Below are 122627 nucleotides of genomic sequence, written 5' to 3' on the forward strand. Positions count from 1 at the left end.
ACGTCGCTCAGCGCTCTCAGGTGGCGTCATCAGCCTGTTTCAAGCTGAAAACCTCCACATTTCAGGCTCTGTTGATCCAGGACGTCGTGAGAGAACAGAGAAGTTTCAGAAGAAGTCGGTTTCAGCATTTTATCCGGATATTCCACTGTTAAAGGAGATTTTTTTAATGAAAGACGTGCGGGCGGATTGCAGCGTCGGCTCGCAGCCGCCGCGACGCTCCGTCACAGGAAAAACACCTCTGCTGGAAGCCTAAGGACAAGTTGGAACATCTCCAGCTGATAAACAATTTCTCATATACTTACTCCACTGAAAGCCATCAAAAGCCAACTGCATTTTAGCAAATGGTTATCAGCACGGAGGTGTTTTTCCTGTGCCGCCGCGCCGCGTCGGCTGCGTCCCGACGCGCGGACCCGTCCGCACGTCTTTCATTAAAAAAATCTCCTTTAACAGTGGAATATCCGGATAAAATGCTGAAACCGACTTCTTCTGAAACTTCTCTGTTCTCTCACGACGTCCTGGATCAACAGAGCCTGAAATGTGGAGGTTTTAAGCTTGAAACAGGCTGATGACGCCGCCTGAGAGCGCTGCGCGACGTCTCGCACCGTGAAAAGTCCTTAAAGCGACAGAATCACCTCAAAATCTCTCATCAGCTGTTAAAATTTTCACTGAAAACCAGCTTAATTTTTCGAACCATGTCCACTTCGATGTGTCTCACAGGTTTAGAAAAAATTTTGATCAAACAAAGCGCCAGTCTCTCAGCAACTTCTCAGACAAAGGAATTCCGACGAGGGGCTGGACAACTCCTCCCACAAGGAGTGCTCACAGGCGAATGACGTCACCGACAGGCGTGGAAAAACTCACGCATGCGCACGAGGGTTCAAGCATGTCTGACGTAAAAACATATGAATGAAATCCATATAGTTTTTGAAAAAAATAAAAAGGACCTATACTTTACGGACAGCCCTCGTACATTTGAGCCGTACACTGCAGAAATCCCCTGTAATCTGGACCATGATTTTAACTTAAGTCCGCCAAGGATGTAATAAAATCATTGGTGTTTATTTATTTGTATGTCTGCCTGTTAGCAAGTTTATGTCAAAACTACTGCACGGAGTTTGACGAAATTTTCACCACAGATACATATTCGGCCATGGAAGAACCCATTAAATTTTGGAGGTGATCCGGATCTGGATCTGGATTATGGGTTAAGTTTCACTTTATATAGGCTCTGAAGATTACTATTAGCAAGATTCCGTCAAAACTACTGCACGGATGTTGATGACATTTTCACCACAGATACATATTAGGCCATGGAAGAACCCATTAAATTTTGGAGGTGATCCGGATCTGGATCTGGATTATGGATCAAGTTTCACTTTATATAGGCTTTGAATGATTACTGTTAGCAAGATTCCATCAAAACTACTGCACGGATTTTGATGAAATTTTCACCACAGATACATATTAGGCCATGGAAGAACCCATTAAATTTTGGAGGTGATCCGGATCTGGATTTGGATTATGGATCAAGTTTCACTTTATATAGGCTTTGAAGGATTACTATTAGCAAGATTAGTTCAAAACTACTGCACAGATTTTGTTGAAATTTTCACCACAGATACATATTCGGCCATGGAAGAACCCATTAAATTTTGGAGGTGATCTGGATTTGGATCAAGTTTCACTTTTTATAGGCTTTGAAGGATTACTGTTAGCAAGATTCCGTCAAAACTACTGCACAGATTTTGATGAAATTTTCACCACAGATGCATATTAGGCCATGGAAGAACCCATTAAATTTTAGAGGTGTTCCGGATCTGGATTATGGATCAGGTTTCACTTTATATAGGCTTTGAAGGATTACTGTTTGCAAGATTCCGTCAAAACCACTGCACAGATTTTGATTAAATTTTCACCACAGATACATATTCGGCCATGGAAGAACCCATTAAATTTTAGAGGTGTTCCGGATCTGGATCTGGATTATGGATCAAGTTTCACTTTATATAGTCTCTGAAGGATTACTGTTAGCAGGATTACTTCAAAACTACTGCACAGATTTTGATGAAATTTTCACCACAGATACATATTAGGCTATGGAAGGCTCCCTTAAATTTTGAAGGTGATCTGGATCTGGATCCGGATTATGGATCAAGTTTCACTTTATATAGGCTTTGAAGGATTACGTCAAAACTACTTCACGGATTCTTACCAAATTTGCACCACAGATAGATATTATGGGATGGAAGACCCCAGTGCATTTTGGAGGTGATCTGGATCCAGACTGCTCTTGTTCTCGAATAAGGTTAGAATTTATATTACGTGAGGCATGATGGACATTATTTTCATTACTTGGAGTGCTGTTGTGAATGAGTGTGAAAATGCACACTCCCCTCCCCTCCAACTCCCCTCCAAAGTCACTTGGAGCGAGTCAGGAGATCAAAGTCATAGTTGTGGATTAATCCACATCACTGGAGCTTTTCCAGTAATCACCGAAAATTCTTTTCCTTCTGGCCGCCTAGTGTGGCATCGAGCCTCTGCAGTTATTGTAACTCCAAATCAGTCCTACAAAATCAAATTTAACCACATCTGCACAACTGACAATAAACACGTAACGTGTTTTATACTCAGTAATAATAATAATGTATTTAATTTACAGACACTTTTCAAGAAACTCAAGGACACCATTACAACACAGCAATAGGCAGATTTAAAAACATAACAATATGCAAATTAAAACTTAAAAGGACATTTAACAGTTAAAAAGAAATCACACAACAATTTAAAAACAAGGCAAAAGTTATGCAGTGAATGAGTGGAACTCATTGCGAATAGACTTTCTGAGACGTGATTTGAAAACTACCAGAGAGTCAGTGTTATGGTTGTCCAGTGGAAGGGAGTTCCAAAGGTGGGGAGCAGAGTGGCTGAAAGCTCTAAATCCCATAGTGGTCATGCAGGCAGGAGGAATGGTGAGGCTGAGAGAAGATGATCTAAGGGTGCGGCTGGGTGTGTGTATGTGGAGAAGTTCAATGAGGTACAGAGGGGCGAGGTTATGGAGGGCCTTAAAGGTTAGAAGGATGAATTTATAGTCAATGTGGTGAGTGATTGGAAGCCAGTGAAGTGATGATCTGCTGCATTCTGAACTAGTTGAAGCTTATGAATAAGCTTCTGGGGGTACCAAAGAGAAGAGAGTTGTAATAATCCAGGAAAGGTAGGTGGAAAGGTAGAGCTGGGTGTCATCCGCATAGCAATGAAATTGAATGTTATCTCTCCAAAATATGTTACAGAGGGGGAGAAGAAAGATAATGAAAAGGATGGGACCAAGGAAAGAGCCTTGGAGAACACCAGAAGAGAGGGGAGATGGCTGTGATGTCAATGTTTTTAACTGAATATACTGAGTAGACCAACATGGACCAGAACACAAAGATTTGGTTGACTTTCCAGCCAAAAAAGATTATAAAAATTACCAAATATAAGAAGTAGATTTTGTTTCACAATATTAAACTGAGGCAACACAGTGGCTTTGTGGTTGCCTCAAAGCAAGAAGGTCCGGGGATCACTTCCCACCGGGTCCTTTCTGTGTGGAGTTTGCATGTTCCGTGTTCGTGTGGGTTCCCTTCAGGTGCTCCAGCTTCCTCCCGCTTCCAAAGACATGCAGGTTAGGTGAATTGTATCTGTCTGTCTATATATGGTCCTGTGATGGACTGGCACCATGGTGTATACCCCACCTCTCGCCCAGCGATCTCTGGGATAGGCTCCAGACCTGTATGACCCTTAACTGGAATAAGCGTGTTGGGAAAACATATAGCAACATATAGAGTGGCCCCATTTGAATGTTAAACATGCTCTTCAGAAAACCTGTGGGAGACATCTCGTAGGGTTTGTCCAGTATTTATACAATGTATACAGTGGGTTTGTAACTCAGCCACATGGGGTGTGCAGCCAGTACATTCTGATTGCAGGTCCCAAGCCTGGATAAATGAGGAGGGTTGCGTCAGGAAGGGCATCCGGCGTAAAACAAGCCAACCCAACTATGCAGACTCAGAATCGAATTCCCATACCGGATCGGTCGCGGCCCGGGTTAACAACATCCGCCACCGGTGCTATTGCCCAACAGGGTGCCGGTGGAAATTGGGCTACTGCTGGGCGAAGATGACGAAGAAAAGGAGGAAAACGTTGCCACGAACAGCGGGAGAAGAAGAAAACTAGAAGGGTGGAAATGAGAGTGGGGACTTTGAATGTTGGTAGTATGATTGGTAAAGGGAGAGAGCTGGCTGATATGATGGAGAGGAGAAAGGTAGACATATTGTGTGTGCAAGAGACCAAGTGGAAGGGAAGTAAGAGCAGGAGCATTGGCGGTGGGTACAAGTTGTTGTACCATGGTGAGGACAGGAAGAGAAATGGTGTTGGGGTCATTTTAAAGGAAGAGTATGTTAAAAGTGTGGTGGAGGTTAAGCGAGTGTCTGACAGGGTGATGAGTGTGAAGTTGGAAATTGAAGGGGTGATGATGAATATCATCAGTGCATATGCCCCACAGGTAGGTTGTGAGATGGAGAAAGAAGATTTCTGGAGTGTGTTAGATGAGGTGGTGGAGAGTGTGCCCAAGCATGAAAGAGTGGTGATAGGAGCAGACTTCAATGGGCATGTTGGTGAAGGAAACAGAGGTGATGAGGAAGTAATGGGTAGATATGGTATCAAGGATAGGAATGGGGAAGGACAGATGGTAGTTGATTTTGCAAAAAGGATGGAAATGGCTGTGGTGAATACCTACTTTAAGAAAAGGGAGGAGCACAGGGTAACATATAAGAGTGGAGGAAGGTGCACACAGGTGGACTACATTCTTTATAGGAGATGCAAGCTAAAAGAAATCACAGACTGTAAGGTGGTAGCAGGAGAGAGTGTCACTAGACAGCACAGGATGGTTGTTTGTAGGATGACTTTAGAGGTAAAGAAGAAGAGAGTGAGAGCTCAACAAAGGATCAGATGGTGGAAGCTGAAGGAGGAAGACTGTTGTGTGAAATTTAGCGAGCAGGTGAGAGACGCACTAGTTGGAGGGGAAGCAATTTTTGACAACTGGAAAAGTACTGCAGATGTGGTGAGGGAGACAGCTAGGGCAGTACTGGGTATGACATCTGGACAGTGGAAGGAAGACAAGGAGACTTGGTGGTGGAATGAAGAGGTCCAGGAAAGCATAAGGAGAAAGAGGTTGGCGAAAAAGTTTTGGGATAGTCAGAGAGATGAAGAAAGTAGACAGGAGTACAAGGAGATGCGGCGTAAGGCGAGAAGAGAAGTGGCAAAAGCAAAGGAAAAGGCATATTGCGAGCTGTACAAGAAGTTGAATAGTAAGGAAGGAGAAAAGGACTTGTACCGATTGGCCAGACAAAGGGACAGAGCTGGAAAGGATGTGCAGCAGGTTAGGGTGGTAAAAGATGCACATGGTAATGTGCTGACAAGTGAGGAGTGTGTGCTGAGAAGGTGGAGGGAATATTTTGAAGAGTTGATGAATAAAGAAAATGAGCGAGAGAAAAGGCTGGATGATGTGGCGAGAGTAAATCAGGAAGTAAAAGAGATTAGCAAGGAAGAAGTGAGGGCTGCTATGAAGAGGATGAAGAGTGGAAAGGCAGTTGGTCCAGATGACATACCAATGGAGGCATGGAAATGTCTAGGAGAGCTGGCAGTAGAGTTTCTAACCAGATTGTTTAATAAAATCTTGGAAAGTGAGAGGATGCCTGAGGAGTGGAGACAAAGTGTGCTGGTTCCTATTTTCAAGAACAAGGGTGATGTGCAGAGCTGCAGTAACTACAGAGGCATAAAGCTGATCAGCCACAGCATGAAGTTATGGGAAAGAGTAGTAGAAGCTAGGCTTAGAAAACAGGTGAAGATCTGTGAGCAGTAATATGGTTTCATGCCGAGAAAGAGCACTACAGATGCAATGTTTGCTCTGAGAATACTGTTGGAAAAGTACAGAGAAGGACAGAAAGAGTTACATTGTGTGTTTGTGGACTTAGAAAAAGCTTATGATAGGGTGCCAAGAGAAGAGTTGTGGCATTGTATGAGGAAGTCTGGAGTGGCAGAGAAGTATGTTAGGGTAGTGCAGGACATGTACAAGAATAGTGTGACAGCGGTGAGATGCGCAGTCGGAATGACAGACTCATTCAAGGTGGAGGTGGGATTACACCAAGGATCTGCTCTGAGTCCTTTCTTGTTTGCAGTGGTGATGGACAGGTTGACAGATGAGATCAGGCAGGAGTCCCCATGGACTATGATGTTTGCAGATGACATTGTGATCTGTAGTGAGAGTAGAGAGCAAGTTGAGTCTAGTCTGGAGAAGTGGAGATATGCTTTGGAGAGAAGGGGAATGAAAGTCAGTAGAAGCAAGACTGAGTACATGTGTGTGAATGAGAGGGAGCCCAGTGGAATAGTGCAGTTACAAGGGGTAGAAGTGGTGAAAGTAGATGAGTTTAAATATTTGGGGTCAACTGTTCAAAGTAATGGAGAGTGTGGTAGAGAGGTGAAGAAGAGAGTGCAGGCAGGGTGGAGTGGGTGGAGAAAGGTGGCAGGAGTGATTTGTGACCGAAGAATATCAGCAAGAGTGAAGGGGAAAGTTTACAAAACAGTAGTGAGACCAGCTATGTTGTATGGTTTAGAGACAGTGGCACTAACAAAAAGACAGGAGGCAGAGCTGGAGGTGGCAGAGCTGAAGATGTTGAGATTCTCTTTGGGAGTGACAAGAATGGACAAGATTAGGAATGAACATATCAGAGGGACAGCTCAGGTGAGACGGTTTGGAGACAAAGTCAGAGAGGCGAGATTGAGATGGTTTGGACATGTGCAGAGGAGGGACCCAGGGTATATGGATGCTGAGGATGGAGCCACCAGGCAGGAGGAGAAGAGAGAGACCAAAGAGGAGGTTCATGGATGTGCTGAGAGAGGACATGCAGGTGGTTGGTGTGCCAGAGGAAGATACAGAGGACAGGGTGAGATGGAAACGATTGATCTGCTGTGGCGCCCCCTAACGGGAACAGCCGGAAGACAAAGAAGAAGAAGATGGAATTCCCCTTTAAGGTAACAAAATTTGTCAATTTGGTACTAAAAAAAAAAAAATGTCAGTGGGTGTATTGAACTTATTTTGAATGGTTCTGATACTTGAGGTATCAAGTGTATGTTGTGTAATGGAAACAATGAATCATAAAAATGATTTTAATAAATTAGCCATAGTGTACTCTAAAATGTATCTGTCTTCTTTGCTTTTGTATTCTGATTTTCTTTATATTCACAAAAAACATACTTATGCAATTTTTATATTTAATTAATGTGCTTGATGTAAAAGAGGCCAATTATGATCAATTTTGATGTCATAACCATTTTGAAGTTGGATACAGTTAATCAATAGACCCATCTTATCTGACATAATTGTATTATCATAGCTAAGACTGGCATAATGGTCTATGTAAGTTGTCTTATTGGTTTTCTTGTGCAAGAAAACATATAATTAGACACCAACATTGTCATAATCGGACCATCATAACAGATTTTATGAATTTGACCCTTCACAAAAAGTGCGTTGACCTTTCCACATTTTCGGTCATTGTGACGTAACGCAAGGTCAAAAATAGGTCAAACTATATATTTTTGAACTCTACTCTGTTATGTGTCGACGCGGGTTGAGGAGCGGACCTGCGTCAGACGGAACCCAGCGCTAAAAATAACCAGAAAGCGGTTCCAATAACAAAAACAATTTCTTTATTTCACCCGCTGGTGCATAATAAAGTGTAAAAACTAAAATAGCGTCCTTCTGGTGGAGTGAAGGCTGGCACGCTCTCCAGCGCCCAAAAGGATCGAAGCCCGGCGCTCCTGGACTCACCACAACCGCCAAACACCCCCCAGGTGGACACGACAAACCGACTCTCTGCGAAGGATAGAAGGGGTGAGGTAAGTCAGCAGTTACAACTAATATCCTTCAAAAGACACACACTATCAGCAACACATTCAGGTCTGTATTTTAAGCTTTATGCAAATGAGCAGCTTCTCACAACAGGTGGAGGATCACTTGTCCGCACGCCACAGCAGTGAGAAGCAAGCTGCACAATTCTCATCACAATTCAAATATACTGCGTAACAAAATACCAAGTTACTATCAACAATTAGTCAAATACTTAATCACCTCTGATGTGTGCTGACAGCATGTGTCCCTCACCCTTCCTCCTTCACGGGCTCGATGTGTCAAACCCAGGCGCGGTCCTCAGCGTCTCACAAACGAACATCACAAGGTCGAGTTCCCGGCAGTTCTGCTTGAATCACACATGACTTAAATGCAGAACGCTATCCAATTATCTGCTTCAGCTGAAAGTCTTTAAGGCTGCACGTGAGCACCATTCACAGGTGCTGCACATGATGTTGATGAGGGTGAAGGACTCTTCAGCCAGCACCTTCTCCACAGACAAATCAGTTTTCATACCACCTGGAGAGCAAAGAAAAGAAAAGAACACCAAAATGTCCAGCCACACCCCCCAACACACAACAGTACCCCCCCTTTAACGGGAAGCCTCCCGGCGACCGAACAGACCAGGCCCGAGAACAGCACCTCCCTCCGGGGTCCTCGTCAGGAAGCAGACAGCACAACGCTCCCAAGGTCCACCACAGATAGCAGGACAGGGCACCGCAGCTGGAAGGCCGGCTGGCATCAACAAAAATCCCAAAACAGTCCCCAGTACAATCCAACACACAAGAAAAAACACAAAACCCACCCAAAACCTCCCCAGGGGACCGTCCCATCCAACCCTGGGAAGAAAAGAAAAACACCCAAACGCAAAAACCCAACACAGCCCCACAAACACAATACAAACATAAATGCATAAAAGAAAAATAACAAACAACCCCCCCAGAACGACCTGCAGAGCCCAACCCCCCCCCCCCCCCAGAAGGCCTTCACCGCCAGTTCCAGGAGGAACAGCCAGAACCAGAATCCCACAAAGGTCCCCAGGTGTACATGGAGCAAACGGCGCCCCCCAGAGGACCGTACCATCAACCCCAGGAGGTACCCTCCCCACAACCCCGGAACCCCAGACCCGGCCACACTTGGCTAGTCGGCCCCAAGCCAATTCCCCCCCAGAGGACCGTCCCATCAACCCTGGAGGTGGAACCCGGAAGGAAACAAAATGAAATCAAAATCCACCCCCCGGAGGACTACCAAAAACAACCCCGGGGGGATATAAAACAACCGTAAACCCTGTTACCTTCCCCGGCACCCCGAAAGACCCCAGGTCCCTCCCAGAGCCCCTCGGTGGCTCAATTTTGGCGAACGGCTCAAAACATTAAGCCGGGGAAGGGAACAGGAAAAACTAACCCAGCCCCAACCCCAAGGCTCAGCGGAAAACCGGAAATACGTCCGGTGCCCCAACTCGACCATACCCCAGCCTCTCGGGAGGGGTGGAACTACCGAAATGGCGAACGGCAACAGATCGGCCCACCCCTCCGACTGAGGTATGTCTCCGCTGCACCACACCCCGGCAACACCAATGACAAACGGTACAAAGGCTCACCGAGGCTGGAGTGGAACCGGGCCCTAACCAAACCAAGAAAAACGCCCCTAACACCCCCCTAGGTGCAGAGGTCTTCTGAGAATGCTCAGCGTGACCAACCTGCACCACCCCACAACCCACAAGACGAACGGTCTTGGGGCAAGTGAGGTTGGGGTTAGGGATGTAGGGAAATAAAAAACAACAAAATAAAACGACCCAACAACCCAAACAGAAAATACCTAAAAACACATAAAAAATAACAATCAAGTGAGCCCAGACGGGCTTCTAACCGCCTAACATTCACTCCACCAGACACGCCTCTGACTCCCCAAACAATTTATAACCCCTATTCAAAGAAAACAAAACATTAACCCATACAAGTTTTTTTGTTTTGTTTTTTTTTATGTGTGTGTTATTTTGCCTGTCCCAGAACACCTGGAGATACGTCACCATTATTTTTCTTGACGCTTATATGTCGGGGCAATACAGTGATCTCCGCTCGTCCGAGCTGCATGGGCTCGTCAGCAAGAGGAGCCAGAGGTCCCGTCGGAGGAGCCTCAGTGGGGCGAAGAAGAGGCGGCCCAGATCTGTGTCGGGGAAAGTCCCGAGACGAAAAAACCCGCTCTGATGGCCGCCCTCTCTCGCGTCCACGCTCCTTCATCCGATCATCTAGACGAATCACCAACGATATTAGCTCATCTAAATCGTTTGGCTCGTCACGGACTGCCAGCTCGTCTTTTAATGACTCATTTAACCCATCTACAAACACTTCTCGTAAAGCTGTGGCGTTTCAACCTGACTGAGCAGAAAAAAATCCAGAAGTCCACGGAATACTCCGTCGCACTCCGCCTCCCCTGCCTGAGATTCAGCAACCGTTGGGCAACGGTATTCGTTTTCACCGGATGGTCAAAAACCAGTCGGAACTCCCGGGAGAAATCCTTAAAGGATTCTAACAATGGCAAGTTGTTACTCCACAACGCTGTGACCCAAGCTAAGGCGTCACCTCGGAGCAAATTTGTCACATATGAAACACGGCTCCCATCAGAAAAGAAGGAAGCCTGTCGCTGAGCAAAAACCAGAGAACATTGCATCAAAAACGAAGCACAGGCTTCGACGTCTCCCACATAAGGCTCCGGATGACAAATAATCGGTTCGGACGCCGAATCTCTGGGTGACGGAGTTATCTGCACCGGTATCGGTGCCGCAGCTGGAGCAGCAGGAAGCGGAATGGCTTGCGCTGCAAGCTCCGTAACACAGGCGTCTGTTTGTTTAATTTGGTTTGCGAGATGCTGTAATTGCTCCCATATTTTCTTCAAGTGTTCTTGAACTTTTTCGGCAAAAGGAACCGCCTCTGCCGCTGGGTCCATTATGGAATGGCCGGGAACTACTGTTATGTGTCGACGCGGGTTGAGGAGCGGACCTGCGTCAGACGGAACCCAGCGCTAAAAATAACCAGAAAGCGGTTCCAATAACAAAAACAATTTCTTTATTTCACCCGCTGGTGCATAATAATGTGTAAAAACTAAAATAGCGTCCTTCTGGTGGGGTGAAGGCTGGCACGCTCTCCAGCGCCCAAAAGGATCGAAGCCCGGCGCTCCTGGACTCACCACTACCGCCAAACACCCCCCAGGTGGACACGACAAACCGACTCTCTGCGAAGGATAGAAGGGGTGAGGTAAGTCAGCAGTTACAACTAATATCTTTCAAAAGACACACACTATCAGCAACACATTCAGGTCTGTATTTTAAGCTTTATGCAAATGAGCAGCTTCTCACAACAGGTGGAGGATCACTTGTCTGCACGCCACAGCAGTGAGAAGCAAGCTGCACAATTCTCATCACAATTCAAATATACTGCATAACAAAATACCAAGTTACTATCAACAATTAGTCAAATACTTAATCACCTCTGATGTGTGCTGACAGCATGTGTCCCTCACCCTTCCTCCTTCACGGGCTCGATGTGTCAAACCCAGGCGCGGTCCTCAGCGTCTCACAAACGAACATCACAAGGTCGAGTTCCCGGCAGTTCTGCTTGAATCACACATGACTTAAATGCAGAACGCCATCCAATTATCTGCTTCAGCTGAAAGTCTTTAAGGCTGCACGTGAGCACCATTCACAGGTCCTGCACATGATGTTGATGAGGGTGAAGGACTCTTCAGCCAGCACCTTCTCCACAGACAAATCAGTTTTCATGCCACCTGGAGAGCAAAGAAAAGAAAAGAACACCAAAATGTCCAGCCACACCCCCCAACACACAACATACTCGTCAAGACGAGTAATTTGATATGCATATTAAAAGGATTGGACCATTCTTGAATTTTGACCCAAAAATGGGGATTTTTGACCCAAAAATGGCCAAAAAAAAAAAGATTTTTATTTTTGGCATTGCCCCTGAAACCTTACTACAACCCCTGGCAAAAATTATGGAATCACCGGCCTCGGAGGATGTTCATTCAGTTGTTTAATTTTGTAGAAAAAAGCAGATCACAGACATGACACAAAACTAAAGTCATTTCAAATGGCAACTTTCTGGCTTCAAGAAACACTATAAGAAATCAGGAAAAAAAATAAATTGTGGCAGTCACTAACGGTTACTTTTTTAGACCAAGCAGAGAGAAAAAAATATGGACTCACTCAATTCTGAGGAATAAATTATGGAATCACCCTGTAAATTTTCATCCCCAAAACTAACACCTGCATCAAATCAGATCTGCTCATTAGTCTGCATCTAAAAAGGAGTGATCACACCTTGGAGAGCTGTTGCACCAAGTGGACTGACAGGAATCATGGCTCCAACATGAGAGATGTCAATTGAAACAAAGGAGAGGATTATCAAACTCTTAAAAGAGGGTAAATCATCACGCAATGTTGCAAAAGATGTTGGTTGTTCACAGTCAGCTGTGTCTAAACTCTGGACCAAATACAAACAACATGGGAAGGTTGTTAAAGGCAAACATACTGGTAGACCAAGAAAGACATCAAAGCGTCAAGACAGAAAACTTAAAGCAATATGTCTCAAAAATCAAAACTGCACAACAAAACAAATGAGGAACGAATGGGAGGAAACTAGAGTCAACATCTGTGACCGAACTGTAAGAAACCGCCTAAAGGAAATGGGATTTACATACAGAAAAGCTAAACGAAAGCCATCATTAACACCTAAACAGGAAAAAACAAGGTTACAATGGGCTAAGGAAAAGCAATCGTGGACTGTGGATGACTGGATGAAAGTCATATTCAGTGATGAATCTCGAATCTGCATTGGGCAAGGTGATGATGCTGGAACTTTTGTTTGGTGCCGTTCCAATGAGATTTATAAAGATGACTGCCTGAAGAGAACATGTAAATTTCCACAGTCATTGATGATATGGGGCTGCATGTCAGGTAAAGGCACTGGGGAGATGGCTGTCATTACATCATCAATAAATGCACAAGTTTACGTTGATATTTTGGACACTTTTCTTATCCCATCAATTGAAAGGATGTTTGGGGATGATGAAATCATTTTTCAAGATGATAATGCATCTTGCCATAGAGCAAAAACTGTGAAAACATTCCTTGCAAAAAGACACATAGGGTCAATGTCATGGCCTGCAAATAGTCTGGATCTTAATCCAATTGGACATCTTTGGTGGAAGTTGAAGAAAATGGTCCATGACAAGGCTCCAACCTGCAAAGCTGATCTGGCAACAGCAATCAGAGAAAGTTGGAGCCAGATTGATGAAGAGTACTGTTTGTCACTCATTAAGTCCATGCCTCAGAGACTGCAAGCTGTTATAAAAGCCAGAGGTGGTGCAACAAAATACTAGTGATGTGTTGGAGTGTTCTTTTGTATTTCATGATTCCATAATTTATTCCTCAGAATTGAGTGAGTCCATAGTTTTTTCCCTCTGGTTGGTCTAAAAAAGTAACCGTTACTGACTGCCACAATTATTTTTCCTGATTTCTTATAGTGTTTCTTAAAGCCAGAAAGTTGCCATTTGAAATGACTTTAGTTTTGTGTCATGTCTGTGACCTGCTTTTTTTCTACAAAATTAAACAACTGAATGAACATCCTCCGAGGCCGGTGATTCCCTAATTTTTGCCAGGGGTTGTAGTAAGGTTTCACATTAGGGGCGATGCCAAAAATAAAAATCTTTTTTTTTTTTGGCCATTTTTGGGTCAAAATTAAAAAATGGTCCAATCCTTTTAATATTGAGATTGTTTGCCATTTGCACCTGATGACAGCTTCAACTCATGGCAGTTCCATTCGATTACGAAAGAAATTGCATCAGTTGGTAACACTAGAAGTAGGCTCGTTGAAGTTAGTTGGCATAAATGTGAATTGGAAAGTTAATTTTTATCGACAGGATTCATTTGAGTTGAAAAAAAGAACCGACTTAAAAAGTTGTTTCAATTGGTAACACCTGGATGAATTAAGTTGTTTGAACTTAACTTAGTAAGTTAGTTCAACTCTAACTGAGAAACTTAAGTTCAAACAACTTAATTTATTTAGATATTACGAAATGAAACAATTGACTTAAGTTGGTTCAGCTATTCTCTTTTTTCAGTGTAATTTAAACACTTATTAAAAGTTGGACCAACAATTCTTTTTTCACTAAAAAGTAAGTCCCTTCGGCTGCTCCTGTTGTGTGGGCCGCCAGAAGAGGAGGTACTGCTGGCCCACTACCAGAGGGCGACCTGCCTGAAGTGCGGGCTTCAGGCACAGAGGGCGCTGCTGCCATGGACACAGCCGGGGTTGACAGCTGTCACTCATCAACTCATGACAGCTGTCACCCATTTCCACTTCATCAATCCACTCCATAAAAGCCGGACGTCATCTCCACCTCGCTGCCGAGATATCATCTACCTGTGAAGGTAATTTTCTCTGCTGAACAAAACCTTGTGTAATAGTCTGAGCTTCTTTTGCAGCCATTTTCCTGTGGTGTGCCTTATCTGCGGGATTTGCGTTTGGTGTGAACAGCAACGGCTACGCTTCACACCCAGTCCAGATAAGTGGTTTAACAGGAGCTGCACGAGTGTGTGATTAGAGGTGGAGGTGACTTTCCACCTTCTGACTGTTTTGTTACTGGGTATGCACACAGCCACATCTCACTGTTTGTGCTCCTCGCCAGCAGTACCAGATCCGACAGTCGGGGACGGTGATCACCTGGGAATTCGGGACTTGGCGGCTCCAGTATTCACCGGGTTCTGTGGTGGTGGAAGTCGTGTGGTTCCGGCTCTTCTCAGGACAGACGTCTTCTATCCTCGAGCCTGCCCACACGTCACCTTTGTGTATTGACTGTTATCAGATTCTGTGATTGTCTGTATAATCGTTGTGCACATTCACAACATTAAATTGTTACCTTTTGGCTCATCTATTGACCGTTCATTTGTGCCCCCTGTTGTGGGTCCGTGTCGCTACACTTTCCCCAACAGCTCCCTTGTATTTCAAGGTGGATCTGTATGTTGAATTGGCACAAGTTTTACGCTGGACGCCCTTCGTGATGCAACTCCATGTTACATGGAGAAATGTGGCAGAGGTGGGATTTGTACCAGGAACCTTCCACACTTAAACCAAGCACACTAACCACTTGGCCACCACCCCCTTTTTTCCACTAGAAACAAAAAAATAAAAAGAGAGAGAGAGAGAGAGAGAGAGAGAGAGAGAGAGAGAGAGAGAGAGAGAGAGAGAGAGAGAGAGAGAGAGAGAGAGAGAGAAACCTAAAGAAATTGATTCAGTTGATGATGTTAAAATTAATCAAGTTTGTTTCAGTTACATTCACACACTGGCATAAATGTTGTTTAAGTTTGTTTCAGTTACATTCACACACTGGCATAAATGTTGTTTGTTAAGTTTGTTTCAGTTACATTCACACACTGGCATAAATGTTGTTTGTTAAGTTTTTCAGTTACATTCACACACTGGCATAAATGTTGTTTAAGTTTTTCAGTTACATTCACACACTGGCATAAATGTTGTTTGTTAAGTTTGTTTCAGTTACATTCACACACTGGCATAAATGTTGTTTGTTAAGTTTGTTTCAGTTACATTCACACACTGGCATAAATGTTGTTTGTTAAGTTTTTCAGTTACATTCACACACTGGCATAAATGTTGTTTAAGTTTTTCAGTTACATTCACACACTGGCATAAATGTTGTTTAAGTTTTTCAGTTACATTCACACACTGGCATAAATGTTGTTTGTTAAGTTTGTTTCAGTTACATTCACACACTGGCATAAATGTTGTTTGTTAAGTTTGTTTCAGTTACATTCACACACTGGCATAAATGTTGTTTGTTAAGTTTGTTTCAGTTACATTCACACACTGGCATAAATGTTGTTTGTTAAGTTTGTTTCAGTTACATTCACACACTGGCATAAATGTTGTTTGTTAAGTTTTTCAGTTACATTCACACACTGGCATAAATGTTGTTTAAGTTTTTCAGTTACATTCACACACTGGCATAAATGTTGTTTGTTAAGTTTGTTTCAGTTACATTCACACACTGGCATAAATGTTGTTTGTTAAGTTTGTTTCAGTTACATTCACACACTGGCATAAATGTTGTTTAAGTTTGTTTCAGTTACATTCACACACTGGCATAAATGTTGTTTGTTAAGTTAGGTCAACCTAATTAATTTGAGTGTTACCTACTGAAGCACTTTTTTAGGTTGGTCCACCAATTATCCTTTTTTTGTGGAGAACATTCCATAGAAGCTACTACTGCAGTATTACGTGCTCTGTTATTCTGCTCTGTACACATGTTGAAATATCACCTGAAGCACAGCCAGAGCAGCACATATCGTTGGAATGTATGGGTTTTATTTTGGAGTGTATTTTGGATCACTCATGCAGAAGTACTTGGAGACATAATTTCCTTGCATGTTTCAACACTCATTTTTCTGCCACGCAAAAGGCCAACATAGTAATAAATGGTGGGTTTTTACCCTCTGTAATGTCAACAAGTTCAGCTACTGTACTCAAAACTTAAAAATATATTCACATTAATCCCCCTTTAAATCCTGCAGACGTGATTGTGACACCATCCCTTTTACAGTAACATTTAATACTTTTAAGATTGATTTTCCTCACAGTATTCCTTTCATAGTCATCTTCGTTCCTCTTGGAAGAATCCTCATCCTTGTCTCCTGTCAAGACAGAGAACTCAATTTAGTTAACCTATGAGTGGGTGAAACCCGAGTTTGTGAATGGCTGCTGGTTGATGGGTGAAATGAGAGGAGGTGTTAAGGATTATGTAACACAGTTATGCACAAACCATGTATGGCCTGCAAGAGAAGTTAAACTGCATCAGAGTGTGCTACATGCTACTATATATACACACACGCGTGTGTGTGTGTGTATATATATATATATATATATATATATATATATATATATATATATATATATATATTTATTTATTTATACACAGACACATAGCTACTTGTGACTACTTTAGCGCACATAAACAATATCAAATGTATATGTGCGGTTGATTTAATTCTGATATGTGCCGTTATTACATTCAACTAGTAATAATTGTGGATTAATTGTTGTATTTTGTCTGAGGTAAATGGGTGTGAAGATACTTTCGTTGCACTTCTAAGTGTAATGACAATAAATGATGATGATCATCATATATATATATATATATATATATATATATATATATATATATATATATATATATATATATATATATATATATATATATATATATATATATATATATATATATATATATATATATATATACAAGGTTGGGTAGGATTACTTTGAAAGAATACGTGTGGATTACATGTATGTATGTACATACATTTGATTACTTGTAATCTGATTACTTTTGGATTACATTTCGAAGTAATTCTACCCAACCTTATATATATATATACACACCTCCTGAGTGTTTTAAACGCAAGAGTCTCTACAGAAAACCTATGGGTGACGTCACGCAGGATGATTACCGCTCACACACACCCCCGACTCCGCCCATGGACACGCCTCTAGTCATATCACAGAGTAATTCCACATTATTTTTTTATTTGTTTTATTTTATTTTATTTATTCAAAACAGTGCAGACGTTTTTTTGCAGTGCTCAGGATGAACAGGGTGGGTCGAGAGAGAGAGAGAGAGAGAGAGAGAGAGAGAATCAGCTGAGTTCAGTGCGCGTGTGTGTTTCTGTGAGAGTGCGCGGAGGGGGATAAGGTGAAGACACCTAGGGGTTTTTTTCCGTTTGATTTTTGGTTTCTTTTTTTTTCGTTTTGTGGGACTGGAAGCAGTTTGAGACCCAAACAGGAGGACAGTTCCGGGCTGCTCCGCCGATTCCTGAACCTTTCATTACCGTAAGCGCTTCATTTAATGACAAACTTTAGCTTTCGTAGGAAGAAAAACATGCTTGTATAAGGATGCAAAGCAACGATTCAGACGCTTTAAAACCGAATTCAGTAGCGTCTTTAAAAAAACAAACAAACAAAAAAACTTCCTTTGCGTTTTAAAAACCGGTGTCATGCAGCGTCACTGTTCGATCTGCTTACTTCATTTTTACTGAATACATTTTTTTTTTTTGGACTGTAAAAATGATATTGTGAAAAGAAAATATTTAAATGCAACGACAAGCTGGAATTCAGGCCGGGAGTTTGTTTTGAGCCACGTGCTGATTTATTTTTGATATTGTGCCTGATGACGTCACAGAGAGCCTGAGCTGCCACAAAGCTCTGCTCTCTTCTCTCTGTTCTGGAGGAGTTGGCACTGACTTTGATCAGTTGTTTCTGTGTCTGTGGTCTGTTGCTCACTGCCTTTCTGCGTGCTGGGCTTTGCTTCTGTGTTTCTCAGTGAAGGACTTGGAGAGACACTGGTTGAGACAAAAGGGGACAGACAGACAAAGAAAGGAGACTAATAGATACAAAGACAGCATAGGATCGATTGCTGTTGTTTAGTTTCTGCTTTTTCCCAGAAGGACTGGTTGGTAGGCAAATCATCTCTGTGCTCGGAAACAGGTGGTCATGTTGTCATTTGTTTGTGTCCTTCAGCAGCACATTTTGCTTTAATGACTTGTATTTTATCTCTCTGGAGAGAGAAGATCATCAAACCTATTGAGCAAAAGTACAAAATGTCATAGCAGTCAATCATGTGAGGCAGAGACAGAAGAAGAGAAACCAGGGGGACTGCTTGTGTTCATTACTGTCCCATGAAGATCTGTGTACTGTAAGGTACTGTGTCCGTGTGCCCCCCCCCCCCCCCCCCAAAAAAAAGAAAAACATTGTGAGGGTGCAGAGAAACACTTCATTAAAAAGAATGTTTCTTGTAGGATTTGTTTATATGTCAACAATAAACAGATGAGTAGCTTATAATATGTATAGTGATAAAAGTACTCACCCTCAGCTGGAACATGGCTGTTCAGTTTGCTGTTGTAGAGAAAGTTTTTTTTTTTTTCCGCTTCTATTGTGACAGATTTTGTGTCAAATCAGCTGAATGTGTAGATAGAGATGGCAAAAACAAGCTTGTCCTTCCGTGAGGGTGATAAATTTTGCTCCGTGTGATTAGTTGCCCGACAAGTTGCTGCAGTAACAACACCACACCTTTCTGAAAAGTTCAGACATTTTCAGCTTAAAGCACCTGGATCAGCTGCACAAGAAGAGGCAAAGCGCTCAGGAAAAATAAAAGCTACATGAACATGGCACCTAACAGTCCCTTCTGTGATGTCATCATCCACAATTGTGGATGCTTTTTTTCCAACACAAAATGCTCAAAATAGTACATTTTTCGTAGAATTTCTGTCTTCTTACTGTTTAAAAACTGTGCTGATGCATTTCAAAAACACATCAATGCTTCTGTTTCAGCCTGTTTTTGAAAGATGCCACTTCACCGCTTATAATGTCCATGCAGAATATTGTTTATTCAGCTCTCATCTTCTGCTGCTGCAGCTGCCTTCTCTTCTTTTGTAGAGCTTCTTGACAGCTGGCAAACTGTTGGCACACTACTGCCACCAATGGGACAGGAGTGTGTATTAGTCACTTCTCTTCTATGTAACTGCAGTCCAGGGGTCAGAAGTGAAGTGAAAACTACTGCAGTGCAAATAAGTGGCATTGATACCAGTCTTTTATTTAGTGTTTGTCCTGACAAAAGTGTCACTTAGTTTTAGTCATAATTTAGTCATCGGAATTGTTTTTAAAATCTAAAAAGTTAGGGGGTGCGTTGGTTGCTATGTGGTCTGTTTCACCTCAGTATTTCTTCTGTTTTTCTTGTTGCTTAATGCTGACAAATTTACCTTATTTGCAGTGTTTTGGTGGCATAGCTCAAGCAGAGGGTCACCCCTTTGAGTCTGGTCTGCTTGAGGTTTCTTCCTCAGAAGGAGTTTTTCCTTACCACTGTTGCCTGTGTGCTTGCTCTGGGGGTTGGTAAGGTTAGAGCTTACGTATGCGTTGCACCTGAGGAAGCTTTGTTGTGATTTGGCACGATGTAAATAAAATTAAATCAAATTACATTATTTCTTACTGCTTTTTACTCTTTATTTTACTTTACCTTTTATCTGTTTTATTGCCTATTGTAATTTTATTGTTATTTTTAATTCATTTAGTTATAATTGGTAACTTGGTGCCCATTTTTTAATTATGTACAGCACTTTGGTTGACTACTGTCATTTTAAACATGCTTTACAAATAAAGGATGAGTTGAGTCTTTTTGAACACTTGCTTCACTGTAGTCATGCTGTCATACAGGTGATGCTGAACTTAAAGACAGACGGACCAAAGTATTTGGCAGCCTGTGTGCCCTGCAATAACTGTGAAAACCAGCTTGGTTTCTTTCAGTAAGTGGAACGTTGGCAGTGTAGCTTCTGCATACCAACCAGTAGAACTCATATGAAGAGCTGCATGAAGGAGCTGAACTGGCTGAGTGCACGCTGCGCTGCATGTCTGTTGATGGTCTGTCATAAAGCCCCCATTAGCTGTGACTTAATGTGGGCTAATCTCTGCACCATGCTTCCTTCTGTGCAGAGGAGACAACAGGTCTGCTTAGGATCGGGTGACATTCAGGACTGTGGAATGCTTCTACTGTATGTAGACTGTAGTTACCATATGAAGAAGGGGAGTCCAGCGTTACGATTACACATGACAGTCACATTACATGCACTTGGAACAAACATGAGCTGGAAGCCAAAGAAAGCCCTAAAAGTAGTCTTGGTTTATCCACTAACACAGTGCAACCCGAGGAATCTTTGTCGGTGTTGGCATCTCGTACACGTCATCTCAAAAGGAGCTCTTCCAAAATCTGGACATTTGTCATGCTGATTTAACTGAGACACCGAAAACTCAGTGACACAATTCCAGTTACCTGTTAACCAACGTAGGGGGCGCACTGTCATTATTGCATTATTTTGCTGAGATTTGCAGTTACCCGTGTGTCTGCCACTTGCACTGCAGGGTTCAGAAAAATACATCTGTGTAAAGCAGATTGTACAAATTAAGTAATAAATCTTACTTGCAACACAACTGCATCCTGTTGATTACCCAATGCTAAAATATGGCCATCGAGTATTGCGAAGGCTTTGCGTCCATCTTTGCTCAGCATAACTCCAGTCCTATTACTGCCAGGGTCTTCAAATTCACAGGGAACATTCTTGGGACACAGATCTTGGACAAGTTCAAAGATGGCTAACCTTGATCTATTTCAAGGGGTCACATTTTGTTTCCTATTGTTATGTTCATACGGTCAAGAGTATTTTAGCATTGTGTTATACAAGGTCTGTGAGAAATGTAACGGACCTTATTATTTTTTTCAAAAACTATATGGATTTGAATCACGTGTGATTACAACAGACATGCTTGAACCCTCGTGGGCATGGGAGAGTTTTTTCACGCCTGTCGGTTACGTCATTCGTCTGTGGGCAGTCTTTGAGTGAGGAGTGGCCCACCCTTTCATCGATTTTTTTCATTGTTTAGGAATGGCTCAGAGACTGCTGCTTTGTTTGATAAAATTTTTTTCAAAACCTGTAAAGCACAACTGAGTGGACACCATTCGATAAATTCAGCTGGTTTTTGGTGAAAATTTTAACGGCTGATGAGAGATTTTGGAGTTTTACTGTTGCTGTAAGGATGGCCCACGGCGCCCGACGGAGATCTGCGCTCCGAGGCGGCGTCGTCTCGCTGTTTCAAGCTGAAAACTTCCTAATTTCAGGTTCTGTGGACCCAAGACTTCGTGAGATAATAGAGAACTTTCAGAAGAATTCGGGATCAGGAGTTTATCCAGACATTCCACTGTTAAAGGAGATTTTGTAATGAAAGAACGTGCGGGCAGATTTGCATGTCGGGCCGGACCCGACTGCGGGGGGTCGCCACAGGAAAAACACCTCCGTTGGAAACCTTAATGGACAAGTTGGAACATGCCCAAGCTGTTAAACAATTTCTCAGATACTCACTTGTTGAAAGCCATCAAAAGCCGCCTGAATTTTCCAAATGGTTTTCAACACGACGGTGTTTTTCCTGTCGCGGCGCAGACGGATTTGCCACGTCATCACGGATCTGACTCGGCAAATTCGTCCTCACATTCTTTCATTACAAAATCTCCTTTAACAGTGGAAGGTCCGGGTAAACTCCTGATGCCGGCTTCTTCTGAAACGTCTCTGTACGATGTCCTGGGTGAACAGAGCTTTAAATTAGGATGTTTTCAGCTCGAAACAGCCAGACGGATGCCACCTCTGACCGCGCCGCGCCGATCCGCTTTGTGGGCTGTGCTTAAAGCGAAAGAAACTCCACAATCTCTCATCGGCCGTTAAACTTTACACCGAAAACCAGCTGAATTTCTCGAATAGTGTCCACACGGATATCCCTCACCGGTCCTGAAAAAATTTGATAAAGCAACGCGCGCCTTCTCCCTGCAGCTTCTCAGACAAAGAGATTCCGACGGGGGGGGGGAGTCCACACCTCACTCAAAGCCTGCCCAGAGGCAAATGACGTCACCGACAGGCATGACAAAACTCACGCATGCGCACGAGGGTTCAAGCTTGTCTGACGTAAAAACATATGAATCAAATCCATTTATTTTTTGAAAAAAATAAAAAGGACCGCTTTTTTTTATCACAGACCTCGTATATTTACACAAGGCCAAAATATGGCCATCGGGTATTGCAAAGACTTTGTATCCGTCTGTCCATCTCTCTGTGTTCAGCATGAGTTCAGGGTCTTAAAATGCACAGGAACCATTCTTGGAACTCAGACCTTGGACAAGTTCAAATTCTCAGGAAAGAGGTTCCTGTGTACATGACCTTATACTTAGGGCTGTTATTGTGAAACATCAGAACAGAAGAACCATATATTCTCTTTGCATTGTATTTGGTTGTGTTGCGTTGTTTTTGTATGTATTGCATTGTAATTGACTGTGTTACATTGTATTGGCTAACCAGTGACCAAAGGTGACGACTGGATGTCTTTGGTACTCGGCCTCAGCTGGAATGACTTTGTATCAAACGAGCGGTGACTTAAGGTGCACTGACACTTGCAGGACCTGTGTCATGCAGGAGAGTAAACTCGTCTTTAACGGGTATAGACTGAACATGAGAGGGGCGCTGGCACGTGCAATTGCACATAGAGAATTTTGAAATGTTCAAAAAAATCTTTCATGCATAAATGTCGTGCAATGTGGCGTGATCTGCTCACCAACACTATGTGCAGCTCATCAAGTGGAGTAAAGAAGAAGTGAACAGAGCGAGTGGTTGTGTCAGTGCACCGCATCAGAGCGCACCTCGTCTGAAGGGTTATAACGACATGTTAAATCTATCATAAACATACTTTTACAGCTGCACACAAGAAGGAAACATCTTGCAACTGTCTTACCAAGCCATGACAATATAAATATGACAAATAATTGCCTTTATCGATGGCTCCAAATGCTTTTTCCAGCTCATTCAGCATGCATGGTGCGAACGGCTGCTGCTGGATGGCACCTCTGTGATTCAGGAAGTGATTACAGTTGTTTTCAGCAGCCAACTTGCAGAGAAAATTATTACTCTGCCACAAAATAATTGTTTTAAATATGCAGCATCCAGCACAGAGAGTGTGGCAGCTGGTGGAACAAAGCACGTCATCCAGCTGAGAACACAGCAGGCGGGATTGTCGCGATGACGTATGTGCAAGTGTGTGAATGAAAGTTGTGCAAGTGTCAGGGCACCTTTAGAGAGACTAAAATGAGGACTATCACTTGCAATGTGAGGGAGCGTTGGCTTCAACATTTTGGCCACGTGGTGCATTTCTCTGTGCATGATCAAGAGGTACCTGAGTGTTGAGGACCCCACTAGCTGGAGAAGACCAAGGGGATGCCCACGTTTCACCTGGCTGTGATTGTAAGGTGGTTACGTATTTTAGAAATGTAGGGATGCCTGGGTGGCTGCGAACCAGAACCCAAGGTGGCTCCGTGGTGTTGTGGATACAGTGAAGCACAGCACCAGCACATGCACCCACACTTGACTTGTATTTGGCTGTGAAAAAAACTCAGTGTAGCAAAGTTAGCTTAGCTTAGCATTGGATAGAACTGTGATGCTAAGACATCAATGTCATCCATCCATTTTCAGTGCCCCTTTAGTCCAGTTAAGTATCACGGGGGCGCTGAAGCCTCTCCCAGTAGTATAATCAATGTCAGTTGTATTGAAATACTTTGCGTGCAGAAAGGCTGATGTTGACCAAAAACCGGTAATTTGTTGTGACTTCTCGCCGAGTCTTTCAACTTTGTTTTTCAGTTTTTAAGTATAATTTTGGCCACAAAATCACACTAATCATTCAAGAATCAGTTATTCTTTTCAAATGGAGTTGATAATGCCATGTGAAGATCCCCGTATTTCTTCACGTTTTTTAAATTAATTTTCTTTATTTTACTATTTCTAACCCTACCCTTTCCCCTAACTAGAACCTCCACAGAACTCCCACCCACGTTACACCACATTTTATGATATCAGCACGAAATGGCATGAGATTAGGTTGATATATCGCAAAAAAAAACAAAAAATACTGCAATGTCACTGGCGCAGTTTGAATTTCTGGTAACTAGTTGCACTGGCGTCTGGGCCTCAGAGCCTACATGTGTAGGACTTACTTACTTCACTTGTAGAACAGGTGGCTCTGTGGCATAGAAGTTACACTACCAACCTACAGGCTGGTGTCACAGACCGAATGGTCCCCCCCTAAAAATTGGTCCACCCTGCCTTCATTGCGCATGTATCATTTGGGACCACATCAGTTCATCTGAGACAGACTCTCTCCACCCAAAGCAATCAGATGGATTTATGTGATTATTAACCATCAGATGACAAGATAAAACTTCATAAATCATTCTAAAGTCAGTTTTAAGCAGAAACGAGGCGGTAATCGGTGAGACACTACTGATGTTTTGAAATGACGGAGGCACGATGAACGCATCAGCTTGCAGCCTGTGTAGTCGCGGCACTCTGATCGCTTCCTCTGTCTTTTATGATGAAATAATGCTGAATTTATGTGGAAATGATTGTTGTACAAAGCTTCAGATATCTGTTGCTGAGATAGATGACTGGCATGCGGCTGTTAAGCAGAAACGAGGTGGCAATTGGTGAACCGCGGCTAATGACGCATGCACTGTGATGGCAGGATGGTCCGATTTTTAGGGAGGACCGTTCGGTCTGCGACACCGGGGTTTGATTCCAAGTGTGATTTCTTCAGGGTACCTGCTTTTGTACTTGGACAAGACATTTCATCTGCATTGGGGAGGTGAAGGTCTAGTCATTAAACATTGGGCTTGAGACAAGAGGATCCTTGGTTCAAATCCCAGCCTGACTGGAAAATCACTAAGGGCCCTTGGGCAAGGTCATTAATCCCCTAGTTGCTCCCGGTGTGTAGTCAGTGCCTTGTATGGCAGCACCCTGATGTTGTGGTGAATGTGAGGCATTATTGTAAAACACTTTGATCGTCTGATGCAGATGGAAAAGCGCTATATAAATGCAGACCATTTATCATCCCACTCCACCCAGCTGTACATTGGTAGTAGTCTTGGCTGGGAAATAACTTGTGTTAAAATGAGATCTACATGCTACGGAATCCGAGGACAAGCACTGGTACCAATGGGCCTCAGGGCCGATATAGAACAGGGGTGCATTTTTTACCAGTGATTCTTGACGTACCACTATTAACACTTTTTCAGGATGTCTCCCCCCCACTGTTATTCACTTTCTGGATGATGCTGTAGTCTTTGTAGAATCCGTGAATGCCCTGATTATGACAATTAAGAAGCTGGGTAAGGAATCAAGAGTGCCTGGATTTGTGATTGTCCTGGATCAAGACTATGATCTTGGACTCAACCATCAGAAATGTTCTGTTTGTGTTGAAAATGTTTAACTTGTAGAGAGATTCACTTATTTTGGCAATGTTCATGTCTCAAGGGCCTTTGAGATGGGGAGATGCCTTCGAAAAGCTTAGGTTCTAAGATCTCTAGACAGATCTTCTGCATTTGGTGATGCAGATATCTTTTCAAGAGAGCAAAGGTCCAACTTCCATGACACTTCGGATGATCCTTGGGCACTGCTGGAATGCCTTCATATCAAATAAATAGTTACTTAAAGAGATTCAGAAGAGACATTCTACTTGCACTGTGAGATAACTTCAGCTCTGACATTTTGCCCATGTGACCCACTTTCTTGAGCATAATTGAGTGCGCAGACGCCTCAATGTTGAGGACCTCAGCAACTGGATAAGAAGATGCTCAAATGTCAGCCCTCTGTGGTAGATTGATATCTACTTGACCCGTCTATGTGCACAGATTAGCGAGCAAACATTAGAAAAATCAATAAACACAGCGTTTTTAATTGGGAAAAATACAAATCAAACAAAGAACGTTTTGGCACAGCAGTTGTTTAAATTACCCAAAGTAAGTCCGCACATCCCCTTGCATGACCAGTGAAGGTAAATTACTGCCATTTTCTGCACAAGGAGCCAGAAATGTCAGCAAATGTCAACCACTTAGTGCGTGTCGTGCGTTACAGGCTTGTTATGTAGCCACACATACCATTGGCTACGCTTGCCCTTTTGGCCGGTTGTTTTATTAGCGTGAACAGACGCATAACTGGAAACATTAAAAAAAAAAAAATAGAATTATCAACACTGGAGAGGCAGTCGATTCAAGTGTGCGTGTCTGTACGTGCGCAGGCACACACACATATGATGCACATCCTCAGTCAGCAGAGCGACCTAAAGATAGCAGAGCCCCAGTGGGAACAGTAATTAGTGGGGTGAAAAGGAGGAGGAGGTGGAGAATAAAGGAGGAGAACAATCTGATATGTGTTATATAATGGCCTGCACAATAAAGAGAGAGAAAGAGAGAGAGAGTGCAGAAAAACTAGCAGAGTCAGAAAACGAGCGGAGCAGACTGGTTAGGAGTTAAAAGGTGCGGATTGTGTGTCTTTAGATTCCTGTGTTGGACGAACTCCAAATCCTGCAGCAGTACAGTGATTTGGGAAAAGGTTTCTGATCCCATTAATGTTTTAAAATTTTGTTACGTTGTTGCATTTTCAGAACTCTTTTAAGTTTCTTTCCCAAGGCCCTCAAATATGGCCATCGGGTATAGTGAAGGCGACCGTCCGTCTGTGCTCAGTATAACTCCAGTCCTATTACTGCCAGGGTCTTCAAATTCACAGGGAACATTCTTGGGACACAAACCTTCGACAAGTTCAAAGATGGCTAACCTTGATGTATTTTAAGAGGTCAAAAAGTCACATTTTGTTTCAATCTGATCCGTTTTGTGTTTGAGTGACGCGGGTGACAGCCAATCAGAGTAGAGCGGCACTGTGATGTCAGCAGCTGGTCTCTCCAAAGTGGCTTTGTTGTTTCATATATTCTGTAAAAACTAGCGAGAAATAAATACGTCTAAAAATGAAAACGCCATTTTTGGAACACCTCTGAACTTATTTACAAGACATTTTGCGGAGGTGGCGTCACTTCCTGGTGTAGCTAATTGCTAACAGCTTTGTTTCTGGTATATTATACGAAAGTAAGCAAAAAATAAACACTTCAAAAACTAAAATCGCTGTTTTTGTAACCTGATAACGACTCTAGAGACATTTACAAGACATTTTGTGGACATTACATGCTAATTTTCACTAAGTCAAAGCTAACTTCCTATGGAGTTAAATTTGTCTCATTATTAACTGCAAATGCACAAATATTCCTTCATTTGCAAACATGAACAAATGATAATTTGATTTGAATATGTAAAAATTGTACTTAAGACAACAGGATCTTAATTAAAGAATTGCAAATCATTAAGAACACAATGCTCATACGGCCAGTAAGGGTATTTTAGTATTGCGTTATATTTATTTCTCTCATCCAGCAACATCCATTATATTATAATGCTCAATCCCCCCCCAAACAACCTTTAGGATTTATTTATTTTACAAACTCATATAAAAATAAACAAACTCAAATATAGCATTGACACGAATATTCATACATATACCTTCTTTCCATTGGTTAACATGTCTCCCCCCTTCTTTTCCCAAGAAAATGTAATAATTTATTTATTCATATATTTTATGATCTTAAAAAGGACAACTTTGAGATAACAGATCACATAGCTTACAGTTTCTGTTATCACTGTCATCAAAATGAATTTTCCCTCCCTCCACTCCCTCTATTATAACAGTCATCACCAGATGAGTTCACAACAATGAAAATAATCACTTGTTACAATAATAGAGGTGATTGATTGAGTAGATTAAATGGAGTCTGGGATTCTGTCAAATCTAAATTTTCAATGATACCAAATTAGGTATGAGAAAAATATCAATATAAACCTGAATCTTAACCAGCATTATGTAGGCTGATAAATCCATTCCACTTCAATTTTTAGTTCTGTGGACTGAAGGTCCTTAAGGACTAATGCCATCAAATTCATCCCCAGTGTTGTGCTGTGGTCTGTTTGGGTATTTTCTCAAAAACTGTTCAATGAAATTTGGTGGGGGACATTCCTTGGTGATCTGTCTGGTCATGGAAGTTTGGAATTATGGATTAACTCTTCCTGGGTCCCCCAGGGCCTCCCACAGGGACAAAAAAAAAAAGGGACAATTTTCATACCTGTAAATTAATTGCCAAAAACTGTTCAATAACGTTTTCTGTAATTTTAGGGCAATAAATAAATACATTTTATTAATTAAAAAGAAATAAAATGCTATTTTTCACACTGTTTGATTTATTGCAGAAAATCTGTTCATAGAATTTTTCTGAAATTTGATGCAGACATTCTTTGGATGACTGGCTGGCTATGGTAAGTTGGGCTGTCTGATTGAATCTCCCTGAAGGGTAAATGGTATCAGTGCATATAAAAGGACTTACTTGATGCCCCTTTCTCCATATTTGGTCAAAGTAGTCTTTCTACTTCCAAAGGACTTCAGGATCTCTTGACCCTTTTTTTTTTTTTTGCATTGCAACATGAGACTCTGTGCTGACCCATACTTTCTTCCTGATGACTTGTAGCAGATAGTTCTGCACAATGCAGTGGATGTGGTCTGTTCACATTTCAGCTTCCTTCAGGAAGTCTCTCTCTCTCTCACACATCCCTGCCAGTGTTCTGGTTATGAATGGTCATGTGTTGCAAGTTTGGAAAGGGTTTCTTAGTTAGTCTTATGCCCCGGGCTTTGTTTTGCTTCTGACTTGTGTGTACGTCATACACACTGGCTGTGTTTACACTGGATCCGGTGTGCACATCCTCATCCAGGCATGCACGTCTACTCGCATATGCAGGCTTTGTTTTCTCTGTCGGGGAGAGGACGGTGAAGGCTTTTAAAGAGTGACACTTGGCCTGTCTTAAGTTGAGTCGCCTTATTGCATTTTCCTTTTTTACACGATTAATGCTTTATTTAGCGTTTATACAGTTTTTCTTTTCTGTGTTGTTGCCTCTGTGCAGGTTGCTGGTGATTCCATTGGGCATCATTCCCTACAGAGGGAATACTGAAGCGCTACCATGGCTTTGGCGGGATGCCCTGACTACTTCCTGCATCACTCAAATTACCAGGTAATGTTTTCTGTCTGCTTTCTGTAGAGGTCGTAGCACATTAGTCATCACTATGTTATTATAACATCACACTGTCTAGTTTTCATATCCCCATGAATAAAAAAATTGATGGGGTATGCCCGGGAATCCTCCTGCATATCCACACACATGTCCATGAATCTCCTACGTGCAACTCCTCTTAAACTGGTCGTTGGATTTCCACTCATAGTGGTGACACACCATGTGAAGATGTGCATGAAAGAAAATAATTCCAGTCCAACATGTTCAAGGGGAGATTGCTTCAGGTGTCAAACAGGGGAAGGATTCTAGGGACACATGATTGACAGGTGCCCAGAGACATGGAAATAGAGACTGGAATGGACGTCATGTGACTAAGGGTGGAGAGAGCACCTTGAGCCAGTTAAACAGAAGCGAAATGAGGGGAAAAAGGCAGCCAGTGCTTCACCATCAACTGCACCAACTACAAAAACAAATTCTCCAATACTAAAATGAACTGTACAAGAGCCTTAATGTAATTATATAAAACAAATGTCTATTTTAAAGTCGTTATGTCATAATTTAATATCGATTTACTGAGACTATAACTCAACGCCATAAGTTCTTTTCATTAAGCTGCGTTCACATGCATACAAATACGGAAACAAAAAAATGTTTAAATATATTTACTTGCAGCTGTTGTTTAATATGATATGTACATGGTGGTCACAGGTGGCATTTAAATTTTAACAGTGTGGTTGGAGGGGATGGAGGAGGTACTTTTTACCCTGACTGAGGGTTAAAAGTTATAAATTCTGAATGGCTTTATATCTACTTTTAATAAAATGTTAGTAAAAATTATATATATGTTGTTATTAAAAGACTAGCAATAATATTACAGTGGAAAAAGCAGCAAGGTAAATGAGCACAATGGCAAGACATACTTCAGATTTATATTTTAATAATAAGGATTTTTTTATCCAGGCATGTATGGGTTCGTTAGAACTTTTAATCAGCTTGAATATAACTTACAAGGCGTCATTTATAAAAATCCATCGAGAATTATGATGTCAGGAAAAAGCCATCACAGTAAATGAACAGAATGGCATATTTTCCCCAAATTTCCACACTTTACATAAAACATTTTTTTCTACCCAGACATGTATGGGTTCATTAGAAAGAGCAATTAAAGGGCTTTAAAACAAGCTTACTTTTATTAAAATTTGTTAACAAATAGCGACAATAGAGAGAGAAAAGCAGCACAGTTTGTCATAATTTCCCCAAATGTCTGCATTTTACATAAAAGTTTTTTTTTCACCCACGCATGCGTAGGTGCATTGGAAAGAGCTTTCAAATGGCTTTAAAACAAGCCTACATTTATTAAAATCTGTTAAGAAATAGCGATGCTAGTGCAAAAAAAGCAGTCAGTTTATTATTGATGAGCTGCACATCTCCACCCTTAGTAATGGCACCTTCCTGTCCTGAGCGACACTAATAGATTGAGGTGCGCACATCTATTCCAGTCTATATTTCCATGCCCAGAGAGGCCCCTAATACAATTATAATACTGACAAAGTAATAATGGCACTCAGTAATAAACTTACACAAACTAAACTAAACAAAATAAACTCTCTCATGTATACGAGGTCTGTGAGAAAAGTATCCGACCTTTTTATTTTATGCAAAAAATATATGGATTTGATTCATATGTTTTTACATCAGTCAAGCTTGAACCTTCGTGCGCATGCGTGAGTTTTTCTACGCCTGTCGGTTGCGTCATTCACCTGTGGGCAGACTTTGAGTGAGCACTGGTCCACCCCTCTCTTCATTGTTTCATTGCGAGGAAATGGCGGAATGATTTGGGCTTTTTTTCCATCAGAATTTTTTCAGAAACTGTTAGAGACAGGCAGCTGGAAACCATTCGAAAAATTTATCTGGCTTTCGGTGAAAATTTTACGGGCTTCACAGAGAATAAGGAGTGTTACTACAGCTTTAAGGACGGCCCACAATGGCGCTCGGCACGCCGCGCTCCAAGCCGCCATCGAGAGGCAGAAACCACCACATTATTTCTAAACGGATGGCTGTGTGGAGCTGGGACCCTCGTGTGCAATTTCTCTGGTTATCACAAGAGCTGGACATCAGCCATTTTCCGGCAGATTTCACTTTTAACAAGAGATTTTGTCATGGAAAGCTGCGCGAAGCCTCCGCTCGGCTTTCCATGACAAAATCTCTGACGGATTCGCTGATGGAGCGAGACAAAGAACACCTCCATTTCGGAGTGTTAGAGGACAAGTTGGGACATGCCTATCTCGGCTTTCAGTGCTTACCAGTCGAGTGAGTATAAGAGAAATTGTGGAGAGCTGGACATGTACCAACAGGTGAATGACGCAACCGACAGGCGTGGAAAAACTCACGCATGCGCACGAAGGTTCAAACTTGGCTGACGTAAAAACATATGAATCAATTCCATATAGTTTTTGAAAAAATAAAAAGGTACGATACTTTTCTAACAGACCTTGTAGTTTAACTTCAATCTGTTGTCTGTCTCACACATCCTTTTCTTTTTCTCTTATTGCACATTTTATTTTTCTTGCACACTTCATTTGCACGTTTTATTACTGTGAATTATTCAGTGTTTAGTGTATGTATTTTCATGCCGTACAGAGACGGTGCAGCTCAAATTGAAGTTGAATTTCTTGTATTCTGTGGGTACTTGGGAAATAAAAGCGATTCTAGTTCTGATCGTGATTTTGAGTAAGTTTCTCTCTGCTTTTTGAGTCTTGACATGTAGAGTGTCTGTACAAGTAACGTGTGTGTGTGTGTGTGTGTGTGTGTGTGTGTGTGTGTGTGTGTGTGTGTGTGTGTTAGAGAGCGCACTCTCAGCCTGTTTAGATGAAATATGGCATCCTCAACAACTCATTTCCTGTGTCCAGCTTCTGCAGAATAGCTCTCATTGTTTGTCAGCTTGGATTTTCCTCCTGCCTGACCCAGCGGCATCCTAAAGAATTTAGCAGAAAAGCATCACGGTGGTCTGTAAATAGACGGCTAACCAGACCGCAATAATAAACTGAACGCCGTCTTGTGCCACACACCTGAAAAACGCCTTTTGATGTTCTGACATCTTCCGGGGGCTGATAGGATGATGATAATGACGTCACTTTATTCCTCTTAGTATACTAAAAAAAAAACTGATGCATTGGATGAACTCAATTCAATTATGAGCAGGATTTCCATCTAATAAATATATGTAGCCCCAACTCAAATAAAGTGCATCCATAACTTAATTTAATTTAGTTGAGATTTCATATATTTATTAGATGGAAATCCTGCACATAATTGAATTGAGTCATTTGTTTGATACACTCCAACAAATAACTCTGTGGATTGGATTCCACCTAATAAATATATGTAGTCCCAAGTAAATTAAATTACATTAACTTGCATGGATGTGTTTTATTTGAGTTGGGGCTACGTATATTTATTAGATGGAAATCCTGTACATAACTGAATTGAGTTCCTCCAATGCATCAGTTTTTTGAGTGTATGCAAATCCCGTTAACAGAAGTCATGGGACTGCTTCACTCCTGCTGAGCTGACATTTTGTTGGATTACTTTATGTTAACTTCCAGAAAAGGAAGGGAATATTCCTGCAGCGTGCATCGAGTGCAGAACGTGTTTGCTAGTTAAACGCAGAGCACCGACTCGTAGCATTGTTGTTTATGTAAAGCTCAGCCATTCCACAGTGTGGCACATACACACACACACTTCAGGGTGCCTGTGCAGGATCTGACTGTAGGTTTGGTGTGTGTAGATAAGGAGCAAATGAGCCCTCTTTTCTGCATGCTTACATAAGAGTGCGCGTAACGCCAGGCATGCTCGGGGAATTTGGGACGCGTTCCAAAGCTGTCTCCAAACAGGATAAGTGTATGTTTGTGAGTGTGTCTGTTTTAGTGAGAGTATTGGATGGCTGCCATAAAAGTTTGAGGAACCAAACCAATGCTTTCATTCTCTCACCACGCACCATGTCCTTATGCGCGTTTTTTAAATGTGCACTTGGACACTCGGCTGAAGTTGAGCTATAGCCTCTGGAGGGGCGGAAAGAATGAAGAATAACATGTTTGACCTCAAGTATCAGTGTTCACTTTTGTCCTTCTTTCTTTATGTTCTGAAAGGTCAGGGGTAAGCAGCTGTAAACGGCCGTTCAGTCTTGTGGTGGTTCTGCTTTTGTAGGGGAGAAGGTATTAAAGATTTGGGCTCTGGGATGTGGAGGGAGAAGGGGGAGATGTTTGCTAATGATGTATGGGGACTTCAGCCATGTTTGTTTAAGCACAGAGGAGAACAACTCAAACATTTCCTCTGCAAAGTCAAATGACTCCAAAAACCGTGCAAGCAGGGTCCAACAAATGGAACGTCAAACCTCCAGAATCCTGCAAGAATAAATAACTGAATCAAATCCAACAAAAACTACAAGAGATGACAAATTTTTTTCTAGATATCGATTGTGGACATCACCTCCACGTGACAGCAGGAAAGCAAGAGGCCATGAAGAAGAAAAAGAAGCACATGCGGGAGAAGACATTGTTAAAGCAATAAAAATGCTTGAGAGGAGCCAAGAATCCTCCTCTGCAACAAGAACTTTGAACTGCTCTTTAATCTGCAGACATTTTTTAAAGAATGGAAAGTGGAAGGAATTCGTCAGAAAACTGTAGTTCATCAACCAGTCTTCCACCACAAACATTTTACATTCAAGAACAAAAAGAATTTGACAAAAGATGACCAGACTTTTAGAATTGTTCAAAATTTGACACAACTGAAGGTGGTTTTTGTAAAATGTACGACTGAGACTGTATAGAACAACCATGTAACTTTTGATGCACCAGTTATTTCATGACTAATGTGTTGCAGTGCTTAAAATGCATGTTTCAGTTTATTTCAGTGTTGTTTATATGTTTGGAGATATTTTATGTTTTTGTTTACTGTTAGGTTGTTAGTGGAATTATTAAAATATCATGAGCATTGTGTTCTTTCTAATTTGCAGTTGTTTAATTAATTATTAAGATCATATTGTCTTACATACAATTTCAACATGTTCAATAAACCTCTATCAATCAATCGATCAAAAACAATATTTACATTTTAAGAGCGGAAGTTGTGCAAATCAAGGAATATTTGCAGATCACCCTCTGTGCATTTGCAAGTATTAATGAGACAATTTAACTCCATAGAAAGTTAGCTTTGAGTTAGCGGAAGTTAGCATGTACGCTAACGCCGCAAACTGGCTTGCAAATGACTCCAGAGGCCTTATCAGGTTACAAAAACTTTGTTTTCAGTTATAGAAGTGTTTATTTCTCACCTTTTTCCCATAATATATGTCAAAGAGGATATATTTACACACAAACAAGAGTTTTGCAGCTAGCTACCAGCCTGTGATATCACCATGCTAACATCTGCGTAAATAAGTTCAGAGGTGTTATCAGGTTACAAAAACAGCGTTTTCAGTTTTAGAAGTATTTATTTCTTGCTATCTTTCACATAATATATGAGAAACAGGATGTATTTACACACAAACAAAACAGAGCTTTGCAGCTAGCCACTAGCCTGTGATGACACCCTACTAATGCCCGCGTAAGTAAGTTCAGAGGTGTTATTAGGTTCCAAAAACTACGTTTTCAGTTTTAGAAGTGTTTATTTCTCACGATCTTTTATATAATATATGACAAAGAGGATATATTTACACACAAAACGAGTTTTGCAGCTAGCTACCAGCCTGTGATGTCAACATGCTAACGTCTGCGACATGGCTTGTAAATAAGTTCAGAGATGTTATACATAATACATGAGAAACATGTATATAAGCACACAAAATGAAGTGATTTTGGAGATACCATCCACTGACGTCACAGTGCAGCTATACAGATTGTAACAGAATGTGAATTTTTAACCTCTTAAAATGAGTCAAGGTTAGCCATCTTTGAACTTGTCTAAGGTCTGTGCCCCAAGAATGTTCCCTATGAATTTGAAGACTCTGATAGTAATAGGACTGAACTTATGCTGAGCACAGACAGACGGACGGATGGACGCAAAGCCTTCTCAATACCCGATAGCTATATTTGAGGGTCTCGGGTAACAAATTAACAGTTTTATTTAAAATAAAAAAAAAGTTTCTATCTGACCTTGAATGTATGCACAGATCAGATGATTCTATTTTAAAATTACTTTTATTTTCCTTCTACACTTGACAACATATGCAAACATTTACTCTTATCAAATCTGGTTTCTGATGAACACCTAACTCCGTCCAACTTAAGCCCCGGTCACACGGCACTAATGAAGGACACCGAAGCCAAAACGAAACAAGAAATCTGGACTTACATTGACTTTCGGAGACATCATTTAAAAGTCGTCCAGCTTTGTTCCTGTAGCTGGCGCTTTATCAGAATTTTAAAACTGTTGAAAAATGTGAACGAATCCCGACGACAACCTCAATTCATCTGTATTCTGTTTTCCTTTCTGTCTTGACGGTTCCTTATCGTTTGCGTAGTTCCCGTACCGTAAAGTGTTCTGTTTGATTGTCGTCCAACCTTGCAAGTCTGACGTCTTGCACGAACATTACCGATATCAGAACAGATCAATAACTAAAGCTCCGATGAGCTGAACGTGACTCGTCCATGTGTGGGACGAAAAGCAACGTTTCATACAGAAACGATAGCGGCCAGAACGTTTTATCAACTACTGTAACTATTTACGCACATTCACATGCTGTCTGTGGCTGGAGAGACTGTGCGCCACAGACTGCTGTGCGCACATTCGCATGCCGTCTGTTCCAGCCCACATTCATGTGTGTGCGTACGCATTGTTTTTGTGAAGACAGACCTGGTGTCAAGACGACTCTCACACTGTTGAGAGCGCGCTTTGGCTGCAGACTTGATCACAGGCTACGCTCAGTCTGATAGCTGCTGTCAAGTCACGTTATCATCATGAATGTTTTGTTTTGATTTTGTTTAAAGCATCAAGGTCACCGTTTGCTTCATTTTTCTTTTGTTAGTTTTGGTTTTGTTTCATTTTTTTTATGTGCTCTGGACTAGCAGGCTTTTTGGTGATGGTAAAAGTGCAGGCTCATTCGTCCACTTTTTCTCGATGATTTGTGACTTTGTGACTTTTTTTTCCTTTGTTCAGCGTTCGCCGTGCGACCGGGCCCTTACAAAACTGCAATAACTTTTTTGGTTTGGCGGGTGTGTTTGGATGTCACTTGGCAATGTGAGACGAGTGCCACAGTTTCAGCCTAAATGGCTGTAATTTAGTCATTTTGAGGTAGCTAGTTGTGTGTACACAAACAATTTTGCCCAAAATGATTCTTTTAAATTGTTTCAATCAGTATTTTATTGACCTCATACTTAAAATGTTCAGTGGCATGGAGTCAAATTAGTTGGTTGTTAAATTAGAAATTTAGAGAAAATGGGCATGAACAGGATTGTGTAAATAATGCTGTTATGAATTTAGAGCAAGACTCCAGATGCTTGTTTCACAAGCCGTGAAAAACAGCAAGTACTTTTCCCAAGGGTGCCTACCACTTAGGCCGCTAAGACTTGTAAAATCAAGAATGCTGACAGTATTGATACATTTCTGCCAACAATGAACATCTGGGATTAGATCTCAGTGAAGTTGAAGTGATTATTAGTTTCTAGGAATGGCGTCTCAGTGGTGACACTCATAAACGTGTACACACAGTCAGCTATAAATTTGCGAAAGGTTCTTTACTTACACAGTACCAGGGGAATGTGTCATCATGAGTAGGTTTCTCTTTTGTTGAATGAATTTTGAATTTTACTTGTATATTAGCTGTGAGTGCAATGTCATGTCATCTTCAACTGCTTATTTGGGATCACGGGGTCAGTGCACTGATGAAATACAAAATATTGGATGACTGATTGCCAAGCTTCCATCAAAATGGTGTTCAAAACCTTGGAATGTCATGCTTTAGAGACCAGGTTCACAACTTTGGGTCCTAGAACCCCCTTAACCCATGTGGTGGCCAAAGATCATGGGGTTGAGAGATTTTGTCTGCTGTAACGTTGGAAAAAGTGGAAGTGCACATGTTACATAAAGTAATAAAAATCCACTTCCTGGAGGATCTGTAATAATTAAAATATTACTGATTTTCTTTGGATGAACCAAACAGAAAAGAAGGGGAAAATGTAATTAGTTATAAATATGTTAAAGTTATTTTTTTTGCCAAAAACATGAAATATTATATGTTTTTTGGTGCATGTGTGTGTTTGAGCGAGAGTGAGAGTAAGTGGATGAATATGAGGCATCATTGTAAAGCGCTTTGCGCTTCTGCATTAGATAGAAACATGCTGTAGAAATGCAGTTGTTTTGTGATTTCACTAATAGATTATTTATTATTTATTGGTGTTAAAAGAGTCCTCCTGGGCTGAAAACCTTCGACAGCTATCTGAATTAATCAATTATTACTGCCATATACAATTACTCATTGTGCCATTTGATTTTATTCAACCTTTTTGTGAGTGCAGCTGCAGAACTGGGATGGTATCTCAAGAACAGCCCTTGACTGCATCAACTGTAGTTGCGTCATGAGTGGCATCCGGCATACAAGTAAATCCTAATGCGGATCTGTGGTAGAGCCGCTGTGGCGACCCTGACCAAAAACTGGCGACAGCCAAGAAAACAAATATCAAATTTGCTCCCAGACCACCAATAACCAGCAAAAATCTATTTAAGCATACAAATTCAAAAAGAAAAAATAATATAGCACCTTCAACTGCACCACAGACTAAAACAGTTAAATGTGGTCTATTAAACATTAGGTCTCTCTCTTCTAAGTCCCTGTTGGTAAATGATATAATAATTGATCAACATATTGATTTATTCTGCCTTACAGAAACCTGGTTACAGCAGGATGAATATGTTAGTTTAAATGAGTCAACACCCCCGAGTCACACTAACTGTCAGAATGCTCGTAGCACAGGCCGAGGCGGAGGATTAGCAGCAATCTTCCATTCCAGCTTATTAATTAATCAAAAACCCAGACAGAGCTTTAATTCATTTGAAAGTTTGACTCTTAGTCTTGTCCATCCAAATTGGAAGTCCCAAAAACCAGTTTTATTTGTTATTATCTATCGTCCACCTGGTCGTTACTGTGAGTTTCTCTGTGAATTTTCAGACCTTTTGTCTGACTTAGTGCTTAGCTCAGATAAGATAATTATAGTGGGCGATTTTAACATCCACACAGATGCTGAGAATGACAGCCTCAACACTGTATTTAATCTATTATTAGACTCTATTGGCTTTGCTCAAAATGTAAATGAGTCCACCCACCACTTTAATCATATCTTAGATCTTGTTCTGACTTATGGTATGGAAATAGAAGACTTAACAGTATTCCCTGAAAACTCCCTTCTGTCTGATCGTTTCTTAATAACATTTACATTTACTCTGATGGACTACCCAGCAGTGGGGAATAAGTTTCATTACACTAGAAGTCTTTCAGAAAGCGCTGTAACTAGGTTTAAGGATATGATTCCTTCTTTATGTTCTCTAATGCCATATACCAACACAGTGCAGAGTAGCTACCTACACTCTGTAAGTGAGATAGAGTATCTCGTCAATAGTTTTACATCATCATTGAAGACAACTTTGGATGCTGTAGCTCTTCTGAAAAAGAGAGCTTTAAATCAGAAGTGCCTGACTCCGTGGTATAACTCACAAACTCGTAGCTTAAAGCAGATAACCCGTAAGTTGGAGAGGAAATGGCATCTCACTAATTTAGAAGATCTTCGCTTAGCCTGGAAAAAGAGTCTGTTGCTCTATAAAAAAGCCCTCCGTAAAGCTAGGACATCTTTCTACTCATCACTAATTGAAGAAAATAAGAACAACCCCAGGTTTCTTTTCAGCACTGTAGCCAGGCTGACAAAGAGTCAGAGCTCTATTGAGCTGAGTATTCCATTAACTTTAACTAGTAATGACTTCATGACTTTCTTTGCTAACAAAATTTTAACTATTAGAGAAAAAATTACTCATAACCATCCCAAAGACGTATCGTTATCTTTGGCTGCTTTCAGTGATGCCGGTATTTGGTTAGACTCTTTCTCTCCGATTGTTCTGTCTGAGTTATTTTCATTAGTTACTTCATCCAAACCATCAACATGTCTATTAGACCCCATTCCTACCAGGCTGCTCAAGGAAGCCCTACCATTATTTAATGCTTCGATCTTAAATATGATCAATCTATCTTTGTTAGTTGGCTATGTACCACAGGCTTTTAAGGTGGCAGTAATTAAACCATTACTTAAAAAGCCATCACTTGACCCAGCTATCTTAGCTAATTATAGGCCAATCTCCAACCTTCCTTTTCGCTCAAAAATTCTTGAAAGGGTAGTTGTAAAACAGCTAACTGATCATCTGCAGAGGAATGGTCTATTTGAAGAGTTTCAGTCAGGTTTTAGAATTCATCATAGTACAGAAACAGCATTAGTGAAGGTTACAAATGATCTTCTTATGGCCTCGGACAGTGGACTCATCTCTGTGCTTGTTCTGTTAGACCTCAGTGCTGCTTTTGATACTGTTGACCATAAAATTGTATTCACTTTATACATGCTTCCCTTAGGCAGTATTATTAGATGGTATTGCTTAAATGTTCATTGTTACGCAGATGATACCCAGCTTTATCTATCCATGAAGCCAGAGGACACACACCAATTAGCTAAACTGCAGGATTGTCTTACAGACATAAAGACATGGATGACCTCTAATTTCCTGCTTTTAAACTCAGATAAAACTGAAGTTATTGTACTTGGCCCCACAAATCTTAGAAACATGGTGTCTAACCAGATCCTTACTCTGGATGGCATTACCCTGACCTCTAGTAATACTGTGAGAAATCTTGGAGTCATTTTTGATCAGGATATGTCATTCAAAGCGCATATTAAACAAATATGTAGGACTGCTTTTTTGCATTTACGCAATATCTCTAAAATCAGAAAGGTCTTGTCTCAGAGTGATGCTGAAAAACTAATTCATGCATTTATTTCCTCTAGGCTGGACTATTGTAATTCATTATTATCAGGTTGTCCTAAAAGGTCCCTGAAAAGCCTTCAGTTAATTCAAAATGCTGCAGCTAGAGTGCTAACGGGGACTAGAAGGAGAGAGCATATCTCACCCATATTGGCCTCTCTTCATTGGCTTCCTGTTAATTCTAGAATAGAATTTAAAATTCTTCTTCTTACTTATAAGGTTTTGAATAATCAGGTCCCATCTTATCTTAGGGACCTCGTAGTACCATATCACCCCAATAGAGCGCTTCGCTCTCAGACTGCAGGCTTACTTGTAGTTCCTAGGGTTTGTAAGAGTAGAATGGGAGGCAGAGCCTTCAGCTTTCAGGCTCCTCTCCTGTGGAACCAGCTCCCAATTCAGATCAGGGAGACAGACACCCTCTCTACTTTTAAGATTAGGCTTAAAGCTTTCCTTTTTGCTAAAGCTTATAGTTAGGGCTGGATCAGGTGACCCTGAACCATCCCTTAGTTATGCTGCTATAGATGTAGACTGCTGGGGGGTTCCCATGATGCACTGTTTCTTTCTCTTTTTGCTCTGTATGCACCACTCTGCATTTAATCATTAGTGATCGATCTCTGCTCCCCTCCACAGCATGTCTTTTTCCTGGTTCTCTCCCTCAGCCCCAACCAGTCCCAGCAGAAGACTGCCCCTCCCTGAGCCTGGTTCTGCTGGAGGTTTCTTCCTGTTAAAAGGGAGTTTTTCCTTCCCACTGTAGCCAAGTGCTTGCTCACAGGGGGTCGTTTTGACCGTTGGGGTTTTACATAATTATTGTATGGCCTTGCCTTACAATATAAAGCGCCTTGGGGCAACTGTTTGTTGTGATTTGGCGCTATATAAAAAAAAAATTGAAATTGAATTGATTGAAATTTGATTTCATACATGTTCCCTTTGGGCAAAATTATTTGCAGCAATATAACTATATATTCGGCTTATGGTGGTCTTACTTTAAATCTATGTAAAATTCACCCTCGGTGACGTGTGTCTCCTTGACTCATGAGTTTATTTACAGTGAACAGATTAAGACTTGAATCCGTGAAACTACTTTCATTATAATGAAGGTAAAAGGCAGAGGCTTCACTCTCAGTCACGGGTGAGAGTGAAGCCATCTAACATTCTAAAAAAGGTCACAATGATGTCAAACCAAGACTTACAGAGGCTACTAAAGAAAACTGTTAAGTTATAAATAGGCGTGTGCATCATGTTTGGAGTTGCGTGTAAGTACTCGCCAACCAGCTCGCCACTATCTGCAACAAGCACGTCACTACTCGCCACAAACACGTCACACAATGCCACATGGTTGCAGGTGTCACAGACCAAACGGTCACCCTAAAAATCGGTCCCCCCGATGACGCGGTTCACGGATTAACATCTTGTTTCTGCTTCAAACTGCCTCCAGTCATCATCTATCTCAGCGACAGATATAAGCTTAAGCTTTTGTACAACAATCATTTCCACATAAATTCAGCATTCTTTCATCATAAAAGGCGGGAGAAGTGATCAGTGTGCAGTGGCTAAATGAGCTGCTAGCTGATGCGTTCACTGCGCGTCGGACATTTCAAAGCGTCACGGAATTTCACCTGGTTTCTGTTTAAAACTGACTTTAGAATGATTTAATTAATTAATTTAATTAGCATATAATGCGCCAAATCACAGCAAAAGCCGTCTCAAAGCGCCTTACATAAAACAAGTCAACATAAAATGTAATAAATAATTAAAAATTAATAAAAAAAATTCAAATACATAAATAAAAACAGAAGTAAAAGAATAAAACAAATAAAAATAAAAACTATTCATAAGAAAGAGAATAAAAATAGGTTTTGAGTCTTGACTTAAAAATGTCCACGGACTCAGACTGCCTCACGGTCGCAGGAAGACTGTTCCACAGGGTGGGTACACGATGAGAGAAGGCTCTTTGACCTGCTGACTTCTTCTTCACCCTGGGAACACAGAGAAGTCCCGCATCCTGCAACCGCAAAGCCCGGGCCGGCACATAGAGTTCCACCAGATCAGTCAGATAAGATGGCGCCAGTCCATGAACAACCTTATAAGTCAATAACAAAACCTTAAAATCTACTCTCACAGAGACAGGGAGCCAGTGCAAAGATGCCAAAATGGGTGTGATATGTTCAGATCTTCTGCTACGTGTCAGAATTCTGGCGGCAGCATTCTGAAGTAGCTGAAGACCCCTAATGCTGGACTGTGGTAACCCTGAAAATAGAACATTACAATAATCTACAACCCCTGGCAAAAATTATGGAATCACCGGCCTCGGAGGATGTTCATTCAGTTGTTTAATTTTGTAGAAAAAAAAGCAGATCACAGACATGACACAAAACTAAAGTAATTTCAAATGGCAACTTTCTGGCTTTAAGAAACACTATAAGAAATCAAGAAAAAAAGATTGTGGCAGTCAGTAACGGTTACTTTTTTAGACCAAGCAAAGGAAAAAAATATGGAATCACTTAATTCTGAGGAAAAAATTATGGAATCACCCTGTAAATTTTCATCCCCCAAACTAACACCTGCATCAAATCAGATCTGCTCGTTGACATTGACCCTATGTGTCTTTTTGCAAGGAATGTTTTCGCAGTTTTTGCTCTATGGCAAGATGCATTATCATCTTGAAAAATGATTTCATCATCCCCAAACATCCTTTCAATTGTCCAAAATATCAACGTAAACTTGTGCATTTATTGATGATGTAATGACAGCCATCTCCCCAGTGCCTTTACCTGACATGCAGCCCCATATCATCAATGACTGTGGAAATTTACATGTTCTCTTCAGGCAGTCATCTTTATAAATCTCATTGGAACGGCACCAAACAAAAGTTCTAGCATCATCACCTTGCCCAATGCAGATTCGAGATTCATCGCTGAATATGACTTTCATCCAGTCATCCACAGTCCACGATTGCTTTTCCTTAGCCCATTGTAACCTTGTTTTTTTCTGTTTAGTTGTTAATGATGGCTTTCGTTTAGCTTTTCTGTATGTAAATCCCATTGCCTTTAGGCGGTTTCTTACAGTTCGGTCACAGACGTTGACTCCAGTTTCCTCCCATTCCTTCCTCATTTGTTTTGTTGTGCATTTTCGATTTTTGAGACATATTGCTTTAAGTTTTCTGTCTTGATGCCTTGATGTCTTCCTTGGTCTACCAGTATGTTTGCCTTTAACAACCTTCCCATGTTGTTTGTATTTGGTCCAGAGTTTAGACACAGCTGACTGTGAACAGCCAACATCTTTTGCAACATTGCGTGATGATTTACCCTCTTTTAAGAGTTTGATAATCCTCTCCTTTGTTTCAACTGACATCTCTCATGTTGGAGCCATGATTCATGTCAGTCCACTTGGTGCAACAGCTCTCCAAGGTGTGATCACTCCTTTTTAGATGCAGACTAACGAGCAGATCTGATTTGATGCAGGTGTTAGTTTTGGGGATGAAAATTTACAGGGTGATTCCATAATTTATTCCTCAGAATTGAGTGAGTCCATATTTTTTTCCCTCTGCTTGGTCTAAAAAAAATAACCATTACTGACTGCCACAATTATTTTTCCTGATTTCTTATAGTGTTTCTTGAAGCCAGAAAGTTGCCATTTGAAATGACTTTAGTTTTGTGTCATGTCTGTCATCTGCTTTTTTTCTACAAAATTAAACAACTGAATGAACATCCTCCGAGGCTGGTGATTCCATAATTTTTGCCAGGGGTTGTAGTCTAGAAGTAACAAAAGCATGAATCAGGGTCTCAGCATCAGCCATGGACAGGATGGGGCGGATCCTCGCTATATTTCTCAGATGGAAAAAAGCAGTCCTAGTAACATCCCTGATGTGGAGGTCATAAGACAACGTGGGATCAAAAATTACCCCAAGTTTCCTCATCTTGTCCGTATGATGTATGACACAGGAACCCAGGCTGAGCGCCAGCTGGTCAAACTGATGCAGATGTCTCGCTGGACCAAGAACCAACCTTATCAAAGTTTAAAAGTAGGAAGTTACTAGACATCAAACTTCTCACTGATAGAAGACAGTCCTCCAGGGATTTTATGGGAGTGAGATTTCCTGCAGTTATCGGCATGTACGACTGAATATCATCAGCATAACAATGAAAGGCAATCCCAAAACTCTGCAGTATATGCCCAAGGGGTGCCACATACAGGGAGAAAAGCAAGGGGCCTAAAACAGATCCCTGTGGAACCCCAAATCTCATGTCAGCAAGGTCAGAGGTAGTGCCATTATACACTTATTTAAGAGGTCTTATCTTTATCATCTGATGGTTAATAATCCCATTAATCCATTTGATTGCTTTGGGTGAAGAGACTCCGTCTCAGACGTGCTGCTGTGGTCAGAAATGCACAGATGCAAAAGACGGTCCGATTTTTAGGGGTGGACCGCTCAGTGTATGACACCGGCACTCACCAGGATGTGCTGATTGTTTTGAATATGACCAAAACATCTTCACTCATCGTACCGTTTCCCCTTACACATCACGCACACGCCATCTGTGTGATAGAGTAGAAAGCACCGGATTGCTCAAAAATGCCAAATCCATGATAAAATAGAAGAAAACTGGTACAAACACCAAAGACATGCTCACCCAGCCATCCTCCATGCAAAAGAAAATCTTCAGATGTGCATCAGGTTTGGACCAATGGCATACCATTTACATTTGTGACCCAAGAGGGGCACAGGCAAATCAAATCAAATCAATTTTATTTATATAGCGCCAAATCACAACAAACAGTTGCCCCAAGGCGCTTTATATTGTAAGGCAAAGCCATACAATAATTACGGAAAAACCACAATGGTCAAAACGACCCCCTGTGAGCAAGCACTTGGCGACAGTGAGAAGGAAAAACTCCCTTTTAACAGGAAGAAATCTCCAGCAGAACCAGGCTCAGGGAGGGGCACCCTGAAATAAGTAAGCAGAAGCCAGACCTGGAGACCAGTCAACATGGGGTGTTCACAATAATAGTAGCATCTGCTGTTGATGCTACAAACTCAAAACTGTTATGTTCAAACTGCTTTTTTAGCAATCCTGTGAATCACTAAACTATTATTTAGTTGTGTAACCACAGTTTTTCATGATATCTTCACAACTGCGAGGCATTAATTTTGTTGGTTTGGAACCAAGATTTTGCTGGTTTACTAGTGTGCTTGGGGTATTTGTCTTGTTGAAATACCCATTTCAAGGGCATGTCCTCTTCAGCATAAGGCAACATGACCTCTTCAAGTATTTTGACATATCCAAACTGATCCATGATACCTGGTATGCGATATATAGGCCCAACACCATAGTAGGAGAAACATGCCCATATCATGATGCTTGCGCCACCATGCTTCACTGTGAACTGCGGCTTGAATTCAGAGTTTGGGGGTCCTCTCACAAACTGTCTGCGGCCCTTGGACCCAAAATGAACAATTTTATACTCATCAGTCCACAAAATATTCCTCCATTTCTCTTTAGGCCAGTTGATGTGTTCTTTGGCAAATTGTAACCTCTTCTGCATGTCTTTTATTTAACAGAGGGACTTTGCGGGGGATTCTTGCAAATAAATTAGCTTCACACAGGTGTCTTCTAACTGTCACAGCACTTACAGGTAACTCCAGACTGTCTTTGATCATCCTGGAGCTGATCAATGGGTGAGCCTTTGCCATTCTGGTTATTCTTCTATCCATTTTGATGGTTGTTTTCCGTTTTCTTCCACGCGTCTCTGTTTTGTTTTTTTTTGTTTTTTGTTTTGTCCATTTTAAAGCATTGGAAATCATTGTAGATGAACAGCCTATAATTTTTTGCACCTCTCCAAGTTTTCCCCTCTCCAATCAACTTTTTAATCAATCTACGCTGTTCTTCTGAACAATGTCTTGAACGTCCCATTTTCGTCAGGCTTTCAAACAGAAAAGCATGTTCAACAGGTGCTGGCTTCATCCTTAAATAGGGGACACCTGATTCACACCTGTTTGTTCCACAAAACTGACAAACTCACTGACTGAATGCCACACTACTATTATTGTGAACACCCCCTTTTCTACTTTTTTTTTTACTAATAGCCCAATTTCATAGTCTTAAGAGTGTGCATATCATGAATGCTTGGTCTTGTTGGATTTGTGAGAATCTACTGAATCTACTGGTACCTTGTTTCCCATGTAACAATAAGAAATATACTCAAAACCTGGATTAATCTTTTTAGTCACATAGCACTACTATTATTCTGAACACTACTGTACGTGTCTAGCATGCCAATAAAATTCAAGGTGGCCAGGTGAAAGCTTGGATGACCTGGCTTTCCAAGGAAGACCTCCAAAACCCATAGAACAACTGTGCTGAAATTATTGTACAGAGGAGGCAGTGGGTAACTGGGGCCCAACCAGGAATGCTGGCGAGTCGTTCGTATGTACGTTGGCTCCTTTTTTGTCAGTCCTACGACACATCTTCACCCATTATTTTATTTTAGCTTGATGAGTTCTGTGTGGAAATGAGTGAAATGTCGTGCTTTGAAGCCATCCATGCTTCAGGAGGCCTTTTTTTTGTTTCCTTGTGTCCAATTTGCGGTCAGATGCCCAACAGTTATACCCAGGTATGTCTACAGTCTAATTCTTTCGAAAGATGAGACGAGATTTATTGTCATTGTCATTACATGAGTGCAACTGAAATGTGAAATTGCGTTTACACTCCAGTTACCTCAGACAAGATACAGCAATTTACCCACAATTATTACTTGTTTACCGTAATAATGGCACACATCAGAATTAAAGACAACAAATATACATTTGACATTGTTTAGGTGCACTAAACTTGAAGCAGTCCATCATCCGAATTGAGGTAAAGTGGGTGAAGGCTGCAGTAGGAGGGGCCCGCGCCGCCCAGCTTGGGGAGTTGAAGGCTGCAGCAGTAAAAAACGCGCTGCCTTCGAGGTGGCATGGAGGAAGCCAGGGTGAGGGGAGTGGAGGAATGCGACCGTCCTTGTCGGAGTCCCAAACTTCATCAAATCTGAGTGTAATCTGTAACTTCAAAGGCAAAAATGCCCCATAGGAATGACGTGGACGTCTGAGCTCTAGATAGCCCAGGTCTCAACTTTTACATCCGGGTATCACAAAAGATGCATGTGCACACTAGTGACGTACCGCAGTGCCACCTAGCATCTTCGAATGCAGCTGGGCATTATGGGTTTCTAGTTATCAGGTCGGGTTTAGGAAGGATCCTCACTGTGTGTAGTATCTGTCTGTGGGTTTAAAGTATAACTTAAGGATTACATATGTTGTATACTTGCTCACGTATATCTCTCACGTGATGAATAAGACAGAAGGTAAGTTTCTGTGTCTCTACATTTTGCTTGTCAGCTCGAGTTGAAGCCTGCAGACTTTCCCTGCCGGCCCACAGATGTTCCAGCCAAGTTGCCTTCCTCGAAAAGCTTTTGGGTGCTGCTTCTAAGAGCAATAAATCTTACAGTGAGCATTTATGGATGTTTTCAAAGCACAGAGGGGAGGTGTGTGTGTGTGTGTGTGTGTGTGTGTGCGCGTGCGCATAAATGCGCTTGTGAGCACACGCACATATATGCACGACAGGATCTGTGGCCATGAGCAGTTCCTGGAAACATCGCTTCCGCGTTCTTCTTTTTCCTGGAAAAGGGAAGGTTGAGAATTCATTTGGCATCTGTCCCTTCTTTTCTCCTCTGCAGTTTTGTGGCCTGGACACTGCTTCAGATTAGACCATGTTTGACAAATTCAGTTGTCTGCTTTTTGTATATTCAGATGTTAGAATGGTGATATGCTGAGTTGGTAAATGTTTGCATGTTTTTGCTGTAAAAACAGTTGGTTTATGTTCGAGATGCTATTTTATTTAAGCAACATCGGCAATGGATGCCCACAGTGGATGCCCACGGTTTGTGTGAGCATGATGATGGAGGTCAGAGGGTTCTACACTTAGCCTGAGAGGTCACTTGCCATGCCAGGCAAGTTGGGGGTCAGATCTATTTGCCACATGGCAAATAAACCAATATAACCAAATAATCCACATGTATCTGCCCAATCTGTTACTTGTATTTGCCTAAATAATCTACTTGCACAGAAACATATTGCAGGCACATTAAAAATCAATACATTCTGCATTTTTGAGAATGTAACAGCTCTGCTATGCATTCAGGGAAGAAAAAAACAAAAACAAAAAGATCATCTTGAATAAAAGCTGCTCCTTTCTATTTAATTTTATTTCCAAAAGCGTTACTGTAGCGCCCTGCAGAGGTCACTGTCATGGTGCCACATAGTCAAATTACTTGACGTTCCTCGAAAACAGAATAAACACACCCATTGTTTGACCATCTGAACTTTGTGGAAATAACGTGTTTAGCTTGATGCCAAAAATAGTGTGTGTGTTGTCCAGATGTTGGATGCAAAATATTCGAAATTTGAAACCACTGCATGGTTTAGCCTTTAGCCTCTCTCCTTTTTCCTTTTTGACAGGAAAGCATGGATCGCACTTCCCCGCGCCAGCCCGAGGAGCTGATTGTTCCAGGTTTTCGAAGCTCAGCCAATTCAAACCTGCCACATCACCATGGTAATGCTTCTCTTGTCTCCTCCTTTAGACAGTCATTAAATTGTAGATGACAGTTTGTGCACATGTACAAATGTACCTGGTAAAGTTTTGACATCGTCCGTATCTTTACGAGCTCTCTCATCTGGCCGCACCACTTGTTTGTTGTTTTTTTCCTCTCATCAGTCTCCTGGATTGTTGTTTCCCTTCATCTCTGCAGACTCTGCTCTCCAGATATTGAATTTATAGACGTGTTTCTATGTGCACCCCGCCCCCCACACTCTACTCACTGTAATTTTTGTAAGCGTTGCTCAGCACTTTTCTCTCCTCACAACATGCACATGATTTATACCCAGAATTCCCCTCAGCCATCACGGGAAAAATTTGGAAATTCCTTTTTTGGAAATAAGCCAAATGAAGAATGGAGCCGATCTTCTCCCTCAGATTGTGGTTTGGTGGATTGCGTGCTGTGCTGATGTGTGGTGGTCATACTCATGTGGGACGTCTGTAAATATGGGGTGAGGACATGCACTTTTTGCTGTATATAGGCCTGTGGGTCAGTGGGTGCCTGGAAGAGGGGAGTTTATAGTAAGTGGGGCATAGGTCTGTGGGACAGGGGTGAAGTATCTGTATACTCACACATGCAGTGACATCACAGACAATCTAGACATGTTGAATGTTATCCACCACCCCACACCATAATTTACACCGATTAAACAATTTATTTCACTTCAGTTCAATTTATTTCAGTCTTTCTCACCATCACCCAAACAATACACAAAATGAAATACTATAGGCAGTTACCATGTCCTGCCTCACTTTTTGAAGAAAGTTTGTTAAACACCGAACCCTAAATTCAAACATTTTTTTAAATTAAAGTTTATTAAACACCTAACCGAAAATAAATTAATTTCGTGACCCCAACGCTTTGTAAAAAGTAAAAAAAAAAAGAGGAGTTTTTGCAGTGTTTTTTCCTCAGTTCTTCCATGTCTTCCCTGTGAGGGCGTCATCGGTGCGCAGTGGTAGCAGTCGCACAACAGCAACGTCAGTCTGAAAGTTTGCAGCACACACTGTGACAGACTGAGTAAAGTGATTCAAACAGATTTGATTCATAATTTGTACGGTAGCAAAAATCATCTCATGTGTCTGTTTTTGATGTATTTGGGGCTCTGATGTAATGAGTGGACAGACATCAACTGGACCCGAACAGAAGATAAACAGAAGTCAAGGATGATCCGTTGTTTGACTGTGACCGCAACAGGACAAACTGGATGTTACATTATTTTCAGTGAGATCCTGACGGGAAAATTCCACCTCTTGTATCTTTAACGATGAGAAAGAAAAAAACAGACAGCAAGAAATAGATTATTTAGTGTATCTATATGGGGTGAAAGTGTTGAACTTGTGGAGATATTTACTTATCTTGGCAGTGTCATTGAAGTCTCTGGGTGCTCAGCCTTTGAGATGGAGCAATGCCTGGGAAGAGCTTATGTGGTCACTGGACAGAGGTGTTTTTTTTTTTAATGCCAATGAAGGTCCAAGTCTTTAGGGTCCTGGTGCTTTTTGACTTGGAAGGCAATCACTGACCTAAGCTGACAGGTAGGTGTGTTTGGTATTAGGCATGTTCATAGGATCCTTGGGTATTGTAGGAATGATTTCTTATCAAAGTAATGGTTACTTAGGGAGATTCAAATGAAGAGTATCACTTTACTAGGGGAGCTACGACCACTACCATAGCACCCCCCCCAGGACTAAACCAAACCAACTGTTTTATCTTCCTTAGATGACCCCAAAACACAATCAGGATGTTCCCAAAAATAAAAACTGGCCTCAAGCCAGTTATCCAAGATGGCCGCCAAAATAGGGTTTTCCACTAAACAGTTACACACCATATAAACAACTTAAATATCACATTGTAGGTCACAGCAGACTCATTTGTGCCTAAACTAAATTCATTCATGGGTTTAAGATTCAAAATGGCGTCCAAAATGGCCACCAGTAGACCTGTATCATTAAAATACATATTAGGAACAAACAATAGGCTTAATAATGGCAGAAATCATTGATGTTTTAGTGGGGGAAAAAAAACAACCCTATTTTGCTGGCCATCTTGGAAGCCATCTTGGATAACTGGCTTGAGGCCAGTTTTATTTTTGGGAACGTCCTGATTGTGTTTTGGGGTCATCTAAAGAACCTAAAAAAGTTGGCTTGGTCTAGTCCTTGGGGGGCGCAAAGGTAGTGGTCATAGCTCCCCTAGTATTTGCATTGTGAGGGAACATTGGCTATAATTTTTTTGGCTATATGTCACATTTTTCTCAGCATGATCACATACCTCAATGTGGAGGACCACAGCAACTGGAAGAGGCCAAAGGGATACCTAGGGGCTGATCCAGGATTTTGAATGTGTCTGGGTTGTCCTTCCCTTGAAGGGTGGATCTGCCCCTGATACCTTTGTTTCATCTGGCTGCAACAGATGGTTACTTTAGAGAGGTGGGAATGAACTAGTTTTCTGTCTGGGTGGTTGCGAACAAGGACCTGGGGCCCTGGTCTGATGGATTAGACAGCATGTAGTACCAAGAAGTCCAGTTGGATGAGTGGTGAAACATTTTTAAGGCTATACAAGAAATCCACTTGTTAAGTAAAGTTATTCATACCCACTCAACCATGACCTCTGTATCACCTTCAGTATAATAGAAATGGTAATCAAATAATAAAACATTACTCAGAGAAAGCAACATTCCATGACTCCATTTTGACCTCTCAAGTTCAACAGTGACAGATTCCCAGGCAAGAATTTCCTTGTATATTCCAGAAGTATATGTCACCACCCTCCTCAAAACTACAGTCTTGAACTGGTTAAACAGTCTTGCTTGTTGTTGTTAATAATTCTCAAAATACAAAACCATTTCCCTTATGCATTACATCACCGTAAAACTGACTGCACCTATCACGATGATACGATACAAAGCATATCCATTTTTAGGAGACGAGATCATGGAAATAAGTTCTCTGCCTTAAAGAAGAAGCAGACACACGTTGGATTGCCCAGTTTATGGCCTCAGTCTTTCAAAGTGGAAGGTAGCAACGGCCTTTTCTCAAATGGAAAAACTTATAGTTATCTTTAGTCGTAAAACTTAATGACTGCAGCAATTTCATACAGCGGTAGCTGTCAAAAGTAGTTGTGGGAAGTGGAAAAGCATTAAGTGAGCTGAAGATTGATGATACAGGCTGAAGGGGGAAAGGAAAAGTAGGTTACATTGCTTAAATAAACGACTCATGCACATTCTTTTCTTCTAAATGGTCAGTGTTTGTTTTACAGCTGTAGATTATCATCATACATCACTGAATCGCAGCAGCTATTCAGGCTAAGACTGTCTACAGGCTGAAGTAACGACAGATCTGGTTATATTTCTGTCATGACACAAGCCAGATTTTTATTTGCTTATTTAACTTGATTTACTTTATAAATACTTCAGTTTATTTGTACAACACCAAATCATGTCACCTCGATCAGCTATAGACCAGTAAGGTCTAGACCTTACCCACACCTTTGAACAAGCACAGTGGTAAAGAAAAAGGAAGAAACCTTAAGCAGCTCAGACTGAGTGGGTGGCCATCTGTTACGATTGTTCTAACAAGATAAAACAATAATTATTAAGATTGGTGAAACTGTGGGCTGGACTCTGGTGGACTGTGAGAGGTTGTTAAAAATAACTAAAAATGTGTGCTTTTTAATTTTGTAATAAAGTTTAAAATTACCCAATAGATTTAGGATTTTTTTATACAATAAATCATAGCCATGAAATAAATAGTAGATCTTATTATTTATTTATCTGACTTAGTTTAACATTTCATGTCTGTGTAGTACTCAACTCATCTTCAACTGCTAATCTGGGATTGGGTCACGGGGACAACACCTCTAGCAGGGGATCCCAGACTTCCCTTTCCCAGGCTACATTGACCACGTCTGACTGGGGGATCCTGAGGCCTTCCCAGGCCAGTGTGGAGATATAATCTCTCCACCTAGTCCTGGGTCTTCCCCGGGGTCTCCTCCCAGATGGACGTGCCTGGAACACCTCCCTAGGAAGGCGCCCAGCGGGCATCCTTACCAGATGCCTGAACCACCTCAGCTGGCTCCTTTCAACATGACCCTCCTAAGGAAGCCCATTTCGGCCACTTGTACACCCGATCTTGTTCTTTCAGTCATGAACCAGCTCAGCTTCCTATTCATCACACTACATTAGAGCGAATGCAATACCGCCCCTGCAGTGCTGATTCTCCAGCCAATCTCACGCTCCATTGTCCCCTCACTCATGAACAAGACCCAGAGGTACTTGAACTCCTTCACTTGGGGCAAGACCTCATTCCCTACCCAGAGTAGGCAAGCCATCGGTTTCCTGCTGAGAACCATGGCCTCAGATTTAGAGGTGCTGATCCTCATCCCAGCTGCTTCACACTCAGCTGCAAACCGATCCAGTGAGTGTTGGAGGTCACAGACCGATGAAGCCAACAGGACCACATCATCTGCAAAAAGCAGTGATGAGACCCTGAGCCCACCAAAGTGGAAACCCCTGGCGGAGGACAAACTCTCTCTCTCTCTCTCTCTCTCTCTCTCTCTCTCTCTCTCTCTCTCTCTCTCTCTCTCTCTCTCTATTGTACAAATAATGAATGTTTATGAGTCAATGGTATGAATATTGAGCGAATATTGACAAATATATATATATATATATATATATATATATATATATATATATATAATTTGGAGGTGGTTCCATCATGCTGTGTGGCTGTGTGGCCAGTGCAGGTACTGGGAATCTTGTTAAAGTTGAGGGTCACATGAATTCCAGTCAATATCAGCAGATTCTTGAGAACAATGTTCATGAATCAGTGACAAAGTTGAAGTTGCACCGTGGATGGATCTTTCAACAAGACAACGAACCTGAACACTGCTCAAAATCTACTAAGGCATTCATGAAGAGGAACAGGTACAACGTTTCTGAATGTCCATCTCAGTCCCCAGACCTAATATTATTGAAAATCTGTGATGTGATTTTAAGCGGGCTGTCCATGCTCAGAAACCAACAAACCTGAGATGTTTTGTAAAGAAGAATGGTCCAGAATACCTTCAGTCAGAATCAAGGCTCTCATTAGAAGCTATAGGAAGCATTTAGAGGCTGTTATTCTGCAAAAGGAGGATCTACTAAATATTGATGTATTTTTTTCTGTTGGGGTGGCCAAATTTATGCACCTGCTTATTTTGTTTAAAGAATTATTGCACACTTTCCGTAAATCCTATAAACTTCATTTCACTTCTCAAATATCACTGTTTGTCTGCTATATGATATACGAGGTCTGTTAGAAAAGTATCGGACCTTTTTATTTTTTTCAAAAACCTGATGGATTTGAATCACGTGTGCTTGCATGAGCCAACCTTGAACCTTTGTGAGCATTCGTGATTTTTTTCACGCCTGTCGGTTGCATCATTTGCTTGTAAGCAGCCTTTGTGTGAGGATGGGTGGAGTCTCTTGTCGTTTTTTTGTTTGCAAGGAAATGGCGGAACAACTGGAGCAGCGCAACTTCATCAAATTTTGCCAGAAACTGGGTCACAGCCAGGTGGAAACCATTCGGATTATTCAGACGGCTTTCGGTGACGATCCTCTGGGCATCACACAGATTAAGGAGCGGTACAACCGGTTTAAAGACGTCCGCACAACGGTGGAGAGCGAGTCATGCTCCGGTCGGCCATCAACATGCTGAAATGACCGGATCATTTCCAAAGTGAACGCTGTGGAGATGTGGGACCATCGTGTGATTATCAGAGAAATTGCGGAAGAGGTGGACATCAGCACTTTTTCAGCACATTCCACTGTGAAAGAAGATTTTGCCATGAAAAGAGTGGCAGCGAAATTCATCAGCACGAAGCTGATGGCGCAGCAACAGCGCCTCCGTGATGAAGCCTCACAGGACATGTTGTGACATGCCCAGCTCGTCCACCATTCGGAAGATTCAGATGGCTTTCGGTGGCTTTTCAGTCGTGTGACTATCTAAGAAATTGTGGGACGTAAGTATATACATTTATCTCGCAATTCCATCTGAGAGAGATAATGGGGGGGGGGGGGGCAGGCAGTACACCTACACATTGCAGTGATAATTTTTGTGTTGTAAAGGACAGAATATCAGCTAATCAGATATTGGTAATTAAATAAGCAAAATACAGTAATTTGACAGAAAACGGTAATATTTAGTGTACTAAGTTAGTAAGTAACTACCAAAATTAGAGATCAAACAAACCTTTGCTGACAAAAGGTAACGTCCCTCTCTGTGACAGACAACCGTGCCACAAACCCATCTACATGGGAACTGGTTGTTTGCCTCTAGGCTCCTGTAAGATTGAATTTGATCCATTGTCTATGGACTCGGAGAGAATATCAAATAACTGATCATGTCCAGGTAAGTGAATGAAAACGACAAACTTTCCTTCTCTGACCGATACATCTACTCTGGTTTGGAGAAAGTGTAAGGGTCCTTTTTCCCAATTGACAATTTTCCTTCATAGCACTGTCTCTCCAGACCTTCAAGCGTATCCATGTAACTTGGAGGTTCATTGAGTGGCTCCCATTGACCATATTTGAAGAAAATACTCATGATGGTTCTTGGTCCAGTGAGACATCAGCATCAATTTGCCCAGCTAATGCTTAGCCTAGGCTCGTGTCTCATATATCGCACTGACAAAGTGAGGAACCTTGGAGTAATTTTTGATCCTACGCTGTCCTTTGACCTCCACATTAGAGATATTATGAGGACTGCTTTCTTCCACCTGCGAAATGCAGCGAAGATTCATCTCATCCTGTCTATGGCTGATGCTGAGACCCTGATTCATTTGTTTGTTTCTTCTAGGTTGGACTACTGCAATGTTCTATTTTCTGGTTTACCACAGTCCAGCATTAGGGGTCGCCAATTGGTTTAAAATGCTGCTGCCAGACTTTAACACGAAGCAGAAAGTTTGACTACAGTACACCCATTTTGGCATCTCTTCACTGGCTTCCTGTCCCAGTGAGATCAGAATTTAAGGTACTGTTATTAACCCTCTGGGGCCGACGCTGTCGTATATGATGGCTAAGACCAAGCTTTACTTAATTATAAATAACTTTTTAATGATATGAGATAGAAACTTACTTTTTTTGCCGAAAAGTTAACTCCGCAGACTTTAGAGCCAGCCATCGGCCATCTTTGTACTCTTCATAGAAGCTGTGTGATGACGTGCGCAATGTGAGTGTCCAATCTGAATTGGTTCAGCGTCACATGGTTTTCCAAAATCCAATTGTAGGGCAGATTTACCTCACGTGAAAAGCCAAAGATCATTTTCAGGAGTGATGTGTTACAAGTTGGCCCATTTGAATAGCCCTCTGGGTGCTCCAGTGACTCCATGCGCCCTGCACCATTACGCACAGCGATCAGTGAAAGCAGACAGAGAGCCTCTGATGACAATCTCACGTACTCAAACAAAGAGTGTGTAACTATCAGGATTGCTCCACTAGTTTGCATGTGAATGTTACTGAATAACTCTGTTGCTTTCTCTGCGTAAAGCACTGTTTACCATATTAATGGAGAACAAAACGCATAGACCATTTTGTATATATTGTTCAAAATGTGCATTTGTGTTTATTGTTTGAACCTTTTTGTTGTACAGTCTTTCACACAAGACCTCAAATTACCTTTATAAAGTGTCAAAACAGTTGTTTATTATAGTTTGTTGTGTGTTTTGAATAAATGTGTGTGGAAAAGTATTTTTCGCTTTATTTTTTCCTTGCCTATTTTTGATTGTAAACCTTTATTACACTTATAAAACACAACAAAAACATATATATTCTGAAAGCACAGGTTGTCCTGAAAAAAAGAGACATAAAACATGATTGTGGGATACAGGGAGAGCTGTTAACAGCAATAATAAAACATTTATGCGAGGCGAGTGAACTGTCCAAGAAGTGCCCTCGGACCCCAGAGGGTTAACCTATAAAATTATTCATGGACTGGCACCTCCCTACTTAGCTGACCTATTTAAACCCTACGTACCGGCCCGGGCTCTGCGTTCACAGGGTGCAGGACTACTTTGTGTCCCTAGGGTGAATAAGAAGTCTGCGGGTCACAGAGCTTTCTCTTATTGTGCCCTTGTTCTGTGGAATGATCTCCCTGCATCAATAAAACAGTGAGATTCTATAGAGACTTTCAAGTCCAGACTTAAGATGCACTTATTTTCCCTTTCGTATGGCTAGCATACTGGCATAGTATGTTACTATGCTTTCTACCCTTTTAAATTCATTTTATTAGTAGAGAGAGCGGGTCGCAGCCTCAACTTTATCTAAATTCTGCGTGTTTTAGTGAAGCTTAGGGCTAGTGGCCGTCGATCACCTTAGTATTTCTTCTGTTTTTTTTGTTGCTTAATGCTGACAAATGATACTGTATTTGTTGTCTTTCTGATGCCTGATTCTGTTTTTTTTTCCTCTCTGTTTGAGGTGTAGCTCCATCCAGAGATGGGAATGGGTGCATGCTTCCCATCTTATGCACCAGCATGGACTCTTAAAATTTCCAGTATAATCATATTGTCAATTGTGTTGGTAGCATGGCCCAAGCAGGGGGTCACCCCTTTGAGTCTGATCTGCTTGAGGTTTCTTCCTCAAATCATCAGAGGGAGTTTTTCCTTACCACTGTCGCCTGTCTGCTTGCTCTGGAAGGTTGGCAAGCAAATCAAGTTCCTAATGGACAAATAAAGATTTGATTTGATACACATTGATTATAAAAAGTTTTTTTTAAGTGACATTAAAGTACAGTAAAATGTTTTAAAAATTATATGTATTTATACAAACAATAAAACAGAATAAAATGCCCAGGAAGGGGGCCCAGAAGGACCCACAACACCTGCACCACACCCATCTTGGAGACTATGGGGCAACAGTGCCACTACTCCTGCTATATGCCCATGCCCAAAACACTGGCTACTGCCCAAGAAAATGTCTGTGTACCCAAGTGCTGCAACTGGGTAACCCCCCCCCCCCCCCCCAAACGTATGGAAAATAGTCCCTGCCTTCAATCCATAGATATAAAATCACGAAGTATCTCGTGTGTGGATCTGTGTGTATGTGAATGTATATATATATGTGTGTGTGTGTGTGTGTGTGTGTATATATATATATATATATATATATATATATATATATATATAATAAAAAATTCCTGCACAGTATTTCAACAAATGTTTTGGGAATATTGCTTGTTTTAGTGTCTTGACATGATTATTGTATTTCAGACTGTGTCGCACATATTTGTATTAGTTGCATTTACCCAAAAATGTGTAATGAAGAGGAAAAAACACAAGTCTCTTTGGTTTGCCCCATTTGTCTTTGAAACATGGTGCTGGTACATGCAACAATTAGTAAAATCAGTTTACAGCACATTAACTATTTTTAAACCAAACACTACATTAGCAAGCAGAAGCTAACGGGCTAATTAATGGTATTTTATGAAGCACAAAGGATCCGAGTTAACTGCTTGTGGTCACCGTTGAACAGACGAAAATGTCAATGCGGAGTAAAATGTGTGCACGTTTACCTCACTAAATGTAAATGAGATGCTTATTTGATATCCTTAATTGCTCCCAAAATATTTGTCCTATCAACTTCCTGTTTTCACAGCAGTTATCCTTGACCCAAAATGCAGAAGCATACCAAACAGCACATGTCAGCTCTCCCCAGTTTCTCTGTGATTAAACTCATACACACATACGCACGCACATACACAGAGGACACTTGGATTTTAATATGTAGATATGGAGTCATATATGTATGTAGTAAAAAAAAAAAAAAAAAAAGAACCTTACTGGACTGTGTGGTGCCTTGAAGCTCACTGCATGTGTTGCTGAAAATAAGTATTCATAATTCATAACAAACGTATATTGCAACACACAGAGTGCGCAGGATTATGTAATATCATACAAAATAAACACATGCATTTTAAAGCCAGTGCATTATTTAATGCTTTATTTATGTAAAGGACTGAGTTGTCCTCTGCGTTATACAGCTCGTGCTCTCTATAAAAACCAAACATCGGTGCAGAGTGACAGCTGGAGGCTGACTGAAGGGTTGATTTGCAGCCACCCTTATTTATGTTTGGATGCTGGCGATGCCAACCTTTCAGGCACTTGAGCTTGTTTTTTTTTTTCCCACAAACAGAATTATAATAGAAAAAAACAACCCAGCATTACAGTATTTGTATAAAAAGTACCACAGTGCTGGTAAAGAAGCCTTTTTGTTGCTTATGAAAACCAATTATGGAGCTCTGCCCTTAGAAACCGTATTGCCCAGCTCTGTTTTTCTGACCTCTGCTCTACTGTCAGAGGTTGGTGATTGCAGGTTGCAGTGTCCAGGGACAGGGAGTGTTGTTCAGTGTATTCTGGGATCTTGCAGAAATGAATTTGCCATAGTTGCGTGGTGCAATTTCATCCTGTCCAGAATACAGCTGCAGGTTATCAACATTCAGCGGCAGTTAGGGTTACGTGAGGTGAGGCAACGGGACGTTTTCATGCCATATGCACTCTGAGTTTCATATTGGACTATCAGTATATCAACCTGGGTTCAATTCCTGGTCACACTACCTGTGTTCTTGGCACTTCATGGGCATCGTCCCACATATTCAGTTTTAATTGTGAAAATGGGTGTAAGGATGGTATGGGGTGGGGGGAGGGGGGGTAAATCACTTTTTGAGGAGCATGGGTCCAATTCCCCACTGATGATTTTGGCTTGACTGTAGTAGTGCAGCAGCTAAGAGAATATTTAGAGCAAAATTGTGCAAATGGTGATACAAGCACCAAAGTTGGCACAAATACTCCTGAGACATTACTCTTTTGAAAAAAACCGACTGGCCACATGAATTTTCAATAGGAGGCCAGGTAGAGGTCAATTGAAGAATTACACAGGGGTCAAAATTAAAAATGCTCAAATCATTTTGAAAACTACACCACATTATTTGTCTGATCGTAAAGATTCCAAAGGTATAGGTTGGACTATCTATGACTAAATGATTAGGAGTTATGGGGTAAAAACAGCAACAAAGGTCAGTTTCAGTTTGTACAGGGGTCAAAAGTTAAAGTTGCTCCAATTTTGATTAAAAAAAAAAAAAAAAAGCAAATTATTAGTTAAGTTAACAGGATTTTAAAAAGGAATAGTTTGGACCATGTATCATTCTTAGTTATCATGTTACGGGGTAACATATGTCACATGTCATAGAATCCAATGGATGTTGACCTTGTTTGACCTTTATTTTGGAGACCAAACGTTCAGCACAGTCAAAACTATTCCATTTATTAATCCTATTAGCCCAGCCAATAATTTGCATCACTTTTTACCAAAATTGAAGGAACTTTAACTTTTGACTCCTGTACAAACTGAAACTGACCTTTGTCACCATTTTTGCTGTTTTTACCCAATAACTCCTGATCATTCAGTCAAAGATAGTCCAAACCATAGCTTTTGGAATCTTTACGATCATACAAAGAATGTGGTGTAGTTTTCAAAATGATTTGTACATTTTTAATTTTGACCCCTCTGTAATTCTTCAATTGACCCCTACCTGGCCGCCTATTGAAAATTCAAGTGGCCAGTCGTTTTTTTCAAAAGAGTAATGTCTAAGGAGTATTTGTGCCAAATTTGGTGCTTGTATCACCATTTGCATGATTGTTTCAGTTATCTGCTGCGCTATAGCAGAAACATATGTTGCCCCCGTACCATGTTCAACTAGAGTGCCTAGCGCCCTTTGGGTTACTGACTCAATTAAAACCCAAGGCAAAATGGCCATTATCGGCATAAAAATGGCCGTCATTTCCAAATGAACGAATCTACGAATATGATTTTTAGACAGGAACAATGTCAATGACCCATATTACTCCCTTGCCAAATTAGAAAAAAGTTATCAGACAGTTTTTGAGATATCGCAATAAACGGACGATGATGCCGCCGACTATGACTATCAGCTGGTAGCCCCAAAAAACTAACCCTAATTATTCAATATTGCTGTGAAACACAAGGCATTAGTCATTTTTACTGTGTCCCACCTCAGACAGTCTGTTCTTGAAAAGACTGTCCTCTGCTCTCCCCTTTCCAACTTTGTGTCACCCGTGTCCCACTCATGAACCCAGACATCACATGACCTCATGTCCTTTCTATGACAGATCAGATGACCAGGCTGGTCCACGTGCTGTATTTAGTCCAGCAGGTTCACATGCTCATCAGTAGTGCATAGCTTCAGTGGTATCCAAGGCTATGTGGTATGTGTCTGGACATGTGTTTTGATGCCCAACTTGGTCTTGGTCATTTGGCCACCGTGTGCCCTGCACAGGCTGGTCAGCGTTCCCAGAGTGCTGTAATTTTCCCCTGCAGGAATGTTTGGAATTCTGTGTGTGGTGTTGAAGCGGGACACGCACAACACCAAAGAGCCTTGGTCATACACATACAGTGGTTTATATATATATATATATATAAATAAAAAAACCATCCAGTACTTATATGGTATTCTTTTGGTGTAATCTTTAATATCTGTTTTTAAGAGCCCCTTCACACATAGTACAAATAATTACAGGATTGTACAACAAATATCAATTAAAAAAAATAGAATTTTGATGCACAAGTTTCAATATAGTTTGGAGTTTCTGGAAAAAAGTTTGGTTGGTAATTCAGTGGTGCATTAAATTATCATTAATACATTCATTTATCAATTTATTGATTCCATTTTACAAGTTTGTACAGGCTTTTCTAAACAGGAATAGACGCAGTTTGGTACTATAAGGAAATCTGTATAGATTACAAGAAGGAGGCTCATGTGGGAAGCCACCAAGAGACCCATGACAGCTCTGAAGGAGTTATAAACGTCTGTGGCTGTGATTGGAGAGACTGGGCAAAGAACAACATTTGTCTGTTGCATCACCAGTCACAATTTCACTGTGGAGGCACACAGAGAAGGATGTTCTGAAAAGGAACACGTGAAATTTTCATTAGTTTTTTAGTTCAAATTTGCCAGAATTCACATAGGAGAGTGAAACTTTTTTCCTAGCAAAGTCTGTAAAATAGGGACAGCTTTGAAAGCAAGATCCTGGGGATCGTTGGTGTTCATTACTGTGCTGCTAATGTGTTACCACCATATGGACCCACATGAAGATGGTCGCATGTCTGCTTGTTTAAATACTTCTGTGTTGCTACTCATTGCAGTGCAACATAGTGTATAACATAAATTCCTGTGTAGAAGTGTAAATGGTTTAAGTGAGCACTGACTATCACTGGAGAAGTAACCTGCGATTGAGTGGCGTACCATCCAGGAGAAGTGTAATGACTGAAGCACGGATGGTGACCCCAAGGCAGAGAACACACAATTGATAAGTAAACACAATACGAAGTGCAGGTACAAGCCGAGGCCAAGCACAGGAAATCAGTCCACAATGTGACGTTATCCGTGATGGACAAAGCACAATTCAGAACAGGAAAAACAGCCAGATAGTTTGGTACACAGTGATGCAGTTGGACCAAGCAGACAAATCCAAAGGGAAAGGCAAAAAGACAACTGTAATCTAAAACATGAGCACAGGTCAAAACCAAGAGGACAATAGGAGATGAGGCAGAGCTAGAAGACTTGGTGAAAGGTGTAAGATATTCTGGCAGGGGGATGATCTCCGGAATAATTACTTGGATGAACAACAGATGGGATGAAACACAGGTGCAAATGAGAAAAGGCGAATGGAGTTATAAGGCGAGGAAATAAAACAGGAGGAAAAAAATGACAAACTTAGTCATGACAGGAGGTCCTAGACTCTTACCTGCTTCATTCTACAGTATCCGAGGATAAACACGGACCGCAGTAGGTCTCAGGGCCTATAAAGGACTGAGTACGACTATGACCCGAGCGTATGGTGTTGTCTGTGATGAGAGGAAATTCTGTTGTAGCAGAAAGCATTTTCCTAGGCTTCTTGTTTTCTGGACTAATCTGTTTCTTGATATTTGATGGAAATGTTTTGAGTCTTTTGTTCTCTTTGTTATCTTGTTGTGGTTCAAGCTCGTCACCTGCCTGCAGTGATAAACTGAACTAATCAGCTTCTTTTGCTGAAATGATGGGAAGCTTGCATTCCAGACTGACAAAAAGCTTCCACGCCGTAGGTTTGCCTGGAATTCTCTGCCCTGCACTGGCCAGCAGTTATGCAGATGTGTAACCTTTTACAGTTATACCTGTACAACTCCTCACTCAAGGGGAGGAGGAGTAACAGGAAGACAGAGGTCGGGAATGAGAGGAACAGTAGTAGCCAGTAAACCAGTATGGCTCTGTTTGTCTGGTATTTATGTCGTGTATTTATTTTGGAAACTGTTTTTCTTTTTTCACATTTGATGCTCTGTGTTCTTCTTATCCTATGTGCTGCTATACAATGCTGCTGGAACCTCAGTTTCCCTAAGGGAGTCTTCCCAAGGGATCAATAAAGTTCTGTCTAATCTAATCTTTCTCCATCCTAATATCCACCGACTTCCACAGATGATGACGTAGATCTGGAGCAGCTGGTGAATGAGATGAACTCCTCCTTGGAGAATGTGTACTCAGCAGCAGACACAGCATTGCTTCTTGACAACGGCCACATGCACGCTTCCCATCACCATGTGCACGCTGCTTATCCAGGTCCTGGCCAGGCTCACAGGCGTCCGACCCCGCTCCTGACTGCATCCTCGCCTTCCAGTGAGAGGTCCCAGTACTCTCAGCCCATGCACATTCAGGCCATCAGGTAAATGTGCGTTTCTTGTTCCCTTCATTGTCTTCACTCACTTATCTGCCTGTGTGCTGTCAGGAAACCAAATATATGTGTGGCCTGTTTTCCTGTGTGCTTTGTCCATATTTATTTGTCCATATTGCTTATTTTGGGAATTTAATAGTCCTTTTGTACTGAGTCCGCGTTGTTGAGAGTCCAAAATGACATCCTATTGTCCCTGGACTCAAAGAGACCTGTACTGCTGGTGCTCGATCTCACTGCAGCATTCGATACAGTGGACCACTCCATCCTCCTGAACTGTCTAGCCCAACAGATGGGCTTTCAGGGACCCGTGCTGCAGTGGTTCAGGTCCTATTTAACAGACAGGCACTTCTCTGTTTTCATCAATGGCCACTCCTCTTCTACAGCTCGACTGTCTTCTGGTGTCCCGCAAGGCTCCATTTTGGGCCCAGTTCTTTTCTCTCTTTACATGCTGCCTGTGGGTTCAATCATCTCCAGCCATAATGTGTTTTTCATATGTACGCCGATGATCTTCAAATCTATCTACCAGTCTCACCAGATTCTCCAGATGCATCTCAGGCTATGAACACCTGTATGGATGACATCAAGCACTGGCTCACGCAGAATTTCCTGAGTCTAAATGAATCCAAAATGGAATTCTGTCTTTTTGGCACCACAAGCCTACTCGCCGTTGTCTCAAACGGTCACTCACTTCCTCACCATAACACTGTAATCAGAAACTTGGGAGTTCACTTGGACGCTGACCTAAATCTCCATAAACAAATTGACTCTGTTATTAAGACAAGCTTCTTTCAGCTCCGCATTCTTACAAAGGTGAAACCCTTCCTCAGTTGTTGTGACCTGGAGAAAGCAATCCACATATTCATCAGCTCACGCTTGGACTACTGCAATGCTCTGTATATTGGACTCAGTCAAACATCCTTACACAGATTACAACTGGTACAGAATGCTGCTGCCTGGCTCCTCACAAATTCTTGTAAACATCACCATATCACACCTGTTCTGCGCTCTCTCCACTGGTTGCCAGTGCAATACAGAATCCAATACAAACTTCTCCTGTTTGTTTTCTGCTCCATCCACAGCCTCGCACCTGCGTATCTATGTGAGATTCTGACCCTTCACCAGCCCAGCAGATTTCTACGATCTGCACAGCTCTACTTGTTGGAGCAGCCCAGGTCTCGAAGCAAACAGTGGGGTGATCCTGCTTTCGCAGTAGTAGGTCCTAAATTTTGGAACTCGCTGCCCCTTGACTTGCGTCCCATCTCGGATCTGCCCCTTTTTAAATCAGAACTCAAAACGTATTTGTTTAGATGTGCTTTTGATACTTAGTCTTGTTTAGACTTGGGAATAAAATGTATCTGTGTTCTTCTTTTTAACCATATTTTAAATATGATTTTTATATGTACAGCGCTTTGGTCAACTTAGGTTGTTGTAAAGCGCTTAACAAATAAAATTTGATTGATTGATTTTGGCACACACCACTTTTGTAAGCGCTCTCTTTAACAATTCACTGTTCACTTTTCTGTCTGTGTCCATCTGAGAATTCCTTTTGTCCAAACTGCATCAAATATGAGTAATATCCAGAATGCTGTCCAGCACATCTTTAGTTGTCTATCTTGCTTATTTTTTGGAATTTAAAGGTGTTTATGTTAAGTAACAGCACACAACTCAGTCTGTGCATGTTCTGACTTCCTGTTGGTTGTTAAACTTGAGGTGTATTTGAAGATTAGATCATGAGATTGATCAGCATTTATGAAACATTGGTGGCTGTCTTTTTCCTCATTATTATTATTATTATTGTATGTAAAAATGTGTTTAAACTGTCTTCAAAAGTGGGCCTTTACCCAAAGGTAGGTGGGTGGAGGTGGTGTTGGGGTGTCTTCTGACCCTTTATCCTTTTGGCTATGGGCACTGTGGAGTGCCTATTAGGAGGAAGAAAACTTCATGAAAAGATGATGAGGAAAAACTCCTGTATTTATGTTGGAAGTGCTTCCTGATTGGCCTGTAAGAAGCGTATCACATGTGCCATCCATCAGACATGGGCTTGGTGCCTAGTTGAAGCGAATTAGAGTGTAAATATGCTTTTAGAAAATGCCTCCTGTCATCACAAAGAGCAGATGGTATGCAGGCTGATCTGTGTAAGTTATGTTGAACAGACGTGATACTGATCAATAAAGACGTGCCTTCATCGAGCCCGATACCGATCACTGCGATCAGATCAGGACATCTTTACTAAATTTTTTGCAGTTGTAGAATTGTGGTTCAAAACCTGTACCAGTATAGCACAATATTACTAAGGATCCTCCAAGCTGATATTTTGGATCCGTATCAGTCTGATATCGAGTAAAATGAGTCATGTTGTGGGTTATATATATTAATATTACTAAGGATCCTCCAAGTCAATACTTTGGATCCGTATCAGTCTGATATTAAGTAAAATGAGTCATGTTGTGTGTTATATATTTTAATATTACTAAGGATCCTCCAAGCCGATATTTTGGATCCGTATCAGTCTGATATCGAGTAAAATGAGTCATGTTGTGGGTTATATACATATTTTAATATTACTAAGGATCCTCCAAGCCAATATTTTGGATCCGTATCAGTCTGATATTAAGTAAAATGAGTCATGTTGTGTGTTATATATATTAATATTACTATGGATCCTCCAAGCCGATATTTTGGATCCGTATCAGTCTGATATTAAGTAAAATGAATCATGTTGTGGGTTATATATATTAATATTACTAAGGATCCTCCAAGTCAATACTTTGGATCCGTATCAGTCTGATATTAAGTAAAATGAGTCATGTTGTGTGTTATATATTTTAATATTACTAAGGATCCTCCAAGCCGATATTTTGGATCCGTATCAGTCTGATATCGAGTAAAATGAGTCATGTTGTGGGTTATATATTTTAATATTACTAAGGATCCTCCAAGCCAATATTTTGGATCCGTATCAGTCTGATATTAAGTAAAATGAGTCATGTTGTTGGTTATATATATTCATATTACTAAGGATCCTCCAAGCCCATATTTTGGATCCGTATCAGTCTGATATTGAGTAAAATGAGTCATGTTGTGTGTTATATATTTTAATATTACTAAGGATCCTCCAAGCTGATATTTTGGATCCATATCAGTATGATATTGAGTAAAATGAGTCATGTTGTGGGTTACATATATTAATATTACTAAGGATCCTCCAAGCCAATATTTTGGATCCGTATCAGTCTGATATTGAGTAAAATGAGCCATGTTGTGTGTTATATATTTTAATCTTACTAAGGGTCCTCCAAGCTGATATTTTGGATCCATATCAGTTTGATATTGAGTAAAATGAGCCATATTGTGGGTTATATATATTAATATTACTAAGGATCCTCCAAGCCAATATTTTGGATCTGTATCAGTCTGATATTAAGTAAAATGAGTCATGTTGTGTGTTATATATTTTAATATTACTAAGGATTCTCCATGCTGATATTTTGGATCCGTATCAGTCTGATATTAATTAAAATGAGTCATGTTGTGGGTTATATATATTTTTCTTGAGGGTAGTAGAGCATTTGTTCCTCAGATTGAGTTGATGTTTTGTTAGCTTGTTACTCGGTAAGCAAAGCACATACAGATAAATGATGTTTAACAGATTAGTTGTTTTAAGAGGGGGATAAAAGTTGTTGGATTGGTATCGTTGTCAACCGATGCTGAATTTTCCAGTATCAATAAGTAGTATCATGCCATCGCTAAGTAACATCTCTTTAAGTAACTGTTTTATTCTCTGGTGTCATCACAGCTGCTAGACAGAGAAACAGCTGTAGCTTTATTGATCTTTGATTAATCAATAGAGAATGTCAGTTAAGGAGCAAAGGTCACATTAGGACTTTTGTTTGTAATGTGCGATGTGTGCCATCTTCTCGATCCAAATCATGCGTGGCCTGTCTGTCTTTCAATGTGTGGTTGAGACAGTGAATTGAGCGTGTGTCTCCCTCTACAGGTGTCTGGAGGCAGAGCATCAGCTGCGCCCAGCTTCCCTGCCGGCCATTCCCAACCCGTTCCCGGAGCTCTGCAGCCCTGCAGGCTCTCCCGTCCTCAGCCCCATCCACACCTCCGACAACCACGTAAGTACAGCAGGAGGGCGGCGTGTAAATCTGTGCAGGCTGGACGTGTTCTGACATCAGTAATGCAGTGAAGTTGTTGCTGGTGTGTATCAGCTCCAGAATGGCTGTGATAGGTTTTGAAATCCTCATTGCATTTCTTCTCCTTAACTTGACCGTTGATTTATGTTTGGTTCAGAGCAGCATGTGTTTATTTTGGCAGTCGACCGCCTTTTCTTCTACACTCAACAAAAATATAAAAGCAACACTTTTGGTTTTGCTCCCATTTTGTATGAGATGAACTCAAAGATCTAAAACTTTTTCCACATACACAATATCACCATTTCCCTCAAATATTGTTCACAAACCAGTCTAAATCTGTGATAGTGAGCATTTCTCCTTTGCTGAGATAATCCATCCCACCTCACAGGTGTGCCATATCAAGATGCTGATTAGACACCATGATTAGTGCACAGGTGTGCCTTAGACTGCCCACAATAAAAGGCCACTCTGAAAGGTGCAGTTTTATCACACAGCACAATGCCACAGATGTCGCAAGATTTGAGGGAGCGTGCAATTGGCATGCTGACAGCAGGAATGTCAACCAGAGCTGTTGCTCGTGTATTGAATGTTCATTTCTCTACCATAAGCCGTCTCCAAAGGCGTTTCAGAGAATTTGGCAGTACATCCAACCAGCCTCACAACCGCAGACCACGTGTAACCACACCAGCCCAGGACCTCCACATCCAGCATGTTCACCTCCAAGATCATCTGAGACCAGCCACTCGTACAGCTGCTGAAACAATTGGTTTGCATAACCAAAGAATTTCTGCACAAACTGTCAGAAACCGTCTCAGGGAAGCTCATCTGCATGCTCGTCATCCTCATCGGGGTCTCGACCTGAATCCAGTTCGTCGTCGTAACCAACTTGAGTGGGCAAATGCTCACATTCGCTGGCGTTTGGCACGTTGGAGAGGTGTTCTCTTCACGGATGAATCCCGGTTCACACTGTCCAGGGCAGATGGCAGACAGCGTGTGTGGCGTCATCTGGATGAGCGGTTTTCTGATGTCAATGTTGTGGATCGAGTGGCCCATGGTGGCAGTGGGGTTATGGTTTGGGCAGGCGTCTGTTATGGACGAAGAACACAGGTGCATTTTATTGATGGCATTTTGAATGCACAGCGATACCGTGACGAGATCCTGAGGCCCATTGTTGTGCCATACATCCAAGAACATCACCTCATGTTTGGGATGCTCTGGACCGGCGTATACGACAGCGTGTACCAGTTCCTGCCAACATCCAGCAACTTCGCACAGCCATTGAAAAGGAGTGGACCAACATTCCACAGGCCACAATTGACAACCTGATCAACTCTATGCGAAGGAGATGTGTTGCACTGCTTGAGACAAATGGTGGTCACACCAGATACTGACTGGTATCCCCCCCAATAAAACAAAACTGCACCTTTCAGAGTGGCCTTTTATTGTGGGCAGTCTAAGGCACACCTGTGCACTAATCATGGTGTCTAATCAGCATCTTGGTATGGCACACCTGTGAGGTGGGATGGATTATCTCAGCAAAGGAGAAGTGCTCACTATCACAGATTTAGACTGGTTTGTGAACAATATTTGAGGGAAATGGTGATATTGTGTATGTGGAAAAAGTTTTAGATCTTTGAGTTCATCTCATACAAAATGGGAGCAAAACCAAAAGTGTTGCATTTATATTTTTGTTGAGTGCATTTCACAACAGCTCACCCGAGGGTCATCTGATTCTGTGTGTTATTGTGGAAGCAATCAATAAATTAGCACACAAACACACGCACGCACACGCGCAGAGCAACAGGCATGTTTTGCTGCGAACGGCAGCAAGTGGCAGTTCCAGGATGCAGCAGATATAGTGCAGACTTCCGTAGCAGAATTGGGAATACGGCTGGGAACGTCTGCAGGTCGGATGTCTCTGAACTCTTTGCCTGTCTGGCAAGATAGTCGCCCGTTTCCGGTTCACAAGCTTCCACAGCGGCTCTTAGCGTCACCGTGTGTGTCACAGCCATCTCTTCCTTTCCCCGGCAGAACATCCTGCCAGGAATGTTCCGTCATTCTCAAAGACGTTTTCAGGATGCCCACTCCGAACAATAAGAGTTATTTTAGCTGCTCTCGGTTCCTCACTTCCTCGTCCTCATGCACACTTGCTGACCAACACACAGGTGCCACTGTTCGGTTCCCGCTCACACATACACATGTGATAAGGCGAACCATTATTTTTGCACTCTGTCGACATCATCTCACAAGGTCTGGAGTCACAGAGCCAGTTTGCTGTTTGCATAAAGGCTCTGTTGTGCATCTGTGAGATGTCACATTATCTTTTTCCCCCCACTTTATTTGTCGGTAGTGTTTTGACCACGTAGTCAAAGTTTTCGCAATAAAATGTGCAAATACTGTGTTTTCTGGACTATAAGCGGCAGGTTTTTTATATTTATTTTTTCTTTCTTTTTTTTACTAGTATGATGCTATGTGGTAAATCTGTCTGGATTAGACAGCTCTCAAATTCGAGTGCCTATAAGGACACAAGTGAGGGAAACCACCAAGAACCCCTGATTTGTCTAAAGGAGTAACAGATTTCTATGGCTCTGACTGGAGAAACATTTCCTGCTGCTTTGATCTCCCTGTGTCAATAAAACAGTCAGATTCTCTAGAAACTTTCAAGTCCAGACTTAAGAAACACTTATTTTACCTTTTGTATGGCTAGCATATGTTACTATGTTTTCTACTCTTGTAAATTCATTCTGTTAGTAAACGGAGCGTGCCGTGGCCTCAACATTATCTAAAGTCTGGGTATTTTAGTGAAGCTTAGGGCTCGTGGCCTGCGATCACCTTAATATTTCTTCTGTTTTTCTTGCTGCTTAATGCTGACAACTTATACTGTATTTGTTGTCTCTCTGCAGCCTGATTCTGTTTATTTCTCTCTGTTTGAGGTGTGGCTCCATCCAGAGATGGGAGTTGGTGTCTTCTTCTGCAAATCCTCCTATCCAGGACACCAGGATGGACTCCCAAAATTTCCTGTGTATTCATTTTGTCAATTGTGCCGGTGGCATGGCCCAAGCAGAGGGTCACCTCTTTGAGTCTGGTCTGCTTGAGGTTTCTTCCTCAAATCATCAGAGGAAGTTTTTCCTTACCACTGTCGCCTGTGTGTTTGCTCTAGGGGTTGGCAAGGTTAGACCGTGTGAAGCGCCTTGAGGCAGCTTTGTTGTGATTTGGTGCTATATAAATGAAATAATTTAATTAAATAATTAATGCACCACTGATTGCACCGCTTCATGTAGGAGATGAAAATAGAAAGATCTTCTCAGAAAGAAGACATGAAATTTCAGCTGCAGTTTGTCTGAAGGCACCTGAGACTCGAGCCTAAATTTGATCTGATATTTTTGTCCTGAAGTCCTTCTCTGTTCTCACAGGGTCAAGCAGCTTTTTAGACATTTTTATATTGCATATTTAATTAGCCAATTTCCATATTACAGTTCATTACAGATTACCTAGATTTATAGACTTTTATAGTATCTCACCAGGCGTGCTGACGAAACTTGGAATGGCTACAAAAAGCACAACCTGTTTATTTGAGCCCATACCAACAAAACTACCTGTGGCCCACTCTTGGCCCGACTGTGCTCGAAATTGTTAATCTATCACTAACTTCTGGATCGGTTCCTAAAAGTTTCAAATCTGCAGTGACTAAATCATTTCTTAAGAAATATAGTTTGTTGAAAAATTATAGGCCGATATCAAATCTGTCATTTTGCTCTAAAATACTGAAAAAAGTGGTGTCACGGCAGCTCGTGGACTATCTTACTGAGAATAATCTCTTTGAGCCACTGCAGTCTGCTTTTAGAAAATATCATTCCACAGAGACGGCTCTCACTAAAGTGGTGAACGATCTTCTGCTTACAATGGATTCAGACATCACCACGGTTTTGGTGCTTAGATATTAGTTAGATATTAGTGCTGTGTTTGATACCGTGGATCATCATATTTTACTCGATAGGCTGGAGAATCACTTTTGGATTACTGGGAGTGCCCTTGCATGGTTGACGTCATACTTGTCCAGTCATTCTCATTGTGTTTTGTACAATAACACTACCTCTAACAGTGATGTGAAATTTGGGGTTCCACAGGGATCTGTCTTAGGTCCCCTGCTTTTCTCCATTTACACTCAACAAAAATATAAACGCAACACTTTTGGTTTTGCTCCCATTTTGTATGAGATGAACTCAAAGATCTAAAACTTTTTCCACATACACAATATCACCATTTCCCTCAAATATTGTTCACAAACCAGTCTAAATCTGTGATAGTGAGCACTTCTCCTTTGCTGAGATAATCCATCCCACCTCACAGGTGTGCCATATCAAGATGCTGATTAGACACCATGATTAGTGCACAGGTGTGCCTTAGACTGCCCACAATAAAAGGCCACTCTGAAAGGTGCAGTTTTATCACACAGCACAATGCCACAGATGTCGCAAGATTTGAGGGAACATGCAGTTGGCATGCTGACAGCAGGAATGTCAACCAGAGCTGTTGCTCGTGTATTGAATGTTCATTTCTCTACCATAAGCCGTCTCCAAAGTCGTTTCAGAGAATTTGGCAGTACATCCAACCAGCCTCACAACCGCAGACCATGTGTAACCACACCAGCCCAGGACCTCCACATCCAGCATGTTTACCTCCAAGATCGTCTGAGACCAGCCACTCGGACAGCTGCTGAAACAATCAGTTTGCATAACCAAAGAATTTCTGCACAAACTGTCAGAAACCGTCTCAGGGAAGCTCATCTGCATGCTCGTCGTCCTCATCGGGGTCTCGACCTGACTCCAGTTCGTCGTCGTAACCGACTTGAGTGGGCAAATGCTCACATTCGCTGGCGTTTGGCACGTGGGAGAGGTGTTCTCTTCACGGATGATGCGAAGGAGATGTGTTGCACTGCATGAGGCAAATGGTGGTCACACCAGATACTGACTGGTATCCCCCCCAATAAAACAAAACTGCACCTTTCAGAGTGGCCTTTTATTGTGGGCAGTCTAAGGCACACCTGTGCACTAATCATGGTGTCTAATCAGCATCCTGATATGGCACACCTGTGAGGTGGGATGGATTATCTCAGCAACGGAGAAGTGCTCACTATCACAGATTTAGACTGGTTTGTGAACAATATTTGAGGGAAATGGTGATATTGTGTATGTGGAAAAAGTTTTAGATCTTTGAGTTCATCTCATACAAAATGGGAGCAAAACCAAAAGTGTTGCGTTTATATTTTTGTTGAGTATATATAGCACCCCTTGGGCATATACTGCGGCATTTTGGGATTACCTTTGCTATGCTGATGATACTCAATTGCACATGCAGACATCTACTGGTTATCTCACTCACATAAAATCCTTGGAAGATTGTCTTGCATCAGTAAGATGTTGGATGTCTAGTAACTTCCTACTTTTAAATTTTGATAAGACTGAAATGATGGTTCTTGGTCCAGTGAGACATCGGTATCAATTTGAACAGCTAGTGCTTGGCCTGGGTTTGTGTGTCACACATCATACGGACAAGGTGAGGAACCTTGGGGTAGTTTTTGATTCTACGTTGTCTTTTGACTTCCCCATTAGAGATATTACGAGGACTGCTTTCTTCCATCTGTGAAATATAGCAAAGAGTCATCCCATCCTGTCTATGGTTGATGCTGATGTTGAGACCCTGATCCATGGATTTGTCTCTTCTAGATTGGATTATTGCAACGTTTTATTTTCTGGGTTGTCGCCGTCCAGAATCAGGGGTCTTCAATTGGTTCAAAATACTGCAGCCAGACTTGGGACACGAAGCAGAAAGTTTGATCACGTTACTCCAATTTTGGCATCTCTTCACTGGCTTCCTGTCTCTGCAAGATCAGATTTTAAGGTCCTGCTACTGGCTTATAAAATTGTTCACGGACTGGCATTGTCCTATTTGGCTGATCTACTTAAACCCTACGTACCCACCTAGGCTTTGTGTTCACAGGACACAGGCTTACTTTGTGTCCCTAGGGTGAATAAAAAGTCTGCGGGGAATAGAGCGCTCTCTTATCGTGCCCCAGTCCTGTGGAATGCTCTGCATTAGTGAGGCAGTCGGACTCTGAGACTTTTAAGTTGCAATTGAAGACGCATTTGTTTTCTATTTTATATGATTAACATATTGTTTTACTCTGCGTTTTATTTTTTTTTTACTTTTTATTATGCTTTTAATCTTTTAATTACGCTCTTTAATCTTTTGGTTTAATTTGTTGTTGCTTATTGTGAAGCGCCTTGAGGCGACGCTGTCGTGATTTGGCGCTCTATAAGTTCAATAAATTGAAATGTAATTAATTAGCATAGAATTGAGATATTTTACCTTTTTGTATTGATGATTTCTTTTCAGGTGGACCCAATTCCACATATTCATTGTAAATTAACTTGTCCAAAACATCATTTAAATGCTTTGTGAGTGATGTAAGATACTCTCATTTGCATATTCAAGATGGCCACCAACAGAGTAATGAGAAAATTCTGAGTGTACTGCAAGTTAGGAAAAGCTTTCAGGCATGAAGTGTGTCTAGAATTACTTTTCTGGGTATTTTGAGGTAAAATCTCATTGAGTGGGCTTCATCTGACCTCCAGAGGTTACTGCTTGTTTTCACCTCAACTCCATTATAGTGGTGTACAGAGACACAATTATTTGCTGTCCTAATACTTATGGATCTAACTATAATTCGGCACTTTCATATTTCTATGCCATCAAAAAATGTGCCATTTTTTGGAACATTTTGTGTCGGCTGATGTTTCTGATCTTGGCTATTTGCTAAGATCAGCCATCCTCTGTAATCTGTATAAAATCTTGAGTGAAGGGTTCATCCAAATCCACCAAGACTTGCATACTTCCACAGGTCTCGTACTCGTCAGGGAATAGATGTCACCACCTCTTAAATACCCTGCAGAACAGATTAGGGAGGATGGTGATCTGTGATCTGGGATGTTTGACTAATTCTGCGGTTTGACTGTACTTACTGCTGAACTGTGGTAAAAGCTTCCCACACCAGTTGTGGTGTCTCGTCTTACACCAGACAGTTGAGTCACCTCAGCTCAGCTTTCACATTGATTTGATCGGGACCCCGGGGATGTGTGTCCTCCCCTGTCGTCTGTCATGACTGATTGAGTGACTTTGCTTTGGCTTCAGCAATTTCTTCTTTTATTTGTCATCAGAGATGTAGCTGAAGAACATCACGCAGGGACGGGGACGTTCTCGATACGTCCTCTGAAAGGACTCAGGTTCGTGCCCCCAGTTTTGGCAGGCTTTCACTGAGCTGAAGTGCTTGGAGCAAGACACTGAATCCTGTCCAGCGTTGGGGTCACTGCTCGGCAGCCGACCTCGACCTCCAACCTCCTTGTGGAGTTTTAAACGGGAAAAAGGAGGATATCAAATGTTATTTTCCCCCCATTGTTTGTGATTTAGTGTGCAGTTGATATGATTCTTTTCAGTTTGATACTTAACAGTTTACATGAGGTTAAGCACACACACACACACACACACACACACACACACACACACACACACACACACACACACACACACACACACACACACACACACACACACACACACACACACACACACACACACTTTGCTGCTCTCTGCAGTCTGAGCTTCCTCTTGCTTGTGGTGAGATTCAGTGACGCCGGGAGAAAATACCTTAATGCATGTTTTGCCAAATAGTGCAGCAGATCACTGAAACAATCCTGCAAATGGTGATAGAAGTAACAAATTCGGGACAAATACCCCTTAGATATTACAACCCCTGGCAAAAATTATGGAATCACCGGCCTCGGAGGATGTTCATTCAGTTGTTTAATTTTGTAGAAAAAAAGCAGATCACAGACATGACACAAAACTAAAGTCATTTCAAATGGCAACTTTCTGGATTTAAGAAACACTATAAGAAATCAAGAAAAAAAAGATTGTGGCAGTCAGTAACGGTTACTTTTTTAGACCAAGCAGAGGAAAAAAATATGGAATCACTCAATTCTGAGGAAAAAAATTATGGAATCACCCTGTAAATTTTCATCCCCAAAACTAACACCTGCATCAAATCAAATCTGCTTGTTAGTCTGCATCTAAAAAGGAGTGATCACACCTTGGAGAGCTGTTGCACCAAGTGGACTGACATGAATCATGGCTCCAACACGAGAGATGTCAATTGAAACAAAGGAGAGGATTATCAAACTCTTAAAAGAGAGTAAATCATCACGCAATGTTGGAAAAGATGTTGGTTGTTCAGTCAGCTGTGTCTAAACTCTGGACCAAATACAAACAACATGGGAAGGTTGTTAAAGGCAAACATACTGGTAGACCAAGGAAGACATCAAAGCGTCAAGACAGAAAACTTAAAGCAATATGTCTCAAAAATCGAAAAATGTACAACAAAACAAATGAGGAATGAATGGGAGGAAACTGGAGTCAACGTCTGTGACCGAACTGTAAGAAACCGCCTAAAGGAAATGGGATTTACATACAGAAAAGCTAAATGAAAGCCATCATTAACACCTAAACAGGAAAAAACAAGGTTACAATGGGCTAAGGAAACGCAATCGTGGGCTGTGGATGACTGGATGAAAGTCATATTCAGTGATGAATCTCGAATCTGCATTGGGCAAGGTGATGATGCTGGAACCTTTGTTTGGTGCCGTTTCAATGAGATTTATAAAGATGACTGCCTGAAGAGAACATGTAAATTTCCACAGTCATTGATGATATGGGGCTGCATGTCAGGTAAAGGCACTGGGGAGATGGCTGTCATTACATCATCAATAAATGCACAAGTTTACATTGATATTTTGGACAATTGAAAGGATGTTTGGGGATGATGAAATCATTTTTCAAGATGATAATGCATCTTGCCATAGAGCAAAAACTGCGAAAACATTCCTTGCAATAAGACACATAGGGTCAATGTCAACGAGCAGATCTGATTTGATGCAGGTGTTAGTTTTGGGGATGAAAATTTACAGGGTGATTCCATAATTTTTTCCTCAGAATTGAATGATTCCATATTTTTTTCCTCTGCTTGGTCTAAAAAAGTAACCGTTACTGACTGCCATAATATTTTTTTCTTGATTTCTTATAGTGTTTCTTAAAGCCAGAAAGTTGCCATTTGAAATGACTTTAGTTTTGTGTCATGTCTGTGATCTGCTTTTTTTTCTACAAAATTAAACAACTGAATGAACATCTTCCGAGGCCGGTGATTCCATAATTTTTGCCAGGGGTTGTACTCTTTTGAAAAAAAAAAAACGATTGGCCATTTGAATTTTCAATAGGCGGCCACGTTGGGGTCAATTGAAGAATGAAAATTAAAAAATGGTCCAATCACATCAATCATAGAAAACTACACCACATTATTTGTCTGATCATAAAGATTCCAAAAAGGTATAGTTTGAACTATCTATGACTGAATGTTATAGAGTTATGGGGTAAAAACAGCAAGAATAGTGACAAAGGTGTTTCAGTTTGTACAGGGGCCAAAAGTTAAAGTTGCTTCAATTTTGATAAAAAGAGGTGCAAATTATTGGTTGAGCTAATAGGATTAATAGATGGAATAGTTTTGACTGTGTTGAATATTTGGTCTGCAAAGTAAAGGTCAAACAAGGTCGATGACCATTAGATTCTCTGACATGTGACATATGTTAACCCGTAACATGATAACTAAACATGACACATGGTGCAAACTATTCCTTTTTAAAAACCCTGTTAACTCAACCAATAATTTGCATTACTTTTTACCAAAATTAGAGCAACTTTAACTTTTGACCCCTGTACAAACTGAAACTGACCTTTGTCACCATTCTTGCTGTTTTTACCCCATAACTCCATAACATTCAGTCCCAGATAGTCCAAACTATCTACTATTTGTCTGTGATCAGACAAATAATGTGGTATAGTTTTAAATATGATTGGAGCATTGTTTAATTTTGACCCCTGTGTAATTCTTCAATTGACCCCTACCTGGCTGCCTATTGAAAATTCAAATGGCCAATCATTTTTCAAAAGATTAATATCTAAGGTGTATTTGTGCTGAATTTGGTGCTTCTATCAGCATTTGCACAATTCCTCTGTAAATAATCTGTTATTTGCTGAACAAAAATCCGTGCCATCTATCTTTTCCACGGATTCACTTCTCTCCTATAAGCGACTGGACGCATGTTGAGATTATTTGTGTCTGTGGTTGTGGAACAAACATGCATCTCTTTTTCTCATATCTGAGTCTCAAAAGTCTCAAAATGTACTCCTAAAAAGTGTAACAGAATGTAGTCCACTTGTAAGGAGTCAGCGCTTAGCAGTTGTGAATGAATGAATGAATGAATGAAAACTGTTTATTTCGAACATTTGATACAACAACAATTACAAGATAGATCAGTAAAGACAACAACAAAAAAGTTCCTACTGTGTACCGAACATGTCCGAAAAGGGGTAGGGTGAAGCATCAGCTTATTTATCTCTACCCCTTCTTCCCCACAACCAGTAATACCCTTTGCCACATATACACATAGATTCCTACACACCTAAACCGATATCAATATATATATATATATATACATATATATATATACACATACATATATACATACACACATCAACATACATACACATATACATACACATATACATATATACACATATACATACACAAACATAAATATACACCTACACATACCTACTTACATACAAAATACTATATATTTACAAGCCAAAGCAAAAAACAAAAACACCCTAACCCTCATTACCCTTCCTCCTCCCTATACCCAGAAAAAAACATATTTTTGTACCGCTGTTTGAACTGGTTCGTGCTTGGACATTGCTTGAGCCCCACTCCCAATCTGTTCCACATCCTCACCCCACAGACAGAAATACAGAAACCTTTTAATGTTGTTCGTGCCCACTGATGCTTTAAATTAAATTTCCCCCTCAGATTGCAATCCCCTGATCTGTTAAAAAACATATTTTTAATATTTGCTGGAAGTAAATTGTTTATTGCTTTATACACAATTTGTACTGTTTGAAAATGAACCAAGTCTGTGAATTTTAAGAATTTGGATTGTAAAAATAGTGGATTTGTATGATCTCTATAGCCAGTATTATGAATAATTCTTATAGCTCTTTTCTGCATTACTGATGGTGATTGTGTTGTACCTTTATAAGTATTACCCCATACCTCTGCACAGTACTGTAAATATGGTAAAACCAGTGAGCAGTAAAGAATGCGGAGTGAGTTGTGGTCCAGAATATGTTTCGCTTTGTTTAGAACTGAAATGCTTCTTGACAGTTTACTTTGTATATGTTTTATATGAGTCTTCCAGTTTATCTTATCATCTATTATCACCCCCAGAAACTTATTTTCATGTACCCTTTCAATATCTACCCCCTCGACTTGTAACTGAACCTGTATGTCTGTATTACAATAGCCAAATAACATGTATTTTGTTTTACTTAAGTTTAATGATAATTTGTTTCTGTCAAACCATATTTTCAATTTTCCCATTTCTATACTGATCCTCCTCAGTAACTCCTGCAAATCCCCCCCTGAACAAAAAATGCTTGTGTCATCTGCAAATAATACTAATTTTAATATTTTGGAAACATTGACAATATCATTTATATAAATTAGAAACAGTTTTGGACCCAATACTGACCCCTGTGGGACGCCACAAGCATTGTCCAAGCATGATGATGTATATTCCCCCAACTTCACAAACTGTTTTCTGTTACTTAAGTAGCTTCTCACCCAGTGCAACACCAACCCCCTAATCCCATACTGTTCAAGTTTATTGATTAATATGTCATGATTAATTGTATCAAAAGCCTTTTTAAGGTCTATAAATATTCCAACTGAATGTAATTTGTGGTCTATGGCGTTTGTAATCTCCTCAACTGATTCTATTAATGCAAGTGATGTTGAACTATGTGCTCTGAATCCATATTGACTATCAGTAAGTAATTTATGTTTATTTATGAATTTGTCTAATCTATTATTGAATAACTTTTCTAATAATTTGGAAAATTGTGGAAGCAAAGAAACAGGTCTATAATTTGTGAAGTGGTGTCTATCCCCAGTCTTATACAGCGGCACAACCTTAGCTATTTTCATTTGATTGGGAAATTTACCGGTTTGAAATGATAAGTTACAGATGTATGTTAATGGTTCTACAATCCATTCAATGACCTGTTTTACCACCACCATATCAATTTCATTTAAATCGGTAGATGTTTTATATTTACAGTTGTGAAATTGATGAACAACTGTTAAGACCGATTTTCAAAACATATCTGTGCAAAAAAACAAAAAAACCAAAAAAAAAACCTGTTGCTGCATGGATGAAGCGACGATAGCTGCTAAAAGTGCAAAAGTCGTTAACATCCAAAGTTAAATCACGTGATAATTTCACTTGACTGGAATGGTGGTGCACAGGTGTCTTTGATGATCCGTTAGGAGATATAACCACACAACAAGCCTTTTTCCTCCATGTATTGGTAATAAAATGTTCAAAATGACACAACAGCCAGAGACACCAGAGCCACACACTGCTGTCACTCAAAGTTATCCATAAATACGTAAATGTGTTTCAATGTAATTCAGTGGCTTTGTCTATATCACAGTAAGAAACAGCTACACTGACTTAATAAAATCTCTGAAACACATTCAATTGACTGAGTTGGATATACCAAATGAAATGCTTAAAAATTTAACAGTTAATTTTATCTTCACTCTACATTTTTTATTTGAGTTTATTTCATTGAAATAAATTAGCATTTGCTTAACAAATTATATTTTATGAAATATACTTAATTTGTTTGGTAAATTTTATTCAAAATATTTGGAAAGGACTAATAGACTTAATATTTACCAGGATTATCAACTATATTTAAATGATTTGAGAGGCAGTAAACATTTCACTCTGTTACAGAAAAAACGGCTCCAGTTCTGTTGTGTGGGCTGCCAGAAGAGGAGGTACTGCTGGCCCACCACCAGAGGGCGCCCTGCCTGAAGTGCGGGCTTCAGGCACGAGAGGGCGCTGCCGCCATGGACACAGCCGGGGGTGACAGCTGTCGCTCATTACCTCTTGACAGCTGTCACCCATCTACTCAACATCATCTCACTCCATAAAGACCAGACGTCATCTCCACCTCGTTGCCGAGATATCATACTTCATTGGAGGTAATATCCTCAGCCGTTTTGTAATTGCAATATTTGTATATTGTGAGTGTTTGCAGGAGTACCAGTTCCTCCGTCGGTGGAAGCTGTGAGAGCGCTGAAGGCACTCTTTTCCCCTGAGGAATCTACAGAACTCTGCAAGTTATTGAGTGAGAGGTGGAGGTGGCATTCCCACCGTTGTTGTTACGGGGTGTACACACACCCACACTTGACTGTCTTTGTTCTTCGCCAGCAGTACCAGATCCGACAGTCGGGGACGGTGATCACCTGGGAATTCGGGACTTGGCGGCTCCAGTATTCACCAGGTTCTGGGGCGGCGGAAATCGTGTGGTTCCGGCTCTTCTTAGGACAGACGTCTTCTATCCTCGAGCCTGCCCACACGTCACCTTTGTGTATTGACTGTTATGATATTCTGAGATTGTCTGTATGTTCGTTGTGCACATTCACAACATTAAATTGTTATATTTTGGCTCATCTATTGACCGTTCATTTGCGCCCCCTGTTGTGGGTCCGTGTCACTACACTTTCCCAACAAGTTTGGCAGTGTAGATTTTCAGGTGGCCAGGTGGGATGCCAGCCCTGTCCAGTGGGAGGGGAACCTGGCATTTTGATGTTTGCAGATATGCATCCGCATGAGTGAAAAATTTGACTTAAGTTTTGTTGTCAGTATACATTATCTTGGCTCTTCGTCAAGACTATTATAGAAATGACTGACGCTGTTGTCAAACTGTTAGATAATACAATAATAATACAACACACCACCTCATTGATATGTGCATGAAATGAGCTGGACTCATCTGAACAGGCGATACTGATTGACACCAATATATATATATATATATAAATGATAAATGTTCTGTGGAATAGTAGTTTTTTCATGATTTGAATTAAAAGTGCCGTCGATGTGAAGGGTTTCCTTATACTAACTGGTTGTAGTCCATGAGTGCCTTGGTGGCGGTTGGGGGGGTGAGCCACTCAGTAAGGTTTTGTGGTGGTGCTCCAATGAGGTGAAATTGAGTTTGACCAGTCTGCGGAGATAATCAGCTCTGTCTGGCTTGCAACCCGACCACTTGCAGACATGAAAGGGAGCTGATGCTGCTGTCATGGCTCTCCATCAGTAAGAGAAGACATCAGCAGCCAGCATGCAAGTGCTAATGTTTCATATTGGTGTTTATCAAAGTGACATTTTTTAAACATTAAATGAATAGTTTGTTGGGGGTTCAAACCCTCGTCTTGCGGGATGCATACCTATGAAAGTGAAAATGGGGCTTTGTTTGTCTTCTGGATTCGCGTCATTGTTTATACCATGTCAGATCTTGAGGCATTGCTAACCTTTGGATTTGTACCCGTGTAATAAACATATCACTGTAACTTTACACAGTTTAATGCAAATGACTTGCACTGCTGTAGCTGTTGCTGCTGGAACAACAGCACTAATTTAATTCAAAAGGAAGAAAAGCATGACCCAGTGTCTTTGCATCAACCATGCCCAGTGCAGGCTGACTCTTTGCGCTGTTATGCAAATGAAAGAAGGTGTTTTTGGTGGTGACTTCTTTAGTATGCAATTCAACAATACTATAATTACTTCTTTGTCTTCCAGGTTTGAGTATTATATGTCACATGCATTTTATAATTCAAGACTTACAAATGATGTGTGTGGAGGGCAAAAAGACGGGGTCGCTGGGCTGCTCACCGCGCGTCCCCTCCCCCTCCACTCTGAATGCATCAAGATTGGTTTTACAATCTGTAGGTCGTATTACCGTGGAAGAGATCTGCTTTGGCTTAAAACGCCGTGATAAGTTGTGTGTGTGTGTGTGTGTGTGTGTGTGTGCACGTGTTGTGTGTTTGTGTGCAGCCTGATAGGTTTAGAGGCCCATAAAGCTCTTGATCAAATGGGCCTGACCCTTCAGATTATTGTTTTTGATCTCTGACCCTTTACATACTGTGCTTTTGTGTGTGTGCATGCGTGCACATTTATATACATGCAGGTGTGTGTCCATAACCCTTCAATCCAGTACGCTGTGGCTCGAAGCCCTCTTCTGTGTGTGTGTGTGTTGCTGTAAGCCGTACAGGAGATCCTGTGCACCTCCACCCCGACACTTTCCTCCAGTGGAGAATGAGAGAAAAAGGAGGGAGGAGGAACAGACTGAGATGAGGAAAATATCATCACGTTTTAAGTACGAGGTCTGTCAATAAAGTTTATTTTTTTCAAAAACTGTATGGATTTCATTCATATGTTTTTACGTCAGACATGCTTGAACCCTCGTGCGCATGCGTGAGTTTTTCCACGCCTGTCGGTGACGTCATTCGCCTGTGAGCACTCCTTGTGGGAGGAGTCGTCCAGCCCCTCGTCGGAATTCCTTTGTCTGAGAAGTTGCTGAGAGACTGGCACTTTGTTTGATCAAAATTTTTCTAAACCTGTGAGACACATCGAAGTGGACACGGTTCGAAAAATTAAGCTGGTTTTCGGTGAAAATTTTGAATGAATGAATGAATGAATGAATGAAAACTGTTTATTTCGAACATTTGATACAACAACAATTACAAGATAGATCAGTGAAGACAACAACAAAAAAGTTCCTACTGTGTACCCAACATGTCCGAAAAGGCGTAGGGTGAAGCATCAGCTTATTTTTCCCTACCCCTTCTTCCCCACAACCAGTAATACCCTTTGCCACATATACACATAGATTCCTACACACCTAAACCGATATCAATATATATATATATATATATATATATATAAACATAAATATACACCTACACATACCTACTTACATACAAAATACTATATATTTACAAGCCGAAGCAAAAACAAAAACACCCTAACCCTCATTACCCTTCCTCCTCCCTATACCTAGAAAAAAAACATATTTTTGTACCGCTGTTTGAACTGGTTCATGCTTGGACATTGCTTGAGCCCCACTCCCAATCTGTTCCACATCCTCACCCCACAGACAGAAATACAGAAACCTTTTAATGTTGTTCGTGCCCACTGATGCTTTAAATTAAATTTCCCCCTCAGATTGCAATCCCCTGATCTGTTAAAAAACATATTTTTAATATTTGCTGGAAGTAAATTGTTTATTGCTTTATACACGATTTGTACGGTTTGAAAATGAACCAAGTCTGTGAATTTTAAGAATTTGGATTGTAAAAATAGTGGATTTGTATGATCTCTATAGCCAGTATTATGAGTAATTCTTATAGCTCTTTTCTGCATTACTGATAGTGATTGTGTTGTACCTTTATAAGTATTACCCCATACCTCTGCACAGTACTGTAAATATGGTAAAACCAGTGAGCAGTAAAGAATGCGGAGTGAGTTGTGGTCCAGAATATGTTTCGCTTTGTTTAGAACTGAAATGCTTCTTGACAGTTTACTTTGTATATGTTTTATATGAGTCTTCCAGTTTATCTTATCATCTATTATCACCCCCAGAAACTTATTTTCATGTACCCTTTCAATATCTACCCCCTTGACTTGTAACTGAACCTGTATGTCTGTATTACAATAGCCAAATAACATGTATTTTGTTTTACTTAAGTTTAATGATAATTTGTTTCTGTCAAATCATATTTTCAATTTTCCCATTTCTATACTGATCCTCCTCAGTAACTCCTGCAAATCCCCCCCTGAACAAAAAATGCTTGTGTCATCTGCAAATAATACTAATTTTAATATTTTGGAAACATTGACAATATCATTTATATAAATTAGAAACAGTTTTGGACCCAATACTGACCCCTGTGGGACACCACAAGCATTGTCCAAGCATGATGATGTATATTCCCCCAACTTCACAAACTGTTTTCTGTTACTTAAGTAGCTTCTCACCCAGTGCAACACCAACCCCCTAATCCCATACTGTTCAAGTTTATTGATTAATATGTCATGATTGATTGTATCAAAAGCCTTTTTAAGGTCTATAAATATTCCAACTGAATGTAATTTGTGGTCTATGGCGTTTGTAATCTCCTCAACTGATTCTATTAATGCAAGTGATGTTGAACTATGTGCTCTGAATCCATATTGACTATCAGTAAGTAATTTATGTTTATTTATGAATTTGTCTAATCTATTATTGAATATCTTTTCTAATAATTTGGAAAATTGTGGAAGCAAAGAAACAGGTCTATAATTTGTGAAGTGGTGTCTATCCCCAGTCTTATACAGCGGCACAACCTTAGCTATTTTCATTTGATTGGGAAATTTACCGGTTTGAAATGATAAGTTACAGATGTATGTTAATGGTTCTACAATCCATTCAATGACCTGTTTTACCACCACCATATCAATTTCATTTAAATCGGTAGATGTTTTATATTTACAATTATTCACAATGTCTATAATTTCTTTTCCATCCACTGCTGTGAGGAACATTGAACAGGGATTTCTTTCTATGAGATTATTATCCCAATCCTCAGGTTGGGAATCGGGAATTTTTTCTGCCAAGCTTGGTCCAATATTTACAAAAAAATTATTAAAACCGTTGACTACCTCATCCTTATTTTCCTTCTTGCCATTATTATCAATGAAATACTGAGGGTAACTGTTTTTTATTACCATTTTTGATAATGCTATTTATCCCATATTCCTTTAATATTGTTTTTGTTATTATATAATATGTTACTATAATATTCCTTCCTACATACCCGTATAATATTAGTTAATCTATTTTTGTATTTCTTATATCTATTTTCTGCCTCTTTAGTCTTTAGTTTTATGAATTCTCTATACAGTGTATTTTTCTTATTACATGCATTTCGTAACCCTTTCGTCATCCATGGTCGAGCTTGGATTTTTTGTTTTCTGTAGTCTTGTTTAATTGGACAATTTTTATCATATAATGATGTAAATATTTGTAAAAAAGTTTCATATGCACTATCAACATCACTTTCACTGTATACCTTTTCCCAGTTTGGCTCCTGTAAATCCTTCTTTAGTGTGTTCATGTTTTCATCTGTCCGCACTCGCCTGTATTTTATTTTCTCCTCTGGCTGATTCCACTGATGGTTTCTATTATAAACTATGAAAACTGGTAGATGATCACTAATGTCATTGATTAATAATCCACTCACAGTGTTGTTCTCAATATCATTGCTGAATATATTATCAATTAAGGTGGCACTATGGGATGTAATTCTGCTTGGCCTGGTGATTTTTGGATATAAACTCATACTGTACATTATACTGATAAATTCATCTGTTATTTTATGCTTATTTGGATTGAGCAGATCAATATTTAAGTCACCACAAATGAACACAGTTTTTTGATTAGTTTTTGAGAACATTTTTCCCATACAGTCAGTGAATGTTTCAATACTAGATCCTGGTGCTCTATATATACAGATGACTAATACATTTTTGCTTTTTTCTTCACATATTTCAATAGTTATACATTCTAATAAGTTATCAATCACAGTTGTCATATTGTCTACTATTTTATAATCCATGTTCTTATCCACATACACAGCCACTCCTCCTCCACTCTTATTCTTTCTGTTTACACATTTAAATTCATATCCATCCAGTTCAAAATCCATTCCTTTATCTTCATTGATCCATGTTTCTGATATAGCAATTATGTTAAATATTTTTTTAAATTGACTTAAATATTCTTTAATGTTGTTAAAGTTTGCATATAGAATTCTGCTGTTGAAATGGATTATTGATAATTTGTTATCTGTTTTAATGATCCGATTAAACTGTTCATCTGTATAATAGCAACAACTGTCACTGATATTTGAGAAGAAATTATTGTCCGGGTCGATATCGTGCTCCAAGTCCAGTACATTGTCGTCTGTGTATTTAAATGTTCTCAGTTCTACTTTTCCATGATCAGCAATCCTTTGAGTTATATCCTTCTTGTCTCCAGATGTAGATGATGTAGTAGATGAATAGGTTCCTCTGGTCTGTGAATTTGAATTTTTCCCTGCTTTTTTAAGAAACGAGCTTTCCTGGCGATGTCTGCGTTTCTTTTGGTCAGATGTTCATTGATGAATATGTTTGTTCCTTTAAGTTTCCGTCCCTGTTTTAACAATGCCATTTTATGTTTTCTGTTGACAAACCTCATTATAACTGCTCACTTGTCTCCATTCTCTCTCCTGGGCAGGGGGTGGCATGCGTCAATGTTATTACAGTCCATTTGAATACCTTTAGATTGCAGGAAGTCAGCCACCTGTTGTTCCACTGAGCTGGCCTCCTGCTCGTTGGCCTCCCCTCCGCTGTCTTCTGACACCGCCCGTGCGTAGGATCGAGGTTTAATATGAATTCCTGTAATAATAACGTTGTTCATCCTTGTGTACTGTTCCAACTCTGCAACACGGTTCTCCAGGTACACCAGACGCCGGTCTTTCTCGGCATTCTGGATCCCGATAGCCTTCACTTCTTCCACCCGCTCCATAATGGATTTCTGCTGCATTTTAACAACAGAGATTTCCTCAGACAAAAAGTCCAGGGACTTCTTGATATCGTCTCCCTCCTCCGCCGTCAGTGCCTTCTTCGGACCCATGGTCAGATAACTCCGCGCTGGCACCTCGGGCCTCGGTAAAGCTGCGCCGGTGGAACTAATAATGTGATTATTAACTGTCAGATGACAATGTAAAACCTCTTAATCATTCTAAAGTTGATTGTAAGCAGAAACAAGGCAGTTTAAGCGCAAACGGGGCGATAATCTCTTAATTGCTGCTAGCGCTCAGTCATGACACTGCTAGCGCTCCGCCATTTGGTGTGGTCCAAATTCATTTTAACGGCTGATGAGAGATTTTGAGGTAATACTGTCGCTTTAAGGACTTCCCACGGTGCGAGACATCGCGCAGCGCTCCCAGGCGCTGTCGTCAGCCTGTTTCAAGCTGAAAACCTCCACATTTCAGGCTCTATTGATCCAGGACGTCGTGAGAGAACAGAGAAGTTCCAGAAGAAGTCGGTTTCAGCATTTTATCCGGATATTCTACTGTTAAAGGATATTTTTTTAATGAAAGACGTGCGGGCGGATTGCAGCGTCGGCTTGCAGCCGCCGTGACGCTCCGCCACAGGAAAAACACCTCTGTTGGAAGCCTTAAGGACAAGTTGGAACATGTCCAGCTGTTAAACAATTTCTCATATACTCACTCCACTGAAAGCCATCAAAAGCCGCCTGGATTTTACAAATGGTTATCAACACGGAGGTGTTTTTTCTGTGCCGCCGCACCGCGCCGGCTGCGTCCTGACGCGCGGACCCGTCCGCACGTCTTTCATTAAAAAAATCTCCTTTAACAGTGGAATATCCGGATAAAATGCTGAAACTGACTTCTGAAACTTCTCTGTTCTCTCACGACGTCCTGGATCAATAGAGCCTGAAATGTGGAGGTTTTCAGCTTGAAACAGGCTGACAATGGCGCCTGGGAGCGCTGCACGACATCTCGCTCCGTGGGAAGTCCTTAAAGCGACAGTATCACCTCAAAATCTCTCATCAGCCGTTAAAATTTTCACAGAAAACCAGCTTAATTTTTCAAACCGTGTCCACTTCGATGTGCCTCACAGGTTTAGAAAAAATTTTGATCAAACAAAGCGCCAGTCTCTCAGCAACTTCTCAGACAAAGGAATTCCGACGAGGGGCTGGACGACTCCTCCCACAAGGAGTGCTCACAGGCGAATGACGTCACCGACAGGCGTGGAAAAACTCACGCATGCGCACGAGGGTTCAAGCATGTCTGACGTAAAAACATATGAATGAAATCCATATAGTTTTTGAAAAAAAATAAAAAGGACCTATACTTTATTGACAGCCCTCATATTTAAAAGTCGAGGAGTAAAGTGACGGTTGTGAAAGAGAGATACAAGTAGACAGGAGGATGTAGAAGAAAGCATAAGCGAGAGATAAAACACAGTGAGAGAGCAGACTGCATGTGACCCAAAACGTGAGCCGTTTATCGCTGTATTTTCTGGAGTATAAATTGCATCTGTCGAAAAATGCCTCTTGGAAGAGGAAAAAACAAAACAAAAAACATAAGTCGCACCTTTTTCAGTATTATCAGCTCTTTAGTTTGGGATTTTTTTTTTTCGCATCCTTTAGTATTTATTTAATTTTTGATTAGATATTCATTATTTCAGGAGGCAGGGGTGGTGACCAAGTGGTTAAGTCTACTAGGTTCCAATGTTGAAGGTTCCCAGTTCAAGCCCATTCTTGCCCAGTTGTGTCTGGAAGGGCATCCGGCATAAAACTTCGTACAGATCCACCTTGGATCTGCTGTGGCATCGACCCCAAGTGAAAAGAAGCTGAAAGAATGGACTATTAATTACTTCAGTAACCACTTGTTTGATACAAAGTCATTCCAGTGGTACCAAAAACATCCACTTGACACCTCAGGTCTTGTCTCTAGTTAGTGTTCAAGTCTCACAACCATACAGCAAGACAGGCAGCACCAGCAAAGACTTGGACCTGTGATCTCCTGCAAAGATATCGCATCGTCAAACACCTCTGTTCAGTGACTTCATGACTCCATAAGCTCGTCCCAGATGCCTCTTGATCTCTTGATCTCAACCCAGAGATATGAATCTCTCTGCAAGTTGAACACTTTCACCACATACAGATACACTTATGATGGCTGAGTCCAGAAACTTGTTAAAACCCTGAATCTTCGTTTTGATGTAGGAACAGTTGCAAACCCAGACACTCCGATTCCTCACTCAGCTTCTCAAACACTGCAATTAGAGTATCCATTGATTTCACTAAGATCACAGCATCGTCTGCAAAGTCAAGGTCAGTAAACCTTTCCTTGCCAACAAAACATCCCAGTCACCAGTTTCCACAATCCTACCCAACACCCAGTCGATGCAAAGCATTGAACAGTGTAGGAGCTGGACTACACTCCCAAAGAATGCCAGTTTTTACTGGGAAAACGTTGCTGCCCATTTTAAAAAGAGAACTTGAACAATGAAAACAAGGTGTCCAGTGTTTAACCCTCATGCAACCAAGCTATTTTAGTGACTAATATGACCGAGTGGGGTTATTTATAACTCCATTGACTTTATATTGGAATACTTCTATATAAGGGTGATTCTTTAACTACGGGCACTATTGGCCTTGTAAATGTAATTTCCACCACACCATTGCCTTACAATATAAAGCGCATTGGGGCAACTGTTTGTTATATATATATACATGTGCTCTGATGTCACTGTTTATCTCCATAGAAACTACCCAAACAATCTTTCATACAAACTGTTTAAAGGGACATTATGTGTTGTGGTGGAAATTACGGCAATAGTGTGGGACAACTACATTTAAAAAAAAAAAAAAATCACAACAGTTGTATGATATTGAATACCCCAATTATGTTTTGATTATTTTACTGATATTTTATTCAGAGATATTTTAAAACGTTAGAAAAAATGTTTCTTTACCATTCATTTTTATCATTGAAGATCAACAGTCTGGGTGTGGGACAAGCACAAAACGGCAATATTTGCATATAATGATGCTGAAAAAAGGTGAAAAAGTCATCATAGACTCAAGAATCAGTCTCAGTGCTTGTGCAGCTGTAAATCTTGCTATTCTAGGTCTGTTGACCATGCTTCCCTGCAAAACAGTACAATATATTGATTAGAGTCCTCAAATTACAATACCATTTGAAGCTATAGTGTCAGAAATCTCAGATCTTCCCAGGGGTCATAAGTGAGCACACACAGTTTGGATTATACTTGTCACATAGATCGTCCCATCCTTGCACAATTCTATGAACAAATGCAGGACAAATAGATTGACAAATTCATGGTAGGAAACTTTTTTTTTGATTAAAATTAGAAAAATGGTGCACAAAAATATAAGCACGGCGTCATAAATGACCCCATTCAGTCACTTGAGGGTTAAATAACATTTTATAGTAGAATTTGTTAGATTAAATTGCAATATGAACAGTGCTAGTAAATAATTTCATATTATACTTAATTGTCATAAAACGTAATAATACAAAATACATAAAACAAAGCAGGCATGAATTTCTAACTTTCAGAAAAATAAGGATGTCTAGTTCTGATCACTCACTCGGGGAGGGGGAGGGGTGGGGGAGGAGTAACAGGAAGACAGAGGACGGGAAGGAGCGGAACAGTAGTAGCCTGTAAACCAGTAGCGAGTAGAATTTCTGGTATTTATATTTGTGTATTTATATTTGCAAATTGTTTTTTTTACTTTCAATTTTGATACTCTGTGTGCTTCTTACCCTGTGTGCTGCTGTACAATGACGCTGGAACCTCAATTTCCCTGAGGGAGTCTTCCCAAGGGATGAATAAAGTTCTATCTAATCTAATAATTATTTTCTATAGCACTATCAGTATAAATACCACATATTAAAAGTCTGGAAAAGACCCCCCCCCCCCCCCCCCCCATTTTTTAAGCTTAGTGGACTCTTTAGTCTTTGGCTGTGGACGCCGTTACACACGCTCACTGAGCTGAATGATCTCAGCCAGGTCAGTGCACACATTTTGTCATCACCTTCCAGATATTGTGGAGAAATTATTACTGTGCTTTGACTCTAACATGTGACGGGCTTCACAGCAGAGCAGGTGACAGAGGCTGAGCTTTTAAACTGCTCTGCTCATTGGAAAGCACAGCTTTTTTCTGCCCTCACTCTTTGATTTCTGTGACACCTGGATCAAGATTTACCCAGTTACTATAAAAACAAGTCACCATCACAATAAATCTGTATTTCTTACTCTTTTGTAAACGTTGCAATTAATCCACAGATCATATGCTTAACGAAACTCTGGAGGTGTTGTCTGTAAGGATGATGCCCACAGTATGTGATCAGTCTTTTTTTTTCCTCCATTTTTTAAAATGAAATTATGCATGGTGTGTGTGTGTGTGTATGTTTATATATATATATATATATATATATATATATATATATATATATATATATATATATATGTATATGTGTGTATGTGTGTATGTGTGTATGTGTATATGTGTATATGTGTATATATGTGTATATGTGTGTGTATATATGTGTATATGTGTGTGTATATATGTGTATATGTGTGTGTGTATATATGTATATGTGTATATGTGTGTGTATATGTGTGTATGTATGTATGTAAGTATGACATGCAAGTCATAATGAGGACCAATTGTTTGGAGACTGACTTGAGAATGACTTGACAGTGACTTCGTCCCACCTCTGCAATATATACATGTATTTATACATGTATTTCTCTCTGTCTGTTTGTCTGTGTTTACCAGCCCTAAGGAAACTAGTAAAAAAAATTAAAAAATTAAAAGTTGGCATTTCCATATTTTTTATGTTACAATTATGCTCTTTTATCTCAAAGTGAAAATAAATCTGTAGCACATGATCTGAATTAAATACAAAATGCTGTACTATTTACATTTGTGAATTCCAAAGGATGTTTATTACATTAAAAAAAAAATCATCATTGGATGAATTCGATTTAATTTTGGGTGGGATTTCAGTCCAGTAAATCTTTGTAGCTCCAACTCAATTACATTAAATTACATTGCATGGATGTTTTTTGCTTGCGTTTGGTCCACATATATTTATTGGGATAGAAAGCATATGCATAATTGAACTGAGTTCATCCAGTGACTTTTTTTTTTGAGTATATCTTAGTTTTTTTACTTGTGTTGTATAATCCTGTGTGCACTTATGCAGTCAGTTATATTGTGTGCGTGTTTTATTTGGTTTACATTATGTTATGCTGAGACCCTTATTCATGCTTTTGTTTCTTCTAGACTAGGTTATTGTAATGTTCTCTTTTTAGGGTTACCACAGTCCAGCATCAGTGGCCTTCAGCTAGTTCAGAACGCTGCCGCCAGACTTCTGAAACGTAGCAGAAGGTCTGAACATGTCACACCCATTTTGGCATCTTTGCACTGGCTCCCTGTCTCTGTGAGAGCAGATTTTAAGGTTTTGTTATTGACTTATAAGGTTTTCATGGACTGGCGCCATCTTATCTGGCTGATCTGGTGGAACTTTACGTGCCGGCCCAGGCTTTGCGGTCGCAGGATGCGGGACTTCTCTGTCTTCCCAGGGCGAAGAAGAAGTCAGCAGGTCAAAGAGCCTTCTCTCATCGTGTACCCATCCTGTGGAACAGTCTTCCTGTGACCGTGAGGCAGTCAGAGTCTGTGGACATTTTTAAGTCAAGACTGAAAACCTATTTTTATTCTCTTTTGTATGAATACTTTTTTATCTGTTTTATTCTTTTACTTCTGTTTTTAATTATGCATTTGAAAAAAATTTTAATTCATTTTTAATTATTTATTTAAATTTGATGTTGAATTGTTTTATGTAAGGCGCCATGAGGCGGCTTTTGCTGTGATTTGGCGCATTATAAGCTAATTAAATTGAATTGAAAATTGTTATAGAGATTTGTTTTCCCTTTCATTCTTTTTTATTCATTTAATTCTGATTTGATAATTCTGATTTTTGCACGGCTGTCTGCAAGGATAACAGCCACCTGGGACATTAATTTGTTTGGTCCTCTGCCATCAGGGTAGAGGTACCGCACTATAAGGACACAGACTAATAGGCTAAGGAACAGCTTTTTCCCCTAAAGTTGTAGCCTCTATCACCACACCTCGTCCCCCTCCCACAAACACAGACGTTCAGTAACGGATATCAACATGTGCAATAAACAATACAGTCTGTTTGCATATCTAAAACTATCCTACCTCTATAAGCATTAAGCACCTTTTTTGTCGTCCTGTGAAGCTGTTCGTTGTTTTTTGTGTTTCGCTGTTTGAAAAGTGCCACCAGAATTTCATTGCAGAAATGCAATTACTATAAACATCTATATTCTTAATGTCATCAATATAAAGTATTACATTCATCCACTAGGATACAAACGTTTGCATGCAACTTGACACTAGGTGTTTAGTTCATCACAATTTAATGTTACAGTTTTCCACAAACGGCTGCAAAACTGCAGGCAGACTTGGGAAGAAGTTGAGCACCAGAATTTAAAAAAGATTGCTGGAGCGGCTTGTCATCTCTTACATTTTGTCTTCCTCCTTTGAGAGTGTGTGAGTGTTGTCGTGCACACTGTATTAGGGACCAGCCTGGTTGGCCTGCAGTCCACACATGAGCCTGATTATGACTCAGTATTGCATTACTGACATTCCTCCATAGCTCTTTCTTTATTTCTCTCCCCCTCTTTTGCTTCTTGTCCTCAGCTCTCTCCCCTGCCTTCCCTCCCTGTACACTCCTTCAGGCCAGGCAGATATTGCTGAGCAACAGACCTCCCCTACCAAATCACCCCTCCCCTCTCCCAGCCTTCCCTCGGTAAAGCCCAAACGCCCGACACGTGATCGGCTTGGCTTCAGTTTGAATCGAGCCTGCGATTTCTTTTTCGAGTCCTTCTATTCAACCTCACCGCTGCCGGTGTTTGTTACACGTGTTGCTCTGGTCCTAACACTCTCCCCTAGTATTTCACATACAGCCAAAGAGGAGAAGGGAGGGAGGGACAAAGGCTAGAAAGTGAAACTGCAATCCAGCTTAAAAGAAATGTCAGTGGATGTCTCGGAATATGAGGCACACTCCACGGGGACGGGAGAGCGGTTTTGGGGGATTGGCCTTGCGTCGTACTTTCGTGCAATGAGCTCGTGCTCTCAAGTTGTGGGCGTGTTTGTACTTTACAACAGAGAGGTTGGGAGGGGTGGCGGAGGGAGGGTACTTTCAGTGTGACGCCATCTGTAAAACAAGCTGGTAGTTGTGGAAACGGCTTATTTTTTTTGTTTGTTTTTGGGATCTGGGGGACTTGAACGCCACCTTGAAGGTGAGGGTGTGAATTACGTGACAGGTAGCAGCTCACATTTAAAAATCCCACACTGGGTTAATCCAGGAGAAGGAGGAGGAGGAGGCTTGTACCACTCCTTGCAGCTCAGCCTTTATGCCGCCCAGCAGAAAAGAAGGGGCAGGCTGTCTCTCTCTCTCTCTCATCCTTCTTCTGTCACTCTGTTCCTCCTCCCCTTGTGTCTTACCTCTCCTGCGTCCTCTTTGCCAGTCCGTCCCTCCCTCTCTCTTTCTTCCTTCCCTCCCTCCCTCTCGCCCTCGGTCTCCCTGTGTCACTGGAGAGCGTCTCAGTGAGAAAATGCCATCCTGCTCTCCAGACTGTTGCCTCTTTCAGGCGGTGGAGGTAAGAGACTCCTGCATTCACATCTTGTCCTTGTGTGAGTTGTGTGTTTGCCTGTAGCATTGACGACCAGTGCATCCCACCCCTTTCCTCTGCATTTGAAAAACTTTCTTCAAGCAGAACTCTTGCGACATGAGAATACTTTTTGAAACGGGGGGCGTGTGGAGGAGAGGGAGTCTGTTAGCGGTGACGTTGTTTCTCCTTCCATCAGAGGCTCTCTTTGCGTCGCTGTGTTGTTGCTTCTTGTGTTTTGTGTCACTTCCAAGCCATGGTTGGTGCCGTTTTGCTGTCTTATGTTGGTACGGTTCTCTGTGCCATTAAACGACTTAATTTTTTTCGGGCTACCCCACCCTCACCCCATCGCCAGCTTCTTCTTTCATGTCATTTTCATCACTTGCTTCCCAGCGGCTTTGTGTGAAGTGCAGGGCAGCTGTATTTTCAGTAGATTCCCTGCTTTGGACAGAAGATGTAAAGTGCAGTCCGTGGGCGTGTGAGAATGCACATAGCGCCACGCACTCGTACGACAGGACACATGGGAATCATGATCTAAGCTGTTTGTGTAGCTTGTGTGCACTTCCTGGTGCTTGTTTGCTTACATTTACATTCGCATTTGCATATTATGCAGCGTTTGAGGCCGAGATTACCGCGGCGTGTTTGAGAATCGGCACATTCGTGGTGTGAATCAGCGGCTCTCACGCTGAAAAAAAAGGCAAAATGACATAGTTTTGCTTTGGGCACTTGGGTGAAATTGTAAAATGTCACAACAAAAGACGACACTTTACCTTTGAACTATAGCTGCTTGCGCTCCTCTGCGGTGACATTTTTTCAAAATGCATATTGTGTAAATGCAGCGTAAAGTTTTGCATGAACACGTGGAGTTTCTGCTTTTCTTTTTGCAGATATTTAGAGAGAATGAGTGCACATCCCACACCCGGGTGTGCGTGTGACTTTGGTTGTCTGCTAAATAGTTGAAGGCTACGCGACGTCGTCCTTCTTAGAGGGTTTCTCTTGTTAGAGGGAAGAGAACAATCCGGGGCTGAAGGCGTTGACAAAGCACTTAGTCATGGAGGTAAATTGGACTTTTAGTGCCCACTTTTTTCCCCCACCTCCTTTGGATTTGTCTCGTAGAAGCAGTTTGATGCCTCTCGCCATCCGACTGTTTCCTTCTTTAATCCGTCCACTGAAAAACGGTTTGTGTCTTTGTTTCTGGTGTGTGCTTTCAGATAGTGAAGGTGTGGAGCGAGGATGGGGCGGGTAAAGTGGTGGAGATCCCAGCAGACATGACCGCCAGAGATGTCTGTCAGCTCCTGGTCTACAAGAGCCACTGTCTGGATGATAACTGCTGGACGCTGGTGGAGCATCACCCCATCCTCGGACTCGGTAAGGACTCATGTTTGTTGTATTTAGGCCTGACTTTGGTGCTGTGTTTGTTTTCATTGGCAGATATAGTCGTAGACCAAACTGTGTGTCTCGGAGTACGGTTTAGACATTCTGGGCTTGTTCATCGAGTAACTGTGCAGATACACATCTATGAAAAATGGAACACACTAAAATACACCTTAAAAGTAATACGCAGCTTCTGTTCCTGTGCAAGCTCTTAGTTTTTGAACAAACCAGACACGCGAGTGAATTTAATCGTTCAATGACATCAACCATCTATCTGATTTCAGTGATATTTCTGAAAAGAACGTAATTTTTGGTGGAGCCTTTAACTTCAAAGACAATATCTCTTTGTCAAATATGAATGTGTTTGTCTAGTTTGTTGTGCTGAGGGTCACAGTGGGGTTGGAGCCTATGTCAGCAGCGCATATTAGGCAAGAAGCGGAGTACGAACATTAGGCAGTTAGACGGCCGTGAACATCATGACGTCATTACACACTGCAAAAACTGTCCTTCTCAAAATGAGCCAAATAATCTGAAATCTAGCCAGATTGTCTTGTATAAAGCAAAACAATCTGCCAATGGGGTAAGAAAAAGTTTACTTGGTTAGAATTCTCAGAACTAGCAAAATGTCTAAATGTCAAAATGTGCCTTATTTTAAGATTAGCCTCTGTCTTAGAATAAGGAAAACAATCTTGTTCTTTTGCTTGGATGAGTTGAAATTTGTTGTCTTTCCTTGTTACTGGTTAAATACAGCTTGATATTAGCTGGAAAAACTTAAGAAAAAGTGAGATACATTTTCCCAAAATAAGACATTTTTTCTTATGTAAAAAAAAAAATGCTTGACAAGATTATTTTTCTATTTAAAGAAAAATGAAGTCAAATTTTCTTTAAACGAGTCTTTTTTGTTAACTTTCTTAGATATCAGTTTTTGCAGTGCAAATGGCTAAAAACGAGTTACCGCGATGGTTTTACTCTCGTTTCAGCTTGTTGTTTTCATGCCGTGTGTGTGTGTGTGTTTGTCTGTACCTCCTCTTGTACGTTTCCATGTTGTTGGTATTGAACCATGTGTAAATACTTTCTATATGATGTGTTGGATGTTTTTCATGTTTTTGATCACACATTCATCAGCCCTTAAAAACGGCACCATCCCACAGTACCGCCCTCTTTGTGTGTGTGTGTGTGTGTGCGTGTGCGTATGTGTGTGTGTGTGTGTGTGTCATTCATTTGCAGGCGTTTTTACTTTTTTGACGTCTGCCTTTGTCCTCAGTGAGCTTTTCCTGATCTGGAGTTGTATTTTTGGAGTGAAAACATCACTTTGTGCATTGCTGCGTGATCTGTGGGTAATTTGTTTTTTTGGCGGGGGGTGGAATGTGAGGTGAATCGAGGGAGCGAGAGAAAAAGAAAAAAGTGGGCCGGGGGGTGTTGGCCCGAGAGGCCTGGACTGAGCATCATACCAGTGCAGCGAGGAGCCAATCGCACACCTCCATAAGACGAGCCCCTAGCTGTGTCAGCCAATCAGACTGTCCCGACCACAACGCAGGAAATTCCCCTGCTTCCAGCCCGTGCATGTACGTGCACATGTTCACATGCACATATAGAAAGTAACTGTGAGCACGTTCAGTTTGTGTGGTTGGTTGGTTTCTTTTCTGCCTTTTTCTTTGCTTATGCCTTTCTGTGCTCTCAGCAGTCGGCTATATGACATCATCTTCCTGCAAACCCTCCCCAGCCGTGCCTCCTCCTCCTTCTTTTCCTCCTCCTCCTTTCCATCTTTTTTCACATCTCCCTGCCTCACAGTACTTCTTTTTACAGCCCCTCCTCATTTAACATCTCGTTCATCGGTTTTTTTTAGTAACATCCTTTTTTTTAAATTCATTTATTTTTTATTTATTTTATGCTCTATTGTGTATAATGACTGCATCTTGCAAGTGCTGGAATATAAAGCTGTGAGTTACTTTTGACCTCCACTTTGTGACTATATTTGGGCCCACCACATGGTATTTGTAGCCCCTCCCCTCAATATTCTTAATACATTTGTCAGTTATCCATTTTTAGTCCTTTGGATTATTCCCCAGTCTGCCATGCATTATGTGCCGTCCAGGCATTTTCTCAAAAACTGTTCAATGAAATTCCCTGAAATTTGGTGGGGCCATTCCTTGGAGCCTCAACTGGTTATGGAAGTTTGGACTTATGGATTGAGTCTTCATGGCTCTCCAGGGCCTCCCAGAAGGGCAACAATGGCAGTTTTCAAACCGTTCAATAGATAGAAACCGAATGATCCGCACAACCACAGCACTCCAATACAAAAAAAAAAGTTTTATTTCATAAGACATAACGTTTTGGGCAACCTGCTCTTTGCTGTGGTTGTGTGGATCATTCAGTTTCTATCTTTGGTATAATTTTTCTTGGTCCAGCATGCCTTTTTATGTGTTTTGGATGTGCGTGTCTTCACTGCAAAACTGTTCAATAACCTTTTCTGCAATTTTGCATAAAGATTTTTTATTTTTTTGCCTCCAGACAGAAAAAATTCCATTGTCTTTGAATCGTGGAAGTGGCGAAGTGCAACACCAACACCTGCTCAAAGCTTAACTTGACTGAATTATTCTAAGAGCCACCTCGAGCCACCCAAAAAGGGCAAAAAAAAAAAAAAAAAAAAAAAAAAGCAATTTGTCACACTGATTTAATACAGAAAATCTCTGTTGAATTTGTCTGACATTTGGTATATACAATCTTTGGGGGACCCACTTTGCTTGTATGTTGCCAAAATTACACTTTCTTTCACCAAAGTACTTCAGGGTTTCTTGACCTTCTGTAGAGTCAACTTCCATATATCAGTTATCCTTACCCTAACCTTAACCTTTCTTTTTAAAAATTATTCCACTGTACAATAATCAGATAAATGGGTAAAAGAGATTATGAAGCATGAATAAACATATTGTATTGCTTGTGGCTTAATGGCATTTTTTAACACCAGTGGGTACTTTTATCTTAGAGTGGGTCCAAATGTCATAATATTTATACCCACCAGGTTACCCATCATATGGGGGTCGCCGGGGGTCAAATATCATATGACACCTGGGCCTGGTTTCATAAAGTGGTCTAATGTTGTTTAAATGGTAAATAAATGGACTGCATTTATATAGTGCTTTTCCATCTGCATCATACGCTCAAAGCGCTTTACAATTATGCCTCACATTCACCTCAATGTCAGGGTGCTGCCATACAATGCGCTCACTACACACCAGGAGCAATAGGGGATTAAAGGCCTTGCCCAAGGGCCCTTAGTGATTTTCCAGTGAGGCTGGGATTTGACTAATCTGATTGGCTGTTGCTGTCTGCTTCCCAGCATCCCTCGCACAATTCAGGGGAAGTCCCCATGTGATATATGAGGTTGCTATGGTAACTATAATAGAGCGTATGGGTCCCAAATGTAGTTCAAGGTCGTCTGTTCTTTTGAATTTTTCCCTTCAGGGGAAACAATTGTGACTTTTTTCCAGACATCACGAATTTTGATCGTATTGCCAATGTCATATTATGAATCTCTTATTTAAAGACTAATAAATAAAATTATAATGGTGCCAAATAAATTTTTTTTATGACTTAAATCTTAAAAATAACCCCCAAAGGTTGTACACTTTTAAGTCACACTTTATTATGATGATAAGTCAGTATTGTAGAGAGCTATGATGGCTTTTGCTGCTTTCCAACAAAACATAAAAAAATAAAATAAAAATACAAATCTGTTTTAATGGCATTTTAACAACAACAAAAAAAAATTGTGGTCACTTTTTCTTGAAGCAGTTTTAGTGCTTTTTTAGTGTTTTCCTTGTTTATGTATAAAAACTGTTCAGACTGTGACTCTAATTTTCTTCTACATTTGTCTTCATTTTAAAAAAGTCCAGGCAAACCTTAAAAATTCCTCTTTATGGAATCCTCAAAATGAAATAAATAAAACATTTATATGATTTAATTTGAAGAATCGTGCTGACAGTGTGTGTCTGGTCTGCAGAGAGATGTGTGGAGGACCACGAGCTGGTGATTCAAGTTCAAGCCTCCATGAGCAGTGACAGTAAATTCCTCTTCAGGAAGAACTATGCCAAATATGAATTCTTCAGGAGCCCCCTGGTGAGTCTCTTGCATCCCTGAATGGACCTTTCTGTGACTGCTTCAGCTTAGCACGCACCCTCAGCCACTCACAGCTGGGATCGGCCTGTTTGTCCTGCGTCGGTATTTTTGGGAGTGCAGCTGGAATTTCATGCTGACAGTCTGAATTTTTTACACGTTTTTCCATCTGAAAATGTCACATATTCCGTACAAAATATTTTTGATATTGTGAATGCAATAACTGTAAATTATGTCCACCAGAGGGTGTTTCTTCTTATTTCCATGAATAAATTGAGCCCAGTGTTGAGTTTAACACAGAACACGTGGCTCGCGTTTGGGACACGAACCCGTGTCAGCTGTTTGTTTGCACATTTTGCTGATGTAGCTGCACTGTAGCGTGCTGGGGCATGCGGCGACATTGCTGTCGTGGTGATTTAGGGGTGTGGCAGAGCCAGTAGGTGACCTCAGCGCTGTGGTAATGAGCGCAGTAAAACACCAGAGTGCTGGCCGCGGCCTGTCAATCACACTAAGAGTAGCGCTGCTGGCTAAAGGGGATTACATCAGCGGGTGAGATCATACTGCATCGACTCCCAAGCTGGAGTGCCCTCTCTCTTTCTCTCCCTCTCCCTCCCTCTCCCACCACTTTGTCTCTGAGTCCAGTCCACAGATAGAAAAAAGTGTGTTCTGCTCAGAGGAATACGACCCCACCCTGCGCTGGTGCACATGCTGAGTGGTTTCTTGTACCTCTGTCTTTGTCCTGTAGATGATTGTTTGTCTTTCTCTTTGTGTGTGTGTGTGTTTTCTCTATTCAGAACTTTTTTCCAGAGCAGATGGTGGCTTGGTGTCAGGAGTCTGATGGTTCAATCCCTCAGTCCCAGCTTTTACAGGTGAGCCGATGACTTGGTCACGCTAAAGTCTGCACATACGAGTACTTCATTAATTGTCTAACCTCAAACCCAAATTAAAACTAATCCTAATCTTTATCCTAAAGCAGCTCTTACACTTGGCCCATTTCGTCTCACAGTTCTCCCAAGTGGCGACTCTGCATGGGGTCATGAATGGGGCTTCTCCCCATGGCTTGGCTAAGTCAGGACGGGTCGGTTGAACCTGTACTTGTTTTGAACCTTTTCAAAATTTTTGGGGGCTCAGTCAGAGTCCCTACTGCCACAACTTGACTCACGATCATTTCGGGGTGGACTGGTGGTTTTCTAGAGACCTCGGAACAATGCGACCCCGGGACCAGCGATCTTGGAACCACTACGACCTTGGACCCGCGACACAAAACTTATGAAAAATGGTGAAAATCTCCTGTTCCACCAACATTCCCCCCAACCCCTGTTTTAATGTCATTTCGAGCACTGAACGACATGTACTCTTCAACCTGTCTTAAAGTCCGCTGCAGATAACATGCTGTGCCTTGTAGCGGTTCTGACAATGTGGTGTCTCTGAGAGCGTATCTGTACCGCCATTACAGAGGTTGTTTGGTTCTGAGGTCTCCATTTACTGACTGGTGCAGAAAAGACCAAATCTCTGTGTTACAAGATAAAACAACTAAAAAGGCATATAAAAGTAAGATAAGACATCATGGGAATATGACGAAAGATTAAAAATCCAACAAGTCTAAAAGTCCTGGCATTTGCTTAAAAGAAAGGTCTTAAGTCCTTTAAAGCTCTCAGTGGTCTGTGGGGTCCTCAGATGGTCAGTGAGAGCATTCCATCGATGAGGGGCGCAGCACAGAAGCCCCGATCACCCACGGTGCTGAGCGTACTCCTGAGGCGGAGAAGGTGATTTGAGTGTGTAGAGTGGAGGGAGCATGTTGATGTTAGTGGGAAGAGTAGTTTGTTCAAGTAGACAGGGGCATTGCAATGGATTTGTTGGTGAGTAAGGAGAGAGACCTTGTCATCTTACTTTGGAAAAGAAAAGGTGATTGTCTGAACTGTAACAACTTCAGAGGTATTACAGTGTTCTCTGTGCCAGGAAAAGTCCTTGCAAGGATTATTCTTTGGATTCAGTCCCAATTGCTTGTCGCTCAGTAACAGGAGAAGTCTGGCTCCACTGACTGTAGCCGAGCTTTGGGAGTACTCTTTGGATGCAAGCGCAAATATTGGCAGTGCTTTTTCTGCAGCTTATGTTGATTTATCACAGAGCATTTGGTTTCGTTGACCCTGTTGTAACAAGATGTTGGACATCATAGATGGCCTAATACACAGGTACTCTGAGTGGGCTGCAAAGTGGGGGCAGAATCTTTGTTTTCCTCTGAGTGAATTCCAACATTAAACTGTGATGTTTTCTGGATCCTACCCTGTTCAGCGCTTGCAGGAACTGTGTGTTGAGACAGGTTGTGGAAAACAGTGACTTTGGCACCTTTGCCAGTGACAAAATTTTACTAAGCATGACTTTGCAGATGATGCTGTGGTCTTTGTGTAATCATTGGGTACCCTGATTGCACACTTGAGAAGCTGAGTGAGTAGTTGAAGTGTCTGGATATCTGACTGTTCTGAATCGAGACTAAGGTCCATGGTTTCAATAACGGGATGGACTCGGTCATCAGTGGTGTATCTGTGAAAGTACAGAACTTGTCTCTTGGTTCTTAACCTTTCCGGACACGCCTGAGAAGATGGAATCATGAGGTTTTGTGATGTTGATATCTTTGCAGGAGAATGAAGGGTCCTGGTGCTTCCTGTCTTACTCTGTTATTGTGAGGTTTTGTCCCTAACAAGTGACTTAAGGTGACGACTGGATGTGTTTGATACTACGTCTGTTTGGTGGATCCTTAGTTACCGCTGGAATGACTTAGTGGGAATTGAAGGGTTACTTGGGGATTTTCAGATGAACAGTATCTCCTGTGTTGTGAGGGAACATTCACTATGACATTCTGGCCGTAGGGGCATTTCTCTGCGTATGACCCAACATGTAGGTGCCTCAGTGTTGAGTACCCCAGCAAATGGAAAAGGCCAAGAGGACAACCAAGTCTCACCTACATAACAGATGGGTGACAGCTTGTCTCCCTGAGTGATTGCCATCCAGGACCAGCGACACACGCCACCAGTGCATGTTCCCAGCCTTGACTTGCATGAAAATGTTTTTATTTGTTTTGTTGGTGACGGCGGCGGCAAAGTTTGAACATCAGCAGTTTCAGGATGAAGGCTGACCCACACTGTTAGACTGAATTCCTTTTATTATAAAGCAATTCCTGGAAGTGATGAGTGAATAATCAGTTAATTAGTTACAAAAGAACCAGCAGACAGAGCAGGGTGAAAGCATTCCCTCCTTAATAATGTAAAACAAACACAATAACCAGATGTTTTATTGTTCCTCAATTGTTTCTCTACACATATTACATTATATTTTCAGTGCAGTAAAAGCAGAAACCCTCCTGTTTGTGTTGCGTTGAATGGACCTGACTCTTAACGTGAGATGCTGCTGCTATGTATCGTTTCTCAGAACTTTCTGAACTCCAGCAGCTGTCCAGAAATCCAGGGCTATCTGTACATGAAGGAGCCTGGAAGAAAGTCCTGGAAGAAGCTCTACATGTTCCTACGACGCTCTGGTCTCTACTACTCGACTAAAGGAACATCCAAGGTACAGGAAGAGTGCTGTACAGAGTCTAAAAGTGGGAAAGCTGTCATTAAGGGACTCCTTATGGGACTTGGGGGTTCTCCTAGGGGTGCCACGTAAAAATTGGTGGAGCATTGGTCACAACCACTGCAAACAGCTCAGCTCATTATCACTCCCGGTTCTGGTCTGTTTTTTCTCCGGTCCAATAAAATCACTCAGTGCTTGCTACAAAAAAGAAAACAAAGCATTCAGCATTTGCCCTTAAAATTCTTAATTTTGTAAATTTGGAATGACGTTGACAGAACAAAGAAAAATAGATCTCTTGGAATTTTTTCTTCAGGGTTAGGGAGAATAATTTGTTTTTAATTAACAACAACAAAGTTTTTAGCGCTCTGTGATGCTTCATTTCCCCTGTCTCTTCTTGAACAGGAACCTCGACATCTGCAGCTGTTGTCTGATCTGGAGGACAGTAACATCTTCACCATCATCACCAGCAGAAAACTGCACAACGCCCCCACAGAATACCAGTTCTGCATCAAGGTGACACACGTGTGCACGCACGCACGCACGCACACACACACAAAAAACAACACATTTCATCCAGAACTGAAAATTGTCTAAGAAATTTACACAAATCATTCACAAATTGAGCTTTTTCTTTCTTTCTTTAAAAAAAAGGGATATTTTTTAAGTAGCCCCATAATCACAGTTTCCCTCTTCAGTTTATTTACACCCAGAAAATTTGTGTTGCATCAGACTTGATCATTTTAATTTCAGATGTTAAGAATTCTTAAGCTACAATTACATTAAACAAAATTAGTCAACATATTTATTGGACTTGGTGACAAGTTGAAAGAAATGGCGGCTCAAAGAATATCCTGTACAGTAACAATAGTCTGAGAATTTTTAGTCTTATACACTTACTAATGTATTGCCCGTGGGGATCTATGGGCTCGAGATTGGGTAGTGTTAATAGAATAGGTAGCTGACATTTTTGAAGGGTGGTAATAAATTATGCAAAGTTTCAATAATTTTGGAATGGTGTGTGAGTCCAGAATGTAAATATCAATGTCCATTATTCACTGTTGTTATGTGATATCTGTAATTTCTCCAAAAATATTAGTCCTGTCAACATTCCGTTGTGGTGGTGTTCATCCTTGACCCAAAATACATAAGCATACCAAATGGCAAATGTCAGCTCTCCCCAGTGTGTCCGTGATTGAAGTCATACGCATGTATACGTGCACAGAGAGGCTGCTTGGCTTTTAATCTATAGATTTGTGGCCTGAACCATCTCTCTTAGTTTATGAACAAACGTTTGCTTGCTGACTGATAGGGCTGCCACGACTAGTCAGCTAGTCACGACTACATCGACTATTGAAACCATCGACAACTAATTTAGTAGTCGTGAGTCATTTGCTTTGAACCTTGAACCATTGAAGCAGTGCTTCGATCTGCTGCTTCATTGGATCTTTGCTTCGCTCCTCTTCAGAAGCGGGATCTCCGCTGCTTATCCCCTCCCAAAGGCATTAAAATATGTCAGTCATGAGTCACTTTTGTGTGGACTAAAGTGACTAAGTGGGACTCCTGTCTTGTTGTGAGAAAGAAACGAGAATCGTCCTGCTTCCCTTTGCTTCAAATGCTGCGCCGCCGAGTCCAGTTAGAAAGATAGAGTCCGCTCTGAATTAATAACTTCAAAGCGAATTCCAAAGGTTGTAATACAAGCAGTAAACTGCAATTAATCAAAATGTTTTTGTTTTTCCTCCCAAAATGAGATGTGCAGCAGCCCAAGACTGTATGGCTGCAGACCTGCAGACTCCAGCAGCCGCCTGAGTTCAGCTCAGACATATGGAGTGACATTCATGCCATTAATGCCTGAAAGGAAATGCTTTTGACAAAAACTACAAATTTTTTTCTGTCTATGTCCAGAAATCAAGGATCCATCACGTAGAGTTTATTTATGTCCAGAGTTTAAGGATCCAGTGACCAATTTCATATTTATTTACTGTAAGACTCAATAAAATGTTGTTGACATAGAAAACCTGTAAAGCATACTTTTAGTACACAGAAAATTCACAGGAGGTATCGATAAGGGAATCGATAAGGAATCGGATTGATAAGCGGAACTGATAATGGTATCGATATTGATGAAATGCGATAAGCTGCAATTTATGTGTGATCCAACTTTCCGACTAATTGCAAAAAATAATCGTAGACTAGTCGACTGTCAAAATAGTCGTTTGTGGCAGCTCTACTGACTGACCTCCAGCGTCTCTGGTTTCAGTGCACGTGTCCGACACTCTGTGAGGTAAAATGGTCAAATCCTAACCATGCACAGAGATAAAGCACCCAGTCCAGGAAGGTTTTACTGGGCATCTGTGAGGTCCATTCACCGCTGCTTCACTTCACAACTGCACCATCACAATGAGTCAAACTTTGAGGAGGTGCTGTGAAGTTCTTCTTTATCAAAGGGAGTCTAATCAAAACAGATCAATGTGTGATTCTGAAATACTTTGATTTTTTTTTTTTTTAACTTTGTGGTCTTGTTTGCCAGCTGACATAGAATCATCTTTAAAGTGTGGAATTGTTGATTTTGTTTTTCTTCATGTTAATAGAAGAGGTGTTATGAACAAAGTGAAGCCACGTCACGTGTGTGCATGTGAGAGAGAACAAGAAGGTTAAAGTTGCCCAGCAGGGATTCAAACACACAATCGGCACTCTGTCCTGCACTCAGGTCGTTATCTGTGGTGGGTCACCAGCTGATCCGGGATAAGCCCAGTGGGATAAGATGAAGTGTTAGATGGAATTTTGATCATCTGTCCTGTTCGCCCCTCTTAGACACATGCACACACACACACACAGAATGTCAGATGGACGGACACCACTCAACCAACTCCCCCACTTTCTTTCACAGCTAAATTCATGTAAATTCCTTTTCTGCAGGGTTGTGTGGAGGTATCAGTGTGTTATTTGAGTTTTGAGATATAACAACTTTGAAACAATCATAAAAATAACAGTTTTCTTCTTGGATTTAGCACATTTCTCTGTGGAAACAATCTGTCTCTCTCACTGGACAACCACACCTGCTCCTAATCCACCATCAGTCCCGCATCATCCAGCAGGAGACAGATGTGTACGTGATGTTATACAGGCAGAACAAAACTGCTGTTTCAGATGATCTGGTGTATCAAAATTCAGCAGATTTGAAGACTGAGTTTTAATTATAATTTGTAGAGTTACCAAGGTGGTAACATTTACTGCTTTTGAGTTACTATGTTAAACTGGAGGGGATGGACTCATCTATGTCTAGTTATGTTTCTACTGTCTATCAAAGTATCGTTTGTATCCAGCGTATCTATCTGTCTATTCTTGGACTACAAGTCCCATTGGTGTATGAATCGCATTTGTCCAAAAATGCATCCTTAAGAAGAAAAATACTTTAACAACAAAATCACACTAAGTCTATGAGTCACATTTATTTTTGAAATGTGGAAGCAAAATTAACTTAATTGATGTATGATTTAGTTATAATGCAAACACCATGTGAGTGATGCATTCAGTCATCTTCTACTCCAACCAGTGGTCATGTTTGGGGGTGGGGCTGTAGCCTATCCCAGCAGTCATAGAGAATGAGGCTGGTTACACTCTGGACAGGATGGCAGTTTATCACAGGGTGCAGCGTAATTACATGTTAGAAAATTGTAAAATATCATAGACTCGCCTTAGCTGACCTGCTGTTCCTGTTCTTGTTGTCTCACAAGGTTGGAAACCAGCTTAACGGTGCTTTAGCGTGACCTTCTGGTTCAGAGTGTAATTTACAGGACCTCATTGAGTCACAGGAGCAACAGACAGTGCCATCTTGTGGCCACAGAAAATAATGCAGTATTTTTTTGCCATGTATGTCACTTTAAAATATATATTGCAGAAACAACAGTGACTTTTAGTCAGGAAAATACTCTGTCTATTCACTCGTTGCATTTTAGAATACCAATATATTTTTTTAAAAAAAATTCTGTGAAATACAACAGTTTTCATATCAGTTCCACGGTGGTGCTGTGGCTCAGCGGACTTGGATCTTGCAGTGTCACAGATTTGAAGTCTCGCCAGAACAGAAATGCTTAAAACAATAACAGATGCCTTCCATGGTCGTGTTGGCAGAGCGTTCCTCGTTAACTGGGTGTCCCACTGTGCCTGTTGTTTGGTTGTCAGCCGTCGAAGACGAGAAACGACTGTAAGGAGCTGAAGATGCTGTGTGCTGAGGACGAACAGAGCCGGACCTGTTGGATGACGGCATTCAGACTCTTTAAAGTACTCACCGCTTAACTAACTTATAAAAATGCTTGTAGCTGTTCACCAGTTGGAAACGTTGCTTATTTTGTTTTCTGTCCTCACAGTACGGGATAGTCCTGTACCAGAGCTACAACGTCCCCCAGCAGAGGAAGTCCAACATGTCTCATTTCTCATCGCCTGTGGTGAGGTTCTGCTTTTTGAGTTCACCTTCTTACAGCATCACCTTAATGCCCCCCCGGCTGACACCAAACTTGTCCAGATTGAGCCATCAGTTAGCTGGAAACCAGCTCACTTTGTGGCTGGTTTAGTTTGGTTGGAGTTGCCTTGAAGTTCTCAAGAAGAAACTCTGAACCATCACAGGCTGCTGGGCTACGTTTGTTTTTTGCACACAAAGGATATACAGTATGTTCATTAATGTGAATTGTTGTATATAACTTTGTTTGTGCTATATGTTTACATATCTTTTTGAAATTTACAATTTATATTTGCATTGTAAGTTATAAAAATGGTTTGTTAAACATGTTTATGGTTTTCACAGTAAAAAAAACTAACTTTTTTCTGATTTGAATTTTAGATTTTGGAGTGAATTTAGGGTCAGTGTTTTAATGCAGTATGTCAGAATAAAAGAAAAAAACTGTAAAGTCACACAGGTGAGGTTGTGCTGAAAAAAATGACACCAAACAAGGCAAAGCAAACAGTTTTTTAAGGTAAATTATGAAGAAACAAAAAGTAGTCAGAATATACTCTGGACTCCAGAGGGTTAAAAGAGTAATAATTCTAAGTATTGTTTTTGTTTGTTTGTTTGTTTGTTTGTTTGTTTTTTAAGTGAAGATACATGCTTTTAAAGATGCTTTCACCAAATCATGTTTTAATGTTAAGTTATTCCTGAGCAACAGATTTGACATTAAATTGGAATTTGGCAATTGTCATGAGTAAAGAGATCAAACATGACAAACAAGTGACTGATTTGTTAATTTGATGGTTAAAAGTGGCAAAAAGATTAATTTTTTTTCCTCTATGGGACATCCCCTGTGATTACTTTAAAGAAGACCTGCTCAGAGGAGACACCAGGGGCTGTCCCTCCTCTTCATGTGTGGATTGGCTGAAGTGGGTCTCTGTGCAGACAGGATTTGTCATGCCCCAGTGAGTGTGTCTGGCTTGTTTGACCTATAACCCTTGTCACCCCCCCCACCCACGTCTCCCGCTCTGTCTCATCACAGCGGAGTGTGTCTGAGAACTCGCTGGTCGCCATGGACTTCTCTGGAAGGACGGGCCGTGTCATCGACAACCCCGTCGAGGCTCAGAGCGCTGCCCTGGAGGAGGGGCAGACCTGGAGGGTACGAAATGGAGGGAGGTGGGGCGGGGACAGATAACTCTGGACCTGGAAAGACTTGATGGTCCACTGAAACACACCGTTATTTTTCAACATTATTTCAGTTTTATCTTATAAGCAACCTGAAAAAATGAAGGATTTTGAAATTAAATTAAAACAAGTGCTATATGCTGTATTCCTCGTGTGTGTGTGTGTGTGTGTGTGTGTGTGTGTGTGTGTGTGTGTGTGTGTGTGTGTGTGTGTGTGTGTGTGTGTGTGTGTGTGTGTGTGTGTGTGTGTGTGTGTGTGTGTGTGTGTGTGTGTGTGTGTGTGTCAGGAACAGCTGGTTGTACAATCATTTGCAAGATGCAAGTTTATATCAGTCACGTATAATAGAGCAGTGTGTCAGAAACCGAAAAGGTTACCATGCCAACGGCACAAAAACCCCTCCTTCACGGTACACTGTTGCTGCCCCCCAGGTCTCGACCTTTCCCATCTTATGAATAAGCACATTAAAACGGTTGTAACAAAAACTCCCTCAACCCTTTTTTTTTCTTGATAGTCAGTCTGTCTTGTTTTGGATGAAATGAGGTCCAAAGATGATCCGCCAGAAGGCTGATGTGAAGTTGTTGGTTGATCTTCTATTCTGTGATGGTAAATGTTGCTCGTGTGTCCTTCTGTCCACACAGAAACGAAGCCAGCGTATGAATGTTCTGGGCAGTCAGAGTCCTCTGCACCCGTCCTCTCTGAGCTCAGGTACTTCAGACGACTGTCAAGACACTAAAAGCTTTTCAGTTTAGACCTCGTGCACTGCTGCTTATTAACATACCAGTTGAAAGTGTTTGTGGTTCATCCCAGAATGTTTGTACTTTTGGACTTGGTGTCAAAATTTAAAATCTTTTTCAGTCATCCACAGGACACAGGTGTGGTTTCATGGGCGCATCATGAGAGATGAAGCGCACAGAATGATCATACAACAAGGCCAAGTAGACGGGTAAGAAGACCTGAGACAGAAAAATAAACACTGCTGTTGGTCTTTGTCTCTTGACTGGTACTGAGATCGGCTCTGCAGTTTTACTGGTGCATTTCCTGTGGCAATATATTGATGACTTCTGATATGGCAGCTCCAGTCCAATCTTAGTATCTTCTTAATTAACCAGTTAACCAGTGACCTAATCTGATGAGTGGATGTCTTTCGCCTCTTTGGACGTTCCTTGGGTACCACTGGAATGACTTGATGTCAAACGCGGATGAAAAGTATCACTTGTATTGCGAAGGAATGTCAGCTACGACATTTTTGTCATGCGGCGTGTTTCTCTTGGCATGATCCAGCACGCAGGTGTCTCAGTGTTGTGGACACCAGTGGATGGACAAGGCCAAGGGGACGCCCACATTTCACCTGGCCGCAGCTGGTGGGATGAATCCCCTTGGGTGGTTACCATCCATGGCCCAAGTCATGTAGTTGGATGTGGTGTCCACGGCACCACCGTTCTTTCCCAGACCAGAAATTTTCAGAAATTAATTTCATGGTCACACTTTTAGTACTTTTTGGAAATTGTTCAGTTTTCTTTTTTCCTTGCCAGGTTATTTCTTTTGCGGGACAGTCAGAGTAATCCCAAGGCCTTCGTCCTCACCATGTGCCACCATCAGAAGATCAAGCACTTCCAGATCCTGCCGGTCAGTCTGACTCTGCACCAGCATCCTTGAAAATCATCTGAATCAAACTTCTGCAAAAAATGAGTGATGACTTCTTTTGTTTCACACCGTTGGTTGGTGCACTCCTATTTAATTTTTATAAATGGCGAACTCCTCAGTTTGCTCTCTTGCTTTGTCACGGTACAAACCTGTTGTGTGGCACTTTGTCATGGGTGCAAGTCGCTGTGTCAAAAAGCTTTTTTAACATTTGAGCACCCGTCATTGTTTTCTCAACAACAGTACAATAGTAAAAATTAACCTTGATTTTTGCAAATGGTTCCTGCACAGAATAGCATCATAATTATCATGCAATTTTTTATTTTTATTTTTTAAAAATAGTGCAGGTCCAACTGACGCAACATGGCAACAAAACAGCGCGGGCCTTTAAAGTCTTAAGACTGAAGAGTAAAATGTTCATGTTGTGACCCAATAAAATCAGGTGACAATAAAAAATATATAAGGTCGCGACAGGCAGGCCACAAAGCTTGAATTATTAATATTAAACTCGTGTTTGAAAGGACTCGCTGTGTAAACATTATTAGAGTTCGATGCAGACGGATCCACTACCATTTTTATAGCGTTCACAATCTTTAAAGATTATGATTATTACTAAGACCTGTGACTTCATACTGTGACTTTTGATATTCCCCGAAAAGATTTAGTGGCGGTATCGTCCGCCCTTTTGGTTCATTTTCATCTATGTTTAGCAATTTATACAACAAAAACAAAGTTGATTTCCTTCACCCGTCTTTCCTTACACGCCACCTGTCCCTCAATCAAGCATTATGCTGTCGTATTTATATATTAGTGCTGTCAAGCAATAAAAAAATTAATTGAAGTAATTACAAACTTTGCATTTAATTAATTCAGATGAATTACATTTAAGTGCATGTGTAATTTTTTCAAAGTATAAAAAAAAACGCAAGGCACATAGGGTGTACAAATACAGTATTCTCAGTAAATGCAAAAACAATTAATCAATAAACAAACCATATATATATATATATATATATATATATATATATATATATATATATATATATAAATGAATTTATTAAAAAATATTCTTATTAAAAACAATTACAGAAATAGTTTAATATACAGAAATATACTATATCATAAATGTGTACATATATACACATAAATGCAATAATTGCCGTATTTAGTAGTATATGAACCACTAAATAAAAAAGTACAGGAATATTTTTATATTGTTTATTTTAGCACAATAACAACAACAACAATTACAGAAATAGTTTAATGTACAAAAAATATACTGTGCAGTCTACCCAGGCAGCAAATGGATCCGGGCCGGATGTAGTCCAACATCCAGTACCAATCCTGAAAATGGATACGGTCCAGACAGTTTTTGACCCTGGCCCAGATCCGGCACGGCTCCGCTTTATAGTTGTGGAACAGATCCGGACCAGATCTGAACTGGATCCGCAAAAGACCAACCGTTTACAGCCCATATCTGGCACAGATCTGGGACAGATGTGGTCCGCATCACAGCACATGGGGCATAACGATAAGCAATTTTATCTGCACTCGGCAGAAACTATCCTTTAGCGATTATGGGCTGTGAAAACTCCACGGATCATGGGGTGGGGAGGGTTTAGCATGTACTCTGTAATCGTGATCGTCACTGAGGTTTTTTTTAAATGCCTATCACAAAGCGATTTGTTTCTTTATGACAATCAAGTTTTATAAGTCCACGGACACTGATCTGTGCGTTACAGATAGAAATCAGTTTCCTTGGATCCACGGAACTTACCCCTGTAAAACTTGTTCCTGCCACGGTGCTGTGATGCAGTCCACATCTGTCCCAGATCCGTGCCAGATATGGGCTGTAAACGGTTGGTCTTTTGTGGATCCATTTCAGATCTGGTCCGGATCTGTTCCAAAACTGTAAAGTGGAGCCATGCCGGATCTGGGCCAGGGTGCAAAAATTGTCTGGACCGGATCTGTTTTCAGGATTGGTACCAGATGTTGGACTACATCCGGCCCGGATCTAATTGCTGTCTGGGTATGAGCTTTGCAAAAATGGTGCATCATGAACTACCCATAGATAGGTGCGGCAAGCTTGTGACCTCATATTTAAGAAGACTTGAGGCTGTAATTCCTGCCAAAGATGCATCAACAAAGTATTGAGCAAAGGATGTGAATACTTCCATACATGTGATTTCTTTTTTTTAATTAATTTACAAAAAAAAAAAAAAAAAACTTTTTCCAAGTTGTCATTATGAGGTGTTGTGAGTAGATTTCTGAGGAGAAAAAAATGATTTACTCCATTTTGTAATAAGTGCTGTGAATACTTTCTGGATGCACATAATTGCAGTATTTAACAGTATATGAACCATTACATAAAAAAGCACAGGAATATGTTTTTATTGTTTGTTGTTTTAGCGCAGTAAAGGTGCATTGATGTTGAGATAGTTGCCGTCGTCTGCAGTCTCTTGCTCGCTGTGTTAGCCTAGACTGTAATCAGGGTCCCTGTCGACTGTCATGTGATGACTCTCCCTGCTTCTCTCTTCCACTCGCTCTTGCATGAAGTGTGAGGAAGACGGTCAAGTGTTCTTCAGCCTGGACGACGGCGCGACCAAGTTCACTGACCTGATCCACCTGGTGGAGTTTTACCAGCTGAACAGAGGAGTTCTGCCCTGTAAGCTCAAACACCCGTGCACCGCGGTGGCCTTGTGACACTCCACCATCACACACATCCACCCCTGTCACGCACCTCACACCCCGAGGTCCCTCACCCCTCGTTCGCCCCTCCCTCACCACTACAACGAGACTGAGGAGATAGAAAAACTGAGTCCAGATTTTGGGGATATGGAAAAGCCTGGACGTTGTTGACATATTGAGGTCGGCTGTCTCCAGCGTGCTGAGGTTTTCGCCGCCGAGTGGCTTTATTGGATGTTGGGACTCTCTCTGACAGTCCAAATGTTTCCACAGTGTCCCAACTCCTGTGTTCTTCAGTTTTGCTTCCTGTTCGACTCGATTCCTTTTTATGAAAAATTGCACATAGTCAGCAGGAGTTCTGGGAGGGTAAGTCCCTCCCTTGGAACCCTTCCGTCCTCAGCCTTCACCCTTCCCCTCCTCCAGGCCTGATAAGCTGTGGTGCCCGCCCCACCTTTGCCCCCCCTTGCCATGGTGGTGGCTCAGGTGGGCGGGGCGCGCCACCCTCTGACTTTCTCATCGATTATCAGGGATGGACGGGATACTCTCTGGGTCTTATCACACCCGATCCAGGAGATTTCTCAACCTGTGCAGTCCAGTCTGGATAAGCTGGCACCCCTCTGAGCAGACTTGATGTGGCCTCAGTGATCTCTGGTGCACCCCTGTCCCACCGTCGTCCCGCCTGTCCTCCTCCACTGGAGCGCAGAGAAAAGTCGGAGGGAAAAGACAAGTAGCTAAATGGTGAGATAAGCAAAGCGGCCGTGAGGGTTTGCTGAAAGGACAGAGGAATGTTGATGAGGAAGGCTGGAACGAGCCTCTCGTTAGAGTTGATTACTTGATGTCATTTTAATGCTGTTTTTTACTGTTGATTCAATGCAGAACTTGTGTTGCACTCCCGGGCGGACAGACTACAGCTGGTCTATCCAGACAAAGGAAGCCGCCTGCTCTCTGTCATCCTCTTCTTCCTCCTGCTACCCCCCACCCACCCAAAAAAGACAAACATCTAAGGAGCAAGCGTAAAAAATGTTCTCCAGTTCTGATTGGATGAAAGTCATGTGGTAGCAGGAGCGTCTGGTGGCTCACGGCTGGTGATACAGTGCCTTTCAAAAAGGTTTGGGAACATCCAGCACCGCGTGCACAACTGACTGAAGTCAGATTGATGGAGACCAGATAGCGTTCGTTCCAGTGCAGACTAAACAACGGTTGGTAATATATTAGTGCCCACCTAACGGCTGTTGCATCCACTGGCAAATGGACAATATAAAAAAAAGGGAAGATCAGGGAACTCTGATACAGAAAGTGGAAATCTGGAGCATGTTCCCAACTCAAAAGGTCTGACAGGAATCATACAGGTAAATAAAATCCTGTCTGAATCGCTGTATCCCATAGGAAAATGAAATCCTGTAGGAATCACTGTATCTCATAGGAAAATGAAATCCTGTAGGAATCACCGTATCCCCTAGGAAAATGAAATCATGTCAGAATCACTGTATCCCCAAGGAAAATGAAATCCTGTCAGAATCACCGTATCCCATAGGAAAATTAAATCCCTTCGGAATCACCGTATCCCATAGGAAAATGAAATCCTGTCAGAATCGCCGTATCCCCTAGGAAATGAAATCCTGTAGGAATCCTTTAGTGATCTTCCTTCAGCGATTTCCAGAGATAGAAATGCCTGACTTCAGTGAATAAAATTCGTACCACATATTTCTTCCAACCACCCAGTAAACCATCTGATTGTAATTAGTTCAGCAAATCAGACAGGTAGATTAATTAATCAGTGAAATTATCTGTTTTAGGTGAACAGATAGAAGCAATACATGGAAGGGGTTTTACTCAATGAAGTTGTTTTTCCATCTGGTCATTCCTACAGTGATTATCCTTTAGTGATTCCTATAGTGATTATCCTTTAGTGATGCCTATGGTGGTTATCCTTTAGTGCAGGGGTAGGCAACCTGTTCCTGAAAGAGCCATGAGGGTGCAGGTTTTCTTTGCAGCCACTGACTCCACCAGGTGATTTTACTGATTAATATCACTTTGAGCAGATGGAATCAGTTAATCAGTGAAATCACCTGGTGGAGTCAGTGGCTGCAAAGAAAACCTGTACCCTCATGGCTCTTTCTGGAACAGGTTGCCTACCCCTGCTTTAGTGATTCCTATAATGATTATCCTTTAGTGATTCCTACGGTGGTTATCATTTAGTGATGCCTACGGTGATTATCCTTTAGTGATTCCTACGGTGGTTATCATTTAGTGATTCCTACGGTGATAATTCTTTAGTGATTCCTACAGTGATTATCTAATTTCTGATAGACATTCTATGAGATTCTTGTAGGTGTTTTTTCAAGTAGGCTTCTAAGTAAAATACTTTGCTTTTGTTTGGAAGAAATACAGTTTTTTGACGAGTTTTTAAAATGTGTTTTTTTGGTAGTTATTCCATTAATTGTATAATTACATTATTTCCTGGACTGTATATCACATCAAAGTATTTGTTAGATTTTTTTTGTCCAAAGATGCACCGTGAAGAGAAAAAAATACATATGTTGCATCAGTCTATAAATCTATATTTATTTATGAAACTCGGTTGATACTGCTTCATACAAAAGAAAAATAAATTTAATTGGCATATTATTTATTTAATTAGATGCCAGTTTTACATGCTTTTATATACATGCAAACCTTTAGTAAATCAGGCCCTTAATGTAATTAACCATTTTAAAGCTCAAGCACAGTTTTGAAACATTATAGTTAGCCTTACCTTAGCCCAGCTGCCCTCCTTTTTGCACTTACGGCTGTCCCACAAAGTGTAAACATGTTGAGAACCAAGTAGTATGAAGGTTTGTTTCTCCAAGAGGGAGGTCTTTCAGTTTGAGTGCATGCTTTATTAATTTCACTTGATCTTGAAGACCCAATACGTTCTCGTCATTCAGATGTTCATCTTGTTTTATGGTGGTCGGTATCCATTGTGCATTACTGCTACTTTCTACTCCAGAGTGCAGGTCAGACAATAGCACCTCATTCAGATCAGTACACTACAGCAGCTTGTCACGTGTTGACGGTGCCGTCTTGTAGCTGTAAATTTTTTGACATATAAGTCACTTCACAATGTAAGTTGCAGGATCAGCCAAACAAGCCCAAAAACAAACATAAAAAGTCACTTATATTTCAGAAAATGTGATTATATTTCTTAGCATTTTCTTGATTTCTTATCCCCCCTCCCCAAATTAATTTCCTCTTAAAAAATTATACTTTTGGGGGGAGTTTGCCACTTATTTTGAACTCTCTCTCTTTTTTAAGAATAATTTACTAGTTGATAATGAATGTTCACAAAGTTTGCTCACATTATGAGTCTACAGTGAAACTGTACAAACAGGAAGATGGTAAATTTTCACCACTGTGGTTTTTAGCGGTTTCCATCTTTCCAAAAATTCTTAATGGGACAAACTGTCCTGATAGTTCTGAGGAAGACGTTGTGCACGCAGTGTTGGACTCCTGTCCAGTCTGAGGTTCATCCCAGCATGTCCACACTGCATTACAGTGCAGCAGAACCAGCGGAACCACCTGAAGACTGAGAAGAAGACTGTTTAAAAAAAAACCTCCTAAAGTGTGCGGCCTGTCAAGCTTCTGCCATTTCAGTCATTTATTTCATCAAAAGGTTAAAAAAAAAATCTGTCTGCGTTAGTTGGTGAATTTGTCTTTGAATGTCATTTTCTTGTCTCTTGTGTTTTTAATGTTTGCACATTTTAATGATTCAGATTTAATATAAGATCCGGAGGCGAATGCAGCTGTCATCTTCAGATCAATGAGTGGAGGTTCCCATCACTTTTCTCCCCTCGTGTCAGAACAGACAACTCGACAAACGCACTCCCACAACTTGTCTGATTTTAACATGGAATTGAACAAAAGACTTGAAACGTGAACTTGGTCTTGACCATAAGTCAAATGAGCTTCAACTCGCCTTAAGTGAAAGTCGTGAGCTTCGTGCGTGTGAAATCGAAGCTACGTTAGAATGTACATGCACGTGCAGCAAGACCGCTTAAGGACACGAAACGACGCCACGTGGGATTTTGTTAAAGGCTTGCAATGCGACTGGGAAAGCAGGTGCTGGTTGATGTGACGCCGCGTCTCCAGGCCCATTTTCTGATTCTGTGCTGTTTTGTTTTTTTTTAATCTTCACAGAAAACTTGCTAAATGCAGAAATCCAACTGTCAGATCTAGAAATTGTTGCATCATGTTAGGTTCCATTTAACATCGAATATTAAGGGCGGCTGCTTTCCAGAACTGTGGGTTTGCAACAATCGTACAGATAGAAATTCTCACCAGCACTCAACTCAATAGACCAGAATGCATTGCAGCATATCAAGCAGGTTGTCTAAGAGGTTCCGCCACACACATTTTGGCTGCATTAGTTGAAATGTGTCCTGGATGGTCAGTTGACTCGGGTTGGTCAGCTCGGTGTCTGTTACAGTTGTCACTCCTGTGGTGGTGTTTTTTTTTCGGTCTCTCCGCTGTGTGTGGCATGCATTCTCTTCACACAAACGTGGCTTCATTTTGTCATTTTAGATCTCTATCACAGCATATTACAATCAAAAACAAATAACATGGACACAATGAGATAATCGTGCAGACTGTCAGCTTCCGTTTGAGGGTAATTACGTCCAAATCGGGTGATGGAGCGCCAACATTGCAGACACAATCCCAGCATCGCTCACGGCCTCCCAGCAGCCAGTCACTCGTCATGACGTCCGTGTTCAGAGATGGCAACTCGTGCAAAACTGACAATCAAGATTTTTCTATTTGTTTAATCCGTTGCACAGTCGGAGATAAAGATTTCTTCGCGATGGTCACAGTGTACTTGTGGCTCGTCAGCGTGTCAGTGTTAATATGCTTGGTGTTACTGTTGTATCTGCAGCATGGGCGGATTAATGAACGGGCTTGCTTGGGCTAAAGTCCAGGGGCCCCAAGACACATTGGGGCTCCACAAGTTTCTCTTCGTCAAAATTGTGTTGACTGATGAGATGAGTATTTTAAAAAAAAGCACATCAACCACTCTTGGAAGTCTTTCTGGTCACTACAATTATAATGGCATTTTAAGTTCCCACCAACAAGTGCGGCCATTGGGCCACTTTAATCCGCCCCAGACCTGCAGGCTGATGTTTGCTTTAAACATGATCTTTATTGAAAAGCATTCTAGGAATTGTAGGGATTTGTCACAAAATTACAAGAAGATGAGGGAGGGCTGTGGTGCAAAGGAAAGTAAGCACTTTATTAATAGATAAATCTTGAGGTGGCTTTAGGATTACAGTGTCCAAAGGTTTTTTTTTTTTTATCTCAACATGTCCCTCACTGCCCCGTCATGACCCAAACAAAAGGACAATATTTGTAAGACTTAACAGGCTGAAGTCCAGCTTGTGTTTACCGTCCGTGTCCGACCTTCCTGACCAGTGAATGAAACGCTGCAGGTCCTAACAGAACGAAACCTGCAGCGGATCCCACCTGCATCTCCCATCCATCCCGCGTCAGACCGGCAGAGGCTAACGCTCCGTACCCGCTGTCACTGACGCGCTACTGCCAGTCGAACAGTCGGCTCTGCACTCCATCAGTCAGACATTTCTCAGTCAGCCAGAGGGCAGACTCTGCAGGGATCGGATAATGCTTGAACTCCCCGGCCCCACTTCCCCACCTGTGTCCAGCCTGTAAGCTATAAGCCTGTGTTGAATATGTGTGCGTTTGCATGTGTGCGTGCATGGACGGCCAGACTGTTATATTTACTCTGCTGGTGTTCCTACTTGCCTTTTAAGATGTGCGGTCGCTTTGGTTGAGTAAAATAACTCCTCGGAGGAGATGGGAACCCGGCTGGAGTTCCGTATTTTGACTTTTCGGATGTATCCCAGCATTCCTTCTCGCTCCAAAGTTAAAAAGTTCTTTCTTGTCACAGAGGGATGTGAAACCACATCGTTGTCTTCTTCTTCGTCGGTCTTTTTGTTTGAATCACTGTGCTACAATGCAAATCCTATAAACAAGCTCAAGTATATGAACATACCAATAAACAGTATCATTTGTTTTCTAAGTATGTGAAGCTGAGAAGATGTAGATCTTAACACTGTACCTAGGTCACAGATCACTATGTAAGGGGCGTTATGCTTTAGCTCATAACGCCGTACAAAATGAAGAATGAATTGTTTTCTTTTTTTCTCCAGTTGTTTGTGTGTTTTGACATTATTGTGTATTTTGTTTGATTTGCCACAAAATTACATTTTTTTATTTACAAAGAAAACAAATATGCCACAGTTATTCAGTATTAAATTAAGCTATTTTATTTTAAAGAGATCAAACTGGACTTTATTCCTCCCATGTGAAAGCATCTTACAATGACATAATTCTGCCATTATTTTGAAAATTCCCTATTTCTTTGTCACACTTCAATTCATTTTCCTTAAATTTTTAGAAGACATTTTTGGAGCTTGCACACACACACACACACACACGCACGATGGCGTTTCATTGATGCAACTGCTTCAACTTCGGGGATATTCAAACAGAGTTTTGACACTTTATACACTTCGTCATGTGTAATGCAATTATAAGCTGTAGTTTGAGCGGTTTGTGTCCATGTACTCGGATTTTTACGGTGCGTAACAAAAAGTGTTTTTAATCGTTTTCTTGCAGCAGGTGCCTCTTCTTTCTCAACAACAATAAGACATCATTGCGTCCGTCCATCGTGCTGAGCTACATTCAGCTGTGACTGGGACTTGTCCAACTGGAAAGAAATTTTTATTTAAAAAGAAAAAAAAAAAAGTCCCGCTGACATCATGTGTTTCTTTTTTTGGAGATTGGGAGTCATTGCAAAATGTGTTTTGGTGGCAAAATGTTCAGGGACTGTCCCTAATCAGTGTTGAGAAAAGCCCCAGCATGCTTTGCTTCATTCTGTAAACATCCGTACGGCTCCTGGATCTACATCGTATCCTGTTCAGGTATTTTTGTACAAACAAGGGACTGATATATTCTCTGTTTAATGGAAATTAGAATAAAGACAGCATTGCTATAAACCAAACTGACAGTCTGGTGCGTCGTTTCTCTCTGTTGTTTGCGCTTTGTGAGGGGAAAAAAAAGGACAAATAGAACGTCCTATTCATGTGGTGACTTTGTTTTAAAGTTGGCGCCATGATCATCCCAACTTGAAATTTGTTGACCGTTTGCCAAAACAAACCTTTAATGAAAATTTTTGTGTTGATCTTCATATACATACCAAGTTTTGTAGAAAGTGGCCAAAGGGACCTGAGCCTAAATCTCACCTCACATCGACTCCTGAGGAACCCGCCTATACGATAATTGGCTTGGTCGATTAATGGCTGATTGTCGGCATTGGCTGATTATCGGTCAATCCCTACAGAGCACCCTGAGGGATTTTTCGGCCAATGCCGATCATCGGTCTACCCTTATTCTTTCATTATTGAGTTTATTTTGTTTGTTTTGATTCCTGTGAAAGTCTTTTATAAATAGTATATTATTATGAATATGAAACATGATTTTTCAGTATATAAGTCACACCTGACTATAAGTCGCAGGGTCTCTCAATCTAGTAAAAATTAAAACTTGTACTTTGGAAGATATGGTAAGTATTTTAGCTTCTCTAGAAGCCAGTCAGCTGCTGCAGATGTACTTTGAGGAAAAACGCACACTAAACGTGAAGAGAATCAACAGTCACGGCGTCTGTGTTCATTATGTTTAATTTTCAAATAACTGATGGCAAAATGAGGGTATTTACAAGAGAAAATATGTATGGTCTGTACAAAGAAATATACATGCAAAGATTAATAACAACTAAAAAACATACTTTATGAAACAAAAGAAACTGAAGAAAACAAAAAACCTAAACTGAGGTATCCAGTTCAAGTTGCCTCATCTTTTAACGGCCTGTGAATAACTTCAAAATAAATAAGTGGGATGACTGAGTTCTGTTCCTGGTAGAAACACTTGATGTTCTGAATTCAAAGTTTGCTTGAATTTCCAGAAATCGAGCCGCTAAACCTAAAAAGCCGGATGGTAATGAACATTGGCGAGTTAACAGCTGCTTTTAAGAGATATTTATAAGGATCATTTATTCACGAAATATTAATTTTGGCAATAATTATCTACAAAAAATCTGCCTTTCAACTATTCAAATTTATAACACTTCATTCTGTGACTAAAGAGGAATT

At 41.0% G+C, this 122627-nt stretch overlaps 1 protein-coding gene across 3 annotated transcripts; it reads left to right on the forward strand.

Moving 5' to 3' along the window:
- Nucleotides 1-17715: 17715 nt before the first annotated feature.
- LOC117501584 (growth factor receptor-bound protein 10-like) lies at nt 17716-115942 on the forward strand. Of its 3 annotated transcripts, XM_034160495.1 has the most exons (17): nt 17716-17856; nt 29429-29536; nt 49041-49134; nt 63670-63913; nt 67920-68043; nt 96632-96788; nt 100798-100913; nt 101705-101779; nt 104337-104474; nt 104880-104990; nt 108660-108758; nt 108845-108922; nt 109961-110077; nt 110742-110808; nt 110959-111046; nt 111636-111729; nt 114301-115942. In XM_034160495.1, exons 2-17 carry the CDS (start codon nt 29486-29488, stop codon nt 114445-114447), a joined length of 1800 nt encoding a protein of 599 aa, XP_034016386.1. In that variant the 5' UTR covers nt 17716-17856; nt 29429-29485; the 3' UTR covers nt 114448-115942. The 3 variants fall into 3 exon arrangements, with proteins under 3 accessions (XP_034016386.1, XP_034016387.1, XP_034016388.1); XM_034160496.1 differs by lacking the exons at nt 17716-17856; nt 29429-29536; nt 49041-49134; nt 63670-63913; nt 67920-68043 and adding an exon at nt 94916-95411; XM_034160497.1 differs by lacking the exons at nt 17716-17856; nt 29429-29536; nt 49041-49134; nt 63670-63913; nt 67920-68043 and adding an exon at nt 96378-96477.
- Nucleotides 115943-122627: the final 6685 nt, after the last annotated feature.

The sequence above is a fragment of the Thalassophryne amazonica genome, chromosome 20 (genome assembly GCF_902500255.1).
Source record: "Thalassophryne amazonica chromosome 20, fThaAma1.1, whole genome shotgun sequence".
Classification (NCBI taxonomy): Eukaryota; Metazoa; Chordata; class Actinopteri; order Batrachoidiformes; family Batrachoididae; genus Thalassophryne; species Thalassophryne amazonica.

What these genes read in the sequence shown, in the direction of transcription:
- LOC117501584 (XM_034160495.1), top strand. Translation starts at nt 29,486, where the DNA reads ATGGCTTTGGCGGGATGCCCTGACTACTTCCTGCATCACTCAAATTAC. An exon ending in AATACCAGTTCTGCATCAAG is followed by an intron (nt 104,991 to 108,659) that starts GTGACACACGTG and finishes TTTGGTTGTCAG; the next exon opens with CCGTCGAAGACGAGAAACGA. An exon ending in AGGAGGGGCAGACCTGGAGG is followed by an intron (nt 110,078 to 110,741) that starts GTACGAAATGGA and finishes CTGTCCACACAG; the next exon opens with AAACGAAGCCAGCGTATGAA.